This window comes from Podarcis muralis, chromosome W, assembly GCF_964188315.1.
Source record: "Podarcis muralis chromosome W, rPodMur119.hap1.1, whole genome shotgun sequence".
Classification (NCBI taxonomy): domain Eukaryota; kingdom Metazoa; phylum Chordata; class Lepidosauria; order Squamata; family Lacertidae; genus Podarcis; species Podarcis muralis.
The window spans coordinates 10,619,855-10,764,033 of NC_135674.1; the positions used below are offsets into that span (position 1 = coordinate 10,619,855).

Below are 144,179 nucleotides of genomic sequence, written 5' to 3' on the forward strand. Positions count from 1 at the left end.
AGAGCACTTGGTTGCATTCAGGATCTAGAGTGGGGAAGCGGGGCTTGTGTCTGGGCTGGACACATTGGGCTGCCTGTGCCGCTCGACCTGCGGGGAGAAATCAGGGTGGGAGTCACGACCGTGAGGCAGGGCTGCCAAGTGTGGCAGAAGAGGACACGGCCGTCGCACCTGTCCTTAGGTGTCGACCTGCTGCCCTAAAGTCTTGGCTTTTTTCTTGGCTTTTTGGCGGTTGGCACAGAAGGAAGGCAAGGGGGAGGGGAAAAAATTGAAACTTACACTTTCGTGCGTCCCTCCCGGCGTGACACTGCGCGGTGACGTCACGGGGCTGTAATGGTGGTGTGCCTCGAGATTTTTTTCATGAAACAAGTGTGCCTTTGCCCAAAAAAGGTTGGGAAACACTGCTTTAAAGGTCAACACCAGCACTTTGAATTGTGCTCGGAAACGTACTGGGAGCCAATGTAGGTCTTTCAAGACCGGTGTTATGTGGTCTCGGCGGCCGCCCCCAGTCACCAGTCTAGCTGCCGCATTCTGGATTAGCTGTAGTTTCCGAGTCACCTTCAAAGGTAGCCCCACGTAGAGCGCATTGCAGTAGTCCAAGCAGGAGATAACTAGAGCATGCACCACTCTGGCGAGACAGTCCGCGGGCAGGTAGGGTCTCAGCCTGCGTACCAGGTGGAGTTGGTAGACAGCTGCCCTGGATACAGAATTGACCTGCGCCTCCATGGACAGCTGTGAGTCCAAAATGACTCCCAGGCTGCACACCTGGTCCTTCAGGGGCACAGTTACCCTATTCAGGACCAGGGAGTCCTCCACACCAGCCCGCCCCCTGTCCCCCAAAAACAGTACTTCTGTCTTGTCAGGATTCAACTTCAATCCATTAGCCGCCATCCATCCTCCAACCGCCTCCAAGCACTCACACAGGACCTTCACCGCCTTCACTGGTTCTGATTTGAAAGAGAGGTAGAGCTGGGTATCATCTGCATATTGATGGACACCCAGTCCAAACCCCCTGATGATCTCTCCCAGCGGCTTCATATAGATGTTAAAAAGCATGGGGGAGAGGACGGAACCCTGAGGCACCCCACAAGTGAGGGCCCAAGGGTCTGAACGCTCATCCCCCACCACCACTTTCTGAACACGGCCCAGGAGGAAGGAGCGAAACCACTGTATAACAGTGCCCCCAGCTCCCAACCCCTCTAGACGGTCCAGAAGGATGTTATGGTCGATTGTATCAAAGGCCGCTGAGAGATCCAGCAGAACTAGGAAACAACTCTCACCTTCGTCCCTAGCTCGCCGGAGATCATCAACCAGTGCGACCAAGGCAGTTTCAGTCCCATGATGAGGCCTGAACCCTGATTGGAAGGGATCCAAATGGTCCGCATCCTCCAGGCGTGCCTGGAGTTGTTCAGCAACCACACGCTCAATCACCTTGCCCAAGAATGGAAGATTTAAGACTGGGCGATAGTTGGCCATACTGGCCGGGTCTAAAGATGGTTTTTTAAGAAGCGGTTTAATGACCGCCTCTTTCAGCGGATCTGGGAATGTTCCCTCACAGAGGGAAGCATTCACCACCCCGCAGAGCCCATCGCCCAGCCCTTCCCGGCTTGCTTTTATTAGCCAGGATGGGCAAGGATCAAGGAGACAGGTGGTTGGTTTCACGCGTCCAAGCAGCCTGTCCACATCCTCGGGGGTAATGGATTGAAATTGATTCCATGGAACTTGACCAGACAGGGCTCTAGCACTCTCCCGCCCCAGCCCTGCTCCCACGGTGGTGTCTAGCTCCTTCCGAATATGAGTGATTTTATTTGCAAAAAACTTTGCAAAATCGTTGCAGGAGATCTTGGGGTCTTTACAAGGCCCCGGTGGTAAAGGTGGTTCCGTTAAATTGCGGACCACCTGAAAGAGTCTCCTGCTACTATTTTCTGCAGATGCAATAGAGGCGGTGAAGAAAGTCTTCTTCGCCGTCGCTATCGCCACTTGGTAGGCTCGACGTTGAGCTCTAACCTGTGTCCGGTCAGATTCGGAGTGAGTTTTCTGCCACCGACGCTCTAGCCGTCTCAGCGATTGTTTCATCACCCTCAGCTCCGAAGAAAACCACGGGGCTGTCCGGGCTCCATGCAATCGGAGAGGGCGCTTCGGAGCCAGACAGTCGATAGCCCTGGTTAACTCCGCATTCCAGTGGGCCACCAGGGAATCAGCTGAAAGGCCATCAACATGGGATAAAGCATCCCCTATGGGGTTTGGAACTTAACAGGTTAAGTTATTCCCATGATGCCTCAACATTCTGACGTCAGCTTTCGAAGCTGGGAGGAGTTTGGGAGGAGTTTGCTGTTCCTCTCTGTGCTGTGAGAGGGAAAGGAAGCAGTTTTTGTCATGGCTGCAAGTAGTCCTGGATTTTCCGGAGAACTGTTGGAATAAACAACTGTAAATAGACAAACCTGTAATGTGTGTGTTTGTCAAAGGACGTGATAGCTTTCCCGCTGTGTTAACTCTGCTACGGCGTGACTGGAGCGGCAGAAGGAGCAGAGGTGCTCAGAGGAAGTGTGCCGGACATAAACAGCTAATTGGAGATCGTAAATCAATTAGCGGGGTCACGTCAAATCAATCAACTTTGACAGGTTATGGAGCTTAATCACCGATCGTAAAGCTATCACGGGAGCTTTGAAGTTGCGGTTTAGAGCAACGGAGCACGGCAGGAGGCGGAGGCCGGAATCTGAGGCAAGCGGCTAGCTGAAAGACGCAGAGGTTTGCCTGTGCTGAGAGCTGAGAGCTGAGTGCAGCAAGGAATCGTTTCTCCACGGAATCGTTTCTCCACGGATGGGTGCCGGAGGAGCTTGTAAGCTGGTGAGTGAGCTTGGGGCCCCTTGGGAGAACAGAAGAAGATGGCGGACGGCCATGATTCATTCTCCGTGCCTTTTGAAAAATTAAACGGCCAGAATTGGGCGGAATGGAGTCAAAAGCTGAAGGCCTGGCTGGTAGCCAAGGGTCTGTGGGAGGCGGTCTTAGGGCCTCCACTGCCTCCACCAGCCGCCGGAGCTTCGGCTGCAGACATTGCAAATGCGCATGCTTCGCAGAGAAAAAATCAGAAAGCCCTGGGAGCTATAGTGCTCAGTTTGGAGGGCTCACAGTTGCCCCATGTGGAGGGTTTGGACACTGCGCATGAAGCTTATACTGCTTTGGAAAGAGTGCACCACAGGACCACGGCTGGTGCAAAAATCCACACCACCAGGCGTTTGTTTGAGATGAAGCTGCGTCCAGGTGGGGACATAAGACAGCATGTTACAGAGATGCTCTCTGTGTTTAATGAGCTGCGGCTGTTGCAGGTTAACTTTACAGATGAGCTGAAGGTTTATATCTTGCTCAGCTCTCTGGACAAAAGTTATGACAATTTATGTCTAACTTTGGAGTCTATGAGTCCGCAGGATTTGACTCTGTCATACGTCACGGGACGCTTGACTGACGAACAGGAGAGACGCGTAAGGGAGAGCAAGTCTGGCGCAGGGAGCTCCACCGGAAGCAAGGGGGGGGGGGCCAGGCCAGATGAGAGCTCTGTTCAGGCTTTTTCCACTCGTCGATGCTACGTGTGTGGATCTCACAATCATTTCAAAAGAGACTGTCCACAAAGAGCGAGGGCAGCTGCACAGGAGGGCTTCAAGGACACTTTTCATGGAAATCAGTCAGGTTTCCATGGCAACCAGTCTGGAAGAGGAGGCCAGCGTGGGAACGCAAGAGAAGGACGTGGAAAACAACGTGAGGAGGCTTATCAACTAACAGCTAGTCTGGCTTTGTCTGAGGACAGCTGTGGGACAGGCTCAGAGCTTTGTTTTGTAATCGACTCTGCAGCGAACTGCAATTTGATTCCAGAGACCCCTGCTGTCGAGATGTGGAATTGCACGGCAATTCCGGCTGGGAAAACTGTACTATTTGCAAATGGACAGAAAAAGAATGTAACTAACTCTGTGAATGTGCATGTGTTTGCTTTACAGGAGACGTTGGAGTGTTGTACCGTTCCTGGGATGCACCACTGTCTTTTATCTGTGCCTTATTTGTTGAAAAAGGGGTTTAAGGTTTGTTTCGAAGATGCTGTCTGCACAATCTCCAAAGGAGGGAGGACAATTGCCAAGGTTAAAAAGGGGCAGAATGATCTCTTTGTTCTTAAAACACCTCTGGAGGGTGAGGGGAAGGTTGGGAAAGCACAGGCTCTACGTGCTGAAATCAGCAATCATGTGACATGTGCCCATGCGTGGCATGCAAGAACAGCTCATGGTTCTCTAGAAGAACTACAGGTGCTGCCTGAGGTTTCCAAAGGTTGTGAAATTACAGAATGTGGATGTGCTGTAAATTGTGAAACTTGCAAACTGGCAAAGGTAAAAGGGTGCAGTTACCCAAAGTTAGAGAGGGTAACCACAGAACCCTTTGAATTGGTCCACATAGATTTGTGGGGTCCTGTAAGGGAAGCGAGTCTGGGAGGTGCAAGGTTTCTTCTGACGGTGCAGGATAATTTTACACAGAACTCCTGGACCCATGGTCTCAAATCCAAGGATGATGCAGCACAGCTGATCAAAGGATGGATTGAGGAGGTGGAACGAAGGTTCTCCACCAGAGTGCAAGCAGTCACCAGTGACAGAGGAGCTCAGTTTACAGGGTCTGCTTTGCAGAAGTTCTTTCACAAGAAAGGGATACGTCACACAGTGACTTCACCCAATCAGAGGGGGGTGGCAGAGCTGAGAAGTGAGGCTCTGGTTAAGGCTGCGCAGGTGATGCTGGCAGATGCTGGGTTACCTCCAAGGTTTTGGCTGGAGGCAATCAAGTATGTGGGCTTCACCTGGAATCGTACCTACAATTCACTAGTAGGTGATGTTGGGAAACTGCCAGGGAGATATAGTCCATCATGGCCCCAAGCCGGCTGCCGGACTTCCATCGATCTCCCGTAGCCAGGCAGATCCAGCAGTTAGCGACACGAAGCCTCAGAAATAGATTGCCACATTCCAGGCTTGTGCACACTGTTCTTTATCAGCAGAACCACAGCCAGAAAGCTTGCACCGTAGAAGAGAGCATAATTTACAGACTTTATTTAGCGTTGAACAGAACAAAGGAAAACATGACCGTTCTGTGTCAGTGTCTCCGACCGACTGAAATCGAAAGGAAACAGCAAGCATAAACATCCTGTGACTAGGACATGCGCAGACTCTGTGACTCTCAAAGCCTGCTCCCTCTTAAGGTGGAACGGAAATATCCTAACATCCTCCCCCTTTCCGTGTAACCTGTTGTACCTGTGGTTCACTCAATTGCAACCTTTGTACATAAACCTTATGTTGTTCTCTGTTAACAACTTTAGACAACAGATCAGCAGGAATTTCATTTCCTGCCATGTAGGACACCCGAATCAGTCCTTTCTGAATACACTCTCTTGCACGATGTAGCTTAATCTGCAAGTACTTGGTTCTTTGCTTGCAACTCTCGGAGTTCAGCAAAGCCAAACACGATCTATTGTCTTGATACACTTGTATAGGACATTTCACAGAAACCCCGATGTCCTTAAACAGTTGCATCAACCATTCACAATCAATGAGTGAAAATGACAGAGCATTGAGTTCTGCTTCACAGGAACTTAGGCTCACTGTTGTTTGCTTCTTGCACAACCAGTCAAACAGGCAGTGGTTGTACATGTAGCACACACCAGAAGTGCTTGTACCATCTGTGGTGTCACTTCCAAAACTTGCATCTGCAAAGATTTCAAGACCTCCAGTCTTCTGACTGGTGAACCTCAGCCTGTAGTGCATAGTCCCTTTCAAATAGCGGGCTATGCGCTTCAGAGCTTTCCAATCCTGAACCGTAGGATTGTTGGCATGTCTGCTAAGCAGATTACAGCTTACAGCTATGTCAGGTCTTGAACATCTGGCAATGAAATTCAGCTTGCCTAGAACGCATCTGTATAGCGTTGTGTCAGAAAACGCTTCAGCAGTACTGTCTACCTGGTAACCTGTCACCATCGGTGTGTCTGCTGGGTTTGCATCAACCAAATTCAACCTGGTTAACACATCAGCAATTTTCTGTGTTTGGTGTACCAGAAAATTACCTGCTTGGTCCTTCTCCACCTGCAGAGAAAGATAGTTGGATACCTCACCAAGATCCTTCATGTCAAAGTGCTCCTTCAGCTGAGCTAGGGTGCTTTGATAGAAAGCCTGATTCTTCCAAAACATCAGAAGATCATCAACAAAACATAAACAATACAGTTTGTTTTGCCCCTCCTCCTTGACAAACACACATGGATCAGCTTTGCCCTGGTGAAAACCTAGAGAAAGCAACGTTTCAGTGAGTTTTGTGTTCCAACACCTGGCACTCTGCTTGAGACCATATAAGGATTTCCGCAATTTACAGACCATTCCCTTCTGTATCTGCATCCCGTCAGGTGGAAGCATAAACAGCTCTTCGTTCAAAATCCCGTACAAAAAAGCTGTATTAATGTCGTGGTGGGAAACATGCAGTTTCTCCTCCGCAGCGATCTTGAGCATCAGCCGAATGCTCTCATATTTGACAGTGGGTGAGTAGGTCTCGTGGTAATCCTGTCCTGGTACCTGTGAAAAACCTCTGGCAACCAATCTGGCTTTGTGTCTGACAACCTTGCCATTCTGGTCTGTCTTGGCCTTGAAGACCCATTTGCTGCCAACCAGTCTCATACCTGGGACTACCGGTACCAGCTCCCAAGTTTGGTTCCTGTTCAAGGAATCAACTTCAGCCTTCATGGCATTAAGCCAAGGCTCAGCATCTTTAGAGGTTAACTCCTGAACCTCTTTGAAGCTTGAAGGTTCCCACACCTTCTCTGAGCTACTAAGAACAGCAGTTGCAGTCTTAGCAAACTCATCAGCAAATCTCTTAGGAGGTCTGCCTTTGGTCGCCCTTTCAGACCTACGTACTAGACGCAAGTCTTCTGGACTCATCTCCTCTTTCTTAGGAGAAAAATGACCAATGGTGAACAGTGGTTCTTCCAGTTCATTGTCAGACGCATCAGATGGTCTGACTGAGGCCTTTGCACTCTTGTAGTCTGCTGTGTCATCACTCTCACTGACATCAGCAGCAGCGCCGCCCACTGAACTGGAATCCGAACTCTGATCATCATCATCATCATCATCCTCATCATCATCATCCTCAGCAGCTTCCTCAGCTTTAGCTGCTTGCTTGACATCACCTTCATCCTCCTCTGGGTAACTCTGGAAAATTCCCACATTTTCCCCCCACTTAGGATTGTACTCAACACTCCTTGTGAACTTTATGGATTTAGAGTCAGTCATCCATACCCTGTATGCACCTTTTTCGTACCCCATGAACAAACCATGTGCCCCACGCTTCCCAAGCTTGTTGGTTTGTGGGGTGCGTACCCACATGTCAGAACCAAAAATTCTCATGTGTTTGGTGTTGGGTTTCTTGCCAAACATCTTCTCATAGGGGGTACAACCAATGGGTGATGACAATCTGCGATTAACGGAGTAAACCAGATTCCCTAAAGCCTCCCCCCAAAACTTATCAGGGAGATTGGCATCATGCAACAAGGTTTTCATTCCTTGCAGCAATGTCTGATTTGCTCGCTCCGCAAGCCCATTCATCCATGGCGATCTGGGGGTTGACATGTCATGCTGGATTCCCTTCTCAGTCAGGAAAGCTTCAAACTGCTGAGAAGTGAATTCCCCACCCCGATCGGTAAAAAGACAGCCGATACGTTTACCGTGAGCATTCTCCAACCAAGCACAGAATGCTTTAAACTTCGGAAACGCTTGCGATTTCTGTTCGAGCAAAAACACATGAATGTACCTAGAAAAAGAATCAATTAGAACCATGAAGAACCTTGCTCCTCCTAAAGAGGGCGTAAGTGGCCCAACCAGGTCCGCATGCACTAGCTGGTAGGGTTTGGAAGCCTGCCTGCTAGACTCCTTGCCTTTTGGAGCAACCTTCACCTTGTTCTCTGCACAAGATACACATTTCATGTGAAATTTACAGGGTTTGATGTTCAAACCCTCAACCACCTCTGGCATCTTGGCCAGTGCCTTCCAAGAGAGGTGACCAAACCTTCGATGCGCTTCATGAATGCAACCTGCATGAAGAACTTTGTTAGTTTGTGCAACACAACAAGAATCAGCATTAGATACAACAGCAGTGTCCTCATAAGTTATATGGAACAAACCATCCATAAACTTTGCATGCAAATAGTCCTCTTTGCCTTTACTGATGACACAGACGCTCCTCTTGAAGGAAATCTGAAAACCACGTCCAGTAAGCTGCGGGACGCTCAACAAATTGCTTGCAGCTCCAGGAACATACAGAACATTACTGATGGTTGTATGCAAACTTGCAAGTTTCACAGTCCCTTCTCCTGCAATTTGCAACGTCCTTCCATCAGCCAGGTGGATCTCACCTTCCTGAGGCTTGAAGGAGATAAAGAGGTGCCGATCCTTCGAGATGTGGCGGGTACAGCCCGAATCAACAACAAAGCTGCCTTTGGCTGTTGGAGCAGCCTTCACAGCAAGCAAACCCTTGTTTTCCACTGGCTTGGGCTTTTGCAGCTTGCCCCCCTGCTGCTCCTGGCCATCAGACGTGCCTTTAGCCTTTGGTGAAGCTGTGCCAGCAGACATAGCCTTGTCTTCCACTGGCGTGGGCTTTTGCAGCTTGCCCCCCTGCTTCTGGTCAGCAGACGTGCCTTTAGCCTTTGGTGAAGCTGTGCCAGCAAACATAGCTTTGTTTTTCCCTGGCGCGGGCTTTCCACCCCCCTTCTGCTTCGGGCCACCTGCAGGCTTTTTCTTTTGTTTATTTCCAGTCTTTGGACAAAACCTCTGAGTATGACCTTGGTTCCCACAGTTCCAGCACTTCACAGCTGCCAACGCTTTGGCTCCCCCTGGAGGCTGGAATGCTGTCCCACTTTGCTCCCCCTGAAGCGCACAAGCCGACTCAGCTGCATTCCTTCTATCATATTCGTTTTGCAAAGTCGCCAAGACCTTTGTAGCAGTGAGGTCTTGTGCTGGGAGGGTCGCCAGCTGACTTGCCACGGCATGATAGCTTTCATCCAGGGAGTCCAGGATGAGAATTGCAAACAGTGACTCAGGCATATTGAAACCTCTCTGAGTCAATTCCTGTCTGAGATGCTGCAAATGTAAAACATGGGCTCTAAGATCTTCCCCTGGCTCTAAACGCTTCCTGTGCAGTTTTCTGAAATAAAGCAACACAGACCCAGCCTCTTGTCGGAGATGACAGGCTTTAAGCCCGTCCCACATCTCACGGGCAGTTGCCTTGCCAGCCAAGGTGATTAACTCTTCAGGAGCTACTGAGAGCAAAATTATCCCCATGGCTCTCGAATCCTGTGCTTTCCACTCATCTGTCACAGGGGCTGGGGGGTTCTCAGAAATGGTATTCCACACTCCAAGCCTTCTCATCTGGCCCTCACAGTACCTTGCCCAGGTCTGATAGTTGTGGCCATTTAGCTTCGGTGGACACGGAGCTACTTCTGAGGATTGTAAAAGATCCATCTCAGGTCTTTACGTGAGCCCAAGTCTTTATGCCTTCAAAGACTTATTATCTCGGCAGCCCATTAATCACGAACTCCCTGGCTTGGCTCCCAGGCCAATTAAGCCTTGCCGGAGTTCAAAGGCTCCTTGTTGAGGTAAACAGAAAAGCCTCCGCTCTCGCTGCTTTCGCTTTTCACATACCTCTCAAACGCAGTCTGTTGCAGCTTTACTCTCCTGTAGGTGCTGTGAATCTGGGCCCGAAACCTTGTTGTTGGGAAACTGCCAGGGAGATATAGTCCATCATGGCCCCAAGCCGGCTGCCGGACTTCCATCGATCTCCCGTAGCCAGGCAGATCCAGCAGTTAGCGACACGAAGCCTCAGAAATAGATTGCCACATTCCAGGCTTGTGCACACTGTTCTTTATCAGCAGAACCACAGCCAGAAAGCTTGCACCGTAGAAGAGAGCATAATTTACAGACTTTATTTAGCGTTGAACAGAACAAAGGAAAACATGACCGTTCTGTGTCAGTGTCTCCGACCGACTGAAATCGAAAGGAAACAGCAAGCATAAACATCCTGTGACTAGGACATGCGCAGACTCTGTGACTCTCAAAGCCTGCTCCCTCTTAAGGTGGAACGGAAATATCCTAACAGGTGACACACCCTTTGGGTTGTTGCATGGCAGGAAACCCCAGATTCATTTTCTGCGTATGTTTGGTGCAAGTGCATCTGTGCCGGTACCTACTGCTTTGCAGGGGCCAGATGAATCCAAGTTCCAGAAAATGATCTTCTGCGGGTATGAGCCAGAAGCACGTGCATGGAGGTTTGCATATCCATCAGGTGATCAGAGTAAGGTGCTGATCAGTAAACACGCTGAGTTCTATGAGCAGGATAAAAGGTCAAAAACTGCTGTCATGCGTGATGTGCTCTCAGAATGCCTGTCTGATTCTGAGGAGGAAAGGGAGGCAGAGACTGATCCCGGTGATGGGGACCAAGTCCACGATCAGGGTTCAGAATCCGATGATGACGAGCAGGTCACTGACCAAAGTCAGGAACAGGAGGAGGTATCTGTAGCTTCTCCACAAGATGTTAAGGGAACACCCAAAAGCGAGCCCAGTTCTCCTGTGAGTGTAATGGAGAGGATTCGAAAACGCTTTAAGTCAGAGGGGGAATCCCGTGATGCTGAGGACACACCTTCTGGTGGCGGTGAGTCAGAGATAACATCTGAATTTGTGCCTAGAAGGTCCAGTCGCACAACAAAGGGTATTCCACCTGAAAGGTATCAGGCCACAAGTGCGTGGATATGTTTCGCACAGTGTGATTCTGGGAGTGTTGAAGGGGTTCAACAGGTGCCTGGGAAAAATGCCGGGAAGAGGCACAAGGCAAAGGGAAAGGTGTTGAACTCAAAAAGGTCTTGTCAGAATGTTCGGCAAGGGGGGGTATGGGGTTTGGAACTTAACAGGTTAAGTTATTCCCATGATGCCTCAACATTCTGACGTCAGCTTTCGAAGCTGGGAGGAGTTTGGGAGGAGTTTGCTGTTCCTCTCTGTGCTGTGAGAGGGAAAGGAAGCAGTTTTTGTCATGGCTGCAAGTAGTCCTGGATTTTCCGGAGAACTGTTGGAATAAACAACTGTAAATAGACAAACCTGTACTGTGTGTGTTTGTCAAAGGACGTGATAGCTTTCCCGCTGTGTTAACTCTGCTACGGCGTGACTGGAGCGGCAGAAGGAGCAGAGGTGCTCAGAGGAAGTGTGCCGGACATAAACAGCTAATTGGAGATCGTAAATCAATTAGCGGGGTCACGTCAAATCAATCAACTTTGACATCCCCTACCACTCTCTGGAAACCATTTGGATCCATTAAGTGGCGGGGGCGGACCATCCGAATTGGTCCCACCTCCCTGCAGAGGGGAAGGGTCACGGAGAAGTCCAGTTGCACCAGGAAGTGATCTGACCATGGCACTTCTTTGGTTTCACTTTTACTTAGTGTCAGATCACCCACGTCACTAGAGGTGAATACCAGGTCTAAGGCATGTCCATGACTATGAGTTGGGCCCAACTTATTCAGGGACAGCCCCATGGAGGCCATGCTTTCCATGAAGTCCCGAGCGGCCCCTTGTAAGGTCGTGTCGGCGTGGATGTTAAAATCCCCTAGGACAACCAAACTAGGTGTCTCCAGGAGAACATCCGCCACGACCTGAAGCAGCTTGGACAGGGAATCCTTGGTGCAGCGGGGAGGTCGGTACACCAAAAGGAATCCTGTACTGCCCCTATTGCCCAACTTCCAGAACATGCACTCAGAAAACTGGGTCTTCCCAGTAGGACGCCTGATGCAAACTAATGACTTCCTAAAAATCACTGCAACCCCCCCTCCCCGCCCACATGACCTGGGTTGCTGTGCGTAAGAGAAACCTGGTGGGTAAGCGGCAGCAAGGACAGGCCCATCTGCTTCCTCCAACCAGGTCTCTGTCACACATGCCAGGTCAAATCCTCCATCCACAATCAGGTCGTGGATGGCAGTGGTTTTATTCATCATTGGCCTGGCATTACACAGCAACACCTTCAGGTCATGTGGGTTTCCCCTGTTGATTCCAGTATCCATCCGGTCAAGGCCAGACCCGGAGGCAGGGATAGTCTTCAAACAACGACTAAACCTGCCTCCTCGGTAATGACATGGTCTGGTCTTAGCGTAACTCCTCCTCCTGCCCATGATCACCGAGATCGGATGTCCCAGTGCTTCCCCCCCTGTGGAACTTGTCCCAGCCATCGTGTTGGCTGGGGCCCCACTCCCAGGCAACCCTGATCCCGCCCCTTAAAAACAAAACACAAACTATACAGAACCAATAAAACAACAGAAAACAAAAACAGAACAATTATACTAAAATTAACCCCCAACCAAATATCCATCCCACCCACCCACCCCCAACAAAGGAAAAAAGGAAAAAAAGAAATACAAATTTAAATTGCCACCGACTGCTTGAGGACATTTTAAAACACATTAACCACTTGGAACAGGGAAGCAATTGCAGAACACTTCCCAGCTTCCCCAAAAGTTTGTTCCAAATAAGGGCCTGGGCCAGTTGGAAAAGGCCTTGGAAGGGAGCAGGCCCTGCAGTCCTCACCCAGCCGATGGTCCGAGGCCTCCCCGCAGCAGGAGTCCCTTTATAGCTGGGAGAGAGGGCCTGGGCCACGCCCCCTGGGCCAGTTGGAAAGGGCCCTGGAAGGGAGCAGGCCCTGCAGTCCTCACTCAGCCGATGGTCCGAGGCCTCCCCGCAGCAGGAGTCCCTTTATAGCTGGGAGAGAGGGCCTGGGCCACGCCCCCTGGGCTAGTTGGAAAAGGCCCTGGAAGGGAGCAGGCCCTGCAGTCCTCACCCAGTCGATGGTCCGAGGCCTCCCCGCAGCAGGAGTCCCTTTATAGCTGGGAGAGAGGGCCTGGGCCACGCCCCCTGGGCCAGTTGGAGAAGGCCCTGGAAGGGAGCAGGCCCTGCAGTCCTCACCCAGCCGATGGTCATAAGATTTCATTCCCCCCCTCTCTTACTATCAGTTCTCCATATGTTATCCATCTCCCCCTCATGTTAATCTTTTTCACACTTATCACTTCTAATGGTGAAATCCAGTGGGGGAGTCTTGGTGCCAACAAGTTTTTGTACCTATACCATACATCTATCAATGATCTTCAGAAGATGTGGTTTTCAAACCCTTTGTGAATTTTCTTCTTATCATACCATAAGTATGCATGCCAACCAAATCTGTTATCAAACCCTTCTAAGTCCAGCCACTCCCCGTTTTCTAGTTTAATCCATTCCTTTAACCAACAGAGGCATGATGCTTCATAATATAATTTCAAGTCTGGCAGAGCGAAGCCACCTCTTTCTTTCACATCTGTTAGTAACTTAAACTGAATCCTTGGCTTCTTGCCCTGCCAGATATACCTTGAAATTGTTTTTTGCCATTCTTTGAATATTGATGCCCCCTTGATTATCAGTAATGATTGAAATAAAAATAACATCTTTGGTAGCATGCTCATCTTAATCGTTGATATTCTCCCCCCAAAAGATAACTTCAATCTTCCCCACACCTCCAGATCCCTTTTTATTCCATTCCACACAGGTAAGTAATTGTTTTGAAATAAATCTATATTTTTGGGGGTTAACCATATTCCTAAATACCTCACTTTATTCATCACTTCTATCCCTATTTGTTGTTGCATTTCCTCTATTAATTCTTGATTCATATTTTTTGCAATAATTTTAGTCTTTTTTTTTGATTTAGATAAAATCCTGCAACTTGACCGAATTGGTCTATTTCTTCTAATATTCTTTTGACACTTCCCGGTGGTACTTCTACCATTATTACCAAATCGTCCGCAAACGCTTTGACTTTATATTCATTTTTTCCTACAGACACCCCCTTTATTTCTTCATTTTTCCTTATTGATTTTAACAAGACTTCCAACACCAGAATGAATAATAGTGGCGATAGAGGACACCCCTGTCTTGTACCTTTAGTTATTTTTATATCTTCAGTCGTAATATTATTTACTATCAACTTTGCTTTCTGCTCTGTGTATATTGCTTTTATTCCATTGAAAAACTCCGTACCCACGTCCATATATTCTAAATTTTTTAACATAAAGTCCCATGATATATTGTCAAAGGCCTTTTCAGCATCCACGAAAATTAGCATAGCTTGTTTCTCATTCCTAGCATTCAGATATTCTAATATATTTATTATGTTTCTTATATTGTCTTTCATATGTCTGCCAGGAAGGAAACCCGCCTGGTCCTTATGTATAATTTCTTGCAATACCTTTTTCATTCTCTTTGCTAGTATACTCGCAAAGAATTTATAATCAGTGTTCAACAATGAGATAGGCCTGTAATTTTTTACTTGCATTAAGTCTGAATCTTGTTTTGGGATAAATGTAATAAAAACCTCTTTCCATGTTTCCGGAATTTCTCTATCTCTCAAAATATTGTTCATAACTTCTTTCAGTGGTACAAGTAGGATGTGTCTCATTTATTTATAATAACTGGCTGTAAATCCATCTGGTCCTGGAGCTTTTCCTTTTTTCAACATCTCTTCGGCAAATTGCTCTGCAGCTGGAACGCTCCATTCCTCCTCTCCCCGCCCTGGGAAGGCCCTGGGGTGACACCCGTAGTTGGCCATAAAGGGGCTCATCCCCGTGGACACATGTTCAGCATTATTATATGCAAACTCAGCTAGTGCCAATTTCTCCACCCAACCATTCTGCCTCTCACTGATGTAGCAACGTAGGTACTGCTGCAATATGTCGTTAGCTCTCTCGGCCTGCCTGTTAATTTCTGGGTGTCTAGCCGGCGAGAAGCTCACCTCTACCTGCAGCAAGCTCATGGGTTTATGCCAGAACTGCAAGGTGAACTGTCTTCCGTGATCAGAAACAACCCTCAATGGAGTCCCATGCAGCCTAAAAACATGATCCACGAACAGCTTGGCAGTCTCCTCGGCTGTCACAGCATGGGAACATGCCACGAAGTGACACATGTTGGTCAGTAGAGCGACCACCACCAAGAGGTCTTACCTCTTGACCTGGGCAGATCTGTCATAAAATCTATGGACACCACCTCCCAGGCCTCCCTGGTGTCGGTAAGGGTTCTAGTAATCCCGCTGGTGCTGCTCTTTCCCCTTTGGCCCTCTGACACCTGTCACACCCTCGGACATATTCCCGTACATCCTCCCTTACCTTGGGCCACCAGAACTGTCTGGTGACTAGTAGCATGGTCTTATGCTACCCAAAATGCCCTGCTGTGGGGTTGTCATGGAGCTGTCTGAGGATCTTTGCCCTCAATGGCTCTCCCAGTACATACAGCGCCCGTTTGTAGTACAAGAGACCTCCTTTTTCCTCAAAACCCCCCATTTCCCCCCTTTCCATCTCTAAGTTCCCTAATTTTAGTCTGAGCGAACTTATCGTGTCTGGTGAGCCCAATCAGTTCCTCCTTCCCTGTCAGTGCTCCCCCACAGGACCATCTGTCCTCTTGGAACATTTGTCTGGCCGCAGGCGGTCCTTCCCCTTCCATGTACTCCGGCTTCCTGAAAAGTGTGTCCGCTCTCACATTTCCACCCCCCCGGGACGTACTATATCTTAAAGTTATATTGTGAGAAGGCCTCCGCCCACCTGACCTGTCTCTGGTTGAGCACGCGTGCTGTGTGCCAGTATTCCAGGTTCTTGTGGTCCGTTCGTACCTGGATCTGGTGCTGCACCCCGATCAAAAAGTGTCTCCACTGCTTAAAAGCCGCATATATGGCAAGCAATTCTTTGCCATAAATAGTGTAATTTTGTTCCGATTTTTTCAGCTTCCGGGAGAAAAAGGCACAAGGCCTCCAGTCCTCCCCCGGGCCTTGCTGCAACAGCACTTCTCCGATGGCTCGGTCGGCAGCGTCCATCTCCACCCTCAAAGGCTTCCCAGGAGCCACGTGCAGCAGCTGCTCCTCTGATGCGAAGGCCTTTTTCAGATTTTCAAAGCCTGCTGTGCTTCCCTGGTACACGCAAACTTCTTGCCACAGAGACAATCAGTTATTGGTGCGGTTAGGTGCGCAAAGTCTTTGATAAACTTCCTGAAGAAGTTGCTGGACCCCAGGAACCACTGTACATCCTTCTTTGTCTTGGGGCTCTTCCAGTCCAGCACTGCTTTCACCTTCTCCGGGTCCATGGCCAACCCCTTGTCCGACAGTCGGTACCCCAGGAACTTGACCTCCCGAGCATGGAATTGGCATTTCTCCAGTTTGACCCACAACTGATGCTTCTTCAATCTCTCCAGCACCTGCCTGACGTCTTTCACGTTTTGTGCTTCATTTTCCGAGAAGATTAAAACACCGTCGAAAAAGGCCACACAATTCTTGTACAGAAGGGGGCCCAACGCGTGGTGCATAAAGGCTTGAAAGCAGGCAGATCCCGATTGCAATCCAAATGGCATGACGAGATATTCAAATGCCCCAAGGGGAGTGAACAGGGTCGTCTTCCATTCGTCTGCTTCCCGCACCCTAATCAGATTGTATGCCCCCCTGAGGTCCAGCTTGGTAAAAAAATTTCCTTGCCTCACTCGCGCCAAAACATTGTCAATCCTGGGCATGGGGAAGGCCATGGGTTCCGTTAAACTGTTCAAGAGCCTAAAGTCCACGACCAAATGATGTTCTTGGGTCCCTCGCTTGTCCACAAAGAACACTGGACTGCCACCTACCGCCTTGGATTCCCTTATGAAACCCCTATTCAAATTCTTGTCAATAAACTGCCTCAACTCTTGCATCTCTTGGTCGGACATAGAATACAGCTTACCCACTGGCAGCTGGCCCCTGGGACCAGATTGATCTGGCAGTCATAGGGCCTGTGGGGGGGAGCAACTTGTCAGCCTCCTTCTCACTGAGCACCTCCTTCAAATCCACATATTGTTGGGGAACGCTCTTCCCATCCTCCAGAGTCACTCCAGCAACCCTGGCCATAGTCACTCGTGGCTCCTCCCCTCGCAAACAGTGTTCCAAGCAGTGAGCTGACCCAAAGGTTAAGGGATCGTTGATGCCATGACACCACTGGGTCATGGAGTGCCAACCAACTCATTCCCAGAATAATGGGTGGTCCCGCCAACGTGGCCACATGAAAGGCAATGGTTTCCGCGTGCCTGGAAACCCTCATCCTCATCGGGAATGTCTGGTGCGTCACTCCCTCCCCCCAGTAGCTCTCTCCCATCAATGGTGTTCACTCGCAAGGGGAAATCTAGTGGCAACAGGTGCAGCTGGTGTTCTAAAGCGAAGTCTCTGCTGAAAAAGTTCGCCGAAGCAACAGAATCCAGAAGGGCGTGGACTTCTATTGGGTGCCCATTAGGAAGCTCAAGCACCACTTGAACTGCTATGCCCGCCTTGGGGGGGGGGGTCTGGCTGGGGCTTTTCTACTGGTTGCCTGCCTGGCTGCTGCCCCTGTTGATCTGCAGCCAGGCTCTTTCGTTTCCCTGCACCTGAGCCTTCTCTCCCTCCTCCTCTTTGCCTGCTGCCCCCACCATGCCTTGCCAGGCTTTTTTGGGGGGGACAAGCTTTCGCGAAATGCCCCGGCCGCTGACAGATGAAACATTTTTGGGTTGCCTTCCAGTCCCTCCCCTCTTTCTTCCTGAAGTCATTGGCATTTGAAAACTCCCACACGATGACTCCATCGGCTCGGCTGGTGCCAGTATGTGGAAAGCCCCTGTCGGTATCTCAGGAATGCTGCTGCCGTGGAAACGCTCCCCTCTGGCTTCCTGCCTTTCCTGCGTGCATGCGCGCACTTCCTGTCGAACCCCAATGGCTAACGTCGCTTTAGTTAACTCATCCATGGAACACAGGTGAGGACCCCTGGATAATTCATCTTTCACCTCTGGATTCAAGCCGGCCTCAAACAAAGCTTGCAGGGGTTCAGAGTCCAGGTCCCAGCTTAACTTGTGCACTAGCATCGCAAAGCGCGACCAGTAACTCTGGAGGGTCAAAGTTCCCTGCCGGAAACTCAGCAACTCCTTTCGCATCACACTCCTCTCCACCTCGCTGGAGAACATAGTGTCCATCGCCTGATAAAACTTGGTGAGGTCCTTTAGGGCATCGTTTCCTGCTGCTATGAGGGGTCTAACCCATTCTCTCGCACATACCTCAAGGTGTCCAATTACGAAAGCAACTTTTTCACGATCGTTAGCAAACTCCCCTTCTTGCAATTCCGGCGCATATTACATCTCCATTCTAAAAGCGTTGTATTCCTGAGGCTTCCCCCCAAAACTTATTCACGAGTCCTGGGACCCTCCTCCCAATTGGAGTGGCTCTGACTTGGCCGTCTTGTGCCCGATGCTCCTCCAACCGGGCTGACAGCGTCGCGACATGAGCCTCCAGGTCTTGGTTCCTTTCCATTAAAGCTCGCATTGCCTTTTCCTGCTCCATCTCAGCGGCTGCCCCTGTCTTGCTCATTGTGCTGCCTTCTCGCGGCTACCCTCGAACTGTAGCCTTATTGGAGTTCACCAATTGGGTCTGCATTGCTCCGGGACAGGAGGAAGGAAGTCAAATGACACCGAGGTTGGTTCAAAGAAAGAGTTTATTCTGCTCTCCGGATAGCAGAAGGCACTTGTGTGGTGAGTCCACAGCAAGTCCAAAGAAATCAGAGATTACATGCAGTATATATATCCTCCAGGCACCCTCTCCCTCCTTCCCCAGGAATCCAACCATGTCAGCCTATGTACGCAGGTTGACATCACATATGTTCTTGCTCTGGTATTCTTAACCATAAAAGGGTATTCCTTCCTGTACTTCTGACCATAAAAGGATCTTCCTCTTCCTACTCTTATCTTGGAGGAAGAGGTCGTCATCTCCGAGAACACGCTCTGGTGTTGTTCCCGGACTTAGGTCTGTGCGTCTTTTGTGGTCAGGACATAAGATAAGGCACAGACGTGTCTTCTCTGTTCTACTGGTACAGTCAGGGTCATCCCTTGCCGTGACTGATAAAGGAGAGAGTTTGTTTATACAGCTGTGTCCTTGTTATGCATTTGCTCAACAGCTCAAGTTTTATGCATTTTAGAGTGCTCTCTTGGAGAAACAAGAAAGGGGGGGGGTTGAGTCAGTTTTAAACTGACTGCACAGAAAACCATTCCTTCAGAACAACTTCAGAGACTCCCAGATTGCTGTTATGTGTGCCAGCGTGGTTGCTCAAGAGCAAACAGGCAAGAGTCCCCATTGGTCTTTTCAAGGCTTTATTATCTGTCCAAAACGTTCACAATGCAGATTGACTAAAATCCATGTCTGCTCACTCGCTAGCAGAATCTGGGAGTGGGCGGTCCTTAAACTTTCCCCAGCAGAGTAGTCTTTTGACCCCCACCCTACGCCTCCCCTCTCTGTGCGTAAACCGACTGCGCAAAGAGGGCCTGGGCAGAGGGGGACCTGCTCCCCCCCCCCGCTCTGTTCATGCTTGATGCTGTCTCTCCCTTGCATACTCCGAGCCCTGCACCCCTTCCCCACTGGAGGTGTGGCTTCCCTCCTCCACGGAGGAAGTGCTTCTTCTCACGATCTTTGGAGGACTTCCTGTAACCCAACTGCCCTTCCACCTCTCGCCTCTGAGCTGATGGCAGTTCCCTGACATATTGCCTAAGTTGTTATTATTGTTTCAAGTACTTCCTATCATTGATAAGTTGAATTGTTTTAAGGAATGACAAAAGGTATTATCTAAAATTATCTGGCAGGGGAAAAAACCCAGAATTAAATTTAAATTATTAACAGATGTGAAAGAGAGGGGGGGTTTCTCCCTGCCAGATTTAAGGATTTATTTCGAAGCAGCAGCCTTTTGCTCCCTGGAAGAAAGGTTTTTATTGGAAGATACAGATGTTTTAGATCTGGAAGGTTTTGATAATGTATTTGGTTGGCATGCATATTTATGGTATGACAAGATAAAAACTCACAAAGGATTTAAAAATCATATAATTAGAAAATCTTTGTATAATGCTTGGATAAGATATAAGGATACGTTAGAAAGGAAAACACCCAGGTGGATATCACCATTGGAAGCTAAGACCCATAAAAGGTTGAATATGAAAGACACATGGTTGGAGTATAATGATATTCTGATGGAAGTAGGGGACCAACTTAGATTAAAATCTTATGATCAGTTGAAAGAATAAAGTAGATGATTGGTTCCAGTACATCCAGATAAATGAAGTGTTTAAAATGGATAAGAAAATCGGTTTTCAAACAGAGAAATCCAAACTGGAAACGGAATTATTAGATACAAAAATGAAAAACCTATCCAAGATGTATAATTTATTGCTGGAATGGCATATGAAAGATGAACAAGTGAAATCTGTAATGATTGAATGGGCCAGGGATGTGGGGCACAATATTATGATGGTGGATTGGGAGAAATTGTGGAAAAAGGTAACCCTAACCCTAACCCTAACCCTAACCCTAACCCTAACCCCAAGGTAAAAGACTTCTGGGAAAGGATTTATAATGAACTGAAAAAAGTGATGAAAAAACACATTTATTAAGAAACCAGAAGCCTTTTTACTTGGTATAGTTGGGGGTGAAATCCCCAAAAAGGATGTTACTTTTTTTCTGTATGCCACAACAGCTGCGAGAATATTGTTAGCGAAGAATTGGAAGAAACAAGATTTACCAACTGTCCAAAAATGGCAGATGAAGATGAGGGACTATATGGAACTTGCCGAACTGACCAGGAGACTCCGAGACCAGAGAGAAGAGACGTTGGAAGAAGACTGGAAGATGTTTAAGGAATATTTGAAAAAAATCTGTTAATATTTAAATCTTAGAATAGCTTTGGAAGTGGATATAGGCTGTAGGATTAGAAGTAGAAGATAGTTTATTTTAAAATAGTATTATTTGTAAGTGAAATGTGAAGACTTTTAAGTGTGATAAAAAAATGAAAAAATGGTTAGAAATTATGATATATGTAAAGTGCTTAAGATGAGGTAAAATGAAAATCAAATAGGGGGGACTTGGGGAAGCCCACTTAACAATGTTTAGAAAAAATAAGGATATGACAAGAATCTGTTTGTATTGCTTGTTTTTCTGTGTGTTTATTTGTGTTATAAAATGAATTTTAAAAATTGAAGAAGAAAAAAGATTCAAAATGGTTTTAACAGATTGGAGAACTAGGCCCAAAGTAACAAAATAAATTTCATTAGAGACAAATATAAGGTTCTATACTTAGGCAGGAAGAACCAGATGCACAAATATACAATGGGGAACACCTGGCTTACACTGTTTGAAATTAACCAGTCGCCAGTTATTTTTGCGACTCACAAGAGCCGTCTAGCAACCAAATTGAGATTTGCAGTCCCCTTGTTTGCCAGTGAAATAAATCTCCCCTGCAGGAGAGCAACTGAGCTTCTGGCATTCCCTTTCCATGCTATTCCCCTGAAGACTTTTGATGTGCTAAAGAGACTCCAATGTGGCACTGTTTGCATAAGTAAACAACCTGCAAAGCTCTCTTGGGGGTAGGGAGCAGGAGGGGAGATTTATGTGAGAATCAGAGCTTACAGGGTTAACAGCTCAGAGTGTGTGTCCTGCCCACTGGGGGGTGGTCCCACATAGGGGGATTGTTCTTTGTCTGTTAGATACTTTCGGTTTTGCTGACGACCGGGAACCAGCAATGTCTGCCCCACGTAGAGGGGCTTGCAGTAGTCCAAGCGGGAGATAACCAGGCCATGCACCACTCTGGCCAGACAGTCCGCGGGCAGGTAGGGTCTCAGCCTGCGTACCAGGTGGAGCTGGTAGACAGCTGCCCTGGACACAGAATTAACCTGCACCTCCATGGACAGCTGTGAGTCCAAAATGACTCCCAGGCTGCGCACCTGGTCCTTCAGTGTGTGGTGTAGTGGTTAAGAGCGATAGACTCGTAATCTGGGGAACCGGGTTCATGTCTCCGCTCCTCCACATGCAGCTGCTGGGTGACCTTCGGCCAGTCACACTTCTTTGAAGTCTCTCAGCCCCACTCACCTCACAGAGTGTTTGTTGTGGGGGAGGAAGGGAAAGGAGAATGTTAGCCGCTTTGAGACTCCTTCGGGTAGTGATAAAGCGGGATATCAAATCCAAACTCTTCTTCAGGGGCACAGTTACCCCGTTCAGGACCAGGAAATCCCCCACACCCGCCCGCCCCCTGTCTCCCAAAAACAGTACTTCTGTCTTTGTCAGGATTCAACCTCAATCTGTTAGCCGCCATCCATCCTCCAACCGCCTCCAGGCACTCACACATTACCTTCACCGCCTTCACTGGTTCTGATTTAAAGGAGAGGTAGAGCTGGGTGTCATCTGCATACTGATGAACACCCAGCCCAAACCCTTATATTTTTATGGGAATATAAGGGAAGTTCTTTAATCTCAGTCACTGAGAGGTCATATTTGCCCATCAGTTGGGCAGCATGATGTACCCAGTTTTTAAGGGGTAATCCATTTGAGAGCTCAATCAGGCATTTTTTTTGTAGCCTAGTGTTGTCCGTCTGTTGAACTCTAAACCAGTAACAGATAATTCTTTTATCTATTTAGCTCTCTATGCTCAACATGCGAGTTTCCAACCTGACCATGGCAGATTGCACGTCTTTGGGTAAACCTAAAAGAACTCTTAAAAAATAATTCTGTGGGGGTTCCAAACCAGAGACCTTTGAAGTACCCCAAACCTCTGCACCACATAAAATCTGGGCCATTGTTTTTGCTTTATACACAGATAGAGCTGGGTTGACCAGATTTCCACCTTTACAGGCAGTGAATTTCAGAATAGCTTTTGCTGATTTAAAGGCTTGCAATTTAATATTGGATAGCTGTGTATTCCAAGATGCCGTTTCTGAATAAATCAATCCCAGATATTTAAACGTATTTACTTGGTTTATGATGTGTTCATCCAGGTGCCAAACATGCTTTTTAGAACGCTTCCCAAATACAGTGACCTGCGTCTTATTGTAGTTTATAGATAAAGCATTCCTCGTAGCAATATGAACTTAATTTTGCAAGCAGCCGTCTCAGGCCCACCTGGGTTCTAGATACAAGTACTAGGTCATCAGCATACATTAATACTGAGAGTTTTTGGTCGAGAATTGTGTCAGGGGCAAACTGTAGGCCCTCCAGTTCTTTAACCATGTCATTAATATAAAAATTGAACAGGAAAGGTGCCAAAATGCATCCCTGTTTGACTCCAGTAATGGTCTTAATTCTAGTGGTGAGATGGCCAGCCAGATCCACCTTTACTTGTATTGATGTGTCAGTATATAATGTTTAAGGTCCGTATAGTTAAAGCCATGGTTTTCCCAGTAGTGATGTATGGAAGTGAGAGCTGGACCATCAAGAAGGCTGATCGCCAAAGAATTGATGCTTTTGAATTATGGTGCTGGAGGAGACTCTTGAGAGTCCCATGGACTGCAAGAAGATCAAACGTATCCATTCTTAAGGAAATCAGCCCTGAGTGCTCACTGGAAGGACAGATCCTGAAGTTGAGACTCCAATACTTTGGCCACCTCATGAGAAGAGAAGACTCCCTGGAAAAGACCCTGATGTTGGGAAAGATGGAGGGCACAAGGAGAAGGGGACGACAGAGGACGAGATGGTTGGACAGTGTTCTCGAAGCTACAAACATGAGCCTGACCAAACTGCGGGAGGCGGTGGAAGACAGGTGTGCCTGGCGTGCTCTGGTCCATGGGGTCACGAACAGTCAGACACGACTAAACGACAACAAATATAATGTTTTGATGAGAAATAATAGACTGAGGTCTATATTTGTCTTTTCCAATTTTTGCCACAATGCATGTCTTGGGACCGTATCGAAAGCTGACTTTAGATTGATAAAAGCAACATATAATTTTTGCTTCAAATTATGGATGTATTTACATAGCAGAAAGTTCATCACAAAGCACTGGTCCAATGTGGATTTCCCTCTTTGGAAACCTGCCTGGACTTCAGATATCACCTTATTTGTATCTGCCCATTCTTCTAGTCTCCCAAGAAGGAGCCTGGCATATAGTTTGGAGGCTACATCTAACAAACTAATGGGTCTATAAGTGTCAGGGTTTTTCTTATCACCTTTTTATATATTGGGGCAATTATACTCAGCTTCCACCCTTCAGGTATGCGACCTGAGCTGTTAATGTATGAAAACAATTTTGCAAAAATGGGTGACCAGAAATCAGGTCTTATCTTATAGATCTCCATTGGGATCATGCCTTCTCCTGGAGCTTTATTAGCTAGTTGGCTTGCGATTAGCCTCTTAATCTGATTGGGCGTGACGTCTGGCCATTCTGGCTGTTCTAATAACTGAGTATAGTAAACTTGTGGGGGTGAGTCAGGACAGGGGCCAATATTCCTGTAAAATATGTCACCCAATCCTTTCCTTGGACAGATGCTTCTAACGAGTAGCCTAGCCCATTTGTGCCTTGGGCAACCAGATGCCAAAATTTCCGTGAGTCCTTTTGAAGTGCTGCATCTCCCAATGCTTTCCACTGTTGTTCATAATATATTTGTTTCTTGCTTTTAAGTAATAATTTATAATTGTATCGTAATTGGGCTACCTCAGCTTGTAGAGCAAGATTGTGCTTATCCTGTTTTAACTTCAATTTTCTAAGTTCCCTAGCTAGGCAGTTTTTGCTATTCTGACATTCCTTATCAAACCAAGTCTGTCTTTTAAACTTTTTGTTTTTTATCACACTAGTTGCGGTCATCAGTGGGTGCATTCGGTTGATTATGTTCTCATAAAGTCCGATTATGCTTCCTGTTTCTAACAACATTTCCCCCTTTAATAAAACAAATTCATGGGAATCCAGGATCTGAATCCTTTTTTCTTGGACCTGTGCATTCCATTTTAACCTTCTATTTCCAAGTATCAGATATTCCGTTTCATCCAATAATTTAGGAAAGGCAGGAGAAATGAATGATGTCAGAGATAACTCAAGTGGAAAGTGGTCACTTTCAGCTCTGGGAATTATCCTGAAGGTATCTCGGTTAATTGGCACCTTATTAGATGTTAGGATATAATCTATGGTGCTAGTAAATCCTCTGGGGGAGATAAAAGTAAAATAACCCTCTTGATCCCCTTGACCGTGCCCATTGCATAACAAAAGGTTATGCTTAATTATAAGTTCACAAATATATTTCCCAGAGCGATTAGAGGTGGTGTCCATTGCTGCCCTCTGACAGATTTCAGGTTCGTCCTCCAAGTTTAGTCCAGATAATATTGTATTTTGTGGGGAAACAAGGCCGATCCGGGCATTGAAGTCGCCTCCCATGACAAGCCGAGGGTTGGATGACAGAGAGTCTATACTTTCGAGTAGTTGGTCAAGTTTTCCCCAATATGATCTCAGTTCCCCACAAGACTTTACTGGAGGTATGTACACGCAGATGCAATAAGTATTTCTCAGGAGACTATCAGAAAGGGACAACACTAAAAAGTTAGGGGTGGTCAACGAGGGACACTGTTGAATTGATACATTAAGAGAGGTTGACACCAGCACCGCCAGCCCCCCACTAGGCCTTCCATACTTTACAGTTTTAAGAGCTGGTTGAGTGTAACTTGTAAAACCCTGTAATTCAACCATAGTGCCCTCTTTTGCCCAGGTTTCTTGAAGAAAGATGATATCATGTGTTTGTAGATAAGAACAGAAATCACTGTCTTGGATCTTGTTCGTCCACCCTGTTACATTCCATGAGAGAAGTTTAATTGTTTTACAGTGATTTACTCTTAGTCAATTGTTGGCCAATGTACTCACAGAGTTTACCAGTTTTTGAGGCAACAGAGTATTGCTAATGCTAGTGGAATAATCCAGATGTTCGATTATTTCAGTCGTCGTACATAAAGTACTCACATTTGTAATCACTGGGCGTTTTATTTGCAAATTGCTCACCAGTGGGGATTCCTTGGGTGTATTTCCTGACTCCTCCTCTTCTAAATATCTCATCTTTGTCCAATACTCCGGTGGTTCTATAGTTATCATTCTGTTGTGGCCATTGGGTCTATTGTCAGTCTCTGCCTCCAGTTCTTTCATCTCTTTCAATGTCTGGCTCATAAGATCAAGCCTCTTGATAACTGTTAGTTGCTCTTCCTGAAGGAGATTCCTAAAGGAGTTGAGAAAATCCTCTTCCAAAGGATTTACAGAGTGCTCAGATTCCTGAAGATGATTGTCTAGAGGAATTGGCTGTTCCTTTTGGCTCACCTGGTTATTTTGATGTTGGGCATGATCCTACGAATTCAACTCAGGCATGTCTGTTTCCTCCCCACCTGTCAAGTTTTTTTGTGATGTCGTTACTTCCACTGGGGATCCAGGCTTTGGTTTTGTGGGCCCCTCTGAAGCACCAGTCCTCATCTTACATAAGGGTGCAACAATAGAATTGCGAAATACTCGGGTTGGGAAAACTCCTCTGCTTGACAATCTGAATTTCAGCTTGTGAATCAGTGAGGGCAGTCTAGTAGAGGAAAAAGTTAACATAATTTTTTGGATTTGATTTGTGGTATTTAAGAGTTCAGTCCTAACGAGGTCGATCTCTGTAAGTCCAATGCCAAGTAAGTCTGATAAATGTCGTTTGGAATGCTGGGCACCTTTCCAGTTAGGAGTTTGATCTGGCCTTCCACAAATTGTCATGCAGATCTTTTTTGGTTGGAAGATTAAATAAGAAGAGTTTGTTTTAAGAGCCTCTGCGTGTTCTGTGTTGAGCTTAGGGGTCTGCTCTTGTTGTCGCCAATTCACTTTGGTACTATGGTGTTCTGTTAATGCCTGCTTGTTATTAACTGATAAACTGTGGACCTCTTTGGATAATTGGGTTATTTGAGAGGCAATACCTCTAATTTGTTGGAAGATATGCTCAACCGTTCTTGCAATTAGAGTTAATTGGGTGCTCTCCCTACTTGTTATTCCTTCCTCTCTGAGCGGCACAGGATCAACTTGCCCCATTGCTGGAGCCAGTTCCACGCTCTCACCTTGAATACTCTCCCCACCTCACAATCATCTTCAAGAGGAGAAAACCGGTTTTTTGTTGCAACTATAAAAGCAGATTTGTTTTAAAAAGTCCTCTATTTTAGATTGTTTGGGAATCGGTGAGAGAGCTATATCCTCTGGGTCCCTGTAGCATTTACTAGCAGGCATAGCGTCGCCGTGGGGAGTAAACAAGGAGAGGTTTTCCCAACCAAAAAAAGAGAGAGAAAATAGAAAGCACTCAGTTTGTTCAATTTAAGAGCTTCTCTGTGTGGTGACTGCAAGGAGTTCCAGGAACAAAGTATAGAAGCGAGCTGGCAGTTAATAGCTAGCAGCTGGCGGCCTGCCCAGGATGCTTCACAGAACTTGCCCAAGATGTTTCTCATAGCATAGACAAGAAGGTGCTGTTAGAATCTCAGTAGGTTGGTAAGTTTAAGAGTAGACAAGTAAAAAGGAAAAATTACTTCCCTGGGTGGCAATCAACGCTAATTACAGTCCTGTTATCTGCGGAGCTCTGAAGCCTGTTTGCTAAGCTGTCGCCATCTTGGAGCTTAGTCCCCATGCCACTAGAAATTTGTTTGAGCTGAAACTGCATCCTGGGGAAGACATCAGGCAGCATGTGACAAAGATAGTGGCTGTGTTCAATAAGCTGAGGCAGCTGCAGGTGAACTTTACAGAAAAGTTAGAGGTTTATATTCTTCTGCATTCTGTAGACAAAAGCTATGACAATCTGTGTTTAACCCTCGAAGCTATGCCCCCAGCGGATTTGACGATGCAGCATGTCTCAGGATGCTTGTGTGATGAGCAAGAACATCGGCAGAGAGGGGCGAGCTGGCTCAGGCTGTCCTGCTTCCAAGAGTGGGGGGGGGGGCAGTAAAGGCAGAAGACACAGTGAAAGCTTTTTCTACACGTTGTTTTCATTGTGGTTCCGAAAACCACCTGCACCGAGATTGCCTGAAGGGAGCTGTGTTGGCCTGGAAATCTGATTCAGAGGCTGAACTGGAGGAATCCCAGCCTGCACAGGAGTCCCCGCCTCCGGGGCCGGCTGAGCTGGGGCAGGGCCTTGATTCTGAAGCGCCTGCACCTGTGCCGGATCCTCAGGAGCAGGCACCAGGTGAATCCACTCTGGCTCCGGAGGCGATTGAGGACGCATTGCCTACAGGTGCACCTCTCCCAGCCCTGTCAGGGGGAAGTGAGTCTCCCCTGGGTCCAATAACCCACCGGCCTCTCCTGAGCTGCAGAGGCTCAGGGCAGAGAGGCGGAGGGAACTGGTTTCTCCCAGGAGGAGTGCTCGCCTTAAGGCCAGGAGAGGCGGGTCACCTGGGGGCCAGGACCGCCCCTGGCCTCAGAGAAGATAAAGGCCAGTCAGCCCGGTCCCAGGTTGCGGGAGCAACGTCGTTGAAGAGCTGTTTCGGCCAACACCCAGTCCTGTTCCCCCAGAGTTCCTGTCCTTGCCCGGCTCCTCGCTGTGGACCCCGCTTCGCCCCGCTTCTGCCGACCCTCGACTCAGGTCCTGGACCTCGCCCCATGGTAACCTCCCCCCGGACCAGCACAGGAGCCAAGGAATCTGCACAGGTTGCCTCCAAGGCCGTTCCCCATGGCAACCAGATAAGAGGTGCAGCCCGGTGTGGGAATGCAAGGAAGTGACAGAGACAACACGTCACACCATCTTGCTGCGTCCATGGCAACAGTGAAAGACAGCAACAGTGAGGTCAGCGTGCTATGTTGGATCATTGACAGTGGTGCCAGTCATCATCTGATGCCATCTAGTGGACAAATGCGGAACTGCAGAGCTGTTTACGAAGGCAAAGCTGTGACACTTGCCGATGGATCCAAGCATCAGCTGACCACGTCTGGCCATGTTTGTTTCTTTTTTTACAGGCAGAATTGGAAATATTTGTTTTGCCAGGAATGCAATGTTGTTTACTGTCTGTATCTTCTCTTGTCAGAAATGGGTTTGCTTTGAGAATAATGTGTGCTCTATTTCCAGGGGTGGGAAGCAACTGGTCAGTGTTGAATGTCAGAACAGGCTCTTTGTCCTGGAAACACCTCAAGCAGGTAAAGGTAACACTGAGACAGCGCAAGTACAGTGTGGAAACGTTCCCACACACAATTTGTGACAGCATCTGTAGAACAGAAGGATGTCACACAGGAATTGGGGGTATGTCAAGAAGCTTCCAGAATGCACTGAGGGATGCAAAATAAAGGCGTGTGATAAGTTCCTGGATTGCAGAGCCTGCAAGAAGGCAAAGGTACAAAGGTGCAGTTATCCTAGGTCTGACAGGGTAACCACAAAACCTTTTGAGTTGGTCCATGCAGACCTCTGTGGCCCTATGTCAGTTGCAAGTCTGGGTGGGGCTAGATTTGTGTTATCTCTGATTGATGATTTCTCTAGAAATGGTTGGGTAATAACTCTTAAGGACAAGAGTAAAGCTGCCAACATGGTAAAAGAGTGGGTTACTGCAGCGGAGCTGCAATTTTCGCTGAAAGTGTGTAGCTTTTAATCAGATCATGGTGGGGTCTGGGTCTGTTTTGCAGGGTTTCCTTCGCCAGAAAGGGATATGTCACTAGCTGACAGTTGCACACTCACCACAGGAAAATGGGGTGGCAAAACGTAGGAATCGAGCACTTCAAGAAGCCACAGAAGCCATGCTTTTTGACGCAGGGTTACCACAGAGCTTCTGGGTGGAAGCTTGGAAAACTGAGAGCTTCACACTGAATCATTCATACAGTTCTGTTGTAGGGGACACCCTATTTTCTGCTGCATGGTAAGAAGCCCAAGGTGCATTTCTTCCGTGTGTTTGGGTGCAAGGCTTGGGTTCTTGTGCCAAAGGCCCAATGCAGGAAAGGTGGCCCCAGGTCCCGGAAAATGATCTTTTGTGGGTATGAGCCAGGGACAAAAGGGAGTAGATTTGCCTATTCAGAGGGAAATCAGCCAAGGGTTCTAGTCAGCAGGAGTGCTGATTTCTGTGAGCAGAATGGGTGGACACGCATCCATGGGAATCCTGAAATTCTCTCAGACATTCTCTGTTTGACTCTGCTGAGGAGGGAGATGTAGACACTGAACCTGCTGCTGAGGATCAGGTCCCTGACCAGGAGCAGGAACAGGAAAGGGCCTCTCCAAAGGCGGTAAAGTTAGAACAAAGGAGTGCACCTTCATCTCCCACCAGTCCAGTGCAGAAGTCCAGAAGAAGCAGTAAGTCAGAGGGGGAGTCTTCTGATGACAAGGATGCACTAGCTGGCCCCAGTGGGTCAGAGGGGCACCTGAAGTAGTGCTCAGGCGTTCAGCACGCACTACGAAAGGGAAGCCACCCGAAAGGTTTGAGGTCACTAGCGTGTGGGTTGGTTTGGCACAATGCGAACCACAGAGTTTTGAGGAAGTTCAGGAGTTGCCTGAAGCAGAAGCCAGGTGCATCACTTTGATGTGGATGTCGCTTATTTGAACTCAGACCTAAAGGAGGATCTGTACATGCTACCTCCTCCAGGGTTTGAGGGCAATGGGCCAGATGCAGTGTGGAAGTTGCACAAATCCATTTATGGCCTGAAACAATCGGCCAGAAATTGGAACATGTGTCTGAATGATCCTTTGCAGAACATGGGTTTCAAGAGAAGTCTTGCTGATAGCTGCCTGTACCTGAAGGGGTCAGGACAGACACAGGAGCTAGTCTTGGTGTTTGTGGATGACATCATCCATGTGGCATGAACAGGGAAACAAGTGCAAGGTTTTGCAAATGAGAAAAAGCATTTAAAGCTCAAAAACCTAGGTCCAGTGAAGGTTTACCTAGGTGTCCAAGTTGATAGAACTGAGGGCGGCAGCTTTTTGCTCAGTCAGAAAGGCAAGATTGAGCAGTTACTTGAGAAGTTCAGAATGGCTGAATGTGCAGGGGTCAGACCTCCATAGAGATGAGCTATGTGAAAGACAGTCAGCTCGGGGACCATTCTGAGTTCCAAAACCCTGAGGTTTTTCAGTCAGCGCTAGAGAGTCTGTTGTATCTCTCCCAGTGGAGCAGACCTGACATAGCGTTTGCTGTGAATCTGCTCAGCAGGGAGGCTGCAAAGCCAAGTGTGACTACCTGGAATGGCATTAAGATTAATGGCATTAAGATTAATGGCTCAGGTATTTGGATTTGGATTTGATATCCCGCCTTTCACTCCCCTTCAGGAGTCTCAAAGCGGCTAACAATCTCCTTTCCCTTCCTCCCCCACAACAAACACTCTGTGAGGTGAGTGGGGCTGAGAGACTTCAAAGAAGTGTGACTGGCCCAAGGTCACCCAGCAGCTGCATGTGGAGGAGCGGAGACGCGAACCCGGTTACCCAGATTACGTGACTACCGCTCTTAACCACTACACCACACTGGCTCTTAGGTATTTGCAGGATACCAAAGATTTCTGCCTCGAACTGTCAGCTGAGGGCGAAGCACAGCTCGCGTGCTGGACTGACAGCAATTGGGAGAATCTTGGGAGACAGGAAATCAGTGTTTGGGATGGTAGTGAAGTTTGGAGAATCTCTAGTTGGGTGGAAGTCCCCAAAGCAAAGTCTCATTGCGCTTTCCTCTACTGAAGCTGAGTTCAGTGCGTTGTCAGAGCTGTGTAGAGAACTAGAATTCTACCGGTGTTTGGTCCAAGAGATCTGTGGGGATTGTTGCTTGCCCATCACTGTTTGGGAGGACAGTCAACCCTGCTTGAAGTTAGCACAGTCTGGACAGTTTAAGTCCAGAACCAAACATTTGGACATACATTTCCAGAAAGTGTGTCAGAGTGTCCAGACAGGCTTGGTGAAGCTGAAGTACTGTCCCAGTCAGGAGAACGTAGCTGATGGGTTCACTAAACCTCTGAGCTTCCAAAGACATGGGGAATTCTGTGAAGGTTTGTGTTTGGGGTAAGTGGTTATACTTACAGTTCCTCCAGTGTACAGGATGAGAGGGGGTATGAGGAGAATCAGAGCTTACAGGGTTAACAGCTCAGAGTGTGCACCCTGCCCACTGGGGGGTGGTCCCACATACAGGGATTGTTCTTTGTCTGTGAGACACTTTCGGTTTTGTTGTTGACTGGGAACCAGCAATGTCTGCTTGGTCTCCCGGGAATGCTGATTTATTGCTGCTGTATAAATAAACACTTCTTAGATTAGGAGAAGCTGTGCACGGACTGTTATTTCTACACCCACACAAGACATATACCATTGTTTGCGATACTCTGCTTGAAGCTGGGAAACGTCCAGAGGCACAAGGAAGTGTGCACGACGGCCAGTTTATTTCACAATTTAAATCCTAAGCAGGAAACAAAGCAAACTGCCATTCAGCCCACCCACCCCCACTGCTCCCTCTGTGTCTTTCTGCTTTTGTTCCACTGTTAATGAGGCACCAGTTTTCAGCTTGCTTTGTTATTTGACAATAAGTTTACTTTGTTTGTGGGCATTTCTTTCTTGTTTACACAATGAGGTGCTGGAAGGCTTCTTTGGAGAGGTTTGGGACCTCCTTTCTTCCCCCAATATTTAGTAGAAATATTATGGCATTTTAAAACTTAGCACATTTATCATTATTTTTTTATAATTTTTTTATTCAAGTTTCAAAAGTTTTTTATAACAACAAAACAAAACAAAACGATACAATAAAACTAACAAACACCAAAATATAAAAAACAAGTATAATTTCAACCCTTATTTTCTTATAACTTACTTCCCCAACTTCCTCGTACCTCCCCTTTCTGTATTCCAATTTCTGATTTATTATTCAGCAAATCCTTCCCTTATTTCTCATTTAATTTTAACCTTACTTTCTTTTTCACTTATCCATTACTGCTAATAACCACATATTTTCTAATCCAACGTCATTCTAACATTCATTAATTTTACAATATTTCTTTAGATAGCCCTTAAATTTTCCCCAGTCTTCTTCCGCTGTTTCTCTTCCCTGGTTTCGGATTCTGCTCGTCATCTCTGCCAGTCCCATATAGTCTATCACCTTCATCTGCCATTCTTCCAAGGTGGGTAGATCTTGTGTCTTCCAATACTTTGCGATCAGTATTCTTGCTGCTGTTGTAGCGTACATAAAAAAAAGTTCTGTCCTTCTTTGACACCACTTGGCCGACCATACCCAGGAGAAAGGCCTCTGGTTTCTTCAGAAAGGTATATTTAAATACCTTTTTCAATTCATTGTAAATCATTTCCCAGAACGCCTTAATCCTTGGGCACGTCCACCAAAGGTGAAAGAATGTACCTTCATTTTCTTTACATTTCCAACATTTGTTATCAGGCAAATGATAAATTTTTGCCAGCTTGACTGGGGTCATGTACCACCTATAAATCATTTTCATAATATTTTCTCTTAGGGCATTACATGCCGTAAATTTCATCCCGGTGGTCCACAACTTTTCCCAGTCAGCAAACATAATGTTATGACCAACATCCTGTGCCCACTTAATCATTGCTGATTTAACCGTTTCATCTTGTGTATTCCATTTCAACAGCAAGTTATACATTTTAAAACTTAGCACATTTAAACCCAATTAGTAAGTCTGACATCTCCTTGTTGTCCCATTGGCTGGGACAAGAAAACACTCTTGAGAGGACATGGGCACCCATCAAAGGAGAGGGGGAGGATGGTGCTTACATTAATCTTTTAATGTTTTAAGAGATTCTCAGATTCTGGATATTAAAAGGAAGGCCTGCAAAATGCACTGTTTACATAGTTAGTTTGCCACAATAAATGTGGCATCCCAGGTACCCAGAACCTTTCATGTAAAAGAATTTTGAAGGCTCGTGTGTACAGGCAGTACTGCCAGGGGGAAAAAAAGTTAGCTTGTGAATGGAAATTACTGCTCAAAAATAATGAATCCCAATCCCATTTGCTAGGATCTATTTCAGGGAGATCTATTTCAGTATAGAAATGGTTAGGATTATACTGTTAGGCCTGTTCTTGCATGGCAATTCCCGCCCCCCACCAGTTGGAATAATAAAGACACAGGACACCAAAATTTTAGGTTAATGGGCGAAAAATGGCCACAACTTTATTGGTTACAGGTAAGAGCGGTATTGGCTTTAGGCATTGATCCTATCAGACTATCCGGCATGAGAACCAGAAGGGTTAACACCAGAACCAGGGTTAACACACTCCCTGAGGGGTCACCGCTATGGGGGCGCGCTTTAGGCCCTAGCCTCCATAGGTTTCGGACGAGGCAATGCCCCCCGGAATCCTTTATCGGACTACCCATAAATATTTGGGGGAGGTGATGGCACTCCTCCCCCCAACTCATCAGCATAATAATACCCCTACCAATGCCTAACCGCCACACGAGCCCAAGCTCGCCGCCAATACCCTCAGACCTGCAACCAATCCCTAATCCCAGTGCAAATATCATCAAGCCATATATCGTTACCAGCATCAGAAAGATGCACGCCACCCTCACGGTAGGGGGCCTCTTTGCAAAACCGGATGCTGGGATGGTCAATGACCCCCCCCCCCCCAGTGCTACCACTCTACGCGCCACCGAGCGCTCCAGGATCTTCCTGGCCTTATTCACAGCTAAGGGGTTTTTGCAATCTCTCCCGGTGCGCCTTTCGAGCAATGATGACCAGATTATTGTTAAATTGGGGAAGGTAGCCCGTAACTCCCCAAAATCGTCGAAAATATTCCACATTAAGTCCACCCCCTTCCGGTAGGCCAGGTTGTTCTCGCCCAGTTGGATAACCACTGCCTCCGGGGGACCCTCCAGGGCGGCTTTAGTTTTCATTGTGGGGAGGAATTCAGCCCAACGCATTCCGCGGCGCGCGATCCAGGATATTTCGACATTGTTTGGGAGTTCTAGACCGTCACCCCAGCCCCTGGAGAAGTCCCGCCTTCTGGCCCAATGGACAATGCTGTGTCCGATGATCCACACACGTACTACCCCGGCACCTGAAAGGGAAAGAGCAGGAAAGTCGGGTCAGGGGTAATGGGGACGATGGGAAGGGGGATTTTTTAACGTGGGTTGCGGATGTACCCTCTGCATGCGTTGGATTTCCAACTACCCAGATCCATTATCCTTTCTGCCGGCAAACCCAGGTGTACGGCCATGGTGCTGCACCAATGCGAAATGAGTGTGCGGCATGTGGAGTTTGGAGTTTACAGGGTTAAAACTCCTTGGTGTCCTGTATCTGGGAAGGGCCTGACGCAGGGCCGTACGTCACAGGCTTTGTCTGTGTTGTCTGTGAGAGTTGGTTTCACTTTAGACTGAGAGACGCTGCAAAGAAGCTGCGTGTGCTTTTAGCACGGAGAGATGCCGGAAAGTTCTGGTGGATTTATTGCTGTGTAAATAAACACTTTTAGAGATAGCAACGAACTGTCTCTGGACTTGATTTATCCCTCTATCTCACACGGACGGCAGGACTGCTGCGACTCTGTTTTCCTGCCCAGGACAGCCCCAAGCAGAACTACGCAGGGAAGCACTGACTGGACGGCAGGATTTAATGGCCAAACGGCATACTCCTCAGATGGAAGCCCAATGGCAGCAATTGCTTTGCGCATAACCCTTGTAAATTGATGTTTTGACAGGCGAGAGCCGTCTGCATGTATGAAAAAAGGGCCATGGGTGTTAGGTCTTAAATATAAGTATCTTCTTGCGTCTTTTACAGGGTAAGGACCAGACTTTTGGGGAGCTTGCAAGCGAATCAGGGCCCCTCTCCCAAGCTGATCGGTTTTTGAACTGCAAATTTTTAAAATCACGTCTGAGCGGGACAAGGTCACGTCCTCCAAGAGGATCCCTCTGTTAGTTAAATCTGGCTGGTCTTCGCAGACCACCTCACCTATGCGTAAGGCACCAAAGAAGGCAAATGAATAAGCTGCTGAAAATAATCTGGCCTCGTACTTGGTCCAGCAGATGGCCCTGAGTTTCTTGTGTATTTGAATGTCGTATGTTATAGGCCTTCTGCTAGCGGAGCTAGGGGGCTGTAGTCTGCGCCAGCCCTCTAAAGACTTCCGCACAATGAAGTGCGCACAAGGGTCGACTGAGAACATGGCTTTGCAGAAGAATGATATTTCTGCGGATTGAATATTGAGTCTTAGGTGCGCGCCCCAAATCATGAAGGTGCACAAGGTATTTTAAAACCTCTGACTTGGTAGGGGGTTTGCCCAGCCTATTCAGCCCCTTTTTCTGGTGGAATGCTGCGAAGTCCGGCCACGCCTTTTTATAAGATCTTAGGGTTGAGGGAGCGACTGATGCCAATACTCCCTTTAACACTTCTCGCTCCCAATGCTCCAGAGGTGCTCCGGAAATGGCTGAGGCAGTTGTTGCGCATCCGGCGCCAATGAGCGAAAGCGATCCATCTGGAAATGAGACAGAGCATCCTCAATGCTGTTATTAACGCCAGGTATAAATTTCGCCGAGACATACATATTTTGCCGCAGGCAGGAAAGAACAAAGGACTGCAAAAGAGCCGCCACCCTGGGAGAGCGCGAGGATTGCTTATTCAAAACTGAAACCACTGCCTGGTTGTCCGTCCAAAAGCACACCCTATGGTCTTTGAACTGCTCGGCCCATAAATGAATTGCCACTACAATGGGGGAAAATTCTAAGAATGTTAAATCCCGCAATATAGGTTTACCCTGCCACAATGAAGGCCACCGCTGCGCGCATCACTGACCTCTGAAGTAGACGCCAAACCCCAAGGAACCTGCTGCGTCTGAGTGAACCTGAAAATCAGCCTGAAGAGCCATGCTATCTTGCCAAAGAGAGATGCCGTTATATTCTTCCAAAAATTCTAGCCAGACCCCAAGATCCGATTTCACTGCTTTAGAGAGACGCACCCTATGGTGTGGTGTCCGTAAGCCTGCTGACAATTTCGCCAGGCGCCCGCAAAAGGGGCGGCCCGGGGAAACCACCCGACATGCAAAGTTAAGGTGACCTAGGAGGGATTGGATTTGCTTAAGGGTAACTTTCCTTAGGGGTAATAGCTGGGAAATAAGTTCTTTCAGAGCGGTAAGCTTCCCGGAAGGGAGGCGAGATGTTTGAGCAATTGTGTCAAGCTCAATGCCTAGGTAGGTCAAAGTAGTGACTGGGCCCTCGGTTTTTTCATTTGCCAAAGGGACACCCAGCTCCTCGGCCAAGGACCTGAAAGCCTGTAACAGGGCCAGGCAGTCTTGTGCATTACTTGCGACGAGAATAAAGTCATCCAAATAATACCCCACCCCATCAGAACCGGTTCTAAATTTCAGCGCCCAGTCCAGGAATGTACTAAATTTCTCAAAAGCCGCACAGGCAATCGAGCAACCCATGGGCATGGCTTTATCTATAAAATAAGCCCCTTCAAATTTAAAACCCAACCAGCGATAATCCTCGGGGTGGACTGGAAGAAGGCGAAAGGCCGATTCAATGTCACACTTGGCCAAGAACTGCGAACAAGCTTTATCGCCTGATCGAAAGATGCATATTTTACTGAGCACAGTTCCTGAGGGATTGCATCATTAACTGAGGCACCCTTAGGTTATGTATCATCCAGAATTCCCCAGGGGCCTTTTTGGGCACGATGCCTAGCGGTGAAATGTGAAGATGATCTATGGGGGGGTTCAGAAAATGGGCCAGCTATCCTTCCCGCTGAGATTTCCTTTTGTATCTTTTTTATGGCAATGTCAGGCCTATCCATTACTGACTTTTGATTGGGGGGGTTTCTGGAATTGGGTGTGAATAAGACTGGTATTCTAAAGCCGTGGGAAAACCCTTCCCATAGGAGAAGGGTGGCTTGCCTATTAGGATATAAATCTAGGAGAGTTTTTAGGGGTTGTAGTTTGATGGTGGAGTAGGCTAGCGCGAGGGGCAAATTAGTAGCGATTGCCTGCTGTGCTCTGGGAGGGTCCAGGAGTACCTGCGGGGGCACCTCGGTTTCCCTGATGGAGGTGACCCCTGCCGCCCCAAAAGGGCTGCTGCTTACTCTTATAGCACGCTGTTGCTGGATGGCTACCTAAACACTTTTCACATTCATGCAGGTACTTACAAGATGGGCATTGGCAGGCTCCCCTATTAAAATCCCAACATTGCTTACTACGTTTTGTGTCCACCTTACTGGATTTAGCAGGGTCCTGCGTTTTCTTTTCGATGTAGGGACCCACGTGCTCCATCCAGTAGTTCTGGTCCCTCAGGTCCCAGCGGGTGGTCGGTAACAAAGAGGCATTTCTACGAAAGTCCTCATCATACATTAGAGCAGCTTCCTCCCCCGCCAATTCATGGGCCCTTCTGACATGCGTCATGTAGGCAGCCAAATGTAACCCGCATTTGGGATAACATCCCACAACCACGCCCATGAAGACCTGGAACCCATTAAGGCAGTTCTCAAAGGTGCGCTCCGCCCGGGGTGACCTATGCCTTTTCTTCCCGTAATACCGCTTTTTCTCCCCTTTCCCCGTCATTTGGGCTGGTGGTAGCAATGTAAACATATCTATCTAGTCACCATTAAGTATCTTAGTCCTTTTCTTTTTCGAAAGGTGGTTACCCAAGATGAAATCAGTAGACAAGTTAGTAGAGATTTTAACATCTTCCACTAATGCACCACCCTTCCACTCCAGGGTACCTTTAAAGGTTTTTCGGTGTTGGCCCTCTCGTGAATCCACAGGGGGACCGCAGTATCCTCTCCTTCCCCCCAGTAGCCCTCCATGGGGGCATCGCTATCACCCTCTGATGAAGAAGTACCTGTTTCAACCTCTGAATCAGACGGGTCGCTTCTCCTACTCTTCTTGGAGGTATGCTTCCTCTTAGCCTTTCTCTTTCCTCCCTTGGTACTGCTGCCCTCAGGGGCTGGGTCACCAGATGCCGATGTTGACTGTTGAGGAGGTACCTCCTCCTCTGAGGAAGACCCTGAAACACCCTCGGAAGGAATGGGTTGAGATGGTGAATCCTGAAATACAATAGGAATATCGGTCACCTGCTGGTTAGAGTTAGAGCAGCCCTGTCTTGATGGTTTGGAGCCTGCCCCGGACGTGCTGGCCTTTGCAGCACCGGACTTTGACTTCTGAGCATGCGAAGATTGAGATCGTGTTTGAGGCCGATTGCCAGACCCGCCGGCAGCTTGTGCCATGCTGGGAGCGGAACCTGAAGATCCTGCGCGAAGCCGCTCACTGGGAAGGGTGTCCAGGATAAAGTCCTGTGAGGCCGCCACTGATGAGGAAGCACCAGCAGCCGCTGGCCTGCATTGCAGATAAAAAGTTTCAATAGCAGAAAGAAATTGAGCTATAGCTTGAGGGTTGCAAGGTATGGCGGGAGTTTGAGCACCACTAGGCCCTGCCTGGGGAGCCTGAGAATTAGCCCTGTTAGCCATGCCTAGACCACAGCTGGATGCAAAATAAATCACCGTAAACAGTGAAATGTATAAGCCGGTAACTCCCTTAAAAAGGCACAGCAACCCAGAGACAGGACCACTCAAACGTAAACAGTGAAATGTATACCATAAGCAGAACTGAATTGCTTTTAAGAATTAATCCCTATGAGAACTTGACTGTAAAATAAACTTTAAATGAATTCAGAGCACCCAAATAAACCTTATGAAATACCTTGTAGATTACGAATTAAGCCTACACTTATGAATTACCCTTGTAAGATGGCACTGAATGGATAGCCTTGAATGAATTAATCAGTATTTTAAGGCGCCCTCTGAATTGTGGTGCGCAAGTTGTGCCTCCCGCACCACCAGAATAACAAATGATGTTAAATCAAAAGCACTTTACCGTAGTTCAAATCAATTAAGTAGTTGGAATGAATTAAATGAATAAAAGTTGTAGGAATAAATTTTAAATGAAATGCAAATGACAGCAGTTGGAGCAAATTTCAATGAATTAAATGAATGAATTGGATGAATGGATTGAATAAAGTAGAAGGCTACAACCACGCAGCGATGCCGAAGAAGCTTAATCACAGCTGCACAGCTCCGAAAATAGGCACAAAGTATCCCCCAGTGGACACGACGCTGTAAGGGCAGATTGCCAGCGACGCTGGAAAGTGTAGCCCTAATCGCACACAAAGTAACTGTGGTGGCTAACGCTATGTAACCCTTAAGGTTAAAGAAACAATTGAATGGCAGGCAGAGAGTTGCCTCACTTAAAATGGCCCCTATAGAGCGACCACGTGGTCCGTTCAAAATGGCGGCCGCAAGCGTCTGCAACCTAGGCAACCGCCAGCGCTCCGCTCAGCACACACAACCCCTGAACGTTGCGACCACTAGAGCAACCAGTAAAAGAACCCTGGAAGCAAGGGAAAAAATTGAAAGCCACTTGTAAAAAGCCCCCTTTTGATCCCCGGCGTGTGTTTTTAAGCTCCTGCGTTACGCAGGGAAACCGAGATGTTACCGTAGCAGCGCTAATCACAGCTGGCCTCACTCCCAGATAAGCGGAACCCCTTCAGCCGCTAGCCAGCCCGATGGGCTAAAAGCTACCTAAGAGCGAGTGCGATCGGAAAAGCGCAGCACCTCCGCTAGCCTCCGGTGTGCCCCGGTGCCGTTTAAAACCGCACTAGGTCTTTCGAGCCCGTAGCCCCCCCCCCGCTTGCTATCTCCGATCTTTCCAACCTTCCGTGAGCGCTGCTGCAGCTCACGACCGTGGATCCAATGTTCGAGTCCTTGCAACTGGGAAGCGAGGTAGTAGGGCGATCCCAGGAGGGCAAAGGGGAATTCCAAGCAAGCCGCTGCAGAAAGGAGACTCGGCAGAGGCTTAGAAGCCGAGCGAAGTCTGGCAAACGGTGCCCAAGGAGCCTCGGCGCTGGCGTACCCAGCAAAGCCTCAAGAATTGAAGATGATAAGAAAAAACCCATCGGCACTCAGCAATAGGACCTCAGCAGAGCGCGATCCCTTTGGTGACCGGGAGAATAGCGCGCAAAGGGGACGAGCCGGCCAGCTCGAGCGCAACGTTTCGATCGAGAGGCACCCACAGCTTCCAGACTGCAAGATGGATCCTCGCCAGAAAACCAGCAACAAAAACCTGCAAAATACAAGGCAAGATCAAATGCAACCGCAAAACAGCAATGAAAACTAGCACAGAGAACTAAGAAGACCAAACCGCAGCTGTGGGCAAGGACGCAAAGGGGAGATCCTGGGCCGCGCCGACCTTAAGTAACCCAGGCCCCGCCCCAGCAGCCAGCTAATTGGCTGGCCCTGGGGCTGACGCGGCCTGAGGATTCCCCAGATCACGCAGGGCCGAAGCCAGCCCCGCACGGATGTTGGTGGGTGTGAACCCGCAACCCCCCCTTCCTTATTTCGGGAGTGGCTTTCTAATAAGTTTGGTATAATAGGCAGATTTAACTGTGACTGCAGTACTTGCTGAAGCTGTGACACATATTGAGCGCTCTCTCTCTCTCACACACACACACACACAAGTATTTATAAATACTTACGGTTAGCCACTATTGCTGAGGCTGAGCCCCATTTATGTTTGTGGTGTCAAATTAAGAACTGCTATTAAAAATGTGTTATTAACAACGTGTCACTGATGTGAATTGTGTATTGGTTCATGTGTTTCAAAAAAATAAATAGAAAGTGCTGCTGCATGGGGGGGGGGGGTGACTAGCCATTCTGCTTTTACCCCTGTAACCCAGCTTCCATGAGCCATTTGGCTCCTAGCTTTTCTATCTCAGTTTCTAACACTGCTGGCTTACTAGTACTACATGTGAATCAGATGTAGGGCTCTTAATGGACCACAAGCTTAACATGAGTCAACAGTGTAATGCAGCAGCAAAAAATGCTAATGCTACTCTAGGCTGCATCAACAGAAGTATAGTGTCCAGATCAAGTCATAGTACCACTCTATTTTGCTTTGGTCAGCCCAACCAGTTGATCAAGGGTCTGTCCCATTAAACTTTAATTAGTTTAATGCTAAGCAAATGTCCAGTGCGCTTCCAACGCCTCAATGTCCCATTACAGCAGAGCATTTCGCGCAGCGGTTTAAGAAGGGCTGGAGAGTCAGTATCTTTTCAATAAAGGAATCTTGGAGCAAGCGGTTTGGAACTCAAAGAAAAGGTTTATTTACACACAAAAAACCAACCCTGGTGACGAACCACACATATCAGCAAACACGCCCAAAAAGAGAGGGAACAAACACAGGAGTGAACTGACTATTTATACAAACTCACATTCCTGGAAGCTTAACGACTTCCAGCTGCTCAGTGATTAGAGCGTCTTGATTAGAGCTTCTTAACCCTTTAATACCAACACCCCCTCTCGCTCGTAACACTGAGCTGTACCAACCTTAATTCAAATTTAAACCTGAACAGAAACATTTATGAGAATGCGGACTCAAAGCTTTTGTAAAACGGTCTGCGAGATTTTCTTGGCTTGGACAATACTTTAGTTCAATTAAACCTTGTTTTACACTTTGGCATACATTTTGATAATGGATATCCAAGTGTTTTGTGTGTGCCTTGAATTGACCTGATTTAGCTAGTTTAATACAAGGTTGATTGTCTTCCCACACTCTGATAGGTAGGGAACATTCTCCAAACAATTCTTGTACCAGTTGCTTATAAAATTCCAGTTCTCTACATACATCTGATAATGCATTGAACTCAGATTCAGTTGAACTTAAAGCTATAAGTGATTGTTTTCTTGATCTCCAACCAATTAGTGCATTTCCAAATTTTATCGCCATTCCTGACACTGATTTTCTATCTGTTCCAGCATCTGCCCAACTGCTGTCGGCCCAACATTCAAATTGTGTGCTGCCCTCTGCTGATAGTTTTAAGCGAAACCTTTTGGTAGTTTGGAGATACCTTAAAACTCTTTTTACTCCTTGCCAAGCATGCATTGATGGTTTTTCAGCTTGTCTACACAGCATGTTGACAGCATATGTTATATCGGGCCGAGTCCACTGTGCAATGTGAAGTAGACTGCCTATCGCTGACTGGTAAACCCCGGGATTACAGAACTCTGCCTGTTGCACAGTTTGAGCATCCTTTGTGTAACTTAACTCCATTGGGGTTTTAAGACCAGCACAGTTGTCCATTTTAAACCTTTCCAGCAACTGCTGGATCTTAGCTTCTTGGCTGAGCCAATAGTTCCCATCTTCATCTTGCTGAATTTTAACTCCTAGATAAACAGATATATTGCCTAGTGATTTTACCTGAAACCTTTCTCCAAGCTTTGTGGCAAATTGTTGTGCAAGTTTATCGTCCTTTCCACTGTATAATAAATCGTCAACAAATATCAAGACTGCTTCTTGTTCACATCCCGAGCATTTTAGATAAAGACACGCATCTGCTGCGCTCTTTCTGAACCCCATGCTCTCTAGAGCATCGTTTAAGCAGGAATTCCAATTACGGGCGGACTGTTTCAACCCATAAATGGATTTGTGTAGGCACCAGACCTGGTTTGGCTTGTCTCCTTCAAAACCTGGTGGTGGTGTCATATAGACTTCCTCCTGTAAGTCTGCATTTAAATAAGCCACATTGACATCAAAATGAAACAGCTTATTTCCCTTCTTAGCTGAAGAGGCTAAAAGCATTCTTAATGACTCCGATCTTGAAGTAGGGGCATAGATTTGAGAATAGTGAACTCCTTTGCGCTGCGAAAACCCTTTTGCAACTAGTCGGGCTTTATATTGCAACTCTTCAGTAGTTGTGGGCTTTAAACGATATACCCATCGACAACCTACAGCTTGTTGCCCTTTTGGAAGCTCTGTACTTGTAAACACACCGAGAGACTTCATTGAAGCCATCTCCTTTTCCATTGCTTCCTGCCACTTTACGGCTTCTGAGCTTGGAAGCTGTTGTACTTCCATATAGCTATCTGGCCCACACTGTGCCATATTTACGTATACACTTGTCACCTTAAACCGCTCTGGCGGCTTGCCCTTTGTGGCACGTTTTGACCTGCGCAATTGCTCCTCTTGTGCCCCCTCTGACCGTTGGCTGTCAGAATCTGTCTCAGACTTTATGTCTGGACGTGCCTCTAGGGATAAAGACCTCCGTTTAGATACCTCCCTTGGGCTTGGTGTTGCAGGCGACCTGCTTCGCTTTTGCTGTCTGCTAGGCCTACTGACTGGCGATGTTGGAACACTCCTAGATTCTGGCTTTTCTACCTTAGGAGAAGAACCTTGTGCCTGGTCAGAATCTGCATCTGAACCATGTGCACCGTCCCCTTCTGGCTCACCACCCTCTGGACTTTCTTTCTCAGCATAAATGCCTAAATCATCTCTCAAAATGTCAGGGTTAGCATGTAAGTGAGTCCATCTGGATTGCTCACAAAATTCAGCGCTCCTACTGAGGACCACTCTTGTAGTATCCCCATCTGGGTTCACGAACCTCCAAGATTTGGCATGTGGTTCGTACCCGCAAAAGATGAGTTTCCTAGCCCTTGGACTTCCCTTTTTCCTTAACGCTTTTGGGATAAGTACATAGGCTTGAGATCCAAACACCCGAAAGTAATTAACTTTGGGCTTCTTCCCATATAAAGCAAAATATGGCGTAGTATCAATTACTGAATTATATACTCGGTTCAGAATATGAGTAGCCGCCTGCCAGGCTTCCGCCCAGTAACTTTGAGGGAGTTTAGCATCAAACAACATAGAGTTTGCCAACTCTTGCAGAACCCTGTTTTTACGTTCGGCCACACCTCCTTCTTGGGGGAATAAGGTGTAGACAGACGATGCTTAATTCCCTTTTTCTTAAAGAAATTCTGCAACACAGACCCGGTAAATTCTGACCCTCTGTCTGTCTGAAAAGCAAGTACTCTAGTACCGAATTCAAGTTCTACTGCATGAACCCAATTTTTAACTGTTTCTGCAGTATCTGCTTTTGTTTTGAGAGGAAAAAACCATGTAACCTTTGTTTTGTCATCCGAGAGACACAGTGCATACTTCGAACCTCCCATGCTAGCAACAGGCATTGGGCCACATAGGTCCATATGCACAAGTTGGAATACTTTGTCAGATTTCCTATTTGAACTGGGATAGCTGCATCTATGAACCTTCGCCCTTTTGCATGCAGTACAATCCAAATACTTAGTACATTTGTTCATTTTGCACCCTTCTGATAATTCAGGTTGCCTTTTAACATACTGAAAATTAATATGTCCCAAACGGCGGTGCCATAAATGAACACAAGAATTATGGGTAGGCGAGTTCACACAACCAGCATGAACCTGTTCAACTTCATCTGGACTTGTCTCAAAATAATATAACCCATCTCTGCATTCCACCTGCAAAAGAGATATGTTATTCTTTGAAATAGTGCAAACCCCATTTTCAAACACAGTTTTAAACCCATTTCTATCAAGTTCTGACACAGACAAAATACACCCCTTCATTCCCTTTAGCACGTAGGCATCAATTTCTGTTTGCAAACAATTCAGGAACACTGTGCCTACGGTCTCTAAGGAACGTTTAGTTGAATCTGCCATTGTCACAACTTTAAGGGTTTGCAAATGTCTGCAATTCTGCAAACGGACACTAGATGGCGCCACCAGGTGGTGAGATGCACCACTGTCGATCAACCAGCGTAGATTGCTGCCTTGGCCACGCCCTTGCATCAACGCCATTGCTGAAGCCATGTGCTGTGTGCTGTGGGAGTAGCCACGACCTCCTCCTCTTCTTCGACGTCCCCTGGAACTCCTTGTCTGGTAACTAGGGGTAACGGCCTTGGTGCTGTCTTGACCAGGTTCACGTGTACAATTCCTGATTAAATGGGAAGAGGAACCACAGCGAAAACAGTGTCTAGCTGCAAAAGCATTTACTGTGTTCTCAAACTCAGCATCCCCACTCTTAGGCACAGCATAACTCCCCTTTGAAGACAAACCTCTTTCTCTTTGCCTTTTATCCTGTTCATCTGTAGACCGTCTCCCAGCTGCTGAGGTGGCTCCTTGAGGAATAAGACGTCTTCCAGCGAGTACAAACTGCGCAGTGCCTGTTTAAAACTTTTTCTAGGCACGTTGCAGGACTCAAGCTGCTTTGAAGGCTTTCGTTGTCGGCAACCGCTTCTGTCTTCGCTCCAGTCCTTTCATAAATCACTCTGAACTGCTCTTCTTATCTCCTTCTTGACGTACAAACACCATAACCTGTCCCATTAAACTTTAATTAGTTTAATGCTAAGCAAATGTCCAGTGCGCTTCCAACGCCTCAATGTCCCATTACAGCAGAGCATTTCGCGCAGCGGTTTAAGAAGGGCTGGAGAGTCAGTATCTTTTCAATAAAGGAATCTTGGAGCAAGCGGTTTGGAACTCAAAGAAAAGGTTTATTTACACACAAAAAAAACAACCCTGGTGACGAACCACACATATCAGCAAACACGCCCAAAAAGAGAGGGAACAAACACAGGAGTGAGCTGACTATTTATACAAACTCACATTCCTGGAAGCTTAACGACTTCCAGCTGCTCAGTGATTAGAGCGTCTTGATTAGAGCTTCTTAACCCTTTAATACCAACAGGGTCTAGAAACAAAGCCTTATGAGGAATGGTTAAAATAATTGGTAAGTTTAGCCTGAATAAAAGGAGACTGAGGGGAGATACTATAACCATCTTCAAATATCTTAAGGGTTGTCACATGGAAGAGGGAACAAGTTTGTTTTATACAGCTCCAGAGGGTAGGACATGAATCAATGGCTTCAAGTTACAAGAAAAAAGATTCCGATTAAACATCAGAAATAACTTTCTGACAGTAAGAGCTGTCTGACAATGGAATGGACTCCCTCGGGAGATGGTGGACTCTCCTTCCTTAGAGGTTTTTAAGCAGATTTTGGATGGCCACCTGTCAGGGATGATTTAGCTGAGATTCCTGCATTGTAGGGGGTTGAACTAGATGACCCTTGGGGTCCCTTCCAACTCTATGATTCTATAACTATTGCTCTACCATTGAGATTTTCCCCACCACCAACATCCTATAATGCACTGCAGATGAGCTACATGGCCAGAGGTTTAGGATTATGATCTTAGGCTGTACAAAAGCTCAATTAGTTGCACATCAGGCAATATACAAATTTCAGAATGGGAAACCTGACCAGGTACAGAAAAACAGAGCCCAGTGTCTTAGCAAAGCTCCAGAATACAGACCTGCCTGCATTCCCATGTAATTCACTGGGCAATCTGTTTTTTCGCAACAGAATTCACAAGATGGCTGTGGCGTTTGCCCGTTCGTTTGAAAATATCTGTACAGGGGGAGAGAAAGAGTTAACAGGTAGACCAATAGAAAAGCCAGAGGCCGAGCCTACCTGTTTATAAAAGGGCTTAGCCCGAGGGTTGGTTTTAGTGGGTTGGTTGGTTGGTTGGGAAAGGCAGCTGGGAAAGCAGTTGGCAGACAGTTGGAAATAGAGAGACAGTTAGTGCAGTTGGTTCTTGTGTTAGGGGAGGTAGAAGAGTTAGAGACAGAATAAAATAAGACTAAGAAGGTAAAGAGTAGCAACGTTTGGAATGCAGTTAAAGTTTATTTGTGTTTTGCAATAAACTACTGTCAGGGGTTCAGGGACAGAGGCACAGGTGAGGGAGGAGACGGAGAGCGAGGGGGAAGAATCCCAGGACAGCGAGGAAGAGGCGTTGGTCTCTTGTGAGCTGGGACCTGAGGCAGCCCTGACAGTAAGTCCCCTCTCCAAAAGAACGCAAAATTTTTTTTGCAAAGCTCACGAAGTTTGGCAGCCATGAATGCGGAGGAACAGTTAGCAGCCCTCCGAAACGCAGTCGCCGAGCTTTCCACTGTGGTAGTGGTCTCCCAGAAGAAGAGTAACGAAGTGGAGGCGCGATGCCACGATCTGCAAGTCAGGTGGGAACGTGCGTGCAAAGAGGGGTTCCCGGGGTCCAGATCAGAGGGAATCGGACTCGGAAGGCGGGGGGGCAGTTTAGTAGCCCACTTCGATGGGAACCTGAAGCACTATCCCAGTTTCAGAGCAGACGTCGTATATGCGCTGCATTTGCTTCAGAAAGACTTTAAAGATGAGGAGGAGAAAGTGGGTTTTATTGTGTCCCACTTGCATGGGGAAGCTAGAGCCTGGCTGCGCAATTTGTGGCGCGAAGATGGTCCTGCCCGCAGAGATTCTGACGAATTTATCAAAGCTATGGACGCTTGCTTCCAATCTACCGTGGACGTTGATGTGGCGCGTCGGGAAATGCATGGATTGCGGCAGGGCAAAGCTACAGTGCGTCAGTACCATTCTCGCTTTTTTGCATTGCTGAATGTTCTGGGCTGGGAAAAGGACTCCCAAGCAGTGAGAGATTTGTTCTGGGAAGGGCTCCATGGCTCCATAAAGGATGAGTTGGCCAGGGGAGACAGACTTCAGACCCTAGCAGACGTCGTGCAGAGGGCACTCACGATTGGAGTGCGCCACGAAGAACGTCCTTGGCACAGTGAGGAAGGTCGCCAGGTGCGCGCACCAGCTAAAGCGCCTCCTTTTATTCCCAGGGATCTGGGCCGTGCGCATCCCTCGCCTCTGCTGAGGCAGGGGGAGGAACCGATGGAGCTTGGTGGTGCTAAGGCTCAAACAGCGGCCGGAGCCCCAGCGTCCGGTGCAGTCAAGGCGAAGCCTCCTAGAGGGAGCAGGAAGTGTTACATCTGTGACAGTGCGCAGCACATGGCCAAAGAGTGTCCCCAGAGGCTCCAGAAGCACACTGCAGCATTAGCAACAGTAACAGAAGAGGTGCTTCACGGAGAGCAGTTTCAGGGAAACGACAGTGCCTGGCTGGAAGCAGAAATGCTGGGGCTCAGCCAGGCGAGTCAGTAAAGCAGTCCCCAGCGATTTTGCAGCATACAGACCCCTTACCACCCAAGCCAGTGGTGCAGCTCACTGCAACGCTCCAGCTGCCTAATGGGCCCACCCTGGAAGTCCCCATTACAATCGACTCCGGTAGCAACGCGGACTTCGTGGGGGTGCAGTTCATCAAGCAGCATCGCATAGCGCTTCTACCAGCCACACTGCCCCTGAACGTCGTCACGGTCGATGGCAGGAAGTTGCTGGGCGGGCAAGTTGTACAACAGACGCCACCCATGGTGATGCAGATTGGGAATCATCGCGAAGTCATTAGCTTCAACGTCACCCGTCTGTCAGACACGCCTATAGTGTTAGGCATGAGCTGGCTGGATAGACACAGTCCAACATTACCGTGGTACCAGCGGCAGCTCACCTTTGGCTCATCTTACTGCGCACAACATTGCATCCAAACAGGCCAGGAGGAGGAGGGCCAGGAGGAAGGGCGGCAGTTACACCTCGGCATGGTGCAGGCAGTCCCCCACAAGTACAAGGGGTTTTTGGAGGTCTTCTGCGAAAAGGAAGCTGACCAGTTGCCACCCCACCGGCCCTACGACTGTGCGACTGACTTTTTACCAGGGGCGACGCTGCCGACTGCAAAGCTGTATTCCATGTCTGAGGATGAGATGCAAGAACTCAGGGAGTTCATAGAGCACAATTTGAAGAGGGGATTCATCCGGGAATCCAAAGCAGTGGGGGGCAGTCCTGTGTTTTTCGTGAAGAAGAAGGACACGCCCCAAAAGAGACTCATTGTGGACTATCGGGCCATAAACTCGATGACAAAGCCCAAGGCTTTTCCCATGCCCAAGATTGACGACCTGCTAGCAACGGTGAGGAAGGGGAAGATCTTCACCAAGTTGGATCTACGCGGAGCATACAATCTCATACGCATGTGTGAGGGCGATGAGTGGAAGACGGCCATGTTCACGCCGTTGGGCACCTATGAATACAGAGTTATGCCTTTTGGTCTCCAAAATGGCTCCCACTGTTTCCAAGCATTTATGCACCACGTGCTAGCGGGACTCCTCTACAAGAAGTGCGTATGCTTCCTCGACGACATCCTGATCTTCTCGGAATCGCAGGAAGCTCACGAGAGGGACGTAAAGGAGGTCCTGCAGAGACTACGGGAACACAGGCTCTACGCCAAACTGGAGAAGTGCCAGTTCGACGTAACGGAGGTGGATTTCCTGGGCTACAGGCTATCCGACAAGGGACTAGCCATGGACAGCGTCAAGGTCCGCGCGGTCTTGGACTGGAAGAGCCCGCGCAATCGGAAGGAGGTCCAGAGGTTCGTCGGTTTCGCCAACTTTTACCGCAAATTCTTTTTTTTTTTTTATTAGAAAAAAGATTCGCGTCACACATCAAATATCAAATACATATATACATACAATTAAAAAGTAGAAAGAAAGAAAAAAAAGATTACAAAAAAGACGTCTCCAGAAATAAAGAGAAAAAGAAAGAAAGAAAAAAAGAAAAGAAAAACAATAAAAGACAAACTTCCGTTCAACTTGGTCTAGGATTACATAACCGTTATATAATCTTTGCAGTAGAACTTTCATTAATATTATACATCGAAGGTGTTAATTATCTTCTGCTGTTGTATTACTAATGCCAGTATTGTTCTCAACATAAATTAAAAAAAATTTCCATTCATCTTTAAGTTTCGTAGTATTATTTTGCCTTATTTTCTGTGTTAGTCTCGCTAATTCTATGTATTGATATAATTTCACTTGCCACTCTCCGGTCGTGGGCAAATCAGGGGATTTCCATTTTTGTGCAATTAAGATCCTTGCTGCAGCTATCGCATATTGGAAAAAGGTTTGGTCTGATTTTTTTATTTCCTCACCAATCATGCCTAAAAGAAACAGCTCGGGTGTTTTGGAGAAGTTGTATTTTAGGATTTTTTTCAGTTCTTCATAAATCTTTCCCCAGAATTCCTTCACTGCCTCACAGGTCCACCAGATATGGAAAAAGGTCCCGATCTTATCTTTACATCTCCAGCAATTATTATTTACAGTTTTATACATCTTTCCTAACTTTGCTGGGGTCAGGTACCAGCGGTACATCATTTTCTCTAGGTTTTCTCGGAGGGTTGCACACGCTGTAAATTTCATACCCTTCCTCCAAAGTGTCTGCCATTTGTTGTAATCGATATTATGTCCAAGGTCTCTATCCCACTTTACCATCACGCCCTTCACCAAGTCCTCTCTAGTATCCCATTCTAATAATTGTCTATATAATTTGGAGAGGTGTTTATCGTTACTCTCTAAAATTTCCACCTGAAATCTTGATTTTTTATCCCTCATCCCCTGTCTCTTATGCTCACCCCACAGTGCATTGATCTGGTGAAAGTGTAGCCATTCTTTTATCTTATCTTTCAACTCGTCGTAAGACTTCAACTTCCAACCTTCTCCTGTCTTAATTAAAAGATCCTCATAGGTCCATCTTTCACCCGTCATGTTTGGTTTTTTTATTTTAATGATATCCACTGGGGAGAGCCACCAGGGGGTCCCTTTTTCAATCAGTTTTTTATATCTATTCCACACCTCCAGTAGTGAACCTCTGATTATATGACTAGAAAGCCCTCTGTGAACCTCACCTTTCCCCTGCCACAGGTAAGCGTGCCACCCAAACCTAATATAAAACCCTCCAAATCCAATAGATCAGTATTTCTAAGGGTGGCCCAATCCTTTAACCAGCTTAAACAAGCTGCCTCGTGATATAACCTTATATTCGGTACCGCAAAACCCCCTCTCTCTTTTGCATCTGTCAAATATTTAAACTTTATCCTGGCTCTCTTCCCCTGCCATATAAACTTAGTCATAATTTTTTGCCAGTTCCTAAAACGGGTGGTGCCCTTAATTATTGGGATATTTTGGAACAGAAACAATAACCTTGGAAGGATACACATTTTAATCGCCGCCATCCTCCCCGTCCATGACAGCTTCAGCCTCTGCCAGGTATCCAGATCTTTTTTGATTTCCTGCCGAATCTTGTCGTAATTATCTTCAACCAAATTTATATTTTTCGGAGATAGCCAAATTCCCAAATATTTTACCTTATTCACAATTTTTATACCAGTCCTTTGTTCCAATTGGTTTTTATCCTCATTGGCCAGATTCTTTGTTAAGATTTTTGTTTTCTTCCTGTTTAGTCTAAATCCTGACAGTCTGCCAAATTCCTCTAATAATTCTATCATCTTACATGTACTGTCCACTGGTTCTTCCAGGGATAGGACTAGATCATCGGCGTATGCCTTTAGCTTAAATTCTTTCTTTCCGATTCTTATCCCCTTCACACTCCCTTCATCTCTTATTCTGTTTGCGATAACTTCCAAAACCATTATAAATAACAGGGGGGATAGAGGACAACCCTGCCTTGTACCTTTCCCGATCTTAAATGGTTTGGTCAGGTTGTTATTTATAATCAGCATGGCCTGTTGTTCCGAGTATATTGCTTTGATACCTTTCATGTAGGGGCCTTCTATACCTGCTTTTTCCAAACATAGTGATAAGAACTCCCAGGAGACGTTATCGAAAGCCTTTTCGGCGTCTATAAAGATTAGTGCTGCTGGGATGTCTATCCTTGTATCTAGATATTCAATGATATTTAATATATGGCGGACGTTATCTTTCTGGTATCGATTAGGAAGGAATCCCGCTTGATCCTTATGTATGTATTTCATTAATAGCTTCTTAAGTCTACTTGCCATTATATCGGCAAAGATCTTATAATCGTTATTAAGCAAAGAGATTGGCCTATAATTTTTTATATCTGTTTTCTCAGTTTCTGTTTTTGGAACCAGGGTTATATATGCCTCCTTCCAGGAACCGGGAATTTTCCCTCCCTGGAGAATGTTATTAATAACGTCTCTAAGCACCGGAGCAAGGATTTCCCCCAGTATTTTATAGTATTTTGAGGGCAGACCATCCGGCCCAGGGGCCTTTCCATTTTTCATCCTATTAATAGCCTCCATAACTTCATTTACGGTAATTTCCTTATTTAATTGTATTCTGTCCTCTTCCGAAATGTATATTCCTCTATCCTGCTCCAAGTATCTTTCAATTTCTAGTCTGTCTTCCGTTCCTCTCTCATACAACTTTTCAAAAAACTGAACAAACCTTTTTTCAATTTCATCTGGGTCTTCTATGATGTTATCTTCCATTATTATTTTACTTATCACATTTTGCTTTTTCCTCTTTCTCAACTGCCACGCGAGTAACTTCCCCATTTTGTTTGCCGATTCAAAATACCTCTGCTTCATATATTTGATTCTCCAGTCTGTTTCTTGGTTTAATATGGCTGAGTATTGGGCCTGTAGCACCTTTGTGGCTCGAATGGCCTCATCATCTGCTGGATTTATGGTTAATTTCCTCTCATAATTTCTCAATTGTGTAAGGATTTCTTCTTTCCTTTGTTCTCTTAGTTTTCTCCTATAATTATTGTGTTGAATTAAGATACCTCTCATGACCGTCTTACTGGCGTCCCATACCATATCTATGGTGGGTTCCCCCTTCAAATTCAAATCAAAATAATCTTTCAAGTTGCCTTTAACCTTTTCTTTAACATCATCAATATCCAGTAGATTTTCATCCAGCCTCCACCTATATTGTCCCTTAGACCCACTTTCAATTTCCATAACCAACGCGCAATGGTCTGAAAGTGTCCTGGGTAAGATTTCGCATCTCTTTACCCTTAAAGTAAGGTTTCTCGTCATCCAAATTTGGTCAATTCTGCCCCAACTTTGGTGTGGTTCTGAGTAATGAGTGAATTGTTTGGAAGTAGGATTTTTACACCTCCAGACATCGATTAAATCTAGATTTTCCTCTAAGTCGTTAAAAGATTTCGGCAGTTTTCCTCTGTTTAACTTCCCTCTCTTTTCGCTCCTATCCAGCTCCGGTACTGGGACACCATTCATGTCCCCGAGCAGGATTAATTTGTGCGTTTCTAGTTCTAATAAAATACTTTCAAGTTTCTCAAAAAACTCTACTCTGTTTTTATTCGGGGCGTAGACCGTCACAACATTGATTCCCCCCCCCCCCCCGGAAATTTAGCTGGATCCCTAAGATTCTTCCTTCTTCATCTTTACAAATTTGTACGGGATCCCACTTCTCTTTTACGTATATCACTACTCCTTTTTTTTTGTTTACCTCCGAATTAACAAACTCTACTCCTAGTTTTTTATTCATCAGTATATGTCTATGTTTCTTCGCAATATGGGTTTCCTGGAAGCAAATTACATCATAATTTTTGTTTTTCAACACTCTCTCAATTTTATTCCTTTTAACTTTCTCGTTCAACCCATTGACATTCCAGGATAAAAAATTTAATTTGTGTGTTATTGTTTTCCTTCGTCTGTTACGGTTTCTCTGACCGGAGTCCCGAACTAAACTCTACTGCCTCTATTACCTGAGAGCTCCCCCTCCTCTGCCGTCCCCGCTCCCACCACGGCTTCATCATCTTCCTCATCTGTTCCCTCCAACCTCTCTTCCACCTCCCGCCCTCCCTCCTTTCCTCCTCCTCCCGCCTCCTCCACCTCTTCCTCCCTGCTCCTAGGCCTATTCTCTGGCTTTCCCAAATCTTTCTCGTATCTTCTCAAAAACTTCTCAGCCTCCTGTGTGTCCATCAATCTAAATTTCTTGTCCTTATAATAGAAAGCAATCCCTTCCGGGAACTCCCATCTAAATTGTATCCCGTTTCTCTTCAAAACAGCTACCACCTGTTTATATCCCTCTCTTTTACGTAATAACCTGACCGGAATTTCTTTGTAAATAATAATGGGTCTTCCATCAATTCTTAGTCTATTATGGTAGCTCTTCCTTAAGATTAGGTTTTTCATTTCCACTGAGTTAAAAATCACCAAACAATCTCCCAAGAATTTGTTAGTTCTAAAATGTTTAGGTCTTGACATCCTGAAAACACTCTCTATAGAAAGAGCCAACTCTTCCTCACTTATATCTAGCCATTTAGAGAGTTCTCTAATCATTTTTCCTCTTATATCCTCATTTCTTTCCTCTACTACTCCCCTGAATTTCAGATGTAGCTGCTTTTGTCGCATATCCGCCATGGCTAGATTGTCCCAAATCCTATCTTGTGAGCTGCTTAATTCTCTTAACTCTTCTTTCATCTTCATTGTCTCTTTCCTCTGGTCCCTCATCTCTTTCTGTAATTTCTTATTAGATTCTTCAATTATTCTGGACTTAACAGAGAATCATAGAATCATAGAATCATAGAATCATAGAATCATAGAGTTGGAAGAGACCACAAGGGCCATCGAGTCCAACCCCCTGCCAAGCAGGAAACACCATCAGAGCACTCCTGACATATGGTTGTCAAGCCTCTGCTTAAAGACCTCCAAAGAAGGAGACTCCACCACACTCCTTGGCGGCAAATTCCACTGTCGAACAGCTCTTACTGTCAGGAAGTTCTTCCTAATGTTTAGGTGGAATCTTCTTTCTTGTAGTTTGGATCCATTGCTCCGTGTCCGCTTCTCTGGAGCAGCAGAAAACAACCTTTCTCCCTCCTCTATGTGACATCCTTTTATATATTTGAACATGGCTATCATATCACCCCTTAACCTCCTCTTCTCCAGGCTAAACATGCCCAGCTCCCTTAGCCGTTCCTCATAAGGCATCATTTCCAGGCCTTTGACCATTTTGGTTGCCCTCCTCTGGACACGTTCCAGTTTGTCAGTGTCCTTCTTGAACTGTGGTGCCCAGAACTGGACACAGTACTCCAGGTGAGGTCTGACCAGAGCAGAATACAGTGGCACTATTACTTCCCTTGATCTAGATGCTATACTCCTATTGATGAGGCCCAGAATTGCATTGGCTTTTTTAGCTGCCGCGTCACATTGTTGGCTCATGTCAAGTTTGTGGTCAACCAAGACTCCTAGATCCTTTTCACATGTACTGCTCTCAAGCCAGGTGTCACCCATCTTGTATTTGTGCCTCTCATTTTTTTTGCCCAAGTGCAATACTTTACATTTCTCCCTGTTAAAATTCATCTTGTTTGTTTTGGCCCAGTTCTCTAATCTGTCAAGGTCGTTTTGAAGTGTGATCCTGTCCTCTGGGGTGTTAGCCACCCCTCCCAGTTTGGTGTCATCTGCAAATTTGATCAGGATGCCCTTGAGTCCATCATCCAAGTCGTTGATAAAGATGTTGAATAAGACCGGGCCCAAGACAGAACCCTGTGGCACCCCACTAGTCACTCTTCTCCAGGATGAAGAGGAACCATTGATGAGCACCCTTTGGGTTCGGTCAGTCAGCCAGTTACAAATCCACTGAGTGGTAGCATAGTCAAGACCGCATTTTACCAGCTTCTTTACAAGAATATCATGGGGCACCTTGTCAAATGCCTTGCTGAAATCAAGGTAGACTACATCCACTGCGTTCCCTTCATCTACCAGGCTTGTAATTCTGTCAAAAAACGAGATCAGGTTAGTCTGACATGACTTATTTTTCAGAAATCCATGCTGACTATTGGTGATCACAGCATTCCTTTCTAGGTGCTCACAGACTGTTTGCTTAATGATCTGCTCCAGAATCTTCCCTGGTATTGATGTCAGACTGACTGGGCGGTAATTATTTGGGTCCTCTCTTTTCCCCTTTTTGAAAATAGGGACAACATTTGCCCTCCTCCAGTCTGCCGGGACTTCGCCTGTTCTCCAGGAATTCTCAAAGATGACTGCCAGTGGTTCTGAAATCACATCTGCCAGTTCTTTTAATACTCTTGGATGCAGTTCATCTGGCCCTGGAGACTTGAATACATCTAGACTAGCCAAGTATTCTTGTACTATCTCCTTAGTTATTCTGGGCTGTGTTTCCTCTGCTGAATCATTTGCTCCAAATTCTTCAGGTCGGGCATTGTTTTCTTTATCGGAGAAGACTGAGGCAAAGAAGGCATTGAGGAGTTCAGCCCTTTCTGTGTCCCCTGTTTGCATTTCACCATCTTCTCCTCTGAGTGACCCCACGGTTTCTTTGTTCTTCCTTTTGCTACAAACATACCCATAAAAGCCTTTTTTGTTGCTTTTAACCTCTCTAGCAAGCCTGAGTTCATTTTGTGCTTTAGCTTTTCTGACTTTGTGTCTACACGTGCTGGCTATTTGTTTGAATTCCTCTTTGGTGGTTTCCCCCCTTTTCCATTTTTTGTACACATCCTTTTTTAATCTTAACTCAGTTAAAAGTTCTTTAGATAGCCACCCTGGCTTCTTTAGGCACCTTCCATGTTTCCGTCTCATTGGTATTGCCTGAAGTTGTGCTTTTACTATCTCCCTCTTAACAAACTCCCAGCCATCTTGAACTCCCTTTCCTTTTAGTATTACTGTCCATGGGATCTCACCCAGCACTTCCCTAAGCTTTATGAAGTCGGCTTTCTTAAAGTCGAGAAATTGAGTCCTAGTATGCTTGGCTGCTCCTTTCCGCTGTATAGTAAACTTCAGAAGAGCATGATCACTCGCGCCTAATGATCCTTCCACTTCTACCCCACTAACCAGGTCATCAACATTGGTTAGGACCAGATCTAAAATGGCTGTTCCTCTTGTTGCTTCTCCCACTTTCTGGACAATGAAGTTGTCTGCAAGGGCAGTGAGGAATCTGTTTGACCTTATGCTCTTGGCTGAGTTTGACATCCAACAAATATCCGGGTAATTGAAGTCCCCCATTACTACTATCTCCCTTCCTTTTGCATGCTTGGCCATCTGTTCCAGGAAGGCATCATCTATGTCCTCCGTTTGGCTTGGGGATCTATAGTAAACTCCCACAATGAGGTCACTGTTATTCTTCTCTCCCTTAATTTTGACCCAAATGCTCTCACTTTGGCTTTGAGGTTCTAAATCTTGGATCTCTTCACAGGTATACACATCCCTGACATATAACGCCACTCCTCCTCCTTTCTTGTCTGGTCTGTTTCTTTGAAATAGATTGTATCCCTCCATTATTACATTCCAATCGTGGGATTTATCCCACCAGGTTTCAGTGATTCCTATTATGTCATATTTAGTTTGCTGTACCAGGAGCTCAAGCTCATCTTGTTTATTTCCCATGCTTTGCGCATTAGTGTACAGACATTGAAGTCCATTAATCATTCCCCCGTGTCTCTTATTTAAGGATTTTCTCCTCCCACCACTAGGTCTGCATGCTCTTTGCTCCATTCGGTCTATGACATTTGGATGATCATCTTCATCAATTGATAGACTCCTACCTTCAGGAGCACTGTCTCCCTCCCCCACATTAGTCAGTTTAAAGCCCTCCTGATGAGGTTTCTGAGATTTTTTGCAAAAACATTCCTCCCAACCGTTGTGAGGTGCAGCCCATCACTTGCCAGAAGTCCATCTTCAAGAAACTGCATTCCGTGATCTAAGAATCCAAACCGTTCCTGTTTGCACCATTTGCGAAGCCAGTTGTTCACTTCCACTATTTTTCCCTCTCTCCCTGGGCCACGTCGTTCAACTGGGAGGACAGATGAGATGACAATTTGTGCATTTAATTGCTTCAATTAAGAGAGAGATCTTGGATTTTAGCCGAGAGTTCCCCAACTGCTCCTTTTATCAATTCTCTCTTGTACCTCTCCTAGCTTATTTTCCATGCATAATATATTTTGTTTAAATTCCTCCTTTATTCTCGCCCACAGATTGTCTAGATCTTTAATTTCTTCCTGGCGGGACCATTTCCTCTCCCCCGGAGTCCCACCCCCCTTCTTCCCATCCTTTCCATCCTTCCCCGCCATTCCCGATTTACCCCACCCAATTTCTTTCCCCTCCCTCTCCTGCTTTCTCCCCCCTTAAGTCCCTCCCTTAAATTTCAACAAATGTCAGCAATTATAGGCGAAAACAAAGAAAAAATAGAGCAGAAAAATAAAGCAAAGATAAAGCAGTTTTCACCATCTAGATATAGCCAGACTCTTCGGGATTATGCCCAAACGCAAATCTCCAAGCACCCCCCGGAGCAAGGTTCTGTGCCAAAGTCTCTACCAACGTCTCTTTACCAAAGTCTCTATCAAAGTTCCAAAGTCCAAATTAGGAGAGGGGTACCGGGAGGGAACACGGGCGATGCGGGGTGGAGTGGTTCCGCCCTGAATCCCGGCGTTATCTTTCAAATCCCTTTCGCCAGTCCAACTTTCCCCCGTTAGCCCTAAGTCACAGGGCGGTAAAGCTTTCTGTCCGCAATCAAGCCTTAAAGATATATTCTCCACTTTCTAATCCAAATCCAATCGCCGGTGGGAAATCCTCCAGACAGGGAGGGGAGGGGGTAGAAAAGAAAAATAAAAGGAGAAGTAGCAGAGGCTTCCTCCTTATCTCTTACCACCGCCACTCTCCTGAGGTATTCCGTCCGCTCCTCAGAGTTCTTAACAACCAGTCTGTATTCCTTTCAGGGGCAGTCAAAAAGCACCCAAAAGTTCGTTATATCCGTAACATAAAATATAAAAGTGGGAAGCAGTTTGAACAGTTTAAAATCCAAAGAGCTTACAGCAGCTAAGAACAGCGTAAACGACACAGAGGAGCTGGCTATTACCCCCCCCCACTGCTTAGTCACTCTCTATTATCCGTTAAGGCTCCAAACGTCTTTAGCGTCTGTATTGTTTTTGTAGTTTTATAGTTCTTAGGATCACTTTTAGGCAGGTAATTTCACATTTCATAACTTAAAGTTCACTCACTCAGACAGACTTTGCAAAAAGCCTCCTCATACCGCCGACTTTCATCTGCGCCATCTTAGTTCCATCGCCAAGCGAACTCCCATACACACTTCTAAAAAAGTACCGGGCAGCACGCAGCTCCGTTATTAGCTTAACGCTTCCAGTAGAAACGCGTTCTGTGTGAACGCTACAACACACTGCGGATGCCTTTCTTCTCTTTAGGAGGTCCGTCGCCTCTCCTGGCTGGAGCTCGAGGCGTCACGCTGCGGAGTCGGAACTTTCCCCAATTGCGCTAGCGGTCTCCTTCTTCACGCCCTGTCGGTGCGGTGCGGATAGGTGACTTGACCGCCTCCACGCTGCTGGGGGCCTATCTCCCAAGGGTGCCCCCCTTGGGGTTTTCCGGGTTCGCTGCGCCCTAGCGGCTCCCCGGACCTCCGCAACGCCCAGAAAACCAGGAGCTGGTTCTCCGCGCTCCCTCCCAGGTCGCGACCGGAACCGGAAGTTATGCCTTTTGGTCTCCAAAATGGCTCCCACTGTTTCCAAGCATTTATGCACCACGTGCTAGCGGGACTCCTCTACAAGAAGTGCGTATGCTTCCTCGACGACATCCTGATCTTCTCGGAATCGCAGGAAGCTCACGAGAGGGACGTAAAGGAGGTCCTGCAGAGACTACGGGAACACAGGCTCTACGCCAAACTGGAGAAGTGCCAGTTCGACGTAACGGAGGTGGATTTCCTGGGCTACAGGCTATCCGACAAGGGACTAGCCATGGACAGCGTCAAGGTCCACGCGGTCTTGGACTGGAAGAGCCCGCGCAATCGGAAGGAGGTCCAGAGGTTTGTCGGTTTCGCCAACTTTTACCGCAAATTCATCAGGGGTTTCGCGAAAGAGACGGCAGCAATCACGGACACTCTCAGTTCCAAGAAGAAGAAGTTCACCTGGACGGACCAGGCAGGGCAGTCCTTTCGGAAACTTAAGAGCCTCTTCGCATCCGAGGAACAGCTGCTACACGTGAACCCCGGCAGGCCCATGCGGGTCGAGACTGACGCATCCGACAGAGCGGTTGGGGCCGTCCTTTTGCAGGAAGATCCGCAAGGGAACTGGAGGCCCTGTGCTTTCTATTCCCGGAAGCTCAGCAAGTCGGAACAGAACTACACCATCTGGGACAGGGAGTTGTTGGCCATTCACGCGGCTTTCAAAGCGTGGCGGCACTTCCTCATAGGAGCCAAGCACACCGTGCAGGTCCGCATGGACCACAAGAACCTAGAGTATTGGCGCACGGCGAAGCTCCAGAGCCAGAGGCACATACGCTGGGCGGAATTTTTCGCGGATTTCGACTTCCGAATAGAGTACATCCCGGGAGACTCCAATGTCATAGCAGATGCGCTCTCCAGGAAACCGCAATATCTCGAGGAAGCGGCAACAGTGGCAGCCAAGCACATTTTCGCACCGCAGGCGTGGGCGTGCGCTTCAGCCGTCGTGGACCTGGACGCGGTGCGTCGCGCGCTGCAAACGGATCAGTTTGCACAATCCGAAATGGAAGAGCTGCGCAGAGGTACAGCGAGGGACGACGAGTTCCAGATGCGCGACGGTCTGCTAACTCGCAAAGGTGCCCTCTACGTGCCGGGGGACGATCTCCGCGCGAAAGTTCTGCAGCAGTTGCACGACGCACCCAGCGCGGGTCATTTCGGCAAGGAGAAGACAGCGGACTTGGTAGCCAGAGACTTTTGGTGGCCCCAAATGCGAGGAGAGGTCGCGGATTACGTCGCCAGGTGTGACACCTGTCAGAGGTCCAAGCCAGTGCACAAGAAGCCAGCGGGACTACTGGAACCGCTGGAGACGCCACTACAGCCGTGGGAGCGGGTGGCGCTGGACTTTGTTACTGATCTGCCCAGCTCCCGAGGCAAGACGGCGGTACTTGTGGTTGTAGACCTGTTCACCAAGATGGCGCACTTCATTCCTTGCGCGAAGGTGGCGACAGCGGAACAGACCGCCAAACTGTTCATAGACCACGTATTCAGGGTGCATGGCTTGCCACGGTCCATCCTGTCCGACCGGGGTCGCCAATTCATTTCCAGTTTCTGGCAGAAGCTCCTAGGTATCCTGAACGTCAAGATCAACTTAGCGTCGGCAAGACATCCAGAGACCAACGGCCAAGCGGAAAGGGTCAACGCCATCATGCAGCAGTACCTGCGATGTTACGCCAATCAACGACCTGCAGATTGGGTGGACTACTTGCCGATGGCCGAGTTTGCCTACAACAACACGAAGCACGCGTCAACGGGGGTGACACCGTTCTTCGCCAACAATGGGTGACATCCCAGAACCTTCCCGGGGTTGGTGACGACGGGGGAGGGGGAGCCGCAGGGAGCTGACCATTTAGCAGCAGAACTGCAGGAGGTCCACGAGGAGCTTCGGCGGCACTTGGAGCTAGCTAAACAAGCCTATAAAGTGCAGGCAGACAGGCACAGGAGGGCAGGAGAAGACATCCAGGTGGGGGATTGGGTATGGTTAGCAGCCCAAGCGATGCCGGCCAAGTCGTTAGCTAAGAAGAAGCTAGGACACAGGCAGCTAGGGCCGTACCAAGTTGAGGCCAGGATCAATCCCGTAGCTTTTCGGTTGACCCTCCCGGAAGGTTCCAGAATGCACCCGGTCTTTCATAGGTCGGTGCTCACACCCTACAAGGCCCCACACAGATTTCAGGAGTCAGGGACGGCACCAGACCCACGCAGGGAGTCACCAAGGGGGGGGGGGAAGTCACCGAGGGCCACGCCACTCAACGAGGTCACAGAAATTCTGGACTCGAGATGGGGGGAAGAGGGAGTAGAATATCTTCTCGCCAGAGAAGGTACCCCGGCCAGCGCCAACAGTTGGGTGCCGGACTACGCTCTGGAGGAACCTCTTCTCAAAGACGAGTTCCATGCCCTTTTCCCACACAGGCCTATGCCAGCTGAGTATTTCGACGACTGGCTTTTTACGCCCACACTTTCAGCCAGCACTTTCCGGGGGTTCTCCTCCGCAGAGGAGACGATGCCAGAATCGAGCCCTCCAAGGGGATCGTGCTCGGGGGTGGACACGGACCCCTCTTACTGGTGGGACGATCAACCAGAAGAGGACTGGCGCAGGAGGTGGCTGAGGGGGCCTTGGCAAACAGCACCGCCCGAAGTAACAAGGGGAGAGGAGGACGCAAACAGGTTGGGGGACGAACCCGAGTTCGAGCACACATACACTGAACTGGAAGCAGAGGAGATCGACGTCGACGACCTGTGTCCAGCATCTACCCCCGCAACGACGGAGCTCCCAGAACCTGCGCCCGAGCGGCGGGAGGGGGGAAGGGGGGGCTTTGAGGGGGGGGAATGGATGTCAGGGGTTCAGGGACAGAGGCACAGGTGAGGGAGGAGACGGAGAGCGAGGGGGAAGAATCCCAGGACAGCGAGGAAGAGGATGACAATGACTTGAGGGATTCCATGAGTCTTTCAAGTGAATCGGAGGATTCCCAGAAGGGGGTGCCTGTGGTCAGGCCAAGGGGAGTCACAGGGGGGACTCGTCAGGAGCAGGGGACCAGCAGGGGAACCCAAAGTGGGAGCTGGGAGTCGGGACAGGCTTCTCCGCCAGAGCGCAGTGAAGGGGGTGGAGATTCCAGAGTGACAGGGGAAGCAGGTCCGAAAGCAGAGAGGGAGGGGAGATTGGAGCAAGACATCCTCCCGGAAGGGGAGGGGAGTAGTGCAGGGAGTAGTGTAACTGTCAAGAGGAAGGTTAGAGGTTGCGAACGCGCGCCAAGTTCAAATGTGGAGGCGCGCGGAAGAACAGGGAGTCTGGAGGAGGAGCCAGGTCCCAAAGCACGCAGGAGGGGGGAAGAGCTGTCTGGGGATTCCGCGTCAGGGGAATCCAGGAGGGGCGAAACCCCAGGGGGCAGGAAGACCCTGCGGAAAAGGAAAGAAAGGAAGAGGTGGAGCAGCACAGCCCTCTTAAACTGGTGCAGAGGAGGGACTGACTCAGAGGGGACTTCAGCGGTCTAAGCGTAACAGACGTGGGGCTGCGCGCCTCGGCTGTGGAGCGTACAATACACTGCAATAAACATCTTTGTATATAAACTGGACTTGGCGTTGGTCTCTTGTGAGCTGGGACCTGAGGCAGCCCTGACAACTACACTCTTCTTTGTTAACTTAAGAACCTGACTGAGACTAAGTGATTTACCGGGGAGGACCTGGTTGGTGGCAGCGGATTAGTGGTGTACGGGTTAATAGTCTGTGAGACGACCGGGGACTCCGTATGAACGCCACAATGGCCTCTTGGAGTTCTGCTTGGGCCACATGTAAAAGGGTCCAAACCTCAAATCTATAAATTGCACCTGCAAAACTACAGGAGGTTCAGCTCAGTTCTTGGAGCACCAGCACAGCACAGCTCCCAATGGTCATAATCTTAGCAATTTTGCCCAAAGATAATTTTCAACCTGACAGTGCTGGAAAACTGCTAGTAACATTACACAGCAAACACTTGAAAGAAAATAGGACGTCCGGTTGAGCGCGATCCCGTCGTAAACGGGGATTTTCCAGGGGGAGAATCCCGTGCTTTTGGGAGAAGAAAGGGGGTGCTACAGGGTGCAGTACCCCCCTAATTTAAGCTCTGGTGGGTGTCCAGAGTCTCAAGTTCCCGCTGGTGCCGAAGCGCTAACCACCCGGCCGTCAGGTAACTCCTGACAGGAGCGAAGAGTACGGCGGAGTGGAGAAGCTGGCAAAGGGAAGCCATTAACTATCTCCGGAAAGCGAAACCCCGAGCTTGCAAGGAAAGCGCTTGATTCTCGACTTCCGGAGGCGGCGCCATCGGCAATGGCGGATTCCCTCTAGTCTGGAGGGAGAAGCTCCGCGGAAATCGGGTCTTGCTGCTACGGCGAAGCGGGGACCCTACCGAAAATCACAGGCGGGTGAAGCCTGTGACCGTGGGACTCGACGGGCACCTAAAGCGCCCCCCAACCTGCAAGGGAATCCCGCGAGGGGCTCCGGAGCGGAACGGGGGTTAATGGCGCGGTGCTGAGAGTCGATCGCTACTTCCGTGGAGTGAAGCCGCGCAGCTGTTGCCGGAGAGCGCTGACCTCTTTCCTGTGACAATTCGGCTACTAAACAACAACCCGTGAGTAGGTCAAGCTTTAAGATTCGAGGCTAAAGGAAAAATAAGGTGTAATTTGGCACTGAAGCGGGAAGGTGTAAACAGGAAGTCCACCTTCCGTTTTGTATAAAGATTAAAGCAAAGACTGTTTAAGCCAAGACCGGGTGAAGTGCGTTAAAAAGACTCAAAGTCCAAACGTCAAATCAAAGGAATTCCCTCCCTGAATTGAAGGAGAGGGAGGGAAGAAGGGAAAGTATTTTCTGCCTATAAAATTTGAAAGGAGAAAGAAGAGAAGGACAAAAAAGGGATATAAGACCACCACTCAATTCTTGGGAACGGATTGCCAAGATTAAATAACTGCTGTATTGAGAGTTGCACTATTTATGGACAATGTAACTTTCTGACAGCTAACTCTGCAAGTGAGATATTTTGAACTTGAAACTGTTATTTATTCTGCTGAAGGGGGGCTTTTGAAAAGTTGGTAAGATACTCTGTGGCACTATTACTGACTGTTACTGTGTCCCCCTAGAAGCTCTCTGAAATTGCTACAACTGGTTGGGGAATTTTCCATCTCTAACTAGCCTGGAAATTTCCACTGCAAAACAAGTCTACTGTGGGATTGACCTTGACTCTCAGATAAAGTGTTATGGATGAAAAGACAACAAGATCGGGCAAGGTCAGACACCAACAGACCAGTGCAGTATTGCAGCAACGCAGAGCATCTGCATCCGGCCCTCCTGTACCACAAGGGGAAGACCCAGTACAAGCTGGGGCAAAAGGCATGACATCGGAAGAAGGATTTACTTCAGTTCTAAACAAAATTTATGAATCCTTGGATAAATTAAGCAAACAAGTTACTGAAGCAACAAATAAAATTGACCAAAACACTACAAGCATTAACAACTTGGGGCAGAAGGTGAACTCAAATACATAATCTGTTGAAAGATTGCTGCAAGAATCCACATCAAATCAAAAGACAGCTCAGGAAGCAAAAGAAAAAGCAGTGGCGGTAGAGGAAAAGATACCACCGATATGTAAACAGCTTGGGGACCATCAGACACAGCTTGGGGCCCACCAGTCAATTCTGTCTATGATTGAACTGAAGGAGAAGCAGACCAATCTGAGGATTAGGGCGGTGCCTGAACTTGAGAAAGATAGCCTAAGTGACTTCCTAACACAGGAATTTGCAGACTTTTGGAAACTGGATGATAAGCAAGACTTTAAGATAGTAAGTGCCTTTAGACTTGGAAGAGGAGGGAGAAAGAACAGGGTGAGAGACTGTTTGATTACCCTTTGATCAAAAGAGGATAGAGACAAAATATTGAGTCTGCACTTCCAGAATACCTTGGAAATAAACGAATCAAGAGTGGAGATATTTAAGGACATCCCGAAATATCTTTTGGACCTGAGGTCTAACTACGGAGATTTGGTGACCCTGCTGAAAGGTAATAGAATCATTTTCAGGTGGGAATTCCCCCAAGGACTATCTTTTACCTTTAAAGGTAAAAAGTTTAAAATAAGATCAGTGGAGGATAAAGAAAAATTTCTGAAAGACCACGGAGAAGACCTGCAAAAAGAAGGTGAAGAAGAGCTAAGAGCCCTAAGACCAGGAATACTAGACAAAGCACCACTACCTTTGGGACTGGACAAGTTAGAGAAAGTGATACCACCGTCAGAACAAGAGGATTTATTGGGAGCAGTTGGAGGAAAAGCGATTTAAATACATCATGTCTCTGCAACTATTAAGTTGGAAAATTCATGGACTTAACTCCCCGAAGAAAAGGAAGGAAGTCTTCCATTTATTGAAAAAGGAACAATTGGACCTGATTTGCTTACAGGAAACACATGTGATAAGGCTACATAGGAAAATTCTGATTAATAAAAGACTGGGCCAAGAGTTTATTTCATCGGACAAGGTTAAAAAGCGAGGAGTAGTTATTTATGCAAAAGAGAGCCTATCACCGAAATTTGTTTTTAAAGACGATCAAGGAAGATTTGTAGCAGTTGAAATTCAAACACAAGGAGAAAAATTTTTGATAGTAGGAGTATATGCACCGAATGAGGGGAAATCTGAATTCTTTAGGAAGTTGCATGAGACTTTGCTGGATTACATGGACTACAATATCGTTTTGATGGGAGATATGAATGGAGTGGTATCCACAAACATGGACAAGTCGCAGAGACAGGTAGTTACTAAAGATGGCAGACTACCAAAAACTTTCTTTGAACTGACTGACAATATGGATTTGATTGACATTTGGAGAACTAGGAATCCCTTGGGTAGAGTGGGAACCTTCTTTTCTGAAGCCAAAATGACATGGACAAGAATTGACCAAATCTGGATAACTAGAGGACTGGCACCTAAGATTTGAAAAATAGAGATCTGCCCCAAAACGTGCTCCGACCATAATGCCGTGAAAATGGAGATGAAATTAACACCAACTGGTTCCTTCAGATGGAGGATGAATGACACCTTGTTTAGAGATCAAGAGGTTATTAAGAAGGCCCAAAAAACTTTGAGAGACTACTTTGAGATAAATTTGAACACTACCATTGAAAAAAGAGTAATCTGGGACGCAAGTAAAGCAGTTATGAGGGGGTTTCTGATTCAACAGAATTCAATAAAAAAGAGAGCTCAAAATGAGAAAAAGGAAAAAAAATTGGAAAAAATAAAAGAGGGCGAGAAGAAATTGAGAGCGAAACCAAATTCACAAGAGATTCTGAGAGATATAAAGTTATATCAAGTGCAATATATGAAGATGACGAATCAGGAAATTGAATGGAAAATTAAACAAATGAGACTAAGGACTTTCGAATCGGCTAATAAATGTGGAAAATTGTTAGCTTGGCAAATGAAAAAAAGACAAAAGCTTAACACTATTACCAATCTGGAAGTGGAAGGAAAGAACATTCAGAATCCAGTAGAAATTAGAAACTGCTTCCAGAGGTACTTCAAACAGTTATATACACAAGGGCCACAGAAAGAGTTTGATATAGACCAATTCTTAAAAACAAATGGATTACAAAAAATCTCTCAAGAAAACAAGACAATGTTGAATTACAAAATTACAGAACAGGAGGTAGAAGGTGCCATTCAGAATATGCAGTTGGGCAAATCTCCAGGGCCGGATGGTTTAACCTCAAAATACTACAGAACTTTGAAGGACTGGATAATTAAACCACTAAAGGAGGTTTGTAATGAAATTTTGGAGGGGGAAAAAGCGCCAGAATCGTGGAAAGAAGCATATATTACACTTATACCGAAAATTGAGTCTGAAAAGACAAAACTTAAGAACTACCGCCCCATATCCCTGCTTAATGTGGATTACAAAATATTTGCTGACATTTTGGCCAAAAGATTAAAAAAAGTATTAGTGGAAGAGATTCACAAGGACCAGGCTGGCTTTCTCCCAGGCAGACACTTGTCTGATAACACAAGGAATATAATTAACATTTTGGAGAAGTTGCAAGTGGACATTAACACTAAAGCAGTTTTAATTTTTGTGGATGCGGAGAAAGCTTTTGACAATATTTCTTGGAGTTTTATGAAGAAAAATCTTCAGGGGATGGGGGTTGGTGAAGGGTTTGAAAATGGTATAAGTGCAATTTACTCAGAACAAAAGGCCAAATTAATAGTTAACAATGTGGTGACTGAGGAATTTAAGATAGAGAAAGGGACACGACAAGGCTGCCCAATTTCCCCATTGCTCTTTATTTCGGTCCTGGAGGTTCTGTTAAATATGATCAGAAGGGACCGTCTGATCAAAGGTATAAAGGTCGGAGCCAAACAATATAAACTGAAAGCTTTTGCAGATGATTAAGTATTGACTTTACAGGAGCCAGAATCTAGTACAAAAAGAGTATTAGAACTGATTCAAGAATTTGGTCATGTGGCAGGATTTAAGTTGAACAAGTCAAAAACTAAAGTTCTTGAGAAAAATCTAACACTAATTGAGAAAGAGAGGTTTCAGAATGAGACAGGTTTAACAATGGTTAAGAAAGTGAAATACCTGGGGATTAACATGACAGCTAAAAATGGGAATTTATTTAAAGACAACTATGAAAAATGTTGGTCAGAAGTGAAAAAGGACCTAGAAATATGGTCAAATTTGAAGCTTTCCTTGTTGGGGCGAATTGCTGCTATAAAGATGAATGTATTGCCAAGAATGTTATTTTTGTTTCAATCACTACAAATTTTGGACAAAATGGACTGTTTCAAGAAGTGGCAGAGAGACATTTCTAAATTTGTCTGGCAGGGCAAGAAGCCCAGGATAAAATTTAAAATACTAACTGATGCAAAGGAAAGAGGTGGATTTGCCCTGCCAGACCTTAAACTTTATTATGAATCAGAAGCATTCTGCTGGTTGAAAGAATGGCTGCTTCTGGAAAACACAGACATTTTGGACTTAGAAGGTTTTAATAATGTTTTTGGGTGGCATGCATATTTGTGTTACGACAAGGTTAAAGCACATAAAGCATTTAAAAACCATATTGTCAGGAAAGCATTGTTTAATGTCTGGATTAGATATAAGGACTTACTTGAAAATAAAACCCCAAGGTGGTTGTCACCGATGGAGGCAAAGGCTCAGAAAAAGCTCAATATGGAGGCCAAGTGGCCGAAATATTGGGAAATCTTGGAGCAAGAAGGAGACAAATTGAAATTGCAGAGTTTTGAGAAATTAAAAGATAAAGTGCGAGATTGGCTTTCATTATTATCAAATAAGAGAGGTTTATAACTTGGATAAAAAAATTGGCTTCCAGGTGGAAAAATCAAAGTTGGAAACAGAACTGTTAGATCCCAAAACTAAGATACTTTCAAGAATGTATAACTTGCTGTTAAAATGGAACACTCAGGACGAGACAGTTAAATCTGCTATGATTAAATGGGCACAGGATGTTGGACATAACATTATGTTTGCTGACTGGGAACAGTTGTGGACCACGGGTATGGAATTTACGGCATGTAATGCCCTAAGAGAGAATATTATGAAAATGATTTACAGGTGGTACATGACACCAGTCAAGCTTGCAAAAATCTACCATTTGCCCGATAATAAATATTGGAAATGCAAAGAAATTGAAGGTACATTCTTTCACCTTTGGTGGACGTGCCCAAAGATTAAGGCTTTCTGGGAGATGATCTATAATGAAATGAAAAAGGTATTTAAATATACCTTCCTGAAGAAACCAGAGGCCTTCCTCCTGGGCATAGTCGGCCAATTGGTGCGAAAGAAGGATAGAACTTTCTTTATGTATGCAACAACAGCAGCAAGAATACTGATCGCAAAGTATTGGAAGACACAAGATCTACCCACCTTGGAAGAATGGCAGATGAAGGTGATGGACTACATGGAATTGGCAGAAATGACCGGCAGAATCCGAGACCAGGGAGAAGAGTCGGTGGAAGAAGATTGGAAGAAATTTAAAGATTATTTGCAGAAATACTGTAAAATTAATGAATGTTAAAATGATGTTGGATTGAAAACAAGTGGTATTGGTAATAAGATTAATAAGAATATGCAAATATGGATTGATAATGGATGAAAATACATAGGTATAATAGGTTAAGATATTGAGTAAAGATAAATGAAAGAGGGTAAGGATTTGTTGAAATGATTTTCTTAAACGGGAATACAAAAAGGGGAGGTGTGAGGAGGTCAAGGAAACAAGGAAATGAGCCTAAAAATATCAAAAATTGGATTTATCTTTTATTTTTTTCTTCTTTTTAGTTATTAGTATTTTCTTTGTATTTTGTATCTTTTTTATTTTTCTTTTCTATGTGTGTGTTTTTAGTTTGCTAATTTTTAAAAAACATTTTTCTATTCTGTAAACTTATGTTTTCTGTAAACTTTATTCTGTAAACTTATGTTTTTTGTAAAACTTTAATAAATATTTCTTTAAAAAAGGAAAGCGCTTGATTCTCAAACGCAAGAAATTCGGTCCCAAATTGGCTATATTTGATGGATATAAAATAAGGAAGGATTCGGAAATAAAAGAAAACATATTTACGGAGGTCAGCTGTCATCTGAAATCAGTTTCAACGCAGCAACGCATGCAGAGCTGGAGATGGTTGTAAGTTACCGCTAGCGGCTATTGTTTCCGTCTCTCCCAGAAACTTTTTAAGAAGTAACTTTTTAAGAGTTACAGTGTTATAAAGAGACTGCTAAAGTAAAAAGGGGGGAGCAGAAGCTACTATTATGAATCTTTAAGGTTTTTGATGTAACGGAGGGAGAAAAGATAAGACTAAAGAATCTTTTCAGTTTCACTTTTTTAAAAAACTGCCCAATGGAGGGAGAACTTCCGACTCCATTGTTACTTTTCCTAGATCAAAGTTACCAGCTACGACTGAGGAAAACGTTGGAAAAAGAAGGAAAATCACTACTTTTTGGCTTGTTTTTTGAACAGCTATTATAAACTAATTATATGAACCTGGCCACTATTATTAATATTTGGCTTTGTGTGAGGTTTAAAGAATTTTGAAACTTTTAAGGTTTGGATCTTTGGATCCGGGCCCCTAGTGGAAATAGAAGGATATTACAGTTTGTTTGTTCTTCTGTTTTTCCTGCTTGATTTTTTCTGCTTGATTTTTCTTGCTTGATTTTTCTTGATTTCTGGTTTTAATATATTTGGAAAAGATTAGTTTTTATTTTTTAATCTTTGGTCGCCCTGGGATTTTCTCTTTGGAAATAATATCTTTGCACCAGGATATAACTTGGTTTTATAATTTTTCTTTTTTTTCTACTCAAGTACACAGGATCTGCAGTTTATTTTTTATTCTATTATATATTTTTTTACTTATTGGGCTTACAACTGATTATTTGGAAAGTACTACTTGTGGATTAATTTTGATTTGAATAATTTCCAGAAATACAATTGGATTAATTTTGGTTAGATGACTTCGCAGAAGCATAATTGGAATATAACTGGATTATAAAGGGATTACAAGTGTTTATATGAGGATTAGCCTAATTGGTGGCAAGAAGATCAGTTATAAATTGGTTGCTACTTATTTCTCACTGTTCTTTTGTTTCCAAATATTTGGTTGGATTACAAAAATTTACAAAGTTATAAACTCCTGGAAAGTTTAAAATTGGATTTGGAAGTATTATTTCTGTACCTGGTCAGGTTTCCCATTCTGACCGATATCATTGCTAAATACAGATTATAATTTTTTTGCAGGAATTATAGCAAAAAGAATGAAAAAGATATTACAGGAAATTATTCATAAAGATCAAGCGGGTTTTCTTCCAGGCAGGCAGACGAAAGATAATATAAGACATATAATTAATACTTTGGTGTATCTGACTGCTAGGAATGAGAAACAAGCTATTCTTATGTTTGTAGATGCAGAAAAGGCCTTTGATAACATATCATGGGAATTTATGTTAAAAAATTTGGAATATATGGATGTTGGAAAAGACTTTTACAACGGAATAAGAGCAATATACACAGAACAGAGAGCAAAGCTGATTGTAAATAATGTGACTACGGAAGAAGTAAGGATATCTACGGGTACAAGACAGGGATGTCCTCTTTCGCCACTGTTATTTATACTGGTCCTGGAGGTTTTCTTAAGTTCAATCAGACAGAATGAATTAATAAAAGGGGTGGCAGTAGGTCAGAATGAATATAAAGTTAAAGCCTTTGCTGATGATCTGGTAATAATGATAGAAGAACCAACAAAAAGTATAAAAGAAGTTTTAGAGGAGATAGAGCAATTTGGACAGGTGGCAGGGTTCATATTAAATAAGAAAAAAAACAAAATAATTGCAAAAAATATGGATCAAAGTATGTTAGAAACAATACAACAACAAACAGGGATAGAAGTGGTGAGGAAAGTGAAATATTTGGGAATATGGCTTACTCCCAAGAATATTGATTTGTTTCAAAATAATTATGTGGAATGGAATAAAAAAAGACCTGGAGGGGTGGGGAAGGATGAAATTATCCTTTTGGGGTAGAATTTCAACGATTAAGATGAGTGTACTTCCAAAGATGTTATTTTTGTTTCAGACTATTCCAATAATTAAGGGGACAGCGATTTTTAAAGAATGGCAAAGAGTAATTTCAAGATATATCTGGCAGGGTAAGAAGCCAAGAATTCAATTTAAGTTATTAACAAATGCAAAGGAAAGAGGAGGCTTCGCCCTGCCAGACTTGAAATTATACTATGAAGCGTCATGTCTCTGTTGGTTGAAAGAATGGATAAAATTAGAAAATACAGAATTGTTAGATTTGGAAGGATTTGACAACAGATTTGGATGGCATGCGTATTTATGGTGTGAGAAGAAGAAAAATCATAAAGGTTTTGAGAACCACATCTTCTGGAGATCTTTAATTGAAATTTGGGATAGGTATAAAAACCTATTAGAACCAAGAGTTCCACACTGGTTATCTCCGTTAGAGGTTAGGAGTGTAAAGAAAATCAATATGAGAGGGAGTTGGATCACATACGGTGAGTTGATAGTTAAAGAATGAGGAAAATGGAAAATGAAATCTTATGAACAAGTTAAAAAGTATGTATATGATTGGTTGCATTACTTCCAAGTACCGTATTTTTCGCACCATAGGACGCAGTTTTTCCGTCTTAAAAACTAAGGGGAAATGTGTGTGCGTCCTATGGAGTGAATGCAGGCTCCCTGGCTTCAGCGATAGCAAGGCAAAGCCTCCGAAGCCTGCGCTCCGGAGGCTTCCCGTTGCTTCCGCTGAAGCCAGGAGAGTCTGCTCTTTGAGGCTGGCGGGGGGGAAAGCAGCGCTTCCCCCATCGCCAGCCCCAGAGGATGGGGGGCAGCAGGAAGGCGCGCGACGCCTTCCCGCTACTCCCCAACCCTCCTGTGGGCTTTTGCGGGAGATGGGGGAATTCCCCCACCTCCCGCAAAAGCAGGCAAAAGCCGCGTGCTCTTTAAAGAGGCTCCGTGGCTTCTGCTGGCTTTTCTAGGAGGTGGGGGAATTCCCCCACCTCGCAGAAAAGCCCGCAGGAGCCGCGCACCCTTTAAAGAGCGAGCGGCTCTTGGGGGCTTTTCCCCAAGGAGGGAGAAGGGACTGACTGGCTGAGTCAGTCCCTTCTCCCTCCTGCGGGCTTTTGCGGGAGATGGGGGAATTCCCCCACCTCCCACAAAAGCAGGCAAAAGCCGTGCGCTCTTTAAAGGGGCTGCGCGGCTTTGCTGGCTTTTCTAGGAGGTGGGGGGATTCCCCCACCTCGCAGAAAAGCCTGCAGGAGCCGCGCACCCTTTAAAGAGCGAGCGGCTCTTGGGGGTTTTTCCCCAAGGAGGGAGAAGGGACTGACTGGCTGAGTCAGTCCCTTCTCCCTCCTGTGCGCTTTTGCGGGAGATGGGGGAATTCCCCCACCTCCCGCAAAAGCAGGCAAAAGCCGTGCGCTCTTTAAAGGGGCTGCGCGGCTTTGCTGGCTTTTCTAGGAGGTGGGGGGATTCCCCCACCTCGCAGAAAAGCCTGCAAGGGCCGCGCAGCCTTTAAAGAGCGCGCAGCTCTTGGGGGCTTTTCCCCAAGGAGGGAGAAGGGACTGACTGGCTGAGTCAGTCCCTTCTCCCTCCTGTGGGCTTTTGCGGGAGATGGGGGAATTCCCCCACCTCCCACAAAAGCAGGCAAAAGCCGTGCGCTCTTTAAAGGGGCTGCGCGGCTTTGCTGGCTTTTCTAGGAGGTGGGGGGATTCCCCCACCTCGCAGAAAAGCCTGCAGGAGCCGCGCACCCTTTAAAGAGCGAGCGGCTCTTGTGGGCTTTTCCCCAAGGAGGGAGAAGGGACTGACTGGCTGAGTCAGTCCCTTCTCCCTCCTGCGCGCTTTTGCGGGAGATGGGGGAATTCCCCCACCTCCCGCAAAAGCAGACAAAAGCCGTGAGCTCTTTAAAGGGGCTGCGTGGCTTTGCTGGCTTTTCTTTTTTTTTTTTTTATAATAAATTTTTATTAGTTTTCCATAAATAAAGAATAAACAAAACAAAAACATAGACATAAGCAAACAAAAACATGACTTCCCCATACCACCCCTTTCCTGCATTCTTGTTTCAAGATTTTTTAGCAACCCTCTGATCATAACTTAAATATATTTCATGTATTTAACTTCAGTTAATTATTAATACAACTGTAGTTCTTTATCTCTTATAACTCTGAGCCCCTAATTTTCCAAATTACAACAGTTTTTAAGATAAACTTTGAATTTGTTCCAGTCTTCATCCACCGCCTCTTTCCCCCGGTCTCGAATTCTGCCAGTCATCTCTGCCAGTCCCATATAGTCGATCACCTTCGTCTGCCATTCTTCCAACGTGGGTAAATCTTGCGTCTTCCAATACTTTGCTAGAAGAATTCTTGCTGCTGTGGTGGCGTACATAAAAAATGTCCTATCCTTCTTTGGCACCATTTGGCCCACCATACCCAAGAGAAAGGCCTCTGGTTTTTTAACAAACGTTCTTGTCAGGGGTTCAGGAGCAGAGGCAAGGGCAAGGAAGGAAACAGAGAGCGAAGGGGAGGAGGCAGAAGAAAGGATGAGCGATGACGACGACCCGAGATCTCCGAGTCTCTCCAGTGAGTCGGAGGATTCACAGAAAGGAGCACCAGTGGCCAAGGCAAGGGGGGAGTTTAGGGGGGCACCCCAGGGAGATAGAGCCAGAGGGGAATCAGAGGAGAGCAGTTGGAGATCGGGTCCAGCGTCACCGCCAGAGAACAGGGAAGAGGAAAGGAGCCAGGGGGCAAGCGCTGGCAGCTCACAGCAGGAGGGAGGGCACGAGTCAGGGGTGGCCACACCTCCGTCTGGGAGCGAAGAGACGGTTAGACGGAAGGTGGAAGGTTGGGCGCGCGCGCCAAGTTCAAATGCACAGGAGGGAGGCGCAGTAGGCAGCCCGGAAAGAGAGCCGGGTCCTAAAGCCCGGCGCAAAGAGACAGGAGAGTCCGGGGGGTCAGCGTCCGAAGAATCCCGGAAGGAAGAGACCCAGGGGGGCAGAGGGACCCAGAGAAGAACAGTCAGGCGGAAAAGGTGGAGCAGGGCTAGGATATTAAGTTGGTGTACGAGGGGCGGAGATTCAGACGGAGCTTCGCCGATCTAGCTACTAGACGTAGGGTTGCACGCAGCAGCTTGAGAATGGAAACTGTAACTCAATAAAGACTTTTACTTAATGACCGTTGGCTAGCGTGATCCTCTGTGAGCTAGGATCTTGAAGCAACCCTGACAGTAAGCTCCGTCTCCTGTATTGTGGGCATCTACAGCCTCGAGGAGAGGAGAGAAGCAGGTGCCTACTAGTGAGCTCACGAACGGCAGCCGACATGACGGCTGAACAGCAGATAGCGGAACTCAGAGAAGCAGTGTCACAGCTGAATGCCGAGGCTCTCGCATCCAGGAAAAGAGAGGAGGACGCAGCTGCCGCCTACAGGGATCTCCAGGTCAGGTTGGAAGTGCTTACGAAGCAAGGGCAACAGACACCCAAACCAGAGGGGATTGGGTTGGGGAGACGCACAGGCGGTCTGGTCTCTCACTTCGATGGGAACCTGCAACAGTATCCCAATTTTAAAGCAGACGTACTGTGTGCACTGCAACTGCTGAGTAAAGATTTTAGAGATGAGCAAGAGAAAGTGGGGTTCATCATGTCTTATTTGCATGGGGATGCCAGAGCATGGCTGCGCAATTTATGGAGGGATAACGATCCGGCGCTCCAAAATGCGAATGCCTTTATTAAAGCGATGGATGCGTGTTTTTTATCAAGCATTGACGTGGATCTTGCTCGGCAACAGATTCATGGACTGAAGCAGGGAAGGGCCAGCGTACGGCAGTACCATGCCCGCTTTTTCGCCTTGGCCAGTGCCCTAGAATGGGACAGAGATGCGACCCCTGTAAGAGACCTTTTCTGGGAGGGACTAAACAGCTCTGTAAAAGATGAGATTGCGAGGGGGGAGAGACCCCGGACCACCCAGGAGGTCGTGCAGAGGGCGCTGGCAGTGGGGGTACGGCTGGAAGGACGTCCGTGGAGCAGGGACGAAGGGCGTGGAGGGCGCGAACCAGCCAGGGGCTCCTCCTTCTTTCCCAGAGAAGCAGCACGTACGCAATCCACGCCTCCGCCAGGGGGAGGAGCTGAACCGATGGAGGTTGGAGGTGCCAGGGCTCAGTCAGCAACCAGAGCCCTAGCACCAGCAGCAGTGAAAGCGAAGCCTCCTAGAGGGAACAGGAAGTGTTACGTCTGTGAGGAGCCAGGGCATATGGCGAAAGAGTGTCCCCAGAGGCTCCACAAGCTCACTGCAGCCTCAGCAATGGCGACTGCAGCAACGCAGCAAGGAGAACCACAGCAGGGAAACGACGCTGTCTGGCTGGAGGAAGAGGCACTGGGGCCCAGCCAGACGTATTAATGATGCAGTCCCCAGAGATTTTACAGCCCGTGAACCCCCTCCCGCCCAAACCAGTGGTGAGGCTCACCGCGTCGCTCCAGCTGCCCAATGGCATCACCATGGACGTGCCAATCACCATTGACTCAGGCAGCAATGCGGACTTTATGGGGCAGGACTTTGTCAACCAGCATGCTATACAGTTGCTGCCGGCCACACTGCCCCTGCAGGTGGTCACGGTGGATGGCAGGGAGCTGCTAGGAGGGCAAGTGGTGCAGCAGACGCCACCGATGGTGATGCGACTTGGGAATCACCAAGAAGTCATCAGCTTCAACGTCACTCAATTGTCGGACACGCCCATTGTGTTGGGCATGAGTTGGCTGGACAAACACAGCCCAACGCTGGCTTGGTACCAGAGGCAGCTGACCTTCGGCTCTTCCTTTTGTGCTGAACACTGCATCGTGCCCAGGCAGGAAGGAGAGGAAGAGGAGTCACAGCTACTGCTAGGCACGCTGCAAGCGATTCCCCACAAGTACGCAGAATTTTTGGAAGTTTTCTGCGAGAAGGAGGCAGACAGGCTACCCCCTCACAGGCCATATGACTGCAAGATTGACCTGCTGCCAGGGGCGGCGCTGCCTAAGGGGAAACTGTATTCCATGTCAGAGGACGAGCTGCAAGAACTCAAGGAGTTCATAGATCATAATTTGGAGCGCGGTTTCATCCGAGAGTCCAAGGCGGTGGGAGGCAGCCCGGTGTTCTTCGTTAAGAAGCGGGATACGCCCCAAAAGAGGCTCGTAGTGGATTACAGGATCTTGAACAGTGTGACTAAGCCGTCGGACTTCCCCATGCCCCGAATTGACGACCTCCTCGCAAAGGTGCGGAAGGGCAGAGTGTTCACCAAATTGGATCTGCGAGGTGCGTACAACCTCATTCGCATGCGGGAGGGAGACGAGTGGAAAACAGCCATGTTCACGCCACTGGGGACCTACGAATATAGAGTTATGCCTTTTGGATTGCAAAATGGCTCCCACGTTTTTCAAGCATTCATGCATCACGTGTTGGCGGGACTTCTCTACAAGACGTGCGTCTGTTTCTTAGATGACATCCTGATCTTTTCGGAGTCGCAACAGGAGCATGACAAACACGTCAAGGAAGTACTGAACAGGCTGAAGCACCATAGGCTCTACGCCAAGCTGGAGAAGTGCCAATTTGACGTGACGGAGGTGGATTTTCTGGGCTACAAGCTGTCTGACAAGGGGCTCGCCATGGACAGCGCCAAGGTTCGAGCGGTGTTGGATTGGAAGAGCCCGCGCAACCGGAAGGAGGTCCAACGGTTTGTCGGCTTTGCGAACTTCTATCGCAAGTTTATCAAGGGCTTCGCTATGCAGACGGCGGCCATCACTGACACGCTTAGCTCCAAGAAAAAGAAGTTCATTTGGACAGAGCAGGCGGAACAGTCCTTTCAGGCACTCAAGCGTCTCTTCGCGTCGGAAGAGCAGCTGCTTCATGTCAACCCCAGCAAGCCGATGAGGGTGGAGACTGACGCCTCGGACAGAGCCGTGGGGGCGGTCCTGCTGCAGAAAGACCCGCAGGGGGTGTGGCGACCGGGAGCGTTTTACTCCAGGAAGCTCAGCAAGTCCGAGCAGAACTACACCATATGGGACAGGGAGTTGCTGGCCATTCATGCAGCGTTCAAGGCGTGGAGGCACTTTCTGATCGGCGCCAAGCACACGGTGCAGGTTTGCACGGACCACAAGAACCTAGAGCACTGGCGCACGGCACAGTTCCTGAACCAAAGGCAGATACGTTGGGCTGAGTTCTTTGCGAACTTCGACTTCCGAATAGAGTATGTCCCGGGGGACACCAACATCATGGCGGACGCTCTCTCCCGCAAGCCACAGTATCTGGAGGAAGCAACGCCAGCGGCCGCCATGCACATCTTCGCACCAACAGTGTGGGCGTGCGCCGCGGCAACCGTGGATCTGGAGGCGGTGCGACGAGCGTTGCAGGGGGACTCCTTCGCGCAAGCAAAGATCTCAGAGGTGCAAAGGGGCAAAGCAGCGGCCGACGGTTTCCAGCTAAGAGATGGATTGCTCATCCGTAAAGGGGCCATCTACGTGCCGGGAGACGAACTTCGCGCCAAGGTGCTGCAGCAGATGCACGACGCGCCCACTGCAGGGCACTTCGGCAAGGAGAAGACGGTGGAACTAGTAGCCAGGGATTTCTGGTGGCCTGGAATGAGAAGGGAGGTCGCGGACTACGTGGCGAGGTGTGACACCTGCCAGAGGGCGAAGCCAGTGCTTAGACCGCCGGCCGGACTGTTGGAACCGCTGCAAACTCCGGCCGAACCTTGGGAGAGGGTGGCCCTGGACTTTGTCACGGATCTGCCCAGCTCGAGGGGCAAGACGGCAGTGCTGGTGGTGGTGGACTTGTTCTCCAAGATGGCACATTTCATTCCGTGTGCGAAGGTGGCCACGGCGGAACAAACCGCCAAACTGTTCATAGACCACGTGTTCAAGGTTCACGGTCTGCCACGGTCTATTCTGTCCGACCGGGGGCGGCAGTTCATCTCAAATTTCTGGCAGCGGCTGATGGGCTTCCTGAACGTCAAGATCAACCTGGCGTCGGCGAGACACCCGCAAACCAACGGGCAAGCAGAGCGGGTCAATGCCATCATGCAGCAGTACTTGAGGTGTTATGCAAATCAACAGCCTGCGACATGGGTGGATTACCTGCCGCTCGCCGAGTTCGCTTACAACAACACGAAGCACGTGTCCACGGGGGTCACACCGTTCTTCGCCAACAACGGGAGGCACCCCAGAACCTTCCCGGGACTGGAAAGGCTGGGGGAAGGGGAGCCGCAGACGGCAGATGCGTTCGCGTCGGAACTGCAGGAAGTCCACGATCAGCTGAGGCGCCACCTGGAACTGGCCAAGCACGCATACAAGGTACAAGCGGACAAACGCAGAAGGGTTGGCGAAGAGCTACACGTGGGGGACTGGGTCTGGTTAGCAGCCCACGCAGTGCCGGCCAGGTCGTTGGCCAAGAAGAAACTAGGGCATAAGCAACTGGGGCCCTATCAAGTTGAAGAGCAGGTCAACCCGGTGGCCTTCAGGCTGGCGCTTCCGGAGGGTTCCAGAATGCATCCGGTATTCCACAGATCGGTGCTCACTCCCTACAAGGCACCGCACAGGTTTCAGGAACCCGGAACGGCGCAGAGTCCGGCCAGAGACAGAACAGGGCACGCAGGAGTGGCACAGAAGGAGCGCATCAACGAAGTCACAGAGATTTTGGATTCCAGATGGGGGGAAGAAGGGGTAGAATACTTTCTCGCCAGGGAGGGCACCCCGGCCAGTGCGAACAGTTGGGTGCCGGACTACGCCTTGGACGAACCTCTGCTCAAAGACGAGTTTCATGCCCTCTTCCCACATAGACCGATGCCAGCAGACTTTTTCGACGACTGGCTTTTCACACCCACGCTTTCGGGCAGCACGTTCCGGGGGTTCGACTCGGACGAGGACCCGATACGAGACGTCCGTTCCCCGGAGGGGTCGCCCTCGGGATCTGCCTCAGAACCCTCGTATTGGTGGGACGACAAACCAGAGGAACAGTGGCGCAGGAAGTGGCAAGAAGGTCCAGGCCGAGCAACGCCGCCTGGAGGAAGCGAGGGAGAGACGGACATGGACATTTTCGGGGACGATCCAGGTTTCGAGCACGGCGGCACAGAGATGGAAGCAGAGGTGACCGTCGTCGACGAGAGAAGGGAGGAAGAACCGGAAGACTTCGGAGGGAGGCCCGCTACGGGAACCGAACGGTACCCGACATTCGTCTCCTTGACGCAGCAGCACCCAGCTCCAGCACCGGAAGGAGGGGAAGGGGGAGTGGGGGGCTTCGAGGGGGGGATGGATGTCAGGGGTTCAGGAGCAGAGGCAAGGGCAAGGAAGGAAACAGAGAGCGAAGGGGAGGAGGCAGAAGAAAGGATGAGCGATGACGACGACCCGAGATCTCCGAGTCTCTCCAGTGAGTCGGAGGATTCACAGAAAGGAGCACCAGTGGCCAAGGCAAGGGGGGAGTTTAGGGGGGCACCCCAGGGAGATAGAGCCAGAGGGGAATCAGAGGAGAGCAGTTGGAGATCGGGTCCAGCGTCACCGCCAGAGAACAGGGAAGAGGAAAGGAGCCAGGGGGCAAGCGCTGGCAGCTCACAGCAGGAGGGAGGGCACGAGTCAGGGGTGGCCACACCTCCGTCTGGGAGCGAAGAGACGGTTAGACGGAAGGTGGAAGGTTGGGCGCGCGCGCCAAGTTCAAATGCACAGGAGGGAGGCGCAGTAGGCAGCCCGGAAAGAGAGCCGGGTCCTAAAGCCCGGCGCAAAGAGACAGGAGAGTCCGGGGGGTCAGCGTCCGAAGAATCCCGGAAGGAAGAGACCCAGGGGGGCAGAGGGACCCAGAGAAGAACAGTCAGGCGGAAAAGGTGGAGCAGGGCTAGGATATTAAGTTGGTGTACGAGGGGCGGAGATTCAGACGGAGCTTCGCCGATCTAGCTACTAGACGTAGGGTTGCACGCAGCAGCTTGAGAATGGAAACTGTAACTCAATAAAGACTTTTACTTAATGACCGTTGGCTAGCGTGATCCTCTGTGAGCTAGGATCTTGAAGCAACCCTGACAGTTCTCTTCAGAACTTTTTTTATTTCATTATAGATCATTTCCCAGAAAGCCTTAATCTTCGGGCAGGTCCACCAAAGGTGATAGAAGGTTCCCTCGGTTTCACTGCACTTCCAACACTTGTTATTGGGCAAATGATAGATCTTTGCTAACTTAGCAGGAGTCATGTACCACCTGTAGATTCCCCCACCTCGCAGAAAAGCCTGCAGGAGCCGCGCACCCTTTAAAGAGCGAGCGGCTCTTGTGGGCTTTTCCCCAAGGAGGGAGAAGGGACTGACTGGCTGAGTCAGTCCCTTCTCCCTCCTGCGCGCTTTTGCGGGAGATGGGGGAATTCCCCCACCTCCCGCAAAAGCAGACAAAAGCCGTGAGCTCTTTAAAGGGGCTGCGTGGCTTTGCTGGCTTTTCTAGGAGGTGGGGGGCCGCGCAGCCTTTAAAGAGCGCGCAGCTCTTGGGGGCTTTTCCCCAAGGAGGGAGAAGGGACTGACTGGCTGAGTCAGTCCCTTCTCCCTCCTGCGGGCTTTTGCGGGAGATGGGGGAATTCCCCCACCTCCCGCAAAAGCAGGCAAAAGCCGTGCACTCTTTAAAGGGGCTGCGCGGCTTTGCTGGCTTTTCTAGGAGGTGGGGGGATTCCCCCACCTCGCAGAAAAGCCTGCAAGAGCCGCGCAGCCTTTACAGAGCGCGCAGCTCTTGGGGGCTTTTCCCCAAGGAGGGAGAAGGGACTGACTGGCCGAGTCAGTCCCTTCTCCCTCCTGCGGGCTTTTGCGGGAGATGGGGGAATTCCGCCACCTCCCGCAAAAGCAGGGAGAAGGTCTTGGAGTAGTGCACAGGCTGCGTGCAGCCTGTCCACTGCTCCCAGAGCTGGGGGGGGGGGGAATCATATTTTTTCCTTGATTTCCCTCCCTGAAAACTAGGTGCGTCCTATGGTCCGGTGCGTCCAATCGTGCGAAAAATACGGTAAATGAAATGTTTAAAAAAGATCTTAAGGAGAAAGGATTTGTAGAAAAAGACTCAAAATTTCAAACAGAAATAATAAATAATGACTGTAAAATTTTGTCAAAAATGTATTAAATGCTGTTGGAATGGTATACGAAGGACGAGGAAGTAAAGTCGGTTATGATACATTGGGCCAGAGGTTTTGGATATAATATACAATTGGATGACTGGGCAAAAGTATGGAAGGAAAATATAAAATTTACAGCATGTACTGTGTTAAAGGAAAATGTTATGAAAATGGTATATAGATGGTATATTACACCGGTTAAATTAGGGGAAAATGTTCAAAACATGTAATAAATGTTGGAAATGTAAAGAAAAAGAAGGGACATTTTACCATATGTAGTGGGAGTGTAAGAAAGTGAAGAGTTTCTGGGAGATGATATATAATGAATTGAAAAAGATGTTGAAATATACATTTGTAAAGAAACCAGAAGCTTTTCTTTTAGGAATAGTAGGAAATGAAATAAATAGAAAAGACTGTAAACTTTTCCAATACGCAGTGACAGCGGCGAGAATATTAATGGCCCAAAAATGGAAACAGGAGGAACTACCGACCCTTGAAGAATGGAGAATGAAACTGATGGATTATGCAGAACTGGACAAACTAACCGGGAAGATTAGATATCAACGAGACCATAAGTTCATCGAGGACTGGGGAAAATTTGTAGAATATCTGAAAAGTATATGTGATGAACAAACAACGCTTGTGGGATTTCAAGAAGCTCTGTGAAAGTTGGAGGAGTATTGTAAAAAAGTAAATAAGATTGGGAGGGTATATTAAAAGGCAATATCAAATTTAGAAAATGCGTAACCAAAAATTGAATACGGATGATTGACAGAGAAGCTGAGGGAAGTCCAAAAGGGAAAATTTGTGATAAATTTTTGATATGGTATTTATGTATATTTGTATTGAAAATTAATAAAAAATATTATTTTAAAAAAACAAAAACACTTGAAAGAAAATAAGATGCAGAAACCCGAGCCACTTGTAGAATAATCAACAGTGCCATCAAGCAGAGGTGGGCGAAGGAGCAAGAGAAGGAGAGTGGCAGCTAGGAATCCATGCAAAATATCTGCTTAATAATAAAACCTTCAAAAAGCATCTACTGCATTTCCCCCCACCCCATTGCTGCCTCCTCCTCCAGAGGAGTCACTGTAGACTTGATTTATTGCCCAGATAAGCCTGGCGTCCGGCCCGCTTCCAAAGCTGCGCCAGGTCTCTGCTTCACAGTCCGCATTCCGATGCTCTGAGCAAACAGCAGAGCCTGGCAGCGTTCAGAGAAAGCAGTCTTCTGTGCTTCTGTGCTTCAGTGTGCATGATACAGAATCTCACACAGAGGTACTAATAACTAAAAGCAGCTTTATTTACAGCAAAGCTATCCATTGTCTATCACAGCACGCAGCATCGTGAGACACGTCTGCTTCACGTAAAAGCGAAAGCAGAAGAGAACAAAGGACTGAGACTCTCGGAAGTGATGCAGAGTCTCTCCGCCCCACAGTAGGCAGGACGCACACTCTGAGCTGTTTAACCCTGTAAGCTCAGGTTCTCCTCACAGACACAGTGTGCGCTCTCTCTCTCTCTCTCTCTCTCTCTCTCTCTCTCTCTCACACACACACACACACACACACACACACCTGCAAACCCTTCAAGATTCCCTTTGCTTTCTACACCTTTGTGGATACACAGAGAGAGCATCCTGCTCAAATGGCGGTGGGGTGGGAGGGAACACAAACCTGCTACCTTAAGCTCTTCAGCTATGGCAGAGCACTCCAGGAATGCAAGGCAAGGTTTCCTGACAAATAGCAGAGACTGAGGGGAGGGGGGCTGCAAACTTTCCACAGCATACACTGCCCAACAGACTTTCCTACCCCAGTTCACAACAGCATGCATCACACACAATTTTTTGGGGTAATATTTTTCAGCTGTTGCCCACAGCTGCCTCTCTTCTTCTTTTGCAAAGCAATCCAGACACCAACAAAAAGGGCAAGTCTGTGAGTGCAGCCAGCCAGCAGACCAGCGCTCAGTAGAGAGCTCACCTAGGAAGTGTTGATTCACATGCATGCATGCAAGGACCTGATGTCATTTCAGTAACTGGGGTGGAAGGTATGTTTTTCCAGCAGTAGGTAAAGGGAGGGAGGGAGGGAGGGAGACTCCAGAACACTCGAGAGTCTTACATGCCAGAGGCTGTTTACAACACGTAATTTAAAAGAGGGGGGGCAGATAAAACCTGTGGAATAAGCCCATTGCTACACATCAGGGAGTCATGCTTTGGTACAGAAATTAAATCCCTAGAGTGAAGAATGGGAAGCCAACAGGAAGTGCAGCCAATATGACTGCAGTGTACATTTCCAGACAAGGCTCTTCTAAGTCAGAGATGCAGAAATGAGTGTACAGAAACACACTCCCTTGAGTGGGGTTTTTTTTTTGGGGGGGAGCATACATCCAAGAAGATGGATTGTTCCCTTTTAAAGATTCCTCCTCAAGATTTGAGGGGTGAGGCAATTAATTACCTTCCTGTAACTAGCACTAAGTAAAATCTCTCTCTGCAGTTACAACCCCGTTTAGAATTAAGAGCCAGTCAAAGGGTGCAGTGACATCTTTATCTTCTCCAGGGCAACGGCAACAGGAAAACAAACAGAACCTGTTCACCTATCAGTTCAATTTTTCAAACCAACCCCAAACATCTTTTCTGTGCCCCACCCCCAACCACCACACACACACACACACACACACAAACACACAGAGACACTGTGAGAAGAATCAGAACTTACAGGGTTAAACAGTTCTGTGTGACGTCTCACATTCTGAGGCGTGGTTTTGTTCACATACGGGAATCTTTCTTTGTGTTTGAGTTTACTTTCGTTTTTGGCTGAAAGCTGTGAGGATGTCCGCTCTCTCACCGGGCTGAATTACGATGTTTTTCTTCTCATTAAAGACTGTTAGAGATTAGCACAAAGCCGGTGTGCAGTCTCTGATTTATTATACACACACAAGGCACCTTTTCTGCTGCTGCTATACTCTGCGTTACTCTGCTAAGAGCTAAGAAAGAGAGCTCAAGATTTCTATCAGCACAAAACGTCTATCGGCACAGGGAGAAGCGTGCCGGGCGCCATTATATTCCAGCAAGTTTCTGAACAGGTTATGGACCAGCCTTTTGGCTCAAGCTGTGGAAGCTGTTGCCACGTCGTGCCTGTGTGTGTGGGAGAAGCCAGCTGGAGCTGTCAGTATCTCAGCTCACAGTCAGAGGTACCTGGCCTCCCCCGAGGCAGCTGAGTGAGACACTTGTTTACCTTCCGTCTGCGACCCCCGGCAGACTAGGTCGTAAATCGGCGATTCTTCTCATTAGACGTGAGAAAGAACACACCCTCTGCTTCTCTCTCCTTGCTTCCCCCCCCCCCCCCCAGGGAGGGGAAATGAGACAGACAGGAGTCTATTTTACATGACTTTTATTCCTGTCATTCAGCAGCACATAGAATCGTGACTGCACCCTTCAGACTCCATTAGAAGAGACACGACTCCGCCCCTGCACTTCCAGCACAGGTCAGATGACACACTGAGCTAACATCCGGTGCTCAGTACAGTGAATGGACTGCCCCTTTTTCCCAGCAGTACAGTTCCAGACAGCAACATCCTGTTTTGCTTTCCAGCCACCTGCAGCTGGCTTTTGCATTGCTGCTTTTATCCAACAATCTCCCCCAAAAGCATCAATAGGCAAAACATGATCCAGAGAAGAAAACAAACAGTTGTTATACATATAACAGTCCCCTGTTGTTTCAGTTCCACCCTTGAAACTCCCCACCACTGGTTTCACCAGTGTACCTCTCTGGTTGTCTGGCTTCCAAGGAATGAGTGCTTCTGCATTACCTTGGCTAGCTACTCTCTGTTGTGTCTTTGTCTCTGACTTAGACACTGCTTTAACCTGCTTTGAGTTGTTAACAATAGCAACACATGCAACAGCTAAGTTAGCAAACTCTTTTGAGTACCTCTTTGGTGGTACACCCTTTGTAACTCTCTCAGACCTGCGTATGAGGTTCTGATCCTCTGTGCTCACTGGTTCACCCTCTGGACTTTGTTGAGAACCAGTAGCATTGGCTAACAGTGGTTCTTCCTTCATCTGTGAAGGTCTATCCATCGTGTGAGATTTTCTCTCAATGACTGTTACAACTGAACTCTCTGAGCTATCACTGTCATCATCAGTACCACTGTAATCTGTGACATCAGAAAAATCATCATCTGAATTGTCACCTGTGGGAAATGTTTGTACTACAACCTGCTCTTGTTCTGGAGCACTCTCTAGAAACTTTGTGAGAATCACCTGACCAGATTCAGACAAAATTACTCTGTAGAGACCCTTTTCATATCCCACAAAAATACCTCTGGCATTCTTTACTCCACCTGGAGCTTCTGTTCTCACATGAGACCCGAAAACCTTAAAATAGGCAACAGAAGGTTTTCTGTTGAACAGCTTCTCAAAAGGAGAACATCCCAACTCTGTTGAGACTTTTCTCAACCACACGTGAAGATAGGACGCTAGCGACTCGGCCCAATATTCATGTGGTAAATGTGAACTCAGCAATTGCGCATTCATCCCCTTTTGCAATTCTTTGTTCACCCTCACACAGACCCCCTTGTTCCACGCTTCGGCTGAAACAGAAACTTTGTGGTCTATCCCTTTTCCATCCAGGAACTTCTGAAACTTCTGTAACAGAATAATTGGTTTGTCATCTGTGAAGAGACAATCAATGTTAGCATCATGCATATTTTTAACCTTGTCACAAAACTCCCGAAACCTATCTAAGGTCTCTTGTGGTTTCTCCATCAAAAAGACCCAAGAATAATTAGTGAAACAATCCACACACACAAGGTAATATTTTGCACCGCCTCTAGATGGTTCTAGAGGACCAATCACATCAGCATACACCCGCTGAAATGCTCTGTCGACCTTCTTGGCCACCTTCCTGGTGTCCGTGTTGGTCACACCTGCAAGAGAGATTTCGTTAGAATCAGAAGAATTACATTTCATGTAATCACTTTGATCAAAAGTCAACAAATACAGTCCATCTTTCTCTCTGGCAGTAAGATACAGTTCTCCATCTTTGTAGATCTTGCAGCTTTTAGCATCATAGGACAGTTTCAGTCCTTTCTTTGCAATCTGCGAAACACTCAGCAGATTAAATCTCAGTTCTGGAACCAGGTAAACATCGCTTATAGTCAAGTTCAGACTCTCAAGATACACAGTCCCAATTCCGGTCGCTTCCAACTCCTGACCGTTGGCCTGTTTCCCAGTGAAGCTTTGCTTCTTAAACGTCGAAAACAGTTCTCGGTGCGGGCACATGTGTTTTGTACATCCTGTGTCGATTATGAATGCGTTCCCAACATCTGGCGTGGTTCCTTTCGCCATCATAGCCTTTGCAGGTTTCACCTGGCACTTGGTACGGCTTTTGCCTGACGCCTCAGGCTTCGTAGAGCTGCTCTTGGCTCCTTTTGACTGTCGCGGCTTCCTACAGTTCCGCTGTAGATGCCCAGTCTGTCCACAACTGTGGCATCGGACGGTGCTCAATGCTACAGCATGCTCTCCAGTAGCATCAGCAGTGGGAAGATTTGAACTCTGTTCTTGCCTCCCCCTGTCCTTCACTTCCAGTGCAGCAAGTCGATCGTGTTCATTCTGGACCACAGCACACACTCTCTCCGAAGTCAGGTCTGCCGCAGGTAGGGAACCAAGCTGACTGGCAACAACCTTGTAGGTCCGGTTAAGGCTGTTTATCATCATGAAGCAAAACACTTCCTCCTGAAGACGGAAATTGCGTTCCACCATCTGTTGACGCAGAAACTTCATCTCTGTCAGGTGCGCTTGAACATCACCATCAGGCGCAAGTCTCAGATTGGTCAACTTCTCAAAATACAGCAACGCTGAAGAACCAGCATCTCTCTGATGCGTTGTACGTAGCGTATCCCAAACTTCTTTCGCATTTTCTAAATGCTGAATATGCACAAGCTGCTCATCTGAGACACACAGAATTATAGCAGTCCTGGCCCTCATGTTCTGTGATTCCCAACCTCTGGTTGGTGCTGCAGGGATGGGGTTTTCAATTACATCAAAAAGCCTCTGATTCTGCAGCAGGGCCTTCATCTTTACAGACCAAGATGAATAATTGTCATTAGTTAAGGGAGGTGGGCAAGGCAGCCCCCCCTTCTTGGCATCCAGCTTGAAGCCAAGCCTCTCTCACTTTCCAGCCTTGCTAATACTCCAATAGCCTTTTGCTGGGTTGTTTACTGCCTCTCCAGGCAAGCTGCAAGCTGTTTCTCAGACCTTGCACAGCTTCGGAAACATAGACTAAACAAACTTTCGCTTCCCATGCTCTCTCAGAGCCATCTGCGTAGCCAGTAAATTTCCACATCTCTGACGGGCTTCTTTTAGCTACTGCGCATGCAGGAAGGCTTATCTTAACCACAGGAATTTGTGGAATGCAGGCTGAGTCTCTGAACTGCAGGCCTCTCCTTCCGGAGCTGTTGCTTTTTTCAAACGCAGCTCCCGTGAACCAGAGAATAAAATCAATCTGCGTTCACACTTTTAGCCCGAAATGCAGCATACCTTGAGCTCCGTTGCTTGAAAACACTTTCCTCTGGGTCCAACCGACAGGTCAGCCTCTGGCTGCTATCAGACGCTTATCTTCTCCCTCGGAGCAGAGGAGGACACTTCACCAGCCTCTCATGCAGATGTTCAATGAATCGCAACCATCCGAAGGCTGCCATATGTCAGTATCTCAGCTCACAGTCAGAGGTACCTGGCCTCCCCCGAGGCAGCTGAGTGAGACACTTGTTTACCTTCCGTCTGCGACCCCCGGCAGACTAGGTTGTAAATCGGCGATTCTTCTCATTAGACGTGAGAAAGAACACACCCTCTGCTTCTCTCTCCTTGCTCCCCCCCCCCCCAGGGAGGGGAAATGAGACAGACAGGAGTCTATTTTACATGACTTTTATTCCTGTCATTCAGCAGCACATAGAATCGTGACTGCACCCTTCAGACTCCATTAGAAGAGACACGACTCCGCCCCTGCACTTCCAGCACAGGTCAGATGACACACTGAGCTAACATCCGGTGCTCAGTACAGTGAATGGACTGCCCCTTTTTCCCAGCAGTACAGTTCCAGACAGCAACATCCTGTTTTGCTTTCCAGCCACCTGCAGCTGGCTTTTGCATTGCTGCTTTTATCCAACAGGAGCTCCTGCGCAACGTTTGAGGCAGCGAAGCTCACTGGGGAAGATCTCATCTTCAGGACCGGGTGCCAAGAGGAGCTGCCGGAACGTGAGTAGGCTCAGCCCCGGGGGAGAAGATGGCAGATGGCCAGGAATCTTTCACTGTCCCTTTTGAGAAGTTAAATGGGAGCAACTGGGAAGAGTGGTGCAGGAAGCTGAGGGCCTGGCTGGTAGCCAAGGGTCTGTGGGAGGCGACTCAAGGGTCCCCACAACACGCCCCAGCCGGAGCTGCAGCATCAGTCGTTGCAGCTGCCCATGCCTCACAGAGGAGGGACCAGAAAGCCCTGGGAGCTATAGTGCTCAGTTTGGAGGGCTCACAGCTACCTTTGGTGGAGGGGCTTGAGACTGCCCAGAAGGCCTACCAGGCACTAGAGAGAGTGCACCACAGGACCACAGCTGGGGCAAAGATCTACACCACCAGAAGCTTGTTTGAGCTTAAGCTGCGTCCTGGTGATAGCATCAGACAGCATGTGACTAAGATGCTCTCTGTTTTCAACAAGCTGAGACTGTTGCAAGTCAACTTTACTGAGGAATTGAAAGTTTATATTTTGCTCAGCTCTCTGGACAAAAACTATGACAATTTGTATCTAACTTTGGAATCTATGAATCCAGCGGATCTTACGCTGCAGTATGTGACTGGTCGTTTGTGTGATGAGGAAGAACGCCGTCTCAGAGAGGGCTGAGCTGGCTCAGGGTGCCCTGCCGGTAGCAGGGGGGGGGGGGGCAAGCCAGAAGGCACGGTTCAGGCTTTTTCCACTCGTCGTTGCTTTGTCTGCGGGTCTGTTGAACACCTGCGTCGGTCCTGTCCGAGGAGAGCCAGAGAGGCTGGGCAGGATGTCTCCAAGGTTGCTTCCCATGGCAGTCAGCCAAGTCCTCGTGGCAGCCAGCCAGGTTTCCATGGCAGCCAGTCTAAGAGAGAAGGCCAACGTGGGAATGCGAAGGGAGGACGTGACAGAGGAAGTGAGAAGGACGGTTCTTATCACCTTGCTGCCTCCATGGCAACCATAAAGGACAACTCCAGTGAGGGCAGCGTGCTGCGTTGGGTCATCGACTCAGGAGCCAGCCACCATCTGATGCCATCTAGTGGTGAAATGTGGAACTGCAGGGCTGTTTCAACTGGGAAAACAGTCACTCTTGCAGATGGTACACAGAGACAATTAACCACTGTTGGGAATGTGTTTGTTTCTTTTTTACAGGCAGAGCTGGAAGCCTACGTTGTGCCAGGAATGCAGTGTTGTATTTTACCTGTATCTGCTCTTGTAAAAGAGGGCTATAAGGTTTGTTTTGAAAATGATGTCTGTTCTATTTCCAGGGGTGGGAAACAACTGGTCAGTGTTGAATGTCAGAACAGGCTCTATGTTCTGAAGACACCTCTGGAAGGTAAGGGGGACGCTGAGACAGCACAGGCGCAGGGTGCTAACATTCCCACACATGATTTGTGTGCCCACTTGTGGCACAGGAGAATGTCTCACAACTGTTGGAAATATATCCAGAAGCTGCCAGAGTGCACTGAGGGGTGCAAGATGAAGGCATGTGATAAGTTCCTGGATTGCAGGGCATGCAAAAGAGCAAAGGTAAAAAGGTGCAGTTATCCGAGATTGGACAGGGTAAGCACAAGGCCTTTTGAGCTAGTCCATGCAGACCTTTGTGGACCCATGCCAGTGCCAAGTCTGGGCGGAGCCAGGTTTGCGCTCACGCTGACAGATGATTTCTCAAGAAACGGCTGGATTTTCTCGCTGAAACACAAGAGCGAGGCAGCGCCGCTGATCAAAGACTGAGTTGCGGCAGTGGAACTACAGTTTTCCACCAAAGTACAAAGCTTTCAGAGTGACCAAGGAGGAGAGGTCACCGGGTCTGCTCTGCCGAGTTTCTTTCACCAGAAGGGGATACGTCACAGGTTGACGGTTGCTTTTTCTCCTCAGGAGAATGGCGTTGCGGAGCGTAGGAACAGAATGCTACAAGAGGCAGCTGAAGCGCTACTGTATGATGCTGGCTTGCCTCAGTGTTTTCGTTTTTTGTTTTTTAAAAAAATAAATTTTATTAACAGACCAATCAAATCAAATCACATTAATTCCAAATTACAAAGCCAAATTTTAAATTTTTGTTGGGGGTACCCATATTTCAAGTTCCGAAAGGGATCCAATCATCTTGTTGTTGCTGCTTTGATGTCCACAAATCTGTCCAAATGATGTTCACAATTCTATCCAATCCTTCCTTGTTGTTTTCCACATCTCTTCTTGTTGTTTTCATATATTTTTCCTTTTTCTTTGTGACCTCTGATAGTCTCCACAAGCGAGTTAAAACCAATTGTAGTCCTGTGTGGATTTTTCCATTCATCCAAGGGTCATATTCAGACGGCTGCCGCTTTTCATCACTTCCCATAAATAAACACACTCTTGCCGTCTACTCGTTAATCTTCACAGGTTTGTCACTCCCTTTCTCTTTTTTTAAAAAAATAATTTTTATTAAATTTTCATCCAATTATACATTTTATCCAAATTACAACAAATTAATACAAATTATTTCTGTTTTGAACTTCCTTCAACGTCTCTGATAGTCATTCGTTTTGTGACTTTAATACACATTCCTTTTTTCCATATTGCCATTATTCCCCCTTACTCCTCTTATTTTTAATAAACAATACTTATTTGTCTTTTACAAAGCCTCTTGAAGTCCCGCCAACGTTGTGTTAAAACCACATGTATTTTTCAGATAGTCAACCAATTTTTCCCAATCTTTGATGAACTTTTGGTCTTTAGCATATCTAATTTTCCCAGTTAATTTGTCCAGTTCAACATAGTCTAACATGTTGTTTCTATTCCAGACGTTGCAGATTCTGGACAAGATGGACTGTTTCAAGAAGTGGCAGAAAGACATATCTAAATTTGTCTGGCAGGGCAAAAAGCCCAGAATAAAATTTAAGATTTTAACTGATGCAAAAGACAGAGGGGGGTTTGCCCTGCCGGACTTAAGACTCTACTATGAATCGGCAGCTTTCTGCTGGTTGAAACATTGGCTGCTTCTTGAGAACACAGACATTTTGGATCTGGAAGGGTTTGATAATAGATTTGGCTGGCATGCATATATATGGTATGACAAGGTAAAATTGCATAAAGGTTTCAAAAACCATATTGTTAGGAAAGCATTATACAATGTTTGGATGCGGTATAAAGATTTACTGGAAAGTAAAACTCCCAGGTGGTTGTCACCAATGGAAGCTAAAGAGGTGAAAAAACTTAATATGGAATCTAAATGGCCAAAATATTGTGAAATTTTAGAACAAGATGGTGAGAAAGTTAAACTACAGAGTTATGAGAAATTAAAGTCCAAAGTAAGAGACTGGTTACATTACCTTCAGATAAATGAGGTATTTAAACAAGACAGGAAAATAGGCTTCCAGATGGAGAGGTCAAAACTAGAAATAGAACTGTTAGAACCTGTCAGGGGCTCAGGAGCAGAGGCACAGGAAAGGGAGGAAATAGAGAGCGAGGGGGAGGAATCCGAAGGAAATGTTAGTGATGACAGCGGCCCGAGGTCTCTGAGTCTTTCCAGCGAATCGGAAGATTCACAGAAAGGGGCTCCCATGGTCAGAGCAAGGGGGGTGCCTAGGGGGACACCCCAGGAAGAAGGGGCCAGAGGGGACTCAGAGAGCAGCAGTTGGAAATCAGGACCAGCTTCCCCACCAGAGCGCAGTAGGGGGGAGGAGTCCCAGGTATCGGGATCAGGCGGCTCACCGCCAGCGGGAGGAGATGAGTCAGGATTGGCCACGCCTCCATCGGAGAGTGAGGAAACGGTCAAGAGGAAGGTTGGAGGCTGGGCGCGCGCGCCAAGTTCAAATGTACAGGAGGGCGACGCAGTTGGTAGCCCGGATAGGGAGCCAGGTCCTAAAGCCCGCAGAAAGGAGGGATAGGAGTCAGGGGGGTCAGCGTCAGAAGAGTCCAGAAAGGAGGGGACCCCGGGGGGCAGAAGGACCCAGAGGAGAAAGGAGAGACGGAAGAGGTGGAGTAAGGTTAGAGTCTTAAACTGGTGTACAGGGGGTGGAGACTCAGATGGAGCTTCGCCGGTCTAGCTTCTAAGACGTAGAGCTGCGCGCTGCGGCTTGAAAATGGAAACTGTACTTCAATAAAGACTTTTGTACATTACTACCGGCTAGCGTTGGTCCTCTGTGAGCTGGGACCTGGAGGCAGCTCTGACAGTAAGCTCCATCTCACCTTTTTCACCAAAAACCTCGCAACGTGAGTGGGCGCAGCGAGGGGCGAAGATTGGTGCTTCGCGAGCTCACAAAAGTCAGACAAGATGACTACCGAACAGCAAATAGCAGCCCTGCAAAATGCAGTGACACAACTCAACGCGGAGATACTCGCATCCAGGAAGAGGGAAGACGAAGCGGCTGCCGCCTGCAGGGATCTCCAAGCCAGGTTGAAAGTGCTTACTAAGCAGGGGCAACCGGGACCCAAATCAGAGGGGATTGGGCTGGGGAAGAGAGGAGGCAGCCTTGTATCTCATTTCGATGGGAATTTACAGCAGTACCCTAACTTCCGAGCAGACGTGCTGTTTGCGCTGCAACTGCTGGATAAAGACTTTAGAGATGAGCAAGAGAAGGTGGGGTTTATCTTATCTCATTTGCATGGAGAAGCTAAAGCGTGGCTGCGCAATCTGTGGAGAGATAAGGATCCGGCGCTCCGAAGTGCGGATGCCTTCATTAAAGCGATGGATTCGTGTTTTTTATCAAATATAGACATTGATATCGCCAGAAAAGAGATACATGGGCTGAAACAAGGGAGAGCCACTGTAAGGCAGTATCATTCCCGCTTTTTTGCATTGGTCAATGCGCTGGGATGGGAGAAAGATTCAGCTGCAGTCAGAGACCTTTTCTGGGAATGGTTGAATGGAGCTGTGAAAGACGAAATTGCAAGGGGGGAGAGACCCCAGAGCACTCAGGAAGTTGTTCAGAGGGCGCTGACGATTGGGGTGCGCCTGGAAGAACGTCCATGGAGCAAAGAAGAAGGGCGTTGGGGACGAACGCCAGCGAGAGCACCTTCCCTCTTTCCCAGGGATGCAGCGCGTGCGCAATCCACGCCTCCGCTGGGAGGGGGAGAGGAACCGATGGAGATTGGAGGCGCCAGGGCTCAGTCAGCAACCAGAGCCCTAACACCGGGAGCAGTCAAAGCGAAGCCTCCTAGAGGGAACAGGAAGTGCTACGTCTGCGACAGTGCTCAGCACATGGCGAAAGAGTGTCCCCAGAGGCTCCACAAGCACACTGCAGCCTCCGCAACAGTAACAGAAGCAACTCAGCAGAGAGAACCACAGCAGGGAAACGACGGAGTCTGGCTGGAGGCAGAGGCACTGGGGCCCAGCCAGACGAGTCAGTGAAGCAGTCCCCAGAAATTTTGCAGCCCACAGACCCTCTCCCGCCCAAACCAGTGGTGCAGCTCACCGCATCGCTCCAGCTACCCAATGGACTCACAATGGAAGTGCCAATTACCATTGACTCTGGTAGTAACACAGACTTTATAGGACTGGATTTCATTAAGCAACACAGCATAGCGCTACTGCCAGCCACGCTGCCCCTGAAGGTTGTCACGGTGGATGGCAGGGAATTGCTGGGGGGCAGGTGGTGAAGCAAACGCCGCCGATGGTGATGCAAATTGGAAATCACCGGGAAGTCATCAGCTTCAATGTCACCCAACTGTCGGACACGCCTGTAGTATTGGGCATGAGTTGGCTGCACAGGCACAGCCCAGCATTGGCTTGGTACCAGCGCCAACTGACTTTCGGCTCCTCCTACTGTGCAGAACACTGCATTCTGCCTAGCCCGGAAGGGGAAGAGGATGACCCACAGCTACAATTAGGCACGCTGCAAGCAGTGCCCCACAAGTACGCAGCGTTTTTGGAGGTTTTCTGCGAGAAGGAAGCGGACAAGCTACCTCCCCACAGGTCCTATGACTGCAAGATTGACCTCCTGCCGGGGGCGACGCTGCCGACCGGGAAACTGTATTCCATGTCTGAAGACGAACTGCAGGAACTCAGGGAGTTCATAGATCACAACTTGAAGCGCGGTTTCATCCGGGAGTCCAAGGCAGTGGGGGGCAGTCCCGTATTCTTTGTGAAGAAAAAAGACACGCCCCAAAAAAGGCTTGTGGTGGACTATCGAATTTTGAACTCGAAAACCAAGCCCACGGCCTTCCCCATGCCCAAAATCGACGACCTGCTCGCGACGGTGAGAAAAGGACGCGTTTTCACCAAGTTGGATCTGCGAGGGGCGTAAAACCTTATTCGCATACGGGAGGGCGACGAGTGGAAGACGGCCATGTTCACGCCCCTGGGCACCTATGAATACAGAGTTATGCCCTTTGGATTACAAAATGGCTCCCACTGTTTTCAAGCCTTCATGCATCACGTGTTAGCGGGACTCCTCTACAAGAAGTGCGTCTGCTTCCTGGACGACATCCTGATATTTTCAGAATCGCAGGAGGCTCACGAGAGAGACGTCAAGGAAGTTCTGCAGAGACTACAGGAGCACAGACTGTACGCCAAGCTGGAGAAGTGCCAGTTCGACATGACGGAGGTGGATTTCCTGGGCTACAAATTGTCGGACAAGGGGCTCGCCATGGACAGCGCCAAGGTTCGCTCAGTGTTGGACTGGAAGAGCCCGTGCAATCGGAAGGAGGTCCAGCGGTTTGTTGGCTTCACTAACTTTTATCGCAAGTTCATCAAGGGGTTCGCTATGCAGACGGCGGCCATTACCGACACGCTCAGCTCCAAGAAGAAGAAGTTCATCTGGACGGAGCAGGCGGAGCAGTCCTTTCAGAAACTCAAGCGTCTCTTCTCGTCCGAAGAGCAGCTACTGCATGTGAATCCCAGCAGACCGATGAGGGTTGAAACGGACGCCTCAGACAGGGCCGTGGGAGCAGTCCTGTTGCAGCAAGACTCGCATGGGGACTGGAGGCCGTGCGCCTTCTACTCCAGGAAGCTCAGCAAGTCGGAGCAGAACTACACCATCTGGGACAGGGAGTTGCTAGCCATTCATGCAGCATTCAAGGCGTGGCGGCACTTCCTTATCGGAGCCAAACACACAGTGCAGGTCCGCACAGACCATAAGAACCTGGAGTACTGGCGCACGGCAAGGTTCCTGAACCAGAGGCACATACGCTGGGCGGAGTTCTTTGCGGACTTCGACTTCAGGATAGAGTGCATCCCAGGCTACAACAACGTCATGGCGGATGCACTGTCCAGGAAGCCGCAATACCTCGAGGAGGCGGCACCGGCGGCGGCCAAGCACATTTTCGCACCGAAAGCGTGGGCGTGCGCTTCGGCAACCGTGGACCTGGATGCTGTACGTCGCGCGCTGCAGGAGGACTCCTTCGCACAAGCCAAGATGGAGGAGGTGCACAGGGGCACGGCGAAGGACGACGAGTTCCAGATACGCGACGGATTGCTCATCCGCAAAGGGGCCCTCTACGTACCGGGAGACGACCTCCGCGCGAAGGTACTGCAGCAGTTGCACGACGCACCCACCGCCGGGCACTTTGGCAAAGAGAAGACTGTAGAATTAGTAGCCAGAGACTTTTGGTGGCCCAAGATGCGGGGGGAAGTCGCGGATTACGTCTCGAGGTGCGACACCTGCCAAAGGGCCAAGCCAGTGCACAAACCGCCGGCGGGACTGCTGGAACCGCTGCAGACACCGCTCGAACCGTGGGAGAGGGTGGCCCTGGACTTTGTCACGGATCTGCGCAGCTCGAGGGGCAAGACAGCAGTGCTAGTGGTGGTGGACATGTTCACCAAAATGGCCCACTTCATTCTGTGCGCGAAGGTGGCCACGGCGGAACAGACCGCCAAACTGTTCATAGACCACATGTTCAAGGTTCACGGTCTACCACGGTCTATCCTGTCCGACCGGGGGCGACAGTTCATCTCGAACTTCTGGCAGAAGCTGATGGGCATCCTGAACGTCAAGATCAACCTAGCGTCGGCGAGACACCCGCAGACCAACGGACAAGCGGAGCGGGTCAACGCCACCATGCAGCAGCACCTGAGATGCTACGCAAATCAGCAGCCTGCAACATGGGTGGACTACCTGCCGCTCGCCGAGTTCGCCTACATTAACACGAAGCACGTGTCCACGGGGGTGACACCGTTCTTCACCAACAATGGGAGGCATCACAGAACCTTCCCGGGATTAGAGAGAGTGGGGGAGGGGGAGCCACAGGCAGCGGAAGCCTTCGCGTCAGAGTTGCAGGAGGTCCACGAACAGCTTCGAAGGCAGTTAGAACTAGCAAAGCACGCATACAAACTGCAGGCTGACAGACACAGAAGGGTTGGGGAAGACATACAGGTGGGAGACTGGGTTTGGTTAGCAGCCCAGGCAGTGCCGGCCAGATCGTTAGCGAAGAAGAAGCTCGGACATAAGCAGCTAGGGCCTTACCAAGTCGAGGCACAGGTCAATCCAGTGGCCTTCCGGTTGACAATTCCGGAGGGATCCGGAATGCACCCGGTCCTCCATAGATCAGTGCTCACGCCCTACAAGGCACCTCACAGATTTCAGGAGCCAGGGACGGCACCAGACCCGCTCAGGGAAACGCCCACAAAGGGGGGGTCGCCAAGGGGGGAGCCCATCAACGAGGTCACAGAGATTTTAGACTCGAGATGGGGGGAAGAGGGAGTAGAATATCTTCTCGCCAGAGAAGGTACCCCGGCCAGCGCTAACAGTTGGGTGCCGGACTATGCTTTGGAGGAACCTCTGCTCAAAGACGAGTTTCATGCCCTTTTCCCACACAGGCCCATGCCAGCCGAGTATTTCGACGACTGGCTTTTCACACCCACACTTTCAGCCAGCACGTTCCAGGGGTTCGCCTCGGACGAGGAACCGGCACTAGACACACGTTCCCCGGAGGGATCACCCTCGGGGTCTGCCTCAGATCGCTCTTATTGGTGGGATGATCGACCAGAGGAGCATTGGCGCAGGAAGTGGCTGGGGGGTCCTTGGCAGGCAACATCCCCAGAGGAGAACGGGGGAGAGACAGACATGGACGTGTTGGCGGAGGACCTTGGGTTCGAGCACGGAGGCAAAGAGATGGAAGCAGAGGAGATCGACGTCGGCGAGAGCACGGAGGACGAGCCGGACTTATCCGCCTGGATGTACGCCACGGGGGACGAACTGTATCCGGCACTCACCCCCACAATGACGGAGCACCCAGTACCCACACCTGAAGGAGGGGAGGGGGGAAGGGGGGGCTTCGAGGGGGGGATGGATGTCAGGGGCTCAGGAGCAGAGGCACAGGAAAGGGAGGAAATAGAGAGCGAGGGGGAGGAATCCGAAGGAAATGTTAGCGATGACAGCGGCCCGAGGTCTCTGAGTCTTTCTAGCGAATCGGAAGATTCACAGAAAGGGGCTCCCATGGTCAGAGCAAGGGGGGTGCCTAGGGGGACACCCCAGGAAGAAGGGGCCAGAGGGGACTCAGAGAGCAGCAGTTGGAAATCAGGACCAGCTTCCCCACCAGAGCGCAGTAGGGGGGAGGAGTCCCAGGTATCGGGATCAGGCGGCTCACCACCAGCGGGAGGAGATGAGTCAGGATTGGCCACGCCTCCATCGGAGAGCGAGGAAACGGTCAAGAGGAAGGTTGGAGGCTGGGCGCGCGCGCCAAGTTCAAATGTACAGGAGGGCGGCGCAGTTGGTAGCCCGGATAGGGAGCCAGGTCCTAAAGCCCGCCGAAAAGAGGGAGAGGAGTCAGGGGGGTCAGCGTCAGCGTCAGAAGAGTCCAGAAAGGAGGGGACCCCGGGGGGCAGAAGGACCCAGAGGAGAAAGGAGAGACGGAAGAGGTGGAGTAAGGTTAGAGTCTTAAACTGGTGTACAGGGGGTGGAGACTCAGATGGAGCTTCGCCGGTCTAGCTTCTAAGACGTAGAGCTGCGCGCTGCGGCTTGAAAATGGAAACTGTACTTCAATAAAGACTTTTGTACATTACTACCGGCTAGCGTTGGTCCTCTGTGAGCTGGGACCTGGAGGCAGCTCTGACAGAACCCAATACCAAGAACTTATCAAGAATGTATAACTTGCTGTTGAAATGGAATACACAGGATGAAACGGTGAAATCAGCTATGATTAAATGGGCGCAAGATATAGGTCATGACATTATGTTTGCTGACTGGGAGCAGTTATGGACCACCGGTGTTAAGTTTATGGCATGTAATGCCTTAAGAGAAAACATAATGAAAATGATTTACAGGTGGTACATGACTCCAGTCAAGCTTGCAAAAATTTACCATTCGCCCAATAATAAATGCTGGAAATGTAATGAGACTGAAGGTACCTTCTATCACCTTTGGTGGACCTGCCCGAAGATTAAAGCCTTTTGGGAAATGATCTATAATGAAATTAAGAAAGTCCTTAAATGGACTTTTTCTAAGAAACCTGAGGCTTTTCTTCTGGGCATGGTTGGCCAATTGGTGCCAAAGAAGGACAGGACATTTTTTATGTATGCTACGACAGCAGCAAGAATTCTTTTAGCAAAGTATTGGAAGACACAAGAACTACCCACGCTGGAAGAATGGCAGACGAAGGTGATTGACTATATGGGACTGGCAGAGATGACTGGCAGAATCCGTGACCAGGGGAAAGAGACAGTGGAAGAGGACTGGAAGAAATTTAAAGTATATCTTAAAAGTTACTGTAAAATTGAGGAGTGTTAAGATGTTAAGGAACTGGGAAATAGAGAATTACAGCTGTAATCAATAAGTTAAAAAAGAACCTATATGACAGTGAACTTGATAATTAGTTAATTGGAGGAGTTGCTGAAGAAATGTAAAACAAGGATGCAGAAAAGGGGAGGTATGGGGAAGTCCGAGAAGCAAGGTGCATGAAAATAAGATTATGAAATTATACATGTTTATATGTTTGTATGTTTTTGTTTGGTGTATTGTTTGTTTTTATTATGTGTTTGGAAAATTAATAAAAATCTATTTAAAAAAAAAAAAAGGTGTGCTCTGTTCAGACAGACAGGGGAGGAGAGTTTATGGCAAGCTCCCTAAGAAACTGGTTGCGTTCTCAAGGGATTAAACATAGGCTTACCAATGTGGCGACGCCTCAGGAGAACGGAGTAGCAGAGCGTAGGGGAGGTGTCTTGCAGACACAAATGAAAGCATTGTTAGCAGATGCAAATCTTCCAATTAAGTACTGGGCTGAGAGTATTAAGACTGCGAATTATATTGGGAATCGCTTGTGGTCAAGGGTACTAGATGACATACCCTATAAAATTCTCTATAACAAAAGTCCCAGTTTGCAACATTTGAGAATCTTTGGGACAAAGGCATGGGTTGACATACCTGTAAAGAAGCGAAGAAAAGGTGGGAAAAGGGCACAGCAGTTGCTATTTCTTGGGTATGAAAGTGGTACGAAAGCCTACAGGTTTGAAGATGATAAAAATCTTTTGAGTTATAGTCAGTCAGCCAGCTTTAATGAGCAAAGAAATTGGCCCAAGATACATGCAAACCTGCTGCCAGAAAAGTTTTACTGCCGAACGTACCTGATAAGGCAGTTGAAACAAAGCTAAGAATTGGCAGCTCTCCCAGAGAAATTGAAAGGGAGGAGGTAAAGGTTGAGCATTTTTCTCCAGCTGCTAGCATGGAGCAGGGGAGAGAAGAAAGTGCAACAGGGACAGGAGGAGGTAGATCTACAGAGTCAATCCACCCCAAAAGCAGTCCTGAAGGTAGCCCAGGGGGTGAGATTAATGAACCAAGGAGGTCTACAAGAAGTAATAAAGGTCAACCTCCAGACCGTAATGGGTTCCCAGCCACCATAAACCAGGTTTGTGTAACTGAGCCAGAAAACTTTGAAGAAGTGCAAGAGTTACCTACTCTAGAGAAAGAGGCGTGGTTAAAGGCAATGCAGACAGAGTATAACTCTCTGCTAAACAACAAAGTGTTTGTACCTGCAGAATTGCCTGAAGGTAAAAAGCCCATAAGCTGTAAGTGGGTTTTTAAAGTGAAAAAACTGGATGATGGTAGTTGTCAGAGGAAAGCCAGGCTGGTTGCAAGGGGCTTTACACAAAGAAAAATGATACATTATGATGAAGTGTTTGCCCCAACAACAAAGGCTGAAACAGTAAAATCAGTTTTAGCAATGGCAAGTCTGAGAGGGTTAAAAGTTAATCATTTTGATGTTGCCTCAGCATATTTAAATGCTCCTATTGACGCCGAGGTGTATTTACAGCAAATACCAGGTTATGAGCTGGAAAAAGACAGCATGGTGTTAAAGCTGCAAAGGGCACTATACGGTTTACACCAAAGTGCACGTCTATGGCATGAATGCATAGACACAACTTTGAAAAAGATGGGTTTCAAACAAAGCCTGGCTGATTCCTGTTTATATTCAGCAATGGTGCAAGGAAGTGTTTGTTATTTACTTTTGTATGTTGATGATATCTGTCTAATAACAACTGCACAAAAGCAAATGTCTTGGTTTATAAACAGCCTAGGTAACAAATACAAACTAAAGTATTTGGGAGAGATTCAGAATTACTTAGGAGTAGAGGTTCAGAGAAATGAAGAGGGCGTCTACTCTCTGAGTCAGAAGGGAAAAATCGAAAAGTTACTGAAGGCATTCCCATAACTACCCAGTACAAAAATGAACCAGAAGGACAAAAATGTGAGAATGCAACAGTGTTTCATTCTCTGTTGGGTTCTCTGTTATATTTAAGTTGTTGGACAAGACCCAACATAACATTGGCAGTGCACATGTTAAGCCAAAGAAGTGCAGACCCGGCTCAGAGAGATTGGGTAGCACTTAAAAGAATCCTAAGGTATCTGAAAGGCACAAAAGATTACAAACTGATGCTGGATACAGGATATGATCAGCAAGTGTATGCATACGCTGATGCCAGCTGGGGGGACAGAGAAAATGGAAAGTCTACCACTGGCTATGCCATATATATTGGAAATGCCCTGGTTCAGTGGAAATCCTAGAAACAAACATTTGTTGCCACAAGTACTTGTGAAGCAGAGTACTCAGCCATAAGCGAATGTGTGTCACAAATAGAGTGGTTTGCTTGCCTAACAAAAGAGCTTGGAATACCTTCTAAAGTGCCAATCACTGTGCTAAGTGACAACATGGCTGCACAACAGCTTGCTAACCAACAGAACTTTAAGAGCAAGAGTAAACATATTGCTATAAGATACGGAGAAGACACTGATGCTGGGAAAGATGGAGGGCACAAGGAGAAGGGGGCGACAGAGGACGAGATGGTTGGACAGTGTTTTCGAGGTTACCAGCATGAGTTTGGCCAAACTGCGGGAGGTAGTGGAGGACAGAGGTGCCTGGCGTGCTCTGGTCCATGGGGTCATGAAGAGTCGGACACGAGTAAACAACAACAACAACATAAGATACGGAAATGTGAAAAATGCTTTGGAAAGAAATGTGTTAAAGGTACAGCACTGTAACACAAAATGTAATGTGGCGGATTTGTATACAAAATGTTTGGATGCTCCTAAATTTCGAGACTTAAGAGAATTATTAGGTCTCAAGCCTTTGACTTAAGGAGGAGTGTTGGGATTCGCAGGATACTGAGTAAGTCTGCAGGCTTCAACAGGATGATGCAATACTCTGTGAAGTGCTGGGTCAGAGTGACTCAGCAGGAGTGTGATTAATGTGATTGGCTATCACCTGTTTTAAAAAGGAAAGCCTGTTCAACAGTAACTGTGGTGGTTGTGCTGTGGTGTGGTGGTGGAGAGTATTCATTTGCCTTAAGGAGCAGGTACTCTGTATGGACTGTTTTTGTAAATACTTGTATATAGCTCACATTAAAAAGGCTGCACTGAAAAGAAACCTGGGACTCTGAGCGTTTCGCTAAAAAGCGCCACGAGGAATTTGCGACAGAGGGCCATTGCACTCAGGTCCTGCTTATGGGCTTGTTGTGAGCCTCTGCTGGGCAACTATGGGGAACAAGGTGCTGGACTAGATCATCCATTGGTCTAATCCAGAAGGACTGTTCTTACATCCGGGCTGGACTGGAGGCAACTCCAACTTGCAAAAAGCCCTGGAACACCAAGAATTGCAGACTCCCACACTCGCAAGCAAATGAGCTATTGCTTCGCTTCTTAAAACAAAAGAAAAAAAACAAACCCACGTCCAGTAGCAAACAGACCAATGAAAGTTGCATTTTTGCGTGGGTAGGAAGGGTGTCATTTTCCTTTGGCTGATTTAGGTCCTCGGCTTTTAGACTCCAGAACTGGCACAAACAGGGATGGAACTCTGCTTCAGTTCAAAGGGAGGTATGATTGGCAGGCAAGGTGACACAGCCAGTTATGTGGAAGGGAGGAGGAGGAGGGTGGGGAGGTCACAAGGGAGGAAAGAGCTCTGCACCTCAGCTCAGAATTGTTTTGGAAGAGTGGAGGGGAACAGAGGAAACCTTTCTTCCCTTTCAGTCTTTTCTCTCCCCCTCCCCCTTTTTCCTTTTTTTCCTTTTTTAAGAATATGCTATACGGAATTTCCGAGGGGGAAATTCGCTACGGATCTCGCCTTCCCCAGAAACCCCTCCACATAGCTAGGGCGCGAAACAATGAGCTCGCGAAAGCCCTTTCCTTCCCCTGTCGCACCAAGCACCACATCTTTTTTTATGAATAAAAGACCCTGCTTCCCTCTTTCTGGTATGAAAGCGTATCAATATGAACGGGGACTTGGGGATGAACTCTGTATTTACATACTACTGCATATAGACCAATCAAAAGCATCGGATTTGGACAGCTAGCCAATAGCGCTTAGCGGATAGCGGTCTCTAGTGGACAGAATCTTTCTTGTGCCGCTGCCTGTTTCCGTTTTGCAGAGCAGGGGAGCTTCGCCAGCTTGACTGAGCTCCTGAGTGGCCGCCTGCTGAGAGAACAATGGACTCAGTCCATCAAAAGCCCATTAACTGGTTTCTATTGCAAAAAGTGATCCTTTGTTGCAAGAAATCTGTCAAGCCACTTCCCTTACGGACTGCCAGTTTAGGAAAAGCCCCTCACTTCAGAAAATCCTCAAAAATCAACCCCCTGCATCAATTTCCTCCATTCCAACGCCATTCTTGCTCTTAAGGAAAGGACTCTTTCCCCCTCTATCTCCCGCCATAATCCCTCAAGCGTGAGGACACGTGTACACCCCGCCCCCCACCCCACCCCATCCAGGGAAGTGCCCAAAGGTGACACTTACTGAGCAGTTAGTTGGCCAAAGAAACCAAGAGCCCATCCCCAGACTTGCCCCAGGGTATGGATGTGCAGGAGGGACGCGGGTGGCGCTGTGGTCTAAACCTGGCGCTGTGATCTATTGGTGAAAACAGTACCAGGAGACTCTTTCAGGTGGTTCATAGTCTAACAGAACCACCTTTGCCATCAGGGTCTAATACAGAGTCCAAGCTCTCCTGTAATGACTCCTGTAATGAGTTTTTTTGCAGATAAAATTGCTCAGGTTTGGAAAGAGGTAGACTCCACCAAGGTAGGAGGGTGCCAGAGCTCTGCCTAGTCAGAGACATAGGATGGCTTGCCAGTTCCTGGGGCCACGTGGAGGAGGGGGTAGGAGGAAGGGAAACAGACGGAGTATGCATGCGCATTCGACTGCCTAATGGCATCCACATCACCCAGGGGATCACAGCCACAGAGATAAGAAAAGAAGAGCCATCCCATTGTCTGGAGAGGTCACTTACCTGATCGCATGGACAAGCTGTTGTCATCGGACCCCAGTGATGGAAGCGTGCAGCTGTATTGAGGCAGCACCAGGTGCTGAAATTGTGCACCTCTAACAATTTTGTGCCTGGGGCAACTGCCCCTGTGCCCCCACAGCCCACTACGCCACTGGGTCTAGTCAAGTTGGATGGGATCCATTACAACCTGTTGCCTCTGAGGATGTGAACAGACTTGAACGAGTGAAACCTACCACCTGAAGAAGTGATTGTTCAACTGCTTATTAAAAAGACATATTTGGACCTGGCCATTATGTCCAATTATTGTCCAGTCTCAAACTTTCCATTCCTGGGCAAGGTGATTGAACGAATAGTCACTGAACAACTCCAGGCATGTCTGGAGAATAATGCAAAATATAGATGTCTTGGTAAAATCTCAGGCTATACTATGTAGTGGTTTGGAGTTACTCGTGCGTAAACCGACCCCGTTTGGGTGCTTGGTTGCCTGGTTAAACCCTTCGGACTGCACAGCCCATCTCCGCTTGACTGCCTCAGTCACTGGCAGAATCTGTCTGTGGGCATTTCTTAAACCTCTGCCAGCATAAAAGCTGTTTGACACCTAATCGTCTCCGCCTCTCATTGCGCGGGAGTCTCCTGCGCAGGGTGGGCGTGGGTAGCGGAGTGCCTGGGCTCTCTTCACTGACTTCCAGGGAAGAATCCCGGAGCCCTTCCACCTCCTCTTCCCCTTGCTCTCCTGGACTCTTGGTGTAACGCGTATTTCCTTCCCCTTCCACCGAGCTGAGTCTCCCCCTTGTGCTAGGACCTTCACCTGCAGAATCTGAGACCCTCTCCTTCTCCCGTGTCTCTGATGTCAGTTCCCTGACATCCACCTCCCCCCCAGGGCCCCCTTCACTCCCCGTTCGACCGGTGGGCTCTCTCTCTTCCTCTTCTCCGGTCAGTGAGACAGGAAAACCCCGGAAGGAGCTGTCCTCCTCCTCCGTGGGTGCGAAAACCTCTTCCCACCTGCCGAGGTTCCCACCCATGGGGTGACCCTCCCAGTCCGATTCTTGCTCGGATTCTGAAAACCCTTCGAAGCTCTCTTCTTCATCTGTGGTGCCAAATTGTTCCTCCCAGAACCTCTCTAAGGGTTTGGGCTTATCCGGGAACCTGCAGTGGAACACTTCCACCATATGCTCGTCACCCACTGCTCCCGCTGGCACCCACGTGTTTTCCGACCAGGGCTCTCCTTCCCACGCCACCAAATACTCCACTTGCCGACCTCTCCACCTTGAGTCCACTATTTCTGCGGCCGAGTTTTGGTGTTCCCTTTCTTCTACCTGTGGTTGTGGCATGACTTCTACTTCTCGCCCCACGAACTCCCTCCCCTCTCTGTGTGGTGAGAGCAAGGACCTGTGGAACACAGGATGTATTTTCATACTCTCGGGCAACCTGAGCTTGAATGCCACGGGGTTTATCTGTTGTGTGACTTCAAATGGCCCCAGCCGTCTAGGCTGCAACTTCTTGCACCCTCCCTTAAAGGGTAACCCTTGAGTGGATAGCCACACTCGATCCCCCACCCGTATGGTTTCCCCTTCCCTGCGGTGCTTATCTGCTTGCTTCTTGTAATTCTCCTTGGCCCGCTCTAGGTTCATCTTAAGTTGTTGGTGTATAGCTTCCATTTCTTCCACAAACTGTTCAGCAGCGGGCACACTCCAGTTTTGTCCCTCACTCCCCGGAAATGCCCTGGGATGACACCCATAGTTGGCCATAAACGGACTCATTCCCGTGGACACATGTTCAGCGTTATTGTACGCAAATTCCGCTAACGCTAGTTTTTCTACCCAATCATTCTACCTCTTGCTTACGTAACAGCGCAAGTATTGCTGGAGTATGCTGTTTGCCCTTTCTGCTTGCCCATTGGTTTCTGGGTGTCTCGCTGTCGAGAAACTCACCTCGACTTGAAGCAGACTCATGAGCTTCCTCCAGAACCAGGAAGTAAATTGTTTCCCGTGGTCGGAGATAACCCTCAAGGGGGCGCCATGCAACCTAAAAATGTGCTCTACAAACAACCGTGCCGTTTCTTCTGCCGTCACCGCGTGTGAGCAGGCTATGAAATGGCACATTTTGGTTAGCAAGTCGACTACTACCATTACTGCTGTTTTTCCCCTTGATTTGGGCAAATCCGTCATAAAATCAATAGACACCACCTCCCAGGGTTTGTTTGGTGTGGGTAAGGGTTCCAGCAACCCCGCTGGTACCGTGCGTTCCCCTTTGGCTCTTTGGCATCGGTCGCACCCCCGTACATATTCTTGTACATCTTCCCTCACCCGTGGCGACCAGAATTGCCTGGTCAACAACATCATAGTTTTGTGTTGTCCAAAGTGTCCCGTTGTGGGGGTGTCATGTAGTTGTTTGAGTACCCTTCTTCTTAGAACTTCCCCTGGTACGTACATTGCCCCCCTATAGTACAACACCCCTTCCTTCTCTTCAAACCCTTCTGGTGCTCCCCGCCCATCTTGGAGTTCCCTGATTTTTGTTTGGGCGAATTCATCGTTCCTAGTGAGCCCTGCCAGTTCTCTCGTGCCCACCAGAGTTCCCACACACACCCATCGGTCCTCCGGTATGACGTGTTGTGTCTCCGGCGGCCCCTCTCCTTCGAAGTACTCTGGTTTCCGCGAAAGAGCGTCTGCTCTCACGTTTTGCTCCCCTGGCACATACCGGATTTCAAAAGAAAACTTGGAGAATTCCTGCACCCAGCGAATTTGTCTCTGGTTGAGCACTCATGCTGTCCTCCAGTATTCCAAGTTCTTGTGATCTGTGCAAACCTGGATCTTGCGCTGCGCCCCTATCAGCAGATGGCGCCACCGACGGAAGGCAGCGTAGATTGCGAGCAGTTCTCGGTCGTACACAGTGTAGTTTTGCTCCGACTTGCTCAGCTTCCTCGAGAAAAAGGCACACGGTTTCCATTCTTGCTTGCCCAGTCCTGGCTGCAAAAGAACAGCTCCGATGGCTCTGTCTGATGTGTCCATCTCCAACCTCAGTGGTTTCTCCAAATCCAAGTGTAATAGTTGCTCTTCCGACGCGAACGCCTTCTTCAAGCTTTCAAAGGACCACTGGGCTTCCTCCGTCCACACAAACTTCCTTTTACTACTGAGACAGTCCATGATTGGTGCTGTCAAGTGGGCAAAGTTCTTGATGAACTTCCTGTAGAAATTGCTGAAACCTAGAAACCTCTGTACGTCCTTCCGTGTCTTGGGGGGTTTCCACTCCAATACTGCTTGCACCTTGCTTGGGTCCATCGCTAGGCCTTTGTCAGACAACTTGTACCCCAGGAACTCCACCTCTCGGGCATTAAAACTGACATTTCTCTAGCTTGACCCACAACTGGTGTTTCTGCAATCGTTGTAGCACTTCCCTGACATCTCGCACATGTTGCTCCTCGTTTTCCGAATAAATCAAGACGTCGTCCAGGAATGCTACACAGTTCTTGTAAAGCAGAGACCCCAACACGTGGTGCATGAAACCTTGAAAACAGGCGGAGCCTGATTGTAATCCAAAAGGCATAAATAGATATTCAAAGGCCCCCAGGGGTGTGAACATGGTGGTCTTCCATTCATCCCCCTCCCTCATCCTGATCAAGTTGTAAGCCCCTCTTAGGTCGAGTTTGGTGAAAATCTTTCCCTTCCTCATTCTCGTCAGAATGTCGTCAATTCTGGGCATAGGGAAAGTCACGGGTTCAGACACCAAATTGACGGCCCAAAAGTCCACTACGAGCCTGGGCCTATCTGAGTCTTTCTTGTCCACAAAAAATACTGGACTGCCCCCCACTGCCTTTGATTCTCTTATAAATCCTCTCTTTAGGTTCTTGTCGATAAATTCCCGTAACTCCTTCATCTCCCTGTCTGACATGGCATACAGCTTACCCACCGGCAGCTGCGCCCCAGGGAGTAAATTGATTTGGCAGTCAAACGGTCTGTGGGGGGGGCAGCCTATCTGCCTCTTTCTCACTAAAAACCTCCTTTAGATCAGCATATTGTGGCGGCACCTCCCCTCTCTGTTCCACTGCCATGCTTGCCACTCTGGCTACACTCATCCTTGGCGTTTCCCCTCCTAGGCAGTGCTGCAGGCAGTAGTGTGACCCAAAGCTGACTGTCCTCTGGTACCACGCCACCACAGGATCATGTTGCGCTAGCCAGCTCATTCCTAATATTATTGGGGGACCCGCTAATGAGGCAACGTGAAAGGCTATCGTCTCTGAGTGCCTAGACACTCTCATTCTCATCGGAGGGGTCTGGTGGGTCACTTCTCCCCCAATCAGTTCCCTCCCATCAATTGTGGTAACTGCAAGGGGTGCATCCAAAGGTAGCAGGTGAAGCTGATGCTCTAAGGCAAAGTCCTTGCTGAAAAAGTTGCATGAACTCCCCGAGTCCAGCATTGCCTGCACCTTGACTGGGTGGCCATTCGGGAGTTCTAGCACCACCTCTATGGCGATGGCTGCTCTTGGAGAATCTGGTTTGGGCACGTTCACTGGTTGTTGGCCTGGCTGCTGTGCCCGCTGATTGGCAGCCAAGTGTTTCGTTTCCCTGCTCCTGGGTCGGTTGCTCCTCCTCCTCTCCCCCCACGCCCCCCACCATTCCTTGCCAGGCCTTTCTTTGTGGGCAGATTCTGGCAAAATGTCCTGGCCGCTGGCAAAGGAAACATTTTTTGGTCGCTTTTACATCCTTTCCCTCCCTTTTGCGACCCTCGCTGGAGTTTGAAACCTCCTGGGCGCGCGCACCCCCTATTTCCATTGGCTCCGCCGCCGGGGAAGGTTGCGTAGGCATCTTAGGAATGCGGTAGTCATGGCAACGCTGCTCTCTCCCTTCCTGCCTCTCTTGAGCCCGCGCTTCTTGCCTTACACCTATCGCAAGGGCAGCTTTGGTCAGCAAATCCATAGACTGTGGGCGGGGCGCGCGCGAAAGCTCATCTTTGACCGTTGGAGACAGGCCTTCCTCAAATAACATTTGTATGGGTTCCGAGTCCAGCTGCCACCCCAGACGGTGAACTATCATTGCAAAACGTGACCAATAGTCTCTAACTGACCCATCTCCCTGCTTACAGTTCATCAGTTCTCTTTTGGTCACACTTTGTTGCACATCACTAGAGAACATCGCGTCCATGGCCTGGAAGAATTTCGGGAGATCCTTCATGGCATCATTTTGCGTCGCCATGAGCGGCCGGATCAACTCTCTAGCCCCGTCCTGCAGGTGCCCCACAATATAAGCAACCCGCACTGCATCATTTTCAAAATCGTGCTGCTGCAGCTTCAAGGCATATTCTATTTCTGTTCTAAACGCCCCATAATCTTGAGGCTTCCCCCCAAACTTGTGCACCAGTCCCAGTACCTTCCTTGCTATGGGGGTGGGTTTCCCCTGAGCATCTAAAGACCGTCGTTCGTCTAGCCTCGCCGTCAGGATGGCTATATGCTCTTCCAAGTCGCGGTTTCTCTCCTCCAGCGATTGGCCTCCAGCCGCTCCTTGCGTGGCTCCGACTTCTCCGGTCTTACTCACGATGCCTCCTGCTTGTTGTGCACGAGCAACTTTCGATGTCAGACAGATTGCTGTAGTGGTTTGGAGTTACTCGTGCGTAAACCGACCCCGTTTGGGTGCTTGGTTGCCTGGTTAAACCCTTCGGACTGCACAGCCCATCTCCGCTTGACTGCCTCAGTCACTGGCAGAATCTGTCTGTGGGCGTTTCTTAAACCTCTGCCAGCATAAAAGCTGTTTGACACCTAATCGTCTCCGCCTCACATTGCGCGGGAGTCTCCTGCGCAGGGTGGGCGTGGGTAGCGGAGTGCCTGGGCTCTCTTCACTGACTTCCAGGGAAGAATCCCGGAGCCCTTCCACCTCCTCTTCCCCTTGCTCTCCTGGACTCTTGGTGTAACGCGTATTTCCTTCCCCTTCCACCGAGCTGAGTCTCCCCCTTGTGCTAGGACCTTCACCTGCAGAATCTGAGACCCTCTCCTTCTCCCGTGTCTCTGATGTCAGTTCCCTGACATTCTATAAATAGGTCCAAATCAGAATTGATGTTATTAGGAAATATATATTTTTGTTCAACTGTTTAAATAATACCAATTTCATACTTGTACATAAAATGTTAATTATCTGGGCACATTACTACCATGAGATTTATCAGCAAAGTATTCCCCTCAGCTCCTCCTCCTGACTAGGCGGCTTCTGTGGGAGAAGAGAGCTGTCACGTGCCTTGCCCGCTACCTTTCTAACAACCCAGCTGACCTCAGTGCATTTTGTCCTTTCCCTCAGGCAGCAAAATGTCTTAGGCTGGCCTTGGGCATAAGTACTCGCCAAGTTGCAATGTTTTGTTTCAGAACCCACTTGCATAAATTAAAAAAGGAAAAGAAGGGAATGCTTTTTTTAAAAAATGATGTGCCCAGAACTCCTTTCTCTGATCAGTGAATAAGCCCAAACAGCTCCCACACATCTGGCCTTAGGAATTCCAGAGCGGATGTGTGATCCCAAGCTATTGTTTGACATGCCATATTTTTTGTTTCAGAATTGGAGCGCTGTTGCAGAGACTGTCCCTTTGTTCAGAAGGTCACAGGCCCAGAGTGAAAAACTGACACTCCTAATTTCAAGCTCAGGCCCTCCAGGTGTTTCTGGACTCCAGATCCTATAATCCCAGACCATTGGTCATGATGGGGATGGGCATTGGAGACCAGCAAAATCTGGAGGGACACAGATCAACTCTGAGCCAAAAGTTTGGCTTTTGCTATTTTTTGACACCCTTGGTCATGAGCCAAGTGTGATTCTCGAACTCTGAATGCTGACTTTGCCAAATCCATACAGGCCCTTTTCATCTCTCATGCCCAGCAAGTAGCAGCCACAGCTCGGGGAAAACTCAACACTTTTAATCTTGTCTTATTTTTATGCAAATTGGGTGGTCCAAAAGAAGGAGACTTATATCTGCACCCTCTCTTTAGCACAGATGGCCTGCAGGAGAATTTCCTGTCCTTAAAAGTAAAACTGAACTTTTTTGGCAGTGCAACTGCAGGGAAGGCATTGTCTGCCACATTTGCAGTTGAAGGCAGAGCTTGGGGGGGCAGGAATGTTCAGCAGAGGGCAACCAAAATTATCAAGGGGCTGGAGCAACTCCCAGATGAGAAGCTAAAACATTTGGGGCTTTCCAGGTTAAGGTGGAAATGAGTAAGGGAGGACACGGTCAGGGGTACACGCATAGTGTAGAGAAAGTGGAATGCGGTAAGTTTTTCATCCCTCCATAATTCCAGAACCCAATGGGGCCGGCCATCCTATTGTGGGTTACTGGATGGTGGTTGTTTTTATTTTGATTACAGTCGTACCTTTGAAGTTGAATGGAATCAGTTCCGGGAGCCAAAACGTTCAAGAAGTAAGCTGTTTGAAAACGAAGGTACAAGAGCAAAAAAAGAGGACAGCCTGAGGCACTGCCAGCCCGAGCTGGGAAAAGAGGTGTGCGGGGTCGCCACTGCCATGCCCCTTTCCCCAGCTCGGGCTGGTAGGGGCCATGAGGGGCAGAGCAGCCCAACCCCGAGCCACCTGAGCCTGAGACCCCAACAACTCCCCCTCAACCTGGACATTTCCTTTAAAATGTAAAAAATCGCCCAGATAGGCATGTTGGTCCCCAAGAAGAGGACATGTCCGGGTTTCCCCAGACATATGGCAACCCTAAATTGTGGTGGAAGATGACCCTGAAAATACTGGCAAAGCCTTGTATGGTACGGCATGGAAAGGGGAACTAGAATAAAGGACTGAAGGGGCTGCATTAGTGAGGTTGTTAGAGCAAGTTTCCTTGGAATGAGGCTCAGCAGAGACTGTGGTGTCTTTATGATATATGGTTTATTCACACACATATATACAACCTGAACCGAAGATGGAGAGGCTCACAGCATTAATGCCCCAGAAGGTCTTGCTTCTTCCAGTTAAAGCCTTCGAATCAAGAATAAATCAGGCATGGCTCTCTCTCTGTGACTTCTGCCAACTTCCAGCCCAGCTCTCTCACACAACTCTGACCTTTTCCTTTCTCATTCCCAGCCAGGCGAGGGAGGAGGCCCACCCTCATTTGCCCTCTGGCACAGAGCAACCACAAGGTACATAGGTGGCAACTATGGCCCTTGCTTGGTTAATTCAACAATGGAATCCTCCATTAGATTTTCACCCTTGCAGACTAGCTCCTAAACTCACAAGTCTGAGGGACTAGGCAAGACCAAGGCTATTTCAAAACCAGTTTTTAGGTGCATTTAGCTTTGTGTTCTATAGCTTTTTGCCCAATATTGATTGATGGGGAATGGAGGCTTATTTTGGGATGGTTTGTGGTGCACAGCCCTGTCTTGTCTTGTCCTCATGAGTGTGTGTGTGTGTTTCAAGGGCTTTTTGCTTGTTCACCGGGATCCTTCAGAAGGAAGAGACAAAAGAGTAGTGGCATTTTAGGACAACATAACAAAAACATATGCAGGCATAGCCTATTTCATCAGAAGCATAAAGGAGACTGAGGAGGTTGATTGATAGTTTGAGGTATTGGTTGAGGCTAAGGCACCTGAAAAATCATATCACCCCTTATATACCCAATTGATGGCTCTGCTCTGCAGATGACGGCTTCCTGCAGGTACCATCTGTGGGATGTAAAACACTGGAGCAGTCTGGCCAAGCAAGGAATTGCACACGTAACCACAATTCCTTACACACCACAGCAGAATGCCATAGCTGAGAGAAAGTTTAGGTCCATTATGGACATGACAAGGTGCATGCTAAAGGATGCATGTTTGCCACAGAAGCTGTGGGCCGAAGGAGTATACACGTCGGTCTATTTGCAGAATAGACTGCCAACAAAAGGGGGCAGAGCACACACCATTTGAAATTTGGCATGGGAAAGCTCCCAATCTGTCGCACATACGTGTGTTTGGAAGTCCGTGTTACTTCCACGTGCCCAAGGAACACATAACCAAACTTGACTCCAGGGTAAAAGCAGGCATCCTGGTGGGATACGCCTTTGGAGGCAAAGGATACAGAATTATGGACTTACAAACTGGTAAGACAGATGCACACCATGCGGTTTATGTTGATGAATATGGAAAAGTAGACACTAAGAACACTGTTGTGGATTCTTCCGATGAGTCAGAAAGGACTCAAGAGTTTGTATATTTCCCGTCTGACTTCCGGGTTGGTGCCTCCGGTAATGGTGGAATTCCTCTGATCGGGAGGAATTTGCTCCGTGGGAATCTGGGTCTGGCCGCCACGGCGAAGGCGGAGACCTGCAAAAAATCACAGGCGGGAGAAGCCTGTGAGCGTGGGATTCGGCGGGCACCTTTTGTGCCTCCCCCACTCGCGGGGAAACCCGATTTCGGGGATCCGGAGCGACGTGGGGTGAGCGGCGCGGTGCTTCGAATCATCTGCTTCTTCCACGGAGCGAAGCCGCATAGCTGTTGTCGGAGAGCGCTGACTTTTTCCTTTGGACAATTTGACTCTAAAGTAACTACCCGTGAGTAGAGCTTAATCGGGAAAATTGGATTTTTAAAAAACGTTTAATTTGGCATCGAAACGGGGAAGGTTCAATACAGGAAGTCCGCCTTCCCCTTTTGTAAATAGACGGAAGCAATGGAGGCTGCAAGCTGAAGTCTTGGAAAGCCTTTTGTAAAGACTAAATTTCCATAAGTAAAGAATATAATCTCTCTCCCCCCCCCCTTGGAGGCAGGAGAAGAGGGGGAGGAAGTTGTGGACTGAGTTTGCCTGCGGAAGAGATCAAGAGAGGCAAAATACCGCCGCTCGGACCCCGGGAATGGGCTGCTAGTAGGTCCGACGTTTGGTGGGATGTTTATTGACAGCATTTGGATCGTTCATTGACAGCTAGTATAAGAGAAGATACATTGTTTCTACTGTCTCCAGCAGTGAAAGTAACTCTGAAATTAGTTTTGGGTTGTTTGAACTGTGCCTATAAGAGGATATTATGTATCAACACAAATAGAAACTGTTTCCCTCTAGTGGAAGTTCTTGAAACTGGCAGCTACATAAGATCTGGGCTGGGAATTTCCAACGGGAAGATAATACCCATGAGACTGTGAGATTGACCTTGAATTTATTGAGTGTTATGGCAGATGTGAAAGACGGAATGTCGCCAGAAGAGGCCTTAGCGGTTGTATTAGTGAAAATAAATGACTCGCTGGAACAACTTCACAAGAAAATGGACGTGATAAATATGAAAGTGGATGTTGTGAATACTAATATAGAAACTGTTATATTTGCAGAGTCCTGAACACAGCGGAATGATGAGCAGTACGTGCCACATGCTTAATTTTGCTTTATTTACACTTCAATGCTGAGAGATTACAAACAGGCATCTTGCCTCTGCGAGAGCAGAGAAGCAACCTCCTTCTCCTCGGAGCACCGAGAGAAAAGAGACGAACAGGAAACCAGTGTACGTCACATCCAGTCTCCCGTTCCCGTGGGAAACCCAACAGTACTCTGACTGTGGAATGCAAAACATTGTCCCGTGACAAGCACTTCGCTGCACAGTGAAGAGAGCAGAAACCAACAGAAACCACCCAGAAATCGATACAGGAATTTATCCTGATACGGCAAACTGCGGATGAAGTTAAGGAGAAAACCCTTGCTGCTGAAGTTAAAATTCAACTGGAGAGAGTCCCATCCATTCAAGGACAAATTTATGAATTCAAGCCGACACTGGTTATGACTGAACTTACAGAGAAACAGATGAAATTGAGGATCAGAGCCCTACCCGAGGAAAATGTGAATTTCTTCAAGGGCAATTGTGAAGGACGTTGGCTTGAAGAGAAGGGGGATTTGGAAACAGGGTTAAACTGGAAGTGGTTATTGTCGGGCCGAGTTGTTGTGGTGGGGATGAGGGTTGCTGTGATGTTGGGGATGTTGTTTTTGTTTCAAATATTGCAAGCTTTGGATGGGAGGGATTGTTTCAGGAGGTGGCAGAGGGACGTCTCTAGATTTGTTTGGCAGGGCAGGAAGCCCCAAGTAAAACTTAAGATATTAATGGATTCTAAAGAAGGAGGTGGACTTGCCCTGCCAGACCCCTAAGTTTTCTTGTGAATCATCTGCTTTTTGCTGGCTGAGAGAATCGGCAGAATCCGAGACCAGGGAGAAGAGCTGGTGGAAGAAGACTGGAAGTTTAAAGACTATAGAAATATTGTAAAATTAATGAATGTTAGAATACAGTTGGAATGAAGTTATATGGCTTTAGCAGAAACGCTATAAGGAATTAAGTATAAATAGATCAATAGAGTATTAAAGGGAACAAAATAAGGTTAGAATGTGTTAAGATAATTATAGGATAGAAAACAGGGGAAGATGGAAAGGAATTGCTGAAATAATTAATTGATGAGGAATACTAAAAGGGAGGTGTGAGGAAGTCGTGAAAATAAGCGAACGAAAGATATGACATTGAAATTGTTTAATAGGTTTTAAATGGTTTTTGTTTTGTTTTTATCTGTCTTATGTGTTAGTTCTGTAGTGTTTTTGTATGCTATTGTGTTGTTTTTTGTTTGTTTGTTTCTTCTTTTTTCTGTTTTTTTGTTTGTTTGTAGTGTTTAAATTTAAATTTTTGGAAACTCAATAAATATTATTATTATTATTTTTTTAAAAAGGAACTTCGCTCACTTGACAGCGCCCATAACGGATTGTCTTAGTAGCAAAAAGAAGTTTGCGTGGACAGAGGGAGCGCAACAATCCTTTGAAAAACTGAAGAGGGCGTTTGCCTCGGAAGAACAGCTCCTGCACGTGGATCCGGAGAAGCCCATGAGGCTGGAGACGGACGCGTCCGACCACGCCATTGGAGCGGTCCTTTGGCAGCCCGGGGACAAGCAGAACTGGATGCCGTGTGCCTTTTTTTCAAGGAAGCTGAGCAAGTCAGAACAAAACTACACAGTGTATGACTGCGAACTGCTTGACATCTATGCAGCATTTCGGCAATGGAGACATCTGTTGATAGGGGCGCGGCACAAGATCTAGGTCAGAACTGACCACAAGAACTTGGAATACTGGCGGACCGCGCGAGTGCTCAACCAGAGACAGATCAGATGGTCCCAGGAGTTCGCCACATTTTTCTTCGAGATCCGATATGTGCCGGGAGAGGAAAACGTAAGGGCAGATGCTCTCTCCCGGAAATCGGAGTACATGGAAGGAGAGGGGCCCCCAGAGACCAGGCACGTGTTCCCCGAGGATCGGTGTGTGTGGGGGGGGGGAGCGTTGGTTGGGAAACGGGAACTGGCAGGGCTCACCAGGCATGATGAGTTTGCTCAGGCGAAAATCAGGGAACTCAGGGACGGAAGGGGAGTCAATGGAGGGTTCGAGGAAAAGGAAGGGCTATTGTACTATAAGGGGGCGCTGTATGTACCGGGGGAGACTTTGAGGGGGAAGGTACTTAAACAACTCCACGACAACCCAACAGCTGGGCACTTTGGACAGCACAAGACCATGTTACTTGTCACCAGGCAGTTCTGGTGGCCAAAGGTGAGGGAAGACGTAAGAGAATATGTACGGGGGTGCGACCGATGCCAGAGGGCAAAGGGGGAAAGGGCTGCCCCCCCCCGGGGTTACTGGAACACTTACCCACACCGGAAAGGCCCTGGGAGGTGGTGTCCATTGATTTTATGACGGATCTGCCCAAGTCGAGGGGAAAGACAGCGGTCATGGTAGTAATCGATCTACTGACAAAAATGTGCCATTTCGTAGCGTGCTCACATGCAGCAACGGCAGAGGAGACAGCCAGACTGTTTGTGGATCACATTTTCAGACTGCATGGGGCTCCCTTGAGGGTAATCTCGGATCTGTTCAGTTTCTGTTAATTGGTTCTCGTGGGAAACTTGCAGATTCTAGCTTCTCACAATTAACTCAGGCTGGTGTCAATTTACTCTTGGCAGAAAGCCCAGGTCTGCTTGACCTAGAAACTACTCACTCTGATTGGTTAACGACCAGCACTCAACTCTGTTATCAAGGGTTTGCTAGCTCAGTTTGAAGTGAGGTGTTGTTAGGAGTAGAAGTGCTGTGTATGGTTTTGAGAGAGAGAAAGAGAGGGTTTATTTTACTTTTACTTGTATGCAGAAACTCTGCTGGTTTTATTTTCTCCTTTTAATAAATCCTGTAAATAGTTATTCTGAGTCTAGCTGACTTGTCATTACTGCCGCAACTAGCTTCTTCGCTGTGCAGGAAAACTCTGCTACGTTTGGGCTAAAGCCAGTAGGGCTATGCCTGACACTCCAAAGTTCCATGAGGTTATGGGCATTGTGCTGCCAGCCTGAGTTGCGGTGGTGTCAGCATCAACGGCGTTGGTTCCAGTAGTTCCAGAAGTTGTTGTTCCTGCTGGTGCAGCAGATGGACTCTGGCTGGTTCCTGACCGTGGTGAGCTGGTGACGCAGCGGACACAAGGACAACAGCTGCAGCGTGTGAGTGCTGGGTGCTGTGGTTCCTGTTTTCTCTCTCGGTGGTCGTGAGTAGCTGGTTCCGGGTTCCAGGGACATCGCTCTCAAGATGGCCTCACAACCAGTTCAGATGGCTTTTGAGCGTCTGAATGACTCCAATTACTTGCTGTGGTCAGAACGCATGCAGGCAGTGCTGCAGAGGGATCGTCTCTGGCAAGTGGTGAGTAAGTTTCCTGCGAAGCCTGATGATGAAGACCTCGATAAAGACCAAAGAGCAAGGGCCACAATTGTCTTGGGGTTGGAAGATTCCCAGTTGCCGTATGTGAGGGGAATCAAGACAGCTAGAGGTGTGTGGCAAGCACTTAAAGAACTCCATGTGCGTGAGACAGCGGTTTCCAAGCTGTTCATTCGCAAGGCATTGTACAAGGCAATGTTACAGCCTGGGGTTACAATGCAGGAACACCTACACAGTTTACAGTTAAAGTTTGCAGCGCTACAGGAAAGAGACTGTGCGTTAGACCAGCAGGAGAAGGTGGCTATTATTTTGAGTTCTCTCCCGGAAAGCTGGGATAATTTAGTTTTGTCTCTAGAAGGCATGCAGGAGCGTGATTTATCAGTCAGTTACGTTACTGGGCGTTTGATTGAAGAATGGCAGAAGAGGCAAGAAAGGTCGTTGGCTGCAGAGGCTTCTACAGGCGGGCGGTTTGGAAGGAGTTCTCATGCCGTGCCAGAGGTGAAGCAAGAGCAGCGTACCGGTGAGGAGTCAGCGTTTGCTGTTAGGTGTTGTTTCCGATGTGGGTCTTCAGCGCATCTAAAACGACAATGTCCGGAGTTGGTCAAGTCTCAGTTGCCGGTGCAGGAGCAGAGACGAGATCAGCAGCAGCAGCAGCGTAAAAAGAAATTCTTCAAACGAAAACAGTCGGCTCAGCTGGTGACCGGCGAGGTCAAGATTGCTGATGAGAAACAAGCGGTCTGGGTGGTCGATTCGGGAGCATCTCGCCACATCGTAAATTCAGATGAATTGTTTGTTTCCAAGAACTCAGCACAGCGCAGCCAGGTGGCTCTAGCAGACGGAAGTACTTCCGAAGTGATTTCGGGGGGTGCAGTTTTTGTTCCTTGTCTTCGTGAATGTCTGCAAAATGTACTTTGTGTGCCGTCATTAAGGAGCAATCTGATGTCTGTAGATTGTTTGCTAAAAGCTGGGTTTAAAGTGTATTTTGAAGGAGACAGTTGCATTATTAAGAAGGCTGGTGAGATTTTAGGCACTGCTAAGTCAGAGGGAGGCTTGTTTTGGCTTAAAGCAGGATCTCAAGTTGCAGCAGTAGTCAGTAAATCTCAGCCTGCAGTGAATAACAAAGCTATACATGACAACTGTGTGCACTTATTGCATAGGAAAATGGGGCATGCTTGCTGGAAAAGTGTACTAAAAATGTCTGAATTGGCTGATGGGGGTAATTTAAAGAGTTGTAACAAGTACCTTGATTGTAATGTTTGTAAAAAGGTTAAAACCCACAGAGTCTCTTACCCCAGAAGTGACAGAGTTAGTGAGTCACCGCTACAGCTGGTTCACATGGACGTAATTGGTCCATTTGCTGTAAGCAGGGGTGGATCACGTTTTTCATTAACAATTGTGGATGACGCCACGCGTTACTCCTGGGTTTTTCCCATGAAGAATAAGGGTGACGTGTTCACTAAGTTTAAAGGCTGGGTGGCATCTGTGGAAAGATTTCTGTCCATCAAACTCAAAAGGATTCAGACGGACAGAGGTGGCGAATTTATGTCAAATGCCTTTAAAGATTGGTTACAAAAGCGTGGCATTGGGCATAGAAAAACGAACGTTTTTTCCCCAGAGGAGAATGGCGTTGCAGAACGAAAAAACAGATCTTTACAAGATATGATGTTTGCCATGCTTGACGATGCTGATTTGCCCATGTCTTATTGGGGGGAGAGCATGCTCACCGCGTGTTATCTCCAAAACAGGCTCTTTCATCAAACAATAGGTACAACCCCGTACTTTAAATTGTTTCAGAAAAAACCCAAAATTGACCATTTGCATGTGTTTGGATCAAAAGCCTGGGTATTAATTCCGAAACAAATGAGGAAGAAGGGAGATCCTAAGACCAAACAGTTAGTGTTTGTGGGTTACCAGGAGCTGGGAAAAGGTTTCCGCTTTGCTGAAGGGACAAATGGCATTGTGATCTCCAGGAATGCCAGTTTTTGTGAACATAGTGGCTGGGAGAGACTACATGCCAATACTGAGGTTTGGTTTGAACCTTCCCAGGAGCTTCATGACTCTGAAGATAGACACAGAGAATCAGAGTCTGAGGGGGAGGAAAGTTCAGATAAGAGCTCTCAAGAAAGTGGAGTTAGCCAAAGACCAGTTGCTAAGCAACAAAAGAGAGGTCGTAGTTCTGAGGAGGAAAGTGGGTCAGAAGAAAAATTTTCTCCCAGAAGATCTAAAAGACAAAACAAAGGAGTGCCTCCAGTGCGTTTTTCCCCAGATACTGCAAATGTGTTTAGTGTGATTGCAGAACCCAAGAGTTTTCAGGAGGTGTTAAAGTTACCAAAAGAGGAGGCAGAGCGCTGGAAACAGGCAATGGAGGAAGAGATGTCCTCTCTGAATGAGCACAAGGTTTTTACACCAGTAGCAGCGCCTGAGGGGGCAAAGATTGTAGGCTGCAGGTGGGTGTACAAACTTAAACCTCTGGTGACAGGAGAGTACAAGTACAAAGCTCGTTTAGTGGCTCAAGGATATTCTCAGAGGCCTGGAAAAGATTATGACGAGACTTTTTCCCCTACTGCTAAGGGAGACAGTGTAAGGCTGATTTTAACGCTTGGAGCAAAGAGAAAACTCCTGTTAAACCATTTTGACATTCAGACTGCATATTTACATGCGTCAATATCAGAAGACCTGTATCTTGCCGAACCGCCTGGTTATGAGACAGGTTCCAATAGAGTGTTGAAATTAAACAAAGCTCTATACGGTCTCAAACAGGCTGCAAGATCTTGGAACAAATGTTTCCATGAGGCCTTAGTGTCATTTGGTTTCAAGCAGAGTACAGCTGACAATTGTGTTTATGTACGTGGTACAGGCAGTGATCAAGAGTTTTGTCTGATTTATGTAGATGTTTTGTATGCATGCAAAACAGATAAACAAACTAAAAGGTTTGCCAAGCAATTGTCCAGTAAGTTCAAAGTGAAAGACTTAGGCCCGGTTAGGACATATCTAGGGTTGGAAGTGTGCTGGGCCCAAGATGGCAGCTGCCTAATGAGTCAGCAGAACAAAGTTAAACAACTACTGACTACATACAGGATGCAGGATTGCAAAGGGGCAGTGGTGCCTATGGATCCAGGTTTCATAAAAACACTTCATATAGATGAGAGTCCTGAATTTGAACATCCTGATGTATATCACTCTGTAATTGGAAGTTTATTGTATCTAGCACAGTGGTCCAGACCTGATATTAGCTACGCAGTAGGCATATTAAGTAGATTGGTCTCAAAACCCACACTAAATGCCTGGAAAGGGGTAAAACAAGTTCTGAGGTATCTCAAACAGACAATTGGCTATATGTTACAATTAAATTCTTCAGAGGATGAAATGTTGAGTTGCTACTGTAATAGTGACTGGGGAAATTTGCCGGATAGAAAATCTGTCACAGGACTAGTCATAATGGTCGGTGGAGCTTTAATCAGCTGGCGGTCACGCAAGCAAGACGTTGTAAGTGTGTCATCAACGGAATCAGAGTACGCCGCATTGAGTGAATTGTGCAACGAGGTGATTTATTTCAAGCATTTGTTAGCAGATTTAAATGTAAATTGTGGAGAACCAGTACAAGTTTACATTGATAATCAAGCTTGTATAACCTTAAGTAAAACAGAGGGTTTCAAATCGCGTTCCAAACATATCTCTGTAAAATACCAAAATGTACGTTGCTGTGTACAAGACAATATAATCACCTGTACTTATGTATCAAGTGAAGAAAATGTAGCAGATGTGTTAACTAAACCATTGGCAAAGATAAAGAACAAGCGAATGTGCAAGGGTTTAGGTTTGCTGGAAAAATGATCTCCTACATAGGTGTATTTGGTGTTAATTGTTCAGCAGAATCTGTGAGGGGGTGTTCAGTTTCTGTTAATTGGTTCTCGTGGGAAACTTGCAGATTCTAGCTTCTCACAATTAACTCAGGCTGGTGTCAATTTACTCTTGGCAGAAAGCCCAGGTCTGCTTGACCTAGAAACTACTCACTCTGATTGGTTAACGACCAGCACTCAACTCTGTTATCAAGGGTTTGCTAGCTCAGTTTGAAGTGAGGTGTTGTTAGGAGTAGAAGTGCTGTGTATGGTTTTGAGAGAGAGAAAGAGAGGGTTTATTTTACTTTTACTTGTATGCAGAAACTCTGCTGGTTTTATTTTCTCCTTTTAATAAATCCTGTAAATAGTTATTCTGAGTCTAGCTGACTTGTCATTACTGCCGCAACTAGCTTCTTCGCTGTGCAGGAAAACTCTGCTACGTTTGGGCTAAAGCCAGTAGGGCTATGCCTGACACTCCAAAGTTCCATGAGGATCGCGGGAAGCAATTTACTTCCCGGTTCTGGCGGAAACTCATGAGCTTGCTACAAGTCGAGGTGAGCTTCTCGACGGCGAGGCACCCGGAAACCAACGGACAAGCCGAAAGAGCGAACGGCATACTCCAGCAATACCTACGCTGCTATGTCAGCGAGAGACAGAACGATTGGGTAGAGAAATTAGCTTTGGCTGAATTTGCGTACAATAACGCTGAACATGTGTCCACGGGAACGAGCCCTTTCATGGCCAATTACAGGTGTCACCCCAGGGCATTCCCAGGGCGGGGGGAGGAAGGATGGAGCATACCTGCGGCTGAGCAATTTGTGGAGGAAATGGAGGCCTTACACCAGCAACTCAGGCTGAACTTAGAGCGGGCCAAGGAAGTTTACAAGAGGCAGGCGGACAGGCACCGTCGGGAGGGGGAGGCTATACGGGTGGGAGACAGGGTGTGGTTATCATCCCAAGGGTTGCCCCTAAAGGGAGGGTGCAAGAAGTTGCAGCCTAGGCAGCTGGAGCCTTTTGAGGTAATGCAGCAGGTGAACCCAGTGGCATTTAAACTCAAGTTGCCTGACAGCATGAAGATACATCCAGTGTTCCACAGGTCCCTACTTTCACTGTACAGGGAGGGGCGGGAATTCCCGGGACGGGAGCAAGGGGTCACCACCCACCCGCGGGTCGAGGAGAGGGAACACTGTAATGAAGCCACGGAAATACTCGGTTCAAGGTGGCGAGGTCGCCAGGTAGAGTACTTGGTAGCCTGGGAGGGGGAACCCCAGTCGGAAAACACGTGGGTCCCAGCTGAATCAATCACTGACGAGTATCTGGTGAAAGAATTCCACAGTTTGTTCCCGGATAAGCCCAAACCATTAGCTAGATTTTGGGAGGAAAAATTTGGACCCACAGACAACGAAGGGGACTTTGTGGGTTTTCCTGCCTCAGAAGAGGAGGGAGAGGAGGTGTCCGAGGGAGAAGAATCAGACTGGGAAGTTCAACCAGTGGGAAGAGATCCCAGCGGATGGGTGGCTGGTTTTGAATCCTCAGAAGAGGATGATAGCTCTTTCAGGGGGTTCCCCGCATCGTCAGCCGAGGAGAGAGAGGAGGTTGTGTCGGAAAATGGTGCCGGGGTGGGAGGGGTCCTGAGGAGGAGGTGGATGTCAGGGAACTGCCATCAGTGCCAGAGGGAGAGAGAGGGCTCCAGAGGGATCCCAGAGAGCGTCCCGGGATTGGGAGAGGCGGCCCATCTTCTGGGGAAGGGAATCAGCTCAGCTCCAGTGGAGAAGGGGGGCAGATGGGGGAATCTGAGAGGGAGTCACATGACTCCTTGCCGGGGACCAGCGGGGGGAGGAAAGGTCCTCCGCTGCCTACGCCTTCCTTGCGCAGAAGGCTTCCGCGCAGGGAAAGTAGGAGGAGACTGGGCGTGAAAAAACTTCTTTGCTGGAAGAAGTTTAAGAAACGCCCACTGACGGATTCTGCCAGCGATTGAGACAGCCACGGGTGAGTGGCTGTCCGGACAGAAAAGGTTCACTTAGGCAACCCAGCCAGGTTTGGGCACCGGCTTACGCACGAGCAACCCCATGAACCACTACAATATCATTTTCAAAAAAAGAGAAAAAAATGAGTTTGTATATTTCCCTTTTGAGACCCCACAAAGTAATAATCTGCCTTCGAGTGTTACAGCGCCCCCTACAGGCGACGCACCAGAAGACGCAGAGGACCAGAACCCTGGCGGCACCAGAGACGAAGAGGAGGATTCAGATGGGGACATGCCTGTGTTGGAGGAGGATGAGGAAGCTGATGCGGTCACAGAACCAGAGGTCACGCGCTCGTCCAGAACCAACAGAGGTGTCCCACCATTACGGTTGTCCTACTTTGCAGGGTCGGCGTTTCCACAGGAACCTTCCACTTGGGAAGAGATACAGGAGATGCCAGCTGCTGAAGCCAGTCTCTGGAGGAAGGCTGCACAGGAGGAGATGGATGCACTGCATCAAAACAAGACCTGGACACTCACTGAGCTGCCTCCCGGTAAGAAGGCCATTGGCAGTAAATGGGTTTTCAAGGTTAAGAAGGGGTCAGAAGGAGAAGTGCAGCGGTACAAAGCTAGACTTGTAGCACAGGGATTTTCACAGCGTTTTGGTGAAGACTATGATGAAGTTTTTGCACCAACGGTGAGGTACAGCAGCGTAAGAATGCTTTTGAGCATTGCAGCCTCCAAGAAAACGAGAGTGAAACACATAGACATTGCTACCGCTTTTCTACTTGGGCAGATTTCTGAGGAAATTTATATGAAACAGCCTAAAGGTTTTGTAAAACCACATGAGGCAGATTTAGTGTGCAAACTCCAGAAAGGACTTTATGGACTTAAACAGGCTGCTAGAGCCTGGAACCAGAAGTTGCATAAAATGCTGACATAACTTGGGTACAAGCAAGGCGACGCTGACAAGTGCTTGTACAGTAAGTCAAATAATGGACAATTCTCATATATCTTAGCTTTTGTTGATGACCTGATTATTGCCACAGCAAGTGAGAAAGACTATACACAGATAGTAAAACACCTTAGCAAAGAGGTGGAGGTCAAGGAGCTAGGAGATGTCCAGTACTACCTTGGGATCCAGGTGGAAAGAGAAGAGGATGGCTCATTTCTTCTCAGCCAAAGACAGAAGATCCACGAGCTAATTGAGCACTTGCAGATGCAAGACGCACATCCAGTTGCTACACAAATGGTTACTGACTTCCTGAAGAATCAGCAGGATTCGAAGCAGTTGCCAGACAACAATGACAACAGGTCGGCGATTGGTAAACTTTTGTATTTAGTTACCACATGTAGACCTGACTTAGCTAATGCTGTGGGGATTCTTAGCAGAAAAGTGAATTCTCCCACTGAGCATGATTGGGCAGGTGTAAAGAGGGTGGTGCGATATTTGAAGGGTACCATGAATTGTAAATTAAGGTTACCAGCCGTCAGAGACCCTAAGTTGGTTGGGTATACTGATGCAGATTGTGTCAGTATATGGAAACATCACAGCTGCAGACAGCCAGATTGTTGACATCACATGATGCGCCTATTTGTGGGAAAGAAGAATTTCCCAGGAAGTTCACAGGCTGGAAAAGTCTCTGTGAAGAGTGTAATTTGAAACCTTCCATGTGCGCATGTACAGGAAGTTTGTCAGACTTGCTAGAAGAACTGAACTGAAATGTCGTGTTTTTCTCTAGTGCTGTAGACAGAAATAAAAGAATGCAGGTTTTGGTGTCCTCGGGTGTCTTCCCGTGTAAAAGTTGGGGTGTCTAGGCGACGTTTCGACGAGGTCTCACTCGTCATCTTCAGGCTGGTGCTTTCGGCTTCTTGTTACTGGAACAGAGCAGGATCTCAGTGTTTGAGTTCCTATAAATACTGTTGTTCTGGGCAGAGAGGAAGTTCCCAGGCTAGTGTGCCTTTTCTTCTTTTGTTCCTTAATTAATTGAGGGATATCTTGAGTGATATCCCTCAATTAATTAAGGAACAAAAGAAGAAAAGGCACACTAGCCTGGGAACTTCCTCTCTGCCCAGAACAACAGTATTTATAGGAACTCAAACACTGAGATCCTGCTCTGTTCCAGTAACAAGAAGCCGAAAGCACCAGCCTGAAGATGACGAGTGAGACCTCGTCGAAACGTCGCCTAGACACCCCAACTTTTACACGGGAAGACACCCGAGGACACCAAAACCTGCATTCCTGTACCCGTGAAAATCTACGAAAGCAAATAAAAGAATGTAAATAGACGTTTCTGTCTGTCTCCTTTTCCCTGCTAGGGAAGAAGCAGGAGGAGGTTACCAGTAAGCAAGCTCCGAGGACAGTGAGAGGGGCCAGCCTCTGTGGAGGGGGCATGCAAACCAACAATTGGTAGCGGAGCCCAATGGTTGCTACAACAAGTGCTTAAGAAGGCTGAGCACCAGGTGGGAGACGTTGTTTTTTTGCTGATAAGCAGCGATCCACGTACCTCTGCTATGCTGATTTATGGCTGGATGCTGAATGCGAATTGAAAACTTCTTCGGTTCACGGTGAAAAAAAGCTCCTGTTTTGGATAAAACAGAGCGGAGAGCAGCCACATACTTCACATTCCAGAGCTGATAAGAGCTGCCGTTGCTTGGAGACGGAATCGTGAGTACTTTTTGAGCTAAATTTATGAGCTGGTTAGCTTTAAAAGCAAAGAGAGAAAAGAAGCTTCAAAAGCGAAAGCAAGGCTGGGTTTTTCAGCGATGCTTGTTGTAAACAAACTGTTGGAAAGGGACTTTCCAAGCAAAGAGTTGTTGGATTGCAGTGAAGGCTTGTTGTTTACAGATTCTCGGAAGGGAAAATTCCAGGCAGCTGGGCTGACTGCCAAGTGCAAGCAGCTTGTAAACAGCACAATAGACTATTGGATTTTCCAGCTTGCTGCTAGAAAGCTGCAGTTTGGGATTAAAGATGGCTCTGTTCTCTCAGAAACTGAATAGCCAAAACTGGCTAGAATGGTCATTTGCAATGGAATTCTTGCTGGTGGGAGAGCAATTATGGGACTTAGTACAAACCCCACAGCCTGTTGCTGTACAAGCACAGGGGGAGAAGGCTGCAGTTCAAAGTGAATTGAAGCAGCGTGTGATGAGAATTTTGGCTGAAAATGTGGACGCTTATCTTGAGCCAGTCCTACAGGGTGCAGAAGAACCAAGGGTCGCTTGGGAGTCACTCCGCAAAGCTTGTGAAGCTGGGGTGGGAAGCAAGGACCGAGAGTTGGTTGCACCAAAGGGGGAGAGCCAAGATGAAGCTAGCCAAATTCTTGAGAGCTCATCGAAAGCTGGGAGGAGCTTTGAGCCACAACAGGGAAGTGAAGAGACTGTTGCTGCAGTTGCTGATGATGATCCTAGCATTGCTGCAATGGCTGTTGCTGATGGGGGGAATGAAGCTCGGGAATCAAGCACCCCCACTACTATTGCTACAGAGGAGAAAGCTGTAGCTCAGAACGCTGTTCGTCAGGAGACACCACGTCAGGAGAAAGGAGCTAGAGGGAGCTCTGTAAAGTGTGAGGCTTCAAGCAAAGGTCGTACCCAGTCCCAGGCAAAACCAGATATGGCTTTGATGTCACTAAAAGCCACATCATCCGTGGAGAACGCATTAAGTGTAGACACAGGTTGCACGCAACACATGGCATCATGTCGAGAACTGTTTTCTACGTTCGAGAAGCAACGCTTCACTGTGAAACTGGCCAATGGTCAGGAAATGGAAGCAACCGGGATCGGAACTGTGTATCTAGGAAGCCTGAACTTGACTATAAACAATGTTTATTTTGTTCCAGATTTAAAGTACAATTTGCTGAGTGTTTCTCAAATAACTAAGAAGAAACTGGTGTTATCCTATGATGAGTAAAGTTGCAGAATCTACAAAGATGGAGAGCTGTATCTTTCTGCCAGAGAGAAAGACGGACTGTATCTGTTAACTTTTGATAAAAATGATTATAAAATGTGCACAGTATGTGAATCTAAAATGCTTTCTCTTGCAGGTATCTCGAAAGAAGACACGAGAGGAAAGGCAACAAAGATTAACAAAGTTTTTCAGCGAGTGTATGCTGATGTGATTGGTCCTTTAGCACCATCTAGAGGCAATGCAAAATACTATCTTGTATTTGTTGATCATTTTTGTCAATATGTATGGATGTGATGGCCTGGGAATCCGATTCAGAGGATGAACCGGAGGAATCCCAGCCTTCATAGGAGTCCCCGCCTCCAGGGCCGGCTGAACTGGGGCAGGGCCTTGATTCTGAGGCGCCTGCACCTGTGCCGGATCCTCAGGAGCAGGCACCAGGTGAATCCATTCTGGCTCCAGAGGTAGTTGAGGACTCAGTGCCTACAGGTGAGTCTCCCCCTGGGCCCAGTAACCCTTCAGCCTCTCCTGAACTGCAGAGGCTCAGGGCAGAGAGGCGAAGGGAACTGGTTTCTCCCAGGAGGAGTGCTCGCCTTAAGGCCAGGAGAGGCGGGTCTCCTGGGGGCCAGGACCGCCCCTGGCCTCAGAGAAGATAAAGGCCAGTCAGCCCGGTCCCAGGTTGCGGGAGCAACGTCGTCGTTGAGTACATGCTCCTGTCCAGACCCAGACCTGACCCTCCAGTGTTCCTGTCCCCGCTCGGCTTCCTGCTTCAGACCTCGCCCCGCTCCTTGCGAACTGTTTCCAGGATAGTGACCCAGGACCGGACTTCGACTACGTTAACGGTAACCTTCCCCCCGGGACCAGCACAGTTTGCTCCCGCCACACCCGCACTCCCTCTTCGTTGGGGTGCGTTCGGGCAGAGCCAGAAGCCATGGCCGACCAAGCAGCTACGCTGGTGGCATTGGCCCAGGAGAACCAGGCCTTGACTCACACCGTGCAGCAGCTCAGCAATGCGGTTACGGCACTTCAGCAGCGGTTGGACGCCCTACCGGCTCCTGGGGCCGACGCCCCGGCTCCTGGCAAGTACCCAGTGGCCTTGCCAGAGAAATTTGATGGGGCCCCGGCCAGCTTTCCCATGTTCCTTGCCCAGGCCAAGTTGTATATTCAGGGGCGAGCCCGGAACTTCCCTGACGACCGCACCAAGGTGCACTTTTTGATTAGTTTGTTAAAGGACCAGGCGGCCAAGTGGGCGTTGCCGCTGCTCAGGCAAGACTCCCCCTTGCTGGCAGACTATATGGGGTTTTGCAATCTTTTGGAGGCCGCGTTCGGCAACCCCCAGAAGGGGAGTCAAGCCAACCGGGCAATTAGGCGGTTGAAACAGGGCAAGTCCACTGTGGCTGCATACACCACGGAATTTCGGCTGCTGGCACAGGACTTGACCTGGAATGACTCTGCTCTTCGGGACCAGTATCTCGAGGGACTTTCAGACGAGATACTGGACCAGCTGGCCACAATGGAACGCCCCACCACGTTAGACGCCCTCATTCAACCGAGTCTACAGATAGACGATCGGCTGGAGGACCGTCGTCAGGCCCAGGGCCGCCGACACTTCCAGTTTTAGGCTCCAGTTTCTACCAGCAGCTCCACGGCCACAGCCGAGTCATCGGAGGAGCCTATGCAGCTCGGGGCAGTGCGGCCACGCCTCTCCCCCGCGGAGAAGACGCGGCGTCGGGAGGGGAATCTATGTCTCTACTGTGGCGGAAGTGGACACTACACCCGGTCCTGTCCTGAAAAAACGCCAGCCACAGGGAAACCACCAACCCCAGTAGCTGAAGGCCCTGGCTACCGGGGGTCCCAAACAGCGCAGAATGGGCCCGCACCGATGGAATTGCAACACCTTATGGTCCCAGTACGTCTATACCCTCCAGGTGGGCCCTGGATTCTTACCCATGCTTTGGTAGATTCGGGGGCAGCCCGCTCCTATTTGGACGCTGCTTTTGCTGCCCATCATCAGGTGCCACTTCAGAACAAGCCAGAACCGGTACAGGTGGAGGCAATTGACGGACGGCTCCTGCGTTCAGGTGCCGTTACTCAGGAGACCCAGCCCTTGGTCCTGTGTCTCCAGCAGCACCGGGAGATGCGAACTTTGGACATTGCCTCCATGCCCCGGTTCCCCCTGGTGCTCGGGATGGACTGGCTGGAGGCTCACAATGTTCAGATTGACTGGGTTAAACGGACTGTGCACTTCCCAGACCCATGTTCCCATGCTCAGTCAGAGATGCTAGCAGCCGCACCCACTGAGGAGGCTGCATCCACACTCCCAGCCGAGTACCGGGACTACCAAGACCTGTTCGAGGAACGGGGGGCAGACCAGCTGCCACCGCATCGGTCTTTTGACTGCGGCATAGACCTCCAGCCCAGAGCGCCCCTACCGGTGAGTCGCTTATACTCTCTAACAGAGCCAGAGCGCGAAGCTTTGCAGGACTTCCTGTGCAAGAATCTGGAGCGTGGTTTCATTAGGCCTTCTACCTCGCCCACCGCTGCGCCAGTGCTCTTCGTTAAGAAGAAATGTGGGGAGCTTCACCTTTGCCATGATTACCGGGCCCTGAACAAAATTACCATCCCAGACCGGTACCCCTTGCCCCTTATTTCGGAGTTGCTGGAGCGGGTGCAAGGGGCGCAGGTGTTCACCAAGCTAGACCTCCGGGGGGCCTACAATTTAATTCGGATCCGAGCCGGGGATGAGTGGAAGACAGCATTCGGGAACCGGTACGGGCAGTTCGAATACCTGGTTATGCCCTTCGGATTGTGCAACGCGCCCGCTGTGTTCCAACGGTATATCAACCACGTGTTCCAGGACTTGCTAGACAAGTACGTGGTGGTGTACTTGGTTGATATTTTGGTTTTCTCCCGTGACCCGGCTCACCACAAGGGTCATGTGCGGACCGTGCTGCAGCGCTTGCGGGAGCACCGCCTGTATGCGAAGCTCAGCAAGTGCGAGTTCCATCAGCGGTCAGTGGACTTCCTTGGTCACCGACTCTCTCCAGATGGGGTGCAGATGGATCCTGGGAAGGTGGCAGCGGTTCGGGAATGGACGGCACCTCGGAACCGCAAGGACCTACAGCATTTCCTGGGGTTCGCCAACTATTACCGGGCCTTCATTGCGGATTATGCTCATCGCACCACGCCGTTGACCCGGCTACTGCGCCCCAAGACGCCGTTTTCCTGGGACAAGGAGGCAGAGGAGGCGTTTCAGGGGTTGAAGGCCTGTTTCCAGAGAGCGCCGATCTTGCAACATCCTGATCCCTCTCTACCCTTTGTGGTAGAGACCGACGCCTCCAGTACGGCTCTCGGTGCCGTCTTGTCTCAGCAGTACGGACCTGATGCGCCACTCTTACCCTGCGCCTTCTATTCCCGCCAGCTCCTTCCAGCGGAGCGTAACTATACTGTATGGGAGCGGGAACTACTGGCCATCAAGGTGGCCTTTGAGGTCTGGCGCCACCATCTTGAGGGGGCACGACACCCGGTGGAGGTGAGAACCGACCACCGGAAGCTGGAGTACCTCCAGACGACCCACAAGCTGAACCAAAGGCAGATCCGGTGGGCGTTGTTCTTTTCTCGGTTCCAGTTCCGAATCCGCTACATCCCTAGCTCCCAAAACCAGAAGGCGGATGCCCTGTCCCGGAAACCTGAAGACAACGCAGACACGGTACAGCAGGCAGTACCCACCACGATCCTACCACCGGCTGCATTCCTGGCCACCCAAGAGGCGGAGCCACTGCAGGCTCGGGTGCGGAAACAGCAGCGGGTCGACGCGTGGGCCCAGGATCGACTCCGGGAACTGGCCGAAGGGTCATGCCCTCAGTATCCGGGGCTAGTCTTGCATCAGGGCCTTCTGCTGCACCACGGTCGCCTGTACATCCCGCCAGGGCCACTGCGGGCTGAGGTTCTCCAGATGACCCATGATGCTCCAGCACCGGGGCACTTTGGGCGGTATTGGACCACCCATCTGGTAAGCCGTGAGTTTTGCTGGTCCTGCCTGAAGGCTGACGTGGCTCGCTACGTCGCTGGTTGTGATGTCTGCTGGCAGGCCAAGGGCCCTACCGGGCGACCCCCCGGCCTACTTCAGCCATTGCCAGTCCCACCACGTCCTTGGCACACGGTTTCGCTGTACTTTGTAGTGGAGTTACCCCCATCTCGTGGCTGTATCTGCCTTCTAGTTTTCTCCCACCATTTCACTAAGATGGTGCACTGTGCCCCCTGCCCATCCGTACTCACAGCTAAGGAAACCGCTCAGCTGTACCTTCAGCATATCTCCTGCCTGCATGGCCTACCTGAGCGTGTGGTGTCCGACCGGGGCGTTCAGTTCATATCCCGGTTCTGGCGAGCATTGCACCAGACCCTCGGGACAGAGGTCTGTCTCTCGTCAGCCTACCACCCACAGACCGATGGCCAGATGGAACGGGCGAACGCGGTGCTGGAGCAGTACCTCCGGTGTTACTGCAGCTACCAGCAGGATGACTGGGTCGACCACCTAGCATTGGCAGAGTTCGCCTACAACAACGTGGTGAATGCGTCCACCCAGCAGACCCCATTACAGGCCAGTTACAGTTATCATCCACGGCTGTTTCCAGATGTGCTGCCGACATCCGCGGTCCCTGCGGTGACAGAGTGGCTTCAGGAGCTCCAGTCCCAGCAACAGCTATTGATGGAGCAACTGCGCCAGGCCAAGGAGGCGTACAAGGCCCAGGCCGACCGCCACCGCCAGGTGGTGCTGGAACTCCACATCAGTGACCTGGTATGGCTCTCCACTCGCCACCTCCACCCCTCTCGACCTTCGTGGAAGTTGGACACCCGTTTCACCGGCCCGTTTCCTATCGTGGACCAAGTCTCACCTGTGGCATTCCGTCTCCGGTTGCCCGCAACCCTGAAGGTTCATCCGGTCTTCCCTTCTGAGTCCGGTGGCCCCACCCGACGAGTTCCACCTGAACCGTCCCCGACCGCAGCCAGTTTTGGTCCAGGGGGAGCCTGAGTACGAGGTGGAATGCATTCTGGACTCCCGATACCGCAGGGGAAAGCTACAGTATCTCATAGACTGGAAGGGGTATGGACCGGAGGACCGTTCCTGGGAACCAGCAGCCAACGTCCACGTGCCTGCCTGCCTCCGAGATTTCAATGCGGCGTACCCCAGCAAGCCGGGTCCAGACCCTCGATTGAGGGGGGGGGCCTGGGAGGGGGGAAGGTGTGATGGCCTGGGAATCCAATTCAGAGGATGAACCGGAGGAATCCCAGCCTGCACAGGAGTCCCCGCCTCCAGGGCCAGCTGAACTGGGGCAGGGCCTTGATTCTGAGGCGCCTGCACCTGTGCCGGATCCTCAGGAGCAGGCACCAGGTGAATCCATTCTGGCTCCAGAGGTAGTTGAGGACTCAGTGCCTACAGGTGAGTCTCCCCCTGGGCCCAGTAACCCTTCAGCCTCTCCTGAACTGCAGAGGCTCAGGGCAGAGAGGCGAAGGGAACTGGTTTCTCCCAGGAGGAGTGCTCGCCTTAAGGACAGGAGAGCACTGGGGGCCGGGACCGCCCCTGGCCTCAAAGAAGATAAAGGCCAGTCAGCCCGGTCCCAGGTTGCAGGAGCAACGTCGTCGTTGAGTACATGCTCCTGTCCGGACCCAGACCTGACCCTCCAGTGTTCCTGTCCCCGCTCGGCTTCCTGCTTCAGACTTCGCCCCGCTCCTTGCGAACTGTTTCCAGGATAGTGACCCAGGACCGGACTTCGACTACGTTAACGGTAACCTTCCCCCCGGGACCAGCACAATGGATTTACATTTTGCAGAATCCCAGAGAAACCTTAGAAAGGTTTAAGGAGCTTTGTGATAAGGTTAAGAATGTTCATGATGCTAATATTGATTTTCTTTTCACTGATGAAAAGACAATTTTTCTTTCACAGGATTTTCAGGATTTCCTTGAGAAGCAAGGGATAGAGCACAAAGTTGCTGTTTCAGAAGCTGCATGGAACAAAATTGTGTGTGTAAAAGTGAACAAAGAGTTGCAGAATGGCATGAAGGCACAATTGCTGAGTTCACACTTGCCACATCAGTTTTGGGCTGAATCTTTATCTTGTTTTTGTTACACTTGGGTGAGAAAGGTTTCAAAAGGTATGGAATGTTCTCTTTTTGAGAGGCTATTCCATAGAAAACCTTCAGTTGCACATTTTAAGGTTTTTGGATCTCACGTAAAGACAGAAGCTCCAGGTGGAGTAAAGAATGCCAGAGGCATTTTTGTGGGTTATGAAAAGGGTCTCTACAGAGTAATTTTGTCTGAATCTGGTCAGGTGATTCTCACAAAATTTCTAGAGAGTGCTCCTGGACAGGAGAGAGTAATTTTTCACACATTTCCCACTACTGATGACAATTCAGATGATGAAATTGATTATTCTGATTATAGTGGTACTGAAAGTGACACAGAAAGCTCAGAGAGTTCTGTTGACACAGTTATTGAGAAAGGTTCACAAACGATGACTAGATCTTCACAGATTAAGGATGAACCAATGTTTACTATTGGAACTGGTTCTCCGAAAAGTCCTGAGACTGAACCAGTCAGCAAGGAGGATCAGCACCTCATACGCAGGTCTGAGAGAATAACAAAGGGCGTACCACCCAAGAGGTATTCTCAAGATTTTGCTAGTTCAGCTGTTGCATGTATTGCTATTGTTGACAACTCAAGCCAGGTTAAGGGTATGTCTAAGTCAGAGACAAAGACACAACAGGGAGTTGCTAAGCATAACACTACATTTCCTAACCAAGGTAATGCAGATGCACTCATTCCTTGGAAAACAGACAACCAGAGTGTTACATTGGTGAAACCAGTGGCGGGTAGTTCCAAGGGTGGAACTGAAACAACAGGGGATTGTTACATGAATAATAACTGTTTTCTTCTCTGGACCAAGCTTTGTCCGCAGCTAACGATGATTCATATGGGGGAGGATTTCAGTATATGGAAACATCACAGCTGCAGACAGCCAGATTGTTGACATCACATGATGCACCTATCTGTGGGAAAGAAGAATTTCCCAGGAAGTTCATAGGCTGGAAAGTCTCTGTGAAGAGTGTAATTTGAAACCTTCCGTGTGCGCATGTACAGGAAGTTTGTCAGACTTGCTAGAAGAACTAAACTGAAAGGTCGTGTTTTTCTCTAGTGCTGTAGACAGAAATAAAAGAATGTAAATAGACGTTTCTGTCTGTCTCCTTTTCCCTGCTAGGGAAGAAGCAGGAGGAGGGGGTGTGCATTTTTACCCACTCTTGGGAAAATGTCACCTATCAATATTTCCCTGGTCTGTCTGGGAAGTCAGCCAGAGGAGGTTACCGGTAAGCAAGCTCCGAGGACAGTAAGAGGGGCCAGCCTCTGTGGAGGGGGCATGCAAACCAACAGATTGGGCTGGGGATAATGCTGATTATAAATCAACAAGTGGTCATGTTTTTATGTTTGGGGATGGACCTGTCGCATGGGGCAGTTATAAACAGAGCTTTGTAGCAATATCTTCCACAGAATCAGAATACGTTGCAGCAACAAAAGCCTGCAGAGAGATCGCCTGGCTTGATCAACTCATAAAGGACTTTGGGTTGGTGAGAAAAGGGCCTGTCAGCTTGCTAGAGGACAATCAAAGTTGCCTGAAGCTGACGCAGAGTAAGAAGTTCCTGGCCAGAACAAAACACATTGGGGTTAGATACCACTACATACGCCAGATGATCCAGGATGGACTTGTGGAACTATCCTACTGCAGCACCCAAGAGATGACTGCTGACATCCTGACGAAACCCCTACCAAGAGAAAGTTTCCAGAATCTACGTGTCAAGCTGGGACTCTGGGTGGTTGAATAAAGTTGTTTATGTTTTGTATATGTTGTATTGCCTGAGGAGGGGTATGTGGGATGTAAAACACTGGAGCAGTCAATGACAACATTCCTAGAGTGTACATGTTAGAACATGGGGAGGGATGTCTGTCCAGCAAGCAGGTAAACTTCCTGGGGACGGACGTCCTCCGCATGTGACCAGAGGTGGGTGTGGCCTCACCTGTGCAGGTAAATGATAAAAGCACAGGGCAGGCAGCCATTCTCTCTCTCGCTCATCTCCATCTTTCGAAGAAGCAGGATGCCCTCTGTCAGGGAACTGCCATCGGAAAGACAGGAGGTGGAAGGGCTCCCTGAGGTTGAGACAGACTTAGCAGCTGAAGAGGGAACCAGCAGGGGGAGAGGAGGGGCTCCAGGGGAAAGTGAGTCGGAGGGATGGCTCAGAGACACTTCCAGCGAAAACAGTGGGGAGGTTTCAAGACCTCCTATAGGGACACCCACTCCTCGCCGGAAACTGTCACGCCGAGAGTCCAGAAGACGTGTTTCCGTTAAGGAGCTTTTATGCTGGAAGAGATTCCGTAAGAGACCACTTTCGGATTCTGCTAGTGACTGACGGAGCCATGCTGGAGGGGCTCCGTCGTAGGCAGAGGTTTGAGGACTTGACCAAACTCTGAGGGACTTGCATTTTACGCACAAGCAGCTCATCATCCCTTTACAGCAATCCGAAAGTCTTTGAAAGCAGCTTGTGCAAGGGGAGGCATCATGAGCAACCCAGCTGAAACCGGAGAAGCAGGAGGAGCTGGAGCGGGTCCAAGCCTGGAAGAAAGGTACAGGGTGTTGGAGGTCCAGCTAGCGCTGCAGACGGCAAGGCTCGAGGAGAGGAGGGCTCAGGATGCAGAAAAGGGAAAAACCACCCCGCTCGCACGAAAGGTGCCAGGATTGGTGCAGAAGTTTGGGGGGGATCCCAGGAACTATCACGCCTTTAGGACAGAGATGCAATATGCTCTCAATCTGCAGTTTGATGACTTTCCCGACGAGGAGTCGCGAGTGGCTTTTGTGATTGGCCATCTCGAATCGGGGGCGAAGGACTGGGTTAGACCCCTGATGGCAGTGAATAATGAGATCCTAAAGGACACGAAGTTTTTTCGAGCCATGGACCTGATGTTTTCCAGCGACATTGAGCAGGGAGTGGTGTGCAGACAGTTAATGGCTTGCAAACAGGGGAGCCGATCTGTCCGTGAGTACTGGACTGAGTTTACCATGTTGATCCATAAATTGGGGTGGGATCTATCGGCGGAGCCCATTCAAATGCTTTTCGAAGAAGGGCTTTCTTCGGCGGTGAAAGACGAACTTTCCCGGGCGCCCAGGGCGGAGTCTATGGACCAGCTGACCAAATCCGCGCTGACCATAGGAGCACGCCAGGAGGCGAGAGCGTTGGAAAAGCGGGAAGGGAAAGGGGAGCGCTGGAGGGATTTCCGCATTCCAGAGATTCCAGAGCCACCTTTCCCGCCGGCAGAGCCGATGGAAATTGGTACAGCGCGCGCGCGCGCAGTTTCAAATCCCAGTGAAGGGCGGAAGAAGGAGGGGAAGAGCGCCAAGAAATGTTATCTCTGCCAACAGCCAGGTCACTTTGCCAGAGTTTGCCCACAAAGAAAGGAATGGCAAGGGATGGCGGGAGCTGTTGGGGAGAAGGAGGAGGAAGGCAAGGAGCAAGTAAAAGCCAACGCCTGGCTGCCACCGTCGGGGCACAGCAGCCAGGCCAAAGAGCAGTGAAAGTGCCCACGCCGGAACCTCCAAGACCTGCTTTAGTGATAGAGGTGTTACTAGAGCTGCCAAACGGACACCCACTGAAGATAAAGGCGCCATTGGACTCAGGCAGCTCCTGTAATTTCATGAGTAAGGAGTTTGCAGCTGAGCACCAGATACAAACTGTCCCTTTAAGTAACCCCTTGCAGGTGACCACGATCGATGGGCGGGAGCTACTGGGAGGAGAAGTCAGCCAACAGACAGTTCCAATGATAATGAGAGTGGCAAGGCACACCGAACGAATAGCGTTCAATGTGGCCACCTTGGGAGGAGCGCCCATTATTTTGGGGATGAGCTGGCTGGCGCTGCACGATCCGCTAGTGGGCTGGCATCAGAGAGTGGTCTCCTTTGGGTCAGCGCATTGCCTAGAACACTGCAAGGAGGGGAGGGCTCCGGAAGGGACCAGAGTCGCCCTGGCAGGGACGGAAGTAATGGACAAAGGGAAGGTGCCCCCACAATACGCCGATCTAAGCAACGTATTCAGCGAAAGGGAAGCAGACAAACTGCCGCTGCATAGACCCTTTGACTGTCAAATCAATCTACTCCCTGGGGCCCAACTCCCAGTGGGCAAGCTGTATGCCATGTCAGACAGGGAGATGCAGGAGTTAAGGGAGTTCATTGACAAAAACCTGAAGCGAGGTTTCATCAGAGAGTCCAGAGCGGTGGGGGGCAGCCCAGTGTTTTTTGTGGACAAAAAAAACACAGATAAACCGAGGCTTGTAGTGGACTTTCGGGCCCTAAATGCAGTATCAGAACCTCTGGCTTTCCCTATGCCCCGAATTGATGACATTTTGACTAGGGTGAGGAAGGGAAAGATTTTTACAAAACTGGACTTGCGGGGGGCGTATAACCTGATACGAATAAGGAAGGGGGATGAATGGAAAACCACCATGTTCACCCCTTTGGGGGCCTTTGAATATCTCGTTATGCCCTTCGGTCTACAAGCGGGCTCAGCGTGTTTTCCATCGTTTATGAACCACGTCCTGGGGCCTTTGCTCTACAAGAATTGTGTAGCCTTCTTAGACGACGTGTTGGTATATTCAGAGAATGAGGAGCAGCATGTGAGGGACGTCAGCGAGGTGTTGGGCAAGCTGCAAGCCAACCAGCTGTGGGTGAAACTGGAGAAGTGTCAGTTTCATACCAAGGAGGTGGAATTCCTGGGGTACCGCTTGTCAGACAAGGGATTGTCCATGGATCCAGGCAAGGTCCAAGCGGTACTGGAATGGAAAACACCGAAAACGAAGAAGGATGTGCAAAGATTCTTAGGGTTTGGAAACTTTTATCGGAAGTTCATAAAGAACTTTGCCCACCTGACGGCTCCCATCACTGACTGTCTCAGCAGCAAGAAGAAATTTGTTTGGACGGCGGAGGCGGAGCGAGCATTTGAAGCACTGAAAAGGGCGTTCGCTTCGGAAGAACAACTCCTGCATGTGGATTTACAAAAACCTATGAGAGTGGAAACAGATGCATCAGACCGGGCGGTAGGGGCGGTGCTTCTACAACCGGGGAAGAGTAAGTCGGAGTGGAGACTGTGTGCCTTCTTCTCGCGGAAGCTGAATAAGTCTGAGAGGAACTACACGGTGTATGACCGAGAACTACTCGCCATTCACGAAGCGTTCCGGAGATGGAGGCATTTATTGATTGGTGCACAACATAAGGTGCAAGTGTGCACAGACCACAAGAATTTAGAGTATTGGAGAACGGCATGAGTGCTCAACCAACGACAAGTGAGATGGGCCGAGGAGTTCTCCAAATTCCACTTTGAAATTTGTTACGTGCCAGGCCCAGAAAACGTCAGGGCGGACGCTCTCTCACGCAAACCTGAGTATTTGGAGGGGGAGGGGGCAACCGAAGAGAGACATGTCATCCCAGAGGACCGCTGGGTGTGTGGGGCGGCACTGGTGGGGCAAAGAGAACTGGTAGAGGAAACGGGGAATGATGAATACGCCCAGGATAAGCTCAGAGGTCTCAGGGGGGAGGGAGAGAGCCCCGGAGGCTTTGAGGAAAGAAATGGGGCATTGTATTACAAAGGGGCACTGTATATACCCGAAGGAGAATTGAGGGGGAGAGTACTCAAGCAGCTGCATGACAGCCCCACAGCGGGGCATTTTGGGCAACACAAGACCATGTGGTTGGTTACCAGGGAATTTTGGTGGCCCAAGGTGAGGGAAGATGTAAGGGAGTATGTAAGAGGGTGTGACCAATGCCAGCGAGCTAAAGGGGAAAGGCGGGCGCCGGCAGGGTTATTAGAACCCTTACCCACCCCAGAACGGCCATGGGAGGCGGTATCGATAGATTTTATGACTGATCTGCCGAAGTCCAAGGGGAAAACAGCCATCATGGTAGTAGTAGACCTGTTAACTAAGATGTGCCACTTTGTAGCATGCTCACATGCAGTCACAGCGGAAGAGACAGCGAAATTGTTTGTAGAACACATTTTTCGGTTGCATGGCGCCCCCTTGAGGGTGGTCTCAGACAGAGGCAAACAATTTACTTCCAGGTTCTGGAGGAAGCTCATGAGCTTACTGCACGTGGAAGTCAATTTTTCGACTGCCCGGCACCCTGAAACCAACGGGCAGGCGGAAAGAGCAAACGGTATCCTCCAGCAGTACCTGAGGTGTTATGTCAATGACAGAGAGAACGATTAGGTCGAAAAGTTGGCGCTGGCAGAGTTTGCCTACAATAATGCGGAGAATGTGTCTACAGGGATGAGCCCCTTTTTGGCCAATTATGGGTGTCACCCCAGGGCATTTCCAGGGGGAGGAGGGGAGAGATGGAGCGTCCCGGCGGCCGAACATTTTGTAGAAGAGATGGAAGCGATCCATCGTCAGCTCCAGCTCAACTTAGAAAGGGCCAAAGCAGAATATAAGAGGCAGGCAGACAAGAACAGAAGGGAAGGTGAAGCCGTAAGGGTGGGGGATCAGGTGTGGCTGTCAACCCAAGGGTTGCCGTTCAAAGGGGGTTGCAAGAAGTTGAGACCCAAAAGGTTGGGACCCTTTGAGGTCATTCAGCAGGTCAACCCAGTGGCTTTCAAACTCCGGTTACCCAACCACATGAAATTGCACCCAGTATTCCATAGGTCCTTACTGTCACCGTATAGGGGGGGACGTGAAGGGGAGTCCACCAGGGGACCTGCCTTAGAAGAAAGGGAACGCAGCAGCCATGTTGCGGAAATCATCGATTCCAGGTGGCAGGGGAATCAGGTGGAGTATTTGGTGGCGTGGGAAGGGGAACCGGAGTCAGAAAACACCTGGGTAACTGCAGAGGAGGTCAATGACGAGGTCTTAATAGAAACGTTCCACCAAAGGTTCCCGAGGAAACCTCAGCCTGTAGCAAGGTTCAGGAGGGAGTACTTCGGCACCACCGACGAGGAGGAGGAACTGGAAGGATTCACGGAATCGGAGTTGGAAGAAGGACTCCGATGACGAGGAGTACTTGGGGACCAGGAACAGCAACCGGTGGAGGGAAGTGTTCGAGACTTCGGAAGATGAGGGAGGTTCTTTCAGGGGCTTTGCCTCCTCACCGCCCATAGAGGAGGGGACAGAAGGGGGTGAAGGGGGCCCTGGAGGGGAGGTGGATGTCAGGGAACTGCCATCGGAAAGACAGGAGGTGGAAGGGCTCCCTGAGGTTGAGACAGACTTAGCAGCTGAAGAGGGAACCAGCAGGGGGAGAGGAGGGGCTCCAGGGGAAAGTGAGTCGGAGGGATGGCTCAGAGACACTTCCAGCGAAAACAGTGGGGAGGTTTCAAGACCTCCTATAGGGACACCCACTCCTCGCCGGAAACTGTCACGCCGAGAGTCCAGAAGACGTGTTTCCGTTAAGGAGCTTTTATGCTGGAAGAGATTCCGTAAGAGACCACTTTCGGATTCTGCTAGCGACTGACGGAGCCATGCTGGAGGGGCTCCGTCGTAGGCAGAGGTTTGAGGACTTGACCAAACTCTGAGGGACTTGCATTTTACGCACAAGCAGCTCATCATCCCTTTACACCCTCTTGGCTCTCAGCCAAGAGAGGAGGAAAGGACTATCTTGCTATTAGATTCTGAATGTATGTAACCTTTTTAAGACTGTCTGCCTTCTGGGATCATATTGTGAACAGAACGTGAGTAAACTCTTTTATACTTTTATAAAGACTGTGTTGTGTCTTGTATTTAAGAGGGAACAAAAGGGGAAATTGTTGCAGGATTTAAGTTGACTAAGTTAAAAACTAAGGTTTTAGAAAAAAATCTAACAGCGATAGAAATATGGTCAAATTTGAAGCTTTCACTGCTAGGCCGTATAGCTGTGATAAAAATGAATGTATTGCCAAGAATGTTGTTTTTGTTTCAAACACTGCAAATTTTGGATAAAATGGATTGTTTCAAGAAGTGGCAGAGAGATATTTCTAGATTTGTCTGGCAGGGCAAGAAGCCTAGAATAAAATTTAAAATACTAACGGATGCAAAAGAAAGAGGTGGATTTGCCCTGCCAGACCTTAAACTTTACTATGAGTCGGCCGCATTTTGCTGGCTGAGAGATTGGCTGCTTCTTGAAAACACAGACATTTTGGATTTAAAAGGTTTTAACAATGTATTTGGGTGGCATGCATATCTGTGGTATGATAAGGTCAAAGCACATAAAGCATTTAAAAACCATATTGTCAGGAAATCATTGTTTAATGTCTGGATAAGATATAAGGACTTACTTGAAAATAAAACCCCAAGGTGGTTGTCACCGATGGAAGCGAAGGCTGAGAAAAAGCTCAATATGGAGGCCAAATGGCCGAAATATTGGGAAATTTTGGAACAAGAGGGAGATAAATTGAAATTGCAGAGCTTTGAAAAACTAAAAAATAAAGTGCGAGATTGGCTTCATTATTATCAAATAATGGAGGCATACAATGCAGATAAGAAAATTGGCTTCCAGGTGGAAAAATCAAAATTGGAAACAACTGTTAGATCCCAAAACTAAGACTTTGTCAAGAATGTATAACTTGGTGTTGAAATGGAATACTCAGGATGAAACGGTGAAATCTGCGACTTCCGGTTCAGCGCGACTCTAACGCAGGCGGGGATTTCTTCACTGCGGAGAATCCCGAGCTTTCCGGAGGAAAATAGGGGTTCCACAGGGCGCAGTGGTCCCCTGAAAAGTATCTGGAGGGTGTTCAGATACATTGGATCCCGCGAAGCCAAAACGTGGTCTCCCCGGCCGTCAGGTAGCTCTGGTTTTTCGGAGCGAAGAGTACAGCGGGGGGGAGAAGCGGGCTGAGGGAAGCCATAGCTGCCTCCGGGAAAGTGAAGCCCCGAGTCTGCAGGAGAAGCGCTGGATTCTCAAAAAAACGAATTCGAGCCTAAATAAGAACTGAAACAATTTGAAGTAGTATTCAAGGAAAGATTCGAACAGAAGGAAGTCAAATAAGAGCTCAATTTTTTATCTGGAATCACTACGGACGCAAAGAGCCAAACAAAGCGGAGTAAAATGTGAGTGACGCTGGCGGTGAACGGTTTTCTCCCCCTCTTTAATTTTCTCTGTTCATAATTGAAGATACAAATCAACTGGCAAAAGAGGAATTTGGAGGGGGAGCAAAGAGGTAATATTTTGCTACTTTTTGATATCCCTAATCCTCTGTACGGCGGCAGGAAGGAAACGAAACTTAGTTTCATTTTTGAAGTTCGGCACAACGGAAGACACCATTAAGTTACCGCCCGGACTCCATTACTGTTTGGATTCTATTATTTAGCCTCAGTTGATGTGTTCTGGGAGAGGAAGGAGGGAAGGTATTTTTCTCTTCTCTTTTTTCTTTCTTTTGGAAGCGGACTGTATAAAAATTTTGAAACAACTTTCCCAACTTTAATAACTTTACACCAGGCTTGTTCTGTTTCAAGTCTCCTTGCTGGGCTGCGGACCCCCAGCGGCTGGGGGAGAAATTACAACTTGTTTTTCCTTTTTCTTTTGTATCTCCTTTTTGTACCCCTTTGGTAATGGTTG

The 144,179-nt window shown here is 48.2% G+C and overlaps 1 pseudogene; it reads right to left on the bottom strand.

Annotated features, from left to right (window-relative positions):
- Positions 1-37,653: 37,653 nt before the first annotated feature.
- LOC144326405 (uncharacterized) lies at positions 37,654-108,509 on the bottom strand (annotated as a pseudogene).
- Positions 108,510-144,179: the final 35,670 nt, after the last annotated feature.